Here is a 144179-nt window from a genome sequence, read left to right on the forward strand (position 1 = left end):
GTCACAAATGGCAAGATTCCATTCTTTTTTATGGCTGAGTAATATTCCATTATACATACATATATATATATATATATATATATATATATATATATATATTCTTTATACATTCATCTATTGATGGACACTTGGACTGCTTCCATATCTTGGTTATTGTAAATAATGTTTCTATAAATATAGGGGTGCATATGTCTTTTCATATTAGTGTTTATATTTTCTTTGGATAAATACCCAGGTGTGGAATTACTGGATCATATGGTATTTCTTTAATACCATATTAATTTTTTAAGGAATTAAAAATTTTTTTTAGGAATCACATAATTTTTAGGTGATTTTTTAATTTTTTTTTAAATTTTTTTAAATTTTTTTGAGGAATCACCCTACTGTTTTCCACAGTGGCTGCACCAGTTTACATTCCCACAAGCAGTGCATGAGAGTTCCTTTTTCTCCACATCCTCATCAACCTTTGTTATTTTTTGTCTTTTTGATACTAGCCATTCTGACTGGTGTGAGGTGATACCTCATTGTGGTTTTTATTTGAATTTCCCTGAGGATTAATGATGTTGAACATCTCTTCATGTGTCTGTTGGCCACCTGTATGTCTTCTTTGGAAAGCTCTCTCTTTTTAATACCAAGTTTCTAATCTTGCACATTCATATGCAACTGTTTAGAAATGACAGCAGGACTTACAAGTTTCAGATATGAGTAGAGTTTGACTAGTAATGAATCCTAATAATGTGACATAATGTCAGATAGCAGGTTGTTTCTTTCCTTTTTTTCCCCCTATGCTAAGGCTAGATATACAGCAAGATTTTTTAAAGTGAATTATAGTCAACTAACTTTGGAAAAGAAAATATAATAAAAAGACCACCCAGTTGATAGCCCTTAAATAACCTGTTAAAAAATATTTATATACCAAAGTGAGATCCAGACACAGTTCTGGTTATTTTTTAAAGATTATTTGTTTACTTGTTGGTTCAAAAAAATCAACAGATAACAGTGATTTCCCAAAGTGCTCACATAGCTACACGATATTTAGTAACCTAAAGATATTGTACATAGGGCACAAATTAAGTTTTCTAGGCTGTAATTCCAAGATAACAGGACAATAGTGTAGAAAACATGGACTGCTTAAGCACTGAATAGGATACAAAGCAATGAATGATTAATTCCATCTTCCATCTTACTCTTTCTTAAATGAAATACACTATCAGCCTCCCCCTTCCCCCACCCACACACACACTCCTTCCGGACACCCACAGATTCAACTTCCCAACACATGAAGGTGTAGAGAGAGAAATTGAGAAGACTGGCATGGCCTGAAAAACCTGAAGTGTCCAGCTCCAAAATCCTCTCCTGCTTACCTGGACCTCTGTAGGGTTCTTCTCACATAAGAATGAATAAGTCAGGGGCACCTGGGCGGCTCAGTCAGTTGAGCATCCACCTCTGATTTCAGCTCAGGTCATGATCTCAGGGTCTTGGGACTGAGCCCCACATTGGGCTCCATGCTTAGCATGGAGCCTACTTAAGATTCTCTCTGTCCTTCTCCCTACTTGCACTCTGTCTCTAAAATTAAAAAAATAAATACCAAATGAGTCACTTTGAACATATTGCTGGCTTCTAAGCTAAGCTATGCTTTTTTTTTTTTTTTTTTTTTTTTTGGAATCTCTTTGATGCCTCCATCTTAGTCCTCAGCAGATTTAAGAATCTTCTGGTTCCTGAGTGTTTCCATATTTTATGAGCAGGCTTAAAACTGATCTAAAGTTATTATTGCTTTATCATATTCCTTTAGCCAAGACTGGAGGAAGCAGAGGATAGCAGGACAAATTTTGAATCTATATGACTCCCAAGGGCAAGGCCATTGACACCAGCATGTTGACTCTGCTCACTAAGCAGCCTCACAGATGAGTTCTGATTGTGGAAGTGTCATCGCCTACTTTACAAGTGGGAAATGCTTTGAGGTCCCCAGACTTCTGCAGGGTGTGTTTCATATTTAATTCTATCAAGAACCATAGGTGGTGTATTAATACCTCCATTTTACATAAATAGAAACTGAGACTCCAAGAAAATGAGAAACGTGCCCATAGGAAGCTGTGATTAAATGTTAGTCTGACTCTCTAGAAAGCTCACACCCTTTTTTTACTCTTTCCTTCAAGCTACTTGAAGAATCCATTGTAAAATTTCCCTTTTATCATCCAGTACTATTTGAATGCCTAGTTAAACATCCATCAGGGCATCCATATGCTTTGCTCAGATGTCTTTCTGGCAAGAACTAGAAAACTGTGGGGTGATAGACTTCCAGATGAAGGGTTAAGTGAACTAGCTATAACAACTTAGACTGTCATTTATCAAATCTCTATCTAAGCCTTAATAACCTGGGAAAGGATGACTCACAGAGCCCAGAGGCTCTTGTTGGCTTAAAGGAGAGCTGCAGTGTGTCAGAGGCAGGTCTGCTTAGTGCAGCCTGTTCAAAGAAGCGCCTGAATTCTGACTCACACGAGCTACATGACTAAAATGGCCCCTTCAAAAAAATCTGGAAGCAATGCTGCCCTCTTGGACTGCACTCTTCTGTGGCACCAACGCAGGGTTATTGTCCTAATGTGTTTATAACAACCAGAGAGACATCAGAATGTGAAGTCTTCAGGACACAGATTTCATAGTGGTTTTGGCACAGTGTATTCCACCGAGCCTTGTATGTTTATGGGAAATATTAAATAATCATTTGATTGGTGATTGGGGATAACAGACTGAGAGCTGGGGGACATAAAAGCGTGGGGTCAGAGAGATTTTCTTGACTACAAAAGATAAGGAGCTATAGGCTGTGGGAAGTTTGTATGAGAGAAAGCAGTCTCTATGTAGAGATTCTAGGCTGGCTGTGTGGGCATGAAGCAATTAGGTCTGCAGGTGAAGTGAATCAAAAAATATTTCTAAGAAATTTTAAAGGTGTGAAGAATTTGAGAAGACAGATAGAAGAGGAGAGAGGGCAAACTGATCTGACAGACCTGCTGGCAGACTAACTGAAATTTCTTGACCAGTGCTAATGAATAGAGTCATGCATATTTACTCAAGAAAGAGAACACTGTAGAAATATCACAAAATTCCAGAAACACTAAAATCACCACTTCTTTTTATGTGGAAAGGCAAGAAGCTACAGAGAAAAAAGGCCAGGTGACTTCATAACAATTCTGGCCCTGATTGAGGCAAGGATAGAGATATTCCAGTTATTTCACAGGTCTACAGGCAATATTGGGCCCAAAGCTATTGTGTTGCACCATTGAGTGACCTAATCAAATGAGCACTCTCAGATTTACAATGGAACTTTAGATCCAAGTGTGGAAGAATGGTGTGATTTTGCATAAAGATGAGTTCCGAAGGCACTCCTGGGTGGCTCGGTTGGTCGAACGTCCATCTCTTGATTTCAGCTCAGGTCATGATCATTTGGTTGTTGAGATGGAGCCCCGTGTTGGGCTCTGAGCTGACAATGCAGAACCTGCTTGGGATTCTCTCTCTCCCTCTCTCTCTCTGTCCCTCCCTCGCTGGTGTGTGCTCTCTCTTTCTCTCAATATAAATAAATAAACATTTTAAAAAAAGATGAATTCAGAAGACACATGGGGGGAAAATGGAAAAGGACTCTTCATTTCATTGTCAACACTGCTGAAGTATCTCATTAAACCTTATCTCACATCCATGTTAGTCATGTCCAGTCCAAGTCATCATCAGCACAGGAGAATCAAGAAAGATTATATAATGATTCCTTTAATTATTCTAGTCTAATTCTTACCTTTTTTGCCTGGATCATTGGCAGAGCCTCCTAATTGGTTTTTCTTAACTGTGGTGACACACTGTAAGGTAGCTTCCATGCTCCCCAGCTTCCTGGGATTCACACCTTTGTGTAATCTCCTCTCTCAAGTGTAGGCAGGGCCTGGGATGTGCTCCTGACCAATGCATTTTGGCAAGGTAATGGGATGTCACTCCCATGATCATGTAATGCTGTATAAGACTCTGTACTACTAACAGACTTGCTCTAGAGTTTGGCTGTCTGTCTCTATCTTTCTCACTCCTCTTTTTCTTTCTCCATGGCTGGCTTTGAAGAAGACAGCTAAATGAATCCTACAGCTGCAAGAAAATGAATTCTGTCAACAACCAGAGGGAGCTTGAAAGCAGAACCTTCCACAATCAAACCTCCAGATGAGAACCCAGCCCTGGCTGACATCTTGACTGCAGCCTGAAATCTGCTTTTTAGGCTATATTTCCAAATTAAAGTAAAATTTTCTGTTTAAGCATGACAGAAGCATCATCAAAAATTCTCAAGTCTATTATCTAGATTATTTGCCATATGACCAAAGGCATGGACCATTTCAGAAAAACAAATTTGTGCTGTGGAAGAATACCAAGATCACCCTGACTCACTGAAACCCACCACATATTCAAGTTTTCCTTTGGTTTTACAGATCTGGCACCCAACTCTACTATCATAAGATCAGACTTCCCAATAGGGAACTTACATAAAACTAAAGCACCAAAATCAAGATACTTTCCACGTGACAAAGTTGGTCACAAACCAGAGTTCTATCAACTAACTTTTTCTGTATGGTTATAAAATGAGTAAACTTATCTCTTTAAGCAATCATAAGACTAATTTTGTCAACACCTACTTGTCACTAACTGGCACAACCGGATCTCTAAGACCTTAAATCTGTAATCTTATCCAATACCTGGGAGCAGCAAGGGTCCAGGCTTGGTCCTGTGGCTCAGCCCCTAAGCTGGACAGGCCTTGTGGGGCTAGGAAGGGTCAGGATACTTCTATAACTGCTGTCTTAGCAGCAGAAGTGCAACGATTTTACACATTGGAGAATAATTGTTTGAAAAGAGAGAGCCTTGGGGTAGTGGAAAGAGAGTGGATCTTAGAGTCACAAAGACTTGCTTAGTTTAAATACCAACTGTGGTCCTGACATCCTGCCCTTAGGGAAATTATAACTTTTCAACTTTATTTTTTAATTTTTTAAGATGTGAATATAGTTCCTGCATTTTGGAGTTGCTATAATAAATAAAGGTGATAGTAAGTATAAATTGCTCAGAATGGTGCTGACCCAAAGTAGGGGCTTCGTCAATGGCAGCTATTATTAATAATAAAGGCATATTAAAGGACAACTTCAAACATTGCATTATTGGTGTGGAATAAAAGCAAACACTAAAGAACAGCTCTGAGCAGTGTGTTATTGGCAATAAAAAGAGCATGGCTAGATTTGAATAAAGAGATGTAGATTCCCAGGTGAAAGCACAAAGCTGTCTTCATATACATACAATATACACATTTGCTCATGTATGTAGTATTTGCCCTTTTTATGACCCATATGGATGATGACTGAATAGCAGAATTTTCTACACTATGTATTATACTGTTTGGTTGATGATTCATGTTTCTATGTAACTAGAGAACCAACGTTCTGCCTGGGTTTTAGTTCATTTATTTGTGGTTTAGTATAGATGTTCTTCTCTGTACTGGCAGGATGGAGTAGGTGGCTTCCAAATTCCCCTCAAGCCCCAACTCTAGGAAAAGCTTCATTTAGAATACTTTTACTTTATTAGAGTACACTTCTGGAACATGCACAGACTAATTGAGACAACTTAACCTTTCATACTACATCACACCTGGCAAGAATACATTGCCCCTATATTAGGTGAGGGATGTAGCAGCATGAGAGACCCTACTTCCCAGAGTCTGTACTCTACGGCTACCATCACACAGAGCAAAGGAGTCCCACAGGGACCTTACAAGCTGATCCAAACAATAACCAGACTCTCCAGCTGGGGTGAGGGCTCTCAGCTGGGTGTGGTTTCTACAAACAGCTTCCTGGACCCTGGCCATATTTTCTCAGCATGTGCTGCTTCAGTAAAGTTTGCTTTCTTATGGTAATGGTGGTGTTCTTTGCAATGGGGGGTGGTGATAGCACCAAGGTAACAACACCCCACCATGGTGTCATGAAAGCTACAAAGCCTCCCTCTTTGGTTCTTTTGGTGCTGTGGTCAGTGACTTTGTGGAAGGCTCTGTAGTGCTATCAGAATCTCACCTACCGTTACAATCCTTCACTGTGCTGACCCCTCAGGAAAGGCAGTGGTCCAGACAAGGCATCTCAAGCCCACCCACACTATCTCCTGCTATCAGGGCTATGTGCAATACAGGAGCAGATACAGTGAATGGAGAAGAGAGTCTATTAGTTCCTGTACTTTGGGATTTCAAGACAAGCTTTCCCAAATAAATGCATTAACAAAAAGCAACTGCAATCTAATAACAGAAAACAGTACCATTTAGCCTTTATAGTCACACTATCTAGGTTGTATCCAAATTAGACACTTAACAGTTGTGGGACCTGGGAGAAGATGCTTAACTAGGCTATGCCTCAGCTTAGTCTCTTCAGAATGGGGATGATAGCTGTACTCCCCTCATAGTCCTCTCCCAAAAATTACAGATGAATTCTCTGCTACATGCAGCCAAAGCACTTAATACAGGGCCTGGCACCTATTGTTATGCTTATTATTATAATTTCATAAAAAAAAGATTATTTGGGGGGGGTGTCTGGGTGGCTCAGTCAGTTAAGTGTCTGACTTCAGTTCAGGTCATGATCTGACAGGTCAGTCCATGAGTTTGAGCCCCACAGTCAGGTTCTCTGCTGTCATCACAGAGCCTGCTATGGATCCTCTGTCCCCCTCTCTCTCTCTGCCCCTCCCCTGCTCTCTCTCTCTCTCAAAAATTAACAAAAAATTTTTAAAAAGGAAGATTATTTTAACACCAAAAAAGTAGAAACTATCTCAGATTAAAGGACAATCCTTCCCAAAAAAACACAGCTGGCAAAGTAAATACGTGTGTGTGTATATGTGTGTACGATCACTTAAAGTTTCATTTTATAAATGATAAAATACAACTATTTTCTTAAAACCTCTTGGCTAGTTTGCAGATATAGTCAACAGTGTTATTTGAAGTGAAAGTCAAATTCAGCTCTGTCCTATAATCTTATTTAAATGCAGTGTTGAAAATATAGTTTCTCTTAGGCTTATTTTGAAAAATGGAAGTAATACAATGGCAATACACTCAATTCAAATGTTTGGAGCTGATTAAGAAAAGTCAAATATAAATAGCCCCAAGGAGCCACGATAATATGCCAGTTTCAGCCTCAGGAAGGTATCAGGGAGAGGCCTACTGGACAATCCTAGTTCAGAGTCTCTATACCAGGGCCCAATCCATAGACTGGTTGTCCACCATTTACCAGTGACTACTTCTCTAAATACCTGGTCGGGAACTTCTAGCTCTAGAAAGCCTTGAATTACAATACTTTTGCTCCTCTCTCTTTGTCCATTACCCTTTCCTGTCCACCACTTGGAAGAAGAGTGACACAAGATTGGATTCATTACTCTATGTGCTGAGTGATTTTCATACTGTTGACTTTTGGGCTTATGTTACTGTATTTTAATTCTCCCTACATGAAGAGGATGAAGGGCATAGCAGTGTAGATTCCTGTCTGTCCTTGAAACATATTTTATACCTTGAAGCAAGAGAATAAATTGGCCAACCTCTCAAGGTTTCTGCTAGCCTCAGTAACCAAGTACCAAAGGTCACAGTATTAGCTGACAGAATTATATTGGAAAGACACAGAAGCAGGACAATGGATAGTATACTGAAAAATAGAAATTCAAAGACCAAGATGTGAAAAAAAGTTTAGAAGTAGTTGATAATTATAACAATGACACAGTAATCACCATTGTTAACATTATCCTCTTTGTCCCTAACCAAAAGGAGTGTTTTAGTCAGGGTGTCAGCTGAGATTCACCATAAGGTTCAACTAAAGACATTTTAGTGAAGGGGCACCTGAGTGGCTCAGTTGGTTAAACGTCTGACTTTAGCTCGGGTCATGATCTTGTGGTTCGTGGGTTCAAGCCCTGCATCAGGCTCTGTGCTGATAGCTCAGAGCTTGGAGCCTGCTTCGGATTCTGTGTCTCCCTCTCTCTCTGCCCTTCCCCCACTCATGCTCTGTCTCTCTCTGAAATAAATAAACATTAAAATTTTTTTTTAATAAAAAAATAAAGACACTTTAGTGATGATACTTTTTGTCTAGATGTCGGAAATAATCAAAGGATGTGGAGGCATCCAGAGACCAGCAACAATGGGAAATCCTAAAGGTCAACGGAAGGAAATAGTGTTGCTGGAGCTCACTGAGAAAAAGCTGGGGCCATGGGAGCCATGGATAGAGAGAGACCCAGCTGCTGATGAGAAGGCAGTTCTAAAATAAGGAGGGAGAGGAAAAGAAATACCCCAAGCCCTCTCTTTCCTCCCTCCCTGGAAGTCTCTGGCCAGTACCTCCTGTGGGGCTACTGGGCAAACTCAACTGGGGGCCAGCGAGCAAGAGGCGTTGGGAGATGCCATCTGCAGGCACAGGACAGAGCAGTACTAAGAAAGGACATGGGGGGCAAACAGAGAATAACCAGAACAAGCACTTATTATCTGCTAGGCCCTGGGCTGAGTGCTTTAGGTAGATTATCTTATCTAATTATCAGAATGCTTCTGTGAGGTAGGTACTACTGTTATTCTTGTTTTCATAGGCAAGAAAATTGAAGCTTACAGAGTTTTTTTGGTACTATTTCTATTATAAGCGAGGCTTCAAGAGACATCCTTATAGATCAATGCTTGAGTACATCTGTGGTGATATGCTTGGATTAAATACATTCATAGAAGCAGAAATGCTAGAAGAATAGGAATAAACGTTTTTATTTAGATATAAGTCATCAGCTTATCCATAAATCAGCAAGATAAGCATGAATACCCATGTCCCTGAATCGCCACTCAAATTGGCCATTCATGATAATAATAATAATCCTATTAAGCTAAAGAATAGCTGCTAGCTGTTACTAGAAATTAAAATTTTTATTACTTTAAAATTTGAATCTTTTTCATATTGTTTCAGTCATTTGAATTTAGTTTTGAGTGACCCATTTATTTTCTTTGGAAAGTAAACATTCTTTAATAACTCTCCATGTTACTGATATTGTTTAAGATTTAAGCTAAAGCAGATCCCTGTTTCTGAGCCTTGTAATTGAGTTTTATGAATTTCTTCCAACAAAGAGACAGAATCGTACACTGTAAATGCATGGGATTGTCAAGTTCCATTTCCCCGCAGAGACTTGTTTCAGCACACCGTCTAGGTTGGCTATTTGAGCTCCCAGTGAATCAGTCTCCTAGTTGGGTCAGCATACTTCAGCAGCATCTATGCAAATGTTTTCGGTGTCTCTCTCTCTTCCCATTGTCAATCTTGATAACACCAGAGAGGTCAGATGGTAACTTGCATGAAATCCCAGAAAGCCTTTATCTGTCCTTTTTTCAATTGCCTCAAGAGCAATTGGTAAAATGAAGTTTGTTTTAATAGTTGAGCCCTTGAAGCAACTCCTTCAGAAATATATTGTTTCTGAGCATTTGCTTCTCCCCAGTTGATGTCATTAGAATCTGAGTTGAACTGGGATCCAGCTTTCTTGTGTGTACCTCAATGATTTTCTCTCCAAATCCCTTTCTTTTCAATATTTATGCATTCTCATTGGTCAAAGCTACCTGTCAATGTACATTTAATGTTCATTCCTCTGCTAATGGCATGCAGATTTACAATAAAATTGTGGCAAGACTCTTGTCTGTATTCCTACCTGACTTTTATTAATGAAATTTTTGTATAAATTGCATGTTTGTTGGGTGCCTGGGTGGCTCAGCCCATTAAGCATCTGACTCTTGATTTCAGCTCAGGTCATGATCTCATGGTTCATGAGTTGGAGCCCCACTTCAGGCTCTGCGCTGATAGCGTGGAGCCTGCTTCAGATTCTCTGTCTCTCTTTCTCTCTCTCTCAAAAATAAACAAACATTAAAAATATTTTTAATTGTATATTTGTGTGCAGGTATGTATCAAATGTATTTTGTTTTTTACTACGGGGTTGCGTCCCCAAAATTTTGAAAACCAATGAATTAGCAGGCCAAGGAAGATTTATTACAAGAACTAAAACAACAAGAATGGAGAAATACAGCCGGGTTTGGATGGCCAGGCCATTTCTACATGTGTTCCAGCTAGTAAAACCACGTGAGCTGGCGCCTGAGCTCCCACTGGCTGCACAGGAGCAGTACTAGCTGCATCTGAACATAAGGAGCATGGAGAATTCCTGAAAACAGCAGCAGGTAGCTGTGTTGGGAACTCTTTCTCCCTGGCTGTACAGGTTCGACAGGGAAAGCCCTGCTTTCAACTGAGAGCAAATGACAGAACTTAGGAGCAGAGTGTGTTAAAGCTTTAAAAGACTTTGAAAGCCACGGAACCCTCATTTTATATTCTGGCCAAGAAGGGTGTGTGAAAACCTCCTGGTGTCCAGGATGGCTTGCGAGCTTCTTTCCTTTTCCCGTACCGCTACTCCTCTGCTAGATAATCCTGCCTGACATGAGGGATTTGATAGGATAGAAGTATGTTGGCATCCTCAAAATTGGGACCTCCCCATCTTAAAGCTCATCAACATGAAGTCTTTCCTAAGCTGAAACTTGCCCATGATTATCAAATGATATATGGTTGTTCGCGATACAGATAATGTTCCAATAGGGACCTCACTAAATATCCTCTAAAAACTCCTATTATACAAGACCTCTGGCTGAACTTCACCCCTCTGCTAAGGAGTGAAAAAGAATGGTGCTGTATCTTCTAACTTCTCTCCCCAGCTCTACTCTAAATGCTGGAATCATTAGGCAAATTATCCTATTTACCTTGTAAAAAGTTGGACAAAGTGAGGCATCAGCCTCTAGAAGAATGTAATTAATTAAAGATAACTCAGTTGGTTGAATTTAATATCCAACTCTGGAGTGCCTACAAAAGGACAAGGTGACCATCTATTATTAAGTTCTTAGTAGCTTTTGGCTTTCTTTATAACAGATGTTTTCCTGTGTTGGTCAATAGTATCCTATGGGTTATAAAATAAAGAAAGAAGTCTGAACAATTGATTGGCAAATTTCCCAAACTTAGGTCAGCTTTAAGTATATGAGAAATGGTGCTACACCGAGGGCAAATACCAAAAAAAAAAAATCAATTTGATGTTATAAAATCTATTTTAGTTTGGCTGCATGCTGCCTGAACTCCCACTGCAGAGAATGGCAAGCAGTCAGTGTATAGTTCCAGACATCAATATAAAAAAAGTGTTTATCTGATAGTGCACAATCTCCTTAGATTTGCTATGTAAATTGCTGCTAATACAAGAGAGTTGTTCTGTGTTTATCAGTGGTATTTTCCCTTAGAGTTCATACTCTAACTGCAAAATTATTTTTGTAATGAGAAGATTGAAAATCTATCCTGACCAACATTTTCCAAATATTAAGTGTGATTACAAAAGTATTGAGACTTTCTAAAAAACAGCCATGGAAGGCTGCAAATATCATCTAACTCTACTTTGCTTGTTCAGAATGTAACTGGAGCTCCTTTTTTTTTTTTCCTACTTAACAGTTGTATTATCTTGGGCAAGTATTTTAGACTCTCAGAGCTTCCATTTCCTCATCAGTGAAATGGAGATTTGTCCCACAGATATCTGCTAGGGAAACACAAATGCAGCATCTTTTCAAAAATATTTTTTAAGATTAACGAAATAACATGCAAAGTTTCCAATATAGCAACTAGCTCATAGTAAGTCTTCAATACATGGAAGATGTCATTATGCCTGATTTATATATGGCTCCTTCTACAAGACATAAATCTTATTCTATCATCTACAATAAAATCTTCAGAAGTGAAACAAAAAATGAAAATACAAAGGACATCATTCTGCCCACCCATCAGCACTGTGCCCTTCTGTCTATTCCTTGCAGTACAAAAAGTTTTGGTGTGTGGGGCGGGGAGGATATCCACCTAATATCTCTGCTTAAGGACCTTTTCAACATGCTATGCATTTAGAATTCTTTTTTTTTTTTGTTTTAATTTCAATTCCAGAATAGTCTCAGAAGCATAATATAAAGATTCAATAATTCCATACATCACCTAGTGCTCATCATGCAATTAAAATTCTTCATAATCTGGCCTCTACCTGCTCAGCCTAACTTCCATACTGAGAATCTAATCACTGCTGCACCATCTCATTCATGCCTTTTTGGGTTTGAACACAATGCCTCTCTGCTTGCAATGTCTGTCCCTGATTCTCCATCCGGCAACCCCCATGTAATAGCATTTCTTTTTCCCACCTCTACCTTGCACATTTATTCTCTCTTCTGTCCTGTGCTCCAGTATCACATTGTGTATTCTTGATGTATTAAAATTACTTGCTTGCACACTTATCCCCATCAATAGAGTACACAATAGTATCCCAGAGTAGAAACCATGGGAGACATGATTGTTTGGAGATTAAGAGCAGACACTCTAGGGTAGAATAAACTTGGGCTCTTGCCCTTTACCATCTTGGGTGGGCTACTTAACCACTCTAAACCTATTTGCTCATCTGGAAAAAAAGGATCCTACCAGTACCTCCTTTATAGGGTTATCATGAGGATGAAGCAAAATGATGGACAGTCAACACTTCACATCATATCATAACATCTATAACTGTTAAATGCTTTGCTTATTTGTTTTTTGGTTGTTGTTTATTTATTCCTTGAGTCTTTCTAGTAGCTAAGGCCTAGAACATAGCAGGTGTTCAGTTAAAGTGGAATAAATAAATGAATGGGGACTCAAAAAACGCCTCAGAGTTACATCTCCTTATGTATAAGAAGTTTTTTTTTTTTTTAAAGTACTTCCATGATTCACCTGAATAACATACCGAAGTAGCTTACAATTCCTAAATTGAGAGATGTGACAGAAGAGATTTGATAGAATCATTTTTGGAAGAAAGATGGTTCATTTACAAAATGTATACTTGTTGGAATTTTCATGTTGTTATGATTTAGGTATGACTCAGCAAAAGTGCTACTTTTCTTAAAAGTTGCTCCTATGACTCCAATAGACTTCACAGAGAAAGGTCTTTCCATGGAAAAATCTGATTGCAAAAGTATACTAAATGGGGCAATAATCCCATCTTTGGGTCATCCTCAGACTAATTTGTCTTTTTGTTACCATAATGTCCCCTGGTGTTTTAAAGCTTGTGGGTACTGTTGGATACCTAAATGGGAAGCCAGGTACCTGCCTAATGAGTCCCTAACCTGGGATGGGATCTAAGGACCCTGGTCCAAGATTTGTACCAATGCTTCCCACAATGCCACATGAGTGATAGGAAGACAGACAGGGAAAGAAACCCCTGATTCTTCTATCGCCTTGCATTATTCCAGGAGTTCTGTTAGAAATATGAGGATAGGGATCCCTTTTATTTTATGCTTTGCTGTTTTACAATGGGACTTGGTTTAATGGGGCTTATCTGCATAATAATAATAATAATAATAATAATAATAATTATTATTATTATATTCATACTTTTTAAACAAAACCTCACCCTGTAAATTTTAATGCATTACATCTTGGATTTTTCTTTAAAATTTTTAAAGACTTTTTTAAAGAGCAATTTTAGGTTAAGAGAAGACACAGAGATTTCCCATCTACTCCCTACCCCTACACATGGGCAGCTTCCCCCATTATCAATCTCCCCACCAGAGTGGTACATTTGTTAGAAGGGGTGAAGCCTATATTGACACATCATAATCACCAAAGGTCCACATTAGGATTCAGTCTTGGTATTGTACATTCTATGAGTGTGACAAATGTATAATGGCATGTATTCCATCATTGTAATATCATACAGCGTATTTTCACTGCCTTAAAAATCCTATGTTCTATCTATTCATCCCTCCCTCCACCCCCTGCCAAACCCTCACTTTAAACATTTTATTTTATTCCTGTGGCTCCTCCTATTCTATCTCCTAAATCCACACCCTTGTTTCTTCACTGACAGATAGTATATGGTGTAAACTTTGTTTTGTATATGCAGCAGGCAACATTTTCATTATGTTAAAGATTTGTGCTCTGTACTTTTCCTTAGCAATATGTTCATTCTTTATGAGTCTGGCCCTAAACTCCATAGATTTTAATTATTCCTAGAGTCTGGTTATACATCAAAAGATCTCTCTCGCTCTCTTTTTCAGAATATGGTGCTTAAATGAAAAGCTGCTAGGTTGTTCACACACTGCTTTGAGGAACAGCTTTTCACAGATGGAAGGGCATAAAAATGATGGGCTGTTATCTTGTAGCCTGAAACTCCACTCTCTGAACACATGAAATATTGATATTAAATCAAGCTGTACCTGGTTTCCTCCATATGAATCCTTCCAAGTTCTTGACCTCTGTTCTATTGCTGTTTCATTTTAATCAGAATTCCAGTGTCAAGGTGGAGATGGGGGGATATGTGGGCTCTGTGAAAGAAAAATTGAAGTTGGACTAGCTTCTTGTGTATTTTTGTAAATTCAGGGATGACATAGAACAGTAAAAATCAGTGTAGCGATGATGTGGTCAAATAGATAAACATTTATTCACTGTGAACTATTGCATGCATTTGCAATGACATCATTGAAAGCTGACAAGCAGCACTTCTAATGTTAATATATAATAAATTATGAAAGAAAATAAATTCTATATTAGATACTAATTAGAATATTAAAGTATTGTTTTCTACTATTTAAAAAAAACAGCAAAGCTTATAATGGCTCCAACACTTATTTCTCACTCATTACCGTCAAAATGAGTGTTCCTGATTAACTGGGGCTCGCCTCTGGGCACTGATTCAGGGTCCTAGGCTCCTTCCATATTGTGGCTCCACCAGCTTCAACATACAATTTCTAATGTTGCCATATCCCTCTGCATCAATTCATGTGAAGGAAAAGAGCATAGAGAGCCTATCATAGGAGATTTTTTATGCACCAAGCTCAGAAACGCTACATATCACCACTTTTCCTTCCATTGATGAGAACTCAGTCATCTGGCTGCACCTTGGTATAAGACACTCTGGTATATAGTCATCTGGCTATATGCCCTGGAAAAGGAAGAAAAGCTTGTGTTAATCATCTAGAAGCCTTTGAATAAGAGCATACTTTCAGTAAGAGCATCTTCAAAACTTGTTTTCACTACTCCTGAAGCCACGACTACCCTGTATGCTAACTTGAATTTAAATTTCAAAAAAATTGTCTTCATAGATAATTTGACAAGATCATGAAACACGTGTTTTTTTTTTTTTTAAATATAAAAAGTCCCTTCCATTAAAAAAAAACTTATATTTTCAAGGCGCCTGGGTGGCTCAGTCGGTTAAGCGTCCGACTTTGGCTCAGGTCATGATCTCACAGTTCGTGAATTCGAGCCCCATGACAGGCTTTGTGCTGACAGCCTGGAGCCTGCTTCTGATTCTGTGTCTCCCTCTCTCTCTCTCTGCCCCTCCCTCACTCGTGCTCTCTCTCTCTCTTTCGCTCTCTCTCTCAAAAGTAAATATTAAAAAAAAATTTTTTTAACTCGTATTTTGAATACATTCTGAAAGGCTGTCTGCCCTTTCATTCCCTGTAATTGTCTTACCATTCTGTTTAGAAGCAATATAGTAAAAGGAAGTCATATACACCTGGATTTTCCAACTTCACATAGACAGGAAAGCAGAAACTATAACCAAACCCATATCTGTCAGTCTTCAAAGCCCAAACCATTAAACTCTAGAGGATTTTGCCTCTCATTGGCTACACTGTGTCTAGTCCAAACTCTGGTTCTTAATATCTGGTAGAACAGCCACAGCATCATGAGGACATGAAACAAAATCAAGAGGAAAGATTTCTGAAGTATTAATCATAAAAACTTTCAGTGTCAGTTATTTCCTATGACTCCTCTATTATTATTTCAAGTTCTTTTTAATGACACTTGTCCAATCACTTATGTCCATCCTGGGGATAAACTGTACACCTTTTGGAGGTTAACTATTTCAGAACCTGGCATACAATTTTGACAAAGTCACTAATTGGCCCCACGGGGGGCCTAACCACCAACAGGAAGATTACTTTATTTTCCACCGTCACCTTTGTAACCAAATTCTATTTATACAAGTTTTATTTCTAGCTTTAAAAACTTGTACTTCAAAATCAATTTTGTACCTGTTCTTCGAGGTATGTTAGCAAAACAGAAGGCTGACATTTTTATGCTGAAATTCATGGAAAGCTTACTATCTATCCCTTATATTGGTTCTTGCAAGAAGCCTCTCCCTCTTCCATGTTCTGCTGTGTTAATTTATCAGTTTTAAAAATCACTTAGAAAATCAGAAAAATTTTCAATGTCATTTACATATAATCAATAATTATTTCTTTCTAAACACAGGTTTCTGTGGTTCAAGAATTGAGATTAATTTTGCTGAAGAAAAAAACACATGATGAATTAAATACATATCTTCAGCTTTCCATCTGATTATGAGAAGTTTTTTGAGCATCTATTAAGTGAATACATCATAACACATTGAGCATAAGAGGAAGAAAAGACATACTTTGCTTCTTATAAGGCAAAGGTGGAGTAGTAATAGATTCACTCAATATAAACCAAGAATACATACTAAGTAAAAAATAATAAATAATATAGGCACCTGGGTGGCTGAGTCAGTTGAGTGATTCTTGATTTTGGCTCAGATCATGATCCCAGGGTTGTAGGATCAAGCCCTGAGTTGGGCTCCATGCTGAATGTGGAGCCTGCTTAAGATTCTTCTCCCTCTCTCTCTCTCTCTCCCCCCTGCCCTTCTCCCCTACTCATATGCTCTCTTTCTCTAAAAGAGAAAAAAAATAAATATATATAAAAAAAACGTTTTTTTAAAAAATAAAAATAAATCCTCTCATAAGAAGCAGTAAGTCAACAAATGATCAGTCCTCTTACAGGAAGGCAGCTTAGAGAAGTATTTGCTTTTAGGTTAGATTATGAATCTCTAGAGGAATTATTTAACTGATATTCATAAGCCCTTGATGTGTTATTAAACAAAACAGTTAAGCAAGCTAAGGAGAAATCTAGTAATCTGCTTTAATATTTAGAATCCATAAGACTGAGTAAATAAAGTAATAGAAGAATATAATAATTAATTCCATAAATAAGTAAGTTAAAAAAGAAGAAACGCCATTAATGAGAATTATTTTCTTTCTTAGAATTGCCCTATAAAAATATTTCTAAAAATCCCTTTGATTTAGCAAAAGTAGATGAAAAACTCCTGATAACTTCAGTTTCTGTATGCTTATTTTTCTTGAGTGAGGAAAAAAAAAAGTTGGTTCCTGATTGGATAATCCTTCAGAGAAAAGGTGTTTTGTTTGTTTGTTTGTTTATTTGTCTTTTAAATGTTTATTTTTGAGAGAGAGAGAGAGAGAGTGAGAACGAGAGACAGAGTGTGAGCAGGGTAGGGTCAGAGAGAGAGGGAGACAGAATCTGAAGCAGGCTCCAGGCTCCAAGGTGTCAGCACAGAGCCTGACACGGGGCTTGAACTCATGAACCAAGAGATCATGACCTGAGCCAAAGTTGGATGCTCAACTGACTGAACCACCTAGGTGCCCCAGAGAAAAGGTGCTTTTAAGAAATGATCCACAAAGGAAAACCACGGGAGAATGCACATCAATTCCCCCAAAGCAGAACCTTAATAAAATATTTTAGCAGGAAACTTTATTTAGTGATAGTATAGCATAGTGTTGATATCATCAGCCAGTGCTGATGAGTATTCCAACTATGGATATAAACTAAAATTAAAAATACAGATTACTCTTTAGGTAAAAGAATTATTTCAGCAAACGAATGAGAGAAGCCTAGGCCTGAGTTACATAGCAATCAGAATATGGCTAAAAAAGAAAGTGGTGATCAAATAGAGTTGGAAAGCAGCTTGGTCTAAAATCCCTTTCAAAATGTAATGTCACCAAATTGACAGATTATCAGTTTGTTTTGATTCGAGCTGTCTCAATTCTACAATTAATAATTTGCACTCCGAATGTAAAATGATCACAAGCAATGTGGTAAAGGTGACACACTTCTGGACCAAGTCCACATGCACCGTTGATTATTCCTCAGCCGTGTGACCTTGGGCAAATCCTTTTAACCCTCTGGGTCTTGCCCTGAAACAGTATGTATTGGAGGGCTCTGCATCCTGCCTGCTGCCTCCAACTGTCCATCACTCTGCTCTCAGGGTTCTGACAGGCTCGTGACCCGAAGATGCTGGCTGACTGTGGTAGGGTGAGTCTGGAAGATGGGTGGTCACACAAGAGAGCTCTGGAGGGAAACTATACTAAGATGAGGTCTTTGAAAGTTTTTAGAAAAGACAGCTCATGCATTTCCAGAGTCATAAATTGTCACACAAAGCCAATGATCTCATTTTAGTGATATTTGCTATTGAAAGAAATATGGATAACAACTTGTCTTAAAATCATTTCATGATGTTGTGGTAAATAATATCAAACTAGCCTGGAGCGCTGGCATTTTACACCGCCTTTAAATATTAACAAACAAACAAAAAAGAGACCTCTTGATCTTCCCTGAATAAAAACAGGTGGAAATGTAAAATCATCATATCTATTTGAAAATCAAGAGTATATCTCCATTTTTGTCATGAAGTACAGTGCCATGTTTGCAAAATTATTTTTATTTTGTATGTACCCTGTAGTGCTCAACATTTTAATTGCTACTTCCTCAATAAAATTATTGGAACTCTTCCATCTTGCCATTAGCACTTGCAAAATAACTGTTAACAATATGTTATCCAGACACAGAAACTTTATAATTAATGTTGGAATAGTCTTCAAAGTCTAGTGACTAAAATATATCCTATAAAAATTACTGGACTTCATTCAATGCTGTTCTGCCATTTTAAAGTTCAATAAATGTGTTGAGAGGGAGATATTTGGCAACCTAAGTTGGGCAGTCTGGCAGTGAGAACTGAGATGCTGGAAGTTTTGATTTCTGTTGTGTGGTAAATATACCAAAAGCCTCCAGGGTTTTAGTGCAACCCCTGAACGGCTAAAGGAGATCTGACCAAATGCAACTCCCAGTGGGAATCTGAACAGTCATTCGGGGCTATATTCCCACCTTGTCAGATGATGAGGCGCTGGGACAGGTTCCATTTAAGCAATAAAACACAACAGGCCATGTATATATCTGGGTGATTATAGCATAACTCAGATTGTGTTATAAGTCATGAGGCTGAAGGCCAAGTGTCTTAACTCCATGAGAAGTGCAATATTGGCCCTGAAACACACTGCCTGAAGTGTCTTATTGCTGTCAAGAAATGGAATTTCTACAGTACATTAAGAAAAGGAAAACACTTAGCACAGTGGATTTAAAATAACCATGGCTATGACATCACTGACAGCTAATCAAAACTCTAATTGCAACCAGAGTTCTGAGGCTATTGTATAAAAGGTCTTAACAGACACAGCCATGGATACAAGGAAGAACAATGCCTATGCCATGAGAAGAACCCCAGTAGCACAGGATCTTGAACAAAGAATGGGATAGTTGGCAGTTTTCATTCTCATTAGCAGTGAATTGGTAACATTGCAGTTAACTAGCCTTGAACAATTAAGCCAAAAAAAAAAAAAAAAAGCAAGCAACGCAAACACTTTTCGAATATTTTTCATCTTCATTCAATTCAGTTTCAATATTCATTTTCATACAGTTAAATATGTCTTTAAACAATTAAGGGATGAGACAGCATAAATGCGGGAAAAATCCAGTTCAGATGCCTTGGAAGAAATGAAAGATTATAATGAACTGAGAAGAGTTTGGGGGTCACATGTTGCTCATGATCCATGCAAGGAATTTCCAGTGATATTAAGTTGAAGTTATCCAAAAGAACTGAAGTCACTATGTGGTCATAAGGACCCAGTTCAGATTTTACATCTGAATCTGCCTAACACCACAAAGTGGAACGCACCATTTCAAGGTCCAGTTAACAGCCTCAATAAATTTAACTATGCCAAAGCACACACTGAGAGGTATGTTCAGAAGGTGCCACAGGGAGGCATATAACATCATAAATGAGAGTGAAAAAAGAACTTGTCTCAGGAGTCAAAGGATTTGGGCTTAATGATTTTCTGGGTCACCATGGATAAGTATTTAATTTTTGTGGGCTTTAGTTTCCCCCCCAGTGAGCTCTCCTTGGACTCTGGTTATAGGCATTCCTTCCTTAGGCTCAAAATGAAGCTACCTAGCCATTTCCTGCAAGTTCATTGACAAAGTCATAATGAGGTAAAATATATGTAAGAGATGCTGCCTTTGTTTTTTTTTTTTTAAGTTTATTTACTTATTTTGAGAGAGAAAGCAAGCATGAATGGGGGAGGGGCAGAGAGGGAGACAGAGAATCCCAAGCAGGCCATGCTATCAGCACAGAGCCTGATGCAGGGCTTGATCTCACTAACCACAAGATCATGCATGACCTGAGCTGAAATCAAGAGTCAGATGCTCAACCAGTTGAGCCACCCAGGTGCCCAAAGAGATGCTGCCTTTGATACATCGTGGGACATACATGTATATTTGTAAATAAAATTTACATAAGAACTTTGTCACCAGTTTCAGCAAAGATAACCTTACAGACAAGCAATTATCGATGCACTTTTACTAATGATATTAGAGCAGCAAATTTTTCATGTTCTTGTGGGTTAAAGCAAGTAGCAGTTTGTCCCATCAAATAGTACACTTAACTTCTCGAACAAAGGCCCCACAAAATCATGTTTCTCACTTTCTTCCCAATTTATGGAAAATTTTTCTCTATATCAGATCTGTCAGCCATGGCTATACTAATTTACAGGTAATAATTGTATGCTACCTGTAACAAAATATTTCTAATAGTTTTGTTTATATATATTTCTAATAATCTTTATATCAGTCTGGATTTTTTTGTTAAATGAGTAACCAAATGACTAAACTTGGATATAAATAAAATTTCAATTCCTTAAAAATATCATCCTCTTATTTTTATGAAATAGAGCAAACACTTATTTTGTTATGTAAAAGTTTTATATATATTGAGATTTTTAAACTTAGCATTTGTTCAGCCAACCCATTTAAGATAGTTAAGAATCCTGCTGGTTTTAATGACTTTAATGGTTTAATATATATTTTAGTATAACTTGAAATGATCTGCATTTCTAAGTTCCAATTTAACCAATGATCCTATAACAGATCTTTCAAAAATAAAACTCTTCACAATTATAATAACCTTTGTTTTGATAATACAAAGAACTAGATTCCAATATACATTCAATTAATGACAGGATGTAAAACATTGCCACAATTTCCAAGCTTGTCACTGAATATGTTCAATAAAAAATGTTTAATTAAAACCATTATTAAAATAGTGTTGTGTCCTGTAAAAACGAAGTATTATACAGACATAAGCATTAGGGTCTAATGACCAGCTAGTAACATATTAGTCAGAGCCACCAAAAATGATATTCTCTTTTGTTGTGCATCAATGCAATAAATATGTGTAAAGCTGCTTTCAAAGTACATGCTGCATATCTCCAGTAACAATGTAACAGTTTCACCTTTGAAATGGCCTGCCTGGGATCAAACACGGGCTGCCAAAATTCCCAGTTATTTGAACGAATAAATGGCCTAGATACGTTAAGTCCACAAAGCAGCTCTCTTATTCTAGACATTGTTTATAACATACTTGTTAGAGAAGTATTGCTGGGTTGTTCAGGATATTTGTCTAAAGGATCCAAAATATGCATATTCTTCACCCATAATCACCCTTCCTCAGAGGCTCCTGCTGAGACACAAGTGCTAGCACACACACACGTAAAAGGGAAGCAAAGTGCAAAGCACTAGGAGTTTTGTTTCTCTTTTATTGGCTTAGCCCTGCCCAATCACGTCCAGTGTGAAGTGAAGGTTAAAGTAGGTTGGATTGTGCATGCAGCATAGTCTAAACAGCTAAGTGGAACCTCTTCTTATCCCTAACCCCTAATCTATATTAGGCTGTTACCATCTTCTGACCAGTCATACGGTACAGAAATCAAAATGATGACTGACAAGTAGAGGGATGCTTTGATGGAGAAACCAGACCACATTTGGGCATCTCATTGCATAGTAGCCCAATGGAGGACCATGGAAAAGAGCCCATGAATGTGTGAGCATGAACACAATAACTCTGATCATCAGACCACCAATCAATCATCCCCAACTGAACAATTGGCTTGACAACCCTTCCTTACTTGGGGAAGGGTGGGGAAGAGGCTAAACAGAGAGGCACTGGAAATATAAGATTCTCTCTCTCTGCTTCCATGGCTCCTCTCCTTTCCAACAAACCGTCGACTCTACATGTTTAATACTGTTAATATACATATGCTGGGAAATGGGCAAGAATTGTGAGACTTTTTAAAAGTGATATATTAGGTGGGGCTAAAAGGAAGTCTGTTTGCCAAGGATATCCTCTGAGGAGTAGCTTTAAGGAAAAGAACACGAGGAAGGAGGAAGTTGTGGGGTGGGCAACAGAGAGCTGGGAATTACCTGGCTGGGTATCTCATCAAGGTCTCTGGACTATAACACACCATGTGGAGAAGCCTGCTAGCGGCTCATCATTCACTGAAATCTTCTTTCTCCAGCAACCCATATCTTCCATAGAACAAAGAGATAGTGAAAATGTAAGTCTATACCACATGGGGTGGAGGTGGGGGTGACAAACCACTTGTCCCACAGACAAAGCCTGTCTGCAGTGTAATCGCCAAAACAGTGTAACTTAAATCTTTCTCCCCAGATGAGCAAATCAAATAAGGAAAAGAAAAGAGGCTAAAAAGAGAAATAAAATATTAAAGAAGAAAAGAAAAAAAATAGCTTAAAAGAACCCCTAAGAGATGAACCAACCCTTGAGTAGTTAGGGTGACAGACATGATAATGGATTGAATAGTGTCCCCATAAAATTCATGTCCACTCAGAACTTTGTGAACATGACCTTATTTGGAAATAGGGTCTTTGTGGATATGATCAAGGTAAGATGAGGTCACGGCCTATATCCAGTATGACTGGTGTCCTTATAAAAAGAAGGAAATTTGGACACAGACACACAGGGAAGATGACCATGAGATGACAGAGGCAGAGATTGGATTTAGGTTGACACAAGCCAAGGAAAGACAAAGATTGCTGGCAACCCCCAGAAGCTAAGAAGAGGCAAAGAAGGATCCTCCCCTAGAGGCTTCAGGGAGAGCATAGCCTTGCTAACACCTTGATTTTGGACTTCTAGCCTCCAAAACTGTGAGATAATAAAATTGTGTTGTTTCAAGCTACCCAGCCTGTGATAATTTGTTATGGTAGCCCCAAGAAACTAATACAAACACTAAGTGTGTATTACTAGAACTTGTATGTTACATTGCTCTTTCTTCACATGACAATATATTCCACTCACATTTTTAAAAAATAGCCTTTTGCACAGGAAAATAATACTATTTACCTACTCAGAGAAAAACATGCACTTGGATTTTCTTATACTCATGAGAATTGATTGGTACAAGATATTCCCCCCACTTTCTGTTCATTGTTCTTGTGATCATCATCATTCATTTGCAAGTTGGAATATCAGGCTATGAGTACAGATTTCAATCATGCAGAAGAATATCTCTTTGTGCTATGAGGCCTATGTGGAGATAAAACCTGTAACTCAGCCTCATGAAGACTATTATCTCCTAAATGACCAAATAAATTAACTATTAAGCCATAATGGGGCCATGAGAATCATTATACAGATAATGTGGACAAATTGCAGCATTTCTTTTAAGCATTGCTTTCTTTCCACTATAATATATTATATATTTGGGAATTATGACGTATTGAGAATGAAATAAGCCATGCTTCTATAAGTTGTAGTAGTGCCTTTTTAAATCCTTAAAGAGTTTTTTTCCTCTACCTCATGCTACTGATTAAGAATTCCTTCTCTAAATTAGCTTAATTTGCAGCAAGGGATTAATAAATGGGAATAGCATTAACCTTTGGCCTTACAAATACACTCAGAAATAATGATCAGAACTATCCTGCTGGGAGTTTTATCAATCACAAGAATTGGCAAAGGTGAATTTATCATGTAATGGGTCTAATGGGACCCAACCTTTGGTTGCACGTATGTTTTGCCAAGTATCCTGAGTTGAGTGGAGGTTTTGGTGGGAAAGTCGAACCCTCAACATTCTTATCTTGGTCCCAGTGTGACTGGCTGCTGAATAAAAATGATAATCACAATGATAATAGTAATGACAATGACAGTTAACATTCATTGAACACTTAATGCCTATGTTTTAGGAACTATACTAAAAATTTTACTTACATTACCTCTCTTAACTTCTATGATATAGGTGCTATTCTTACCACTGTTTCATAAATGAGGAAGCAGATTTAGAGATTAAAAAAAAAGGATGGTACCAATAGAGATCCATCCCAGCAGGGAAAGATGGCACCCTCAAAAGGGGCGAATAGAGTTTAATGAAGAGACTATTTACAAAGTTGTGGACAAAGTTAGGGGAAACCAACAAGCAATGGTGAGGGCCTAACCCTATCAGGAAGTTTTTACTATCCCCAGGTGAAATACTGCACTGCCAGCTAGCAGAAGCCAAAACCTTTGATAGAAAGACACAGCCACTGTCAAACTGTGACCTGGCAGGCAGGTGGCTGGGAGAATAAATACCCTGACCTCTCTCCTCCCTCTCTCTGATCTCCTAAAGCATTTTCCTTTGGCTGACTCAAATAGAAACCAGAGGGCAAGAGGACTTAGTGATGTAGTCCCTACAGGCCAGCTTTCAGGATACAGAGCAGGGTGGAGTGGAGAACAGATTTGGAGGGGCAAATAGTGTTTATGCAGCACGGGAACTACTCAGAACATACAACTACTCCTCATTGGATGAAGGCAAAATGCAAATGTAGGCAGACTAGAGGGAACTAGGCCCTCAGGCCCACCTTTGATGGGTCATCAACCACCACTAATTGCTACAGCTCATGACCTGACTCCAACTCTGTTGGGATAAATCAGGACACCATTAGTCCTGTGACCCTGCCAAGCCTCTTCCCTTCTCTATCATTCCTCCCACTTACGCTACTTCAACCTGAACAGCTGATATCTCTTCAAACTCTTATGCTCTGATTCATCAACCACCCCCTTTATGACTGCTGGAAAGTTTGCTTTGTGTTACAGACTCCCAGAGGCAGTAACAAAAATGTGCTGTTCAAATCTACTACTGTTGGGAACAGAACTGGCTAATGCTCCTCCTCTCACTGCTGCCTCTTTGGGCTGCAAATTAAGCTAATTTACACCAAGAGCACACTTCCCACGGGCTCCTCCCAGACAATGACTGAGCACTGTAGGGGCACTCAGGCAGGCCCCATCCTGCAAGAGGTGGGAATTTTCCAGAGCTGATGTTGCTTGAGGCCTCCTCATTAGCCTCATTAGTTCAAGACTCCTCCTTTCCAATCCAATTTCCTTCTCTCTTCTTTCTTTCATTCCATAGATGTCAGACCTACATGTAGTCTAAAGGCTCTCTCCACCTTTTCCAGCTTCTCCCAATAAATCTCTTACATGTCTAATTCCATCCTGGCATCTGCTTTCAATAGGCATGAAGTAATGCAAGAGGTACTAAGGGGGGTCTGAAAAAACAGATGGTAAGATGAGAACATGAGGCTGGCTTACTCATCACCTGAGGGCAAAGACAATGCCATCTTGAATGGTAAGTGAGGCATAGACAGTCCTGGAACAAGTTAGCAGCTCAACTGCTAACGATTTCATTAGTGGTGATCTGGGAAAATGAGTGGAAGTAAACGCCTTGCAGATGAAACAATCCAGGCATTTGAAAGATCTGAGGTAGCAATGACCACAAGAATAGTGAAGGTGGCCACTGCGAGGTTGTTTTGATGCCCTAAGAGGGATGATGAGAAACTGATCCATCAACAGACAGTTAAAAGATAAGTATGAGAGCTAGAGCATCTCTCCGGTAGCTTACAGAGGCCCTTACTTCCTGGAGTGGAAGAGCAGAGACAGCTGGGCAGCATGCTGCAGCTCAGAGAGTTGCATATCAGAGTTCCAGAGATGGCTTGAATGCTCACCCAAGGCAGGTCCTTATGCTAAGGACCCTCTTGGGAAAAACTGAGACCCTCAAATATGGGATAGAGCCATCTGCATGGGCACCACTGAGGATGGATACTGGCTCTGCAGAGCTCCCTTGAGACTGTTGGAACTATGTGTCTTCTCATTTTGTGGAGGGGTCAGAATTTCTTCACTAGTGAGCAAGAAATAGGGAGTGGTACTATTGAGACATGGGAGGTCTTATGTGTAAGAGTGTATCTAGAGCTGAACAGCTTCTGTTGGTGACCACCCCATTGCAGTCTTCCTGTTAACACCGGTATGCTTCAGGACTTGCCCTGGAAGTGGCACCCCAACTTTTCCTCTGTGCCTGCCCACCAGCATCAGCTCGCCTAAACTCCTGCTGCCTGACAATGACAGACCACTCTGATCCAAAAAACCCAGTAAACATCCCAACCAGTATTGGCAACCACATCTACTCCAGTGATGTCTGAAGCCTAGCCATGCAGAAGGACTCTCCTTCCAAGCTGTTCTTTCCATGGGGATGCTTCCTCAGGCCAAGGGTTCTCTTTGGAGTCCTTTCTATGCCTGGGTGTGTCAGTCAGTTAAGCGTCTGACTCTTGGTTTTGGCTCAGGTCATGATCTCACAGTTTGTGGGATTAAGCCCCACTTCAAGCTCTGTGCTGACAGTGCAGAGCCTGCTTGGGATTCTCCCTGCCCTTCCCCCCTGCCTCTCTCCCTCTTTCTCAAAATGAATAAACTTAAAAAAAAAATGTAGAGTCCTTTCTATATCCTTATAGTTACTCCTCTATATAGTTTAATAATTCTTTATATTAAACTGTCCCTGTTCATATTACATTGTAGTTTCTGTTTCCTGATTAGACTCAGACTGATACAAGGTATCCAGAATGTATACCCAAGTATCAAGAATATAAAATTAAATGAGCAAAAATTTGTTGGCTTGGGGGTACTGTCTCCAAGCTAACATATTTATATTTAAGTCCTTGATAAGGACCCCATATGATGCAGCAAACTCACTACTAGAGTAGCTCCTAGATGCTTAGAAAAAGTTGTGGCCAATGCTGAGAGGAATGGAAATGTGTGGCTTGCCTAGGCTGATGGTACAGGAAGAAATAAAGAGGCAAAGGGAAGTGGGCATGCTGGAATAAGATTACATTCCATAGTAAAGCCTACAGAACATATAATTTACTAAGGCCACTAAAAATGCAGTGGTAGAAGAGGCATGAGCATCACTAGGAGGAATTCATGGTAGCTCTCCTCTGTAGGCTGGGGCTGACTGAAGAAAAGGCAATCATGGAACTAAGCTCATTAATATTTATAGGAGATGATGGGGCTGTAAAGTACTAGAGGCTAGGTATATAACCACCAGAAACCAAGATGTTACAATTACCATAATAAAGAACCCAATAGCCAAAGCAATCTTGAGAAAGAGCAAAGCTGGAGGTATCACAATCCCAGATTTCAAGATACACTACAAACGTGTAGTAATCAAAACAGTGTGATACGGACACAAAAATAGACACCTAGATCAAGAGAACAAAATAGAGAGCCCAGAAATAAACCAATCCATTATGACAAAAAAGGCAAGAATATACAATGGAGAAAAGACAGTCCCTTTAATAAATGATGCTGGGAAACTGGAAAGCTACACGCAGAAGAATGAAACTGTACCACTTTTTTACACCATATACAAAAATAATCTCAAAATGGAATCATTAAATCCATGAAATAAATGAGAGACCTGAAACCATAAAATATCTAGAAGAAAAGTAATCCTAGAAGACAGTAATCTCTTTGACATCAGCCTTAGCAAATTTTTCCAAATAGGTCTATTAAGGCCAGGGAAACAAAAGCAAAAATAAACTATTGGGACTACATCAAAATAAAAAGCGTTTGCATAGTGAAGGAAATCATCAAAACAAAAAGGCAACCTACTGAATTGGAGAAGATATTTCCAAATGATATATCTGATAAGAGATTAATATCCAAAATACACAATGAACTTCTACAATTCAACACCAAAAAACCCCAAGTTAATAGAATTAAAACTTTCTCCAAGGAAGACATATAGATAGCCAATAGACACTGATATTCAACGAAACTAATCCTCAGGAAAACACAAATCAAAACTACAATGAGATATCACCTTACATCTATCAGAATGGTTAGAATCAGAAAGACAAGAAATAAATAGTATTGGCAAGAACAAGGAGGAAAAGGAACCCTTATGCACCATTGGCGGGAATGTAAATTGGTACAGCTACTGTGGAAAACATTATGGAGATTCCTCAAAAAATTAAAAATAGAAAAAAAAATTACTATACTATAGTAATTCTACTCCTGGGTCTTTACCCAAAGAAAACAAAAACACTAATTTGAAAATAAATATGCACCCTAATGTTTACTGAAGCATTATTTACAATAGCCAAGATATGGAAGCAACCCAAGTGTTTACTGACAGATTAATGGATAAAGAAGATATGGTATATGAATATATATATATAATGGAATATTACTCAACCATTAAAAAGAATGTGATCTTACCATTGCAACAACATGGATGGACCTTGAGGGTACTTTGTTAAGTGAAATAGGACAGATAGACAAAGACCAATACTGTATGATTTCACTTATATGTGGAATCTAAAAAAAAAAAAAACAAACAAAACAAAAAAAAATGAACAAATAAAAAGAGACAGACCCATAAATAAAGAGAACAAACTGATGATTCCAGAGGGGAGGAGGTGTGTGTGGGGGGTGGGGGATAAGCAGATTGGGTGAAGGGTAGTGGGAGATATAGGCTTCCAGTTATGAAATGAATAAGTCATGAGATAAAAGGTACAGCATAGGGAATATAGTCAGTGGTATTGTAATATCATTGTGTGGTGACAGATTGGTAGCTACACTTGTGGTGAGCATAGAATAACATATAGAGTTGTGCAATCACTACGTCATACCGCTGAAACTAATGTAACATTACATGTCAACTACACTTCGCAAAAGAAAAAAAAAAGTGAAAAAAAAGTTACCATAATGATAATGACATGCAAGACCAAAGGAGTAGCCAAGGGGTCTTGATCTATAACGAGTTATGGAGATGGTTAATGGCACCTGTAGGGACAAAATGGACCAGTAGCCAACAAGAATGGTGCCTAACTTCTATAATCAGAGAAAAGTTACAAACCCTTAGCCACTTTTCAGATCCAGAGTTCCTTGACTTGAAAGGGTCTCTAGAAGGAAGAACACTGTAACATTGTAAAAAGTACAAATTGTAATGATTTCCCCCAGTCCTTCCCCAGTGGGATCTAGGGTCATATACTTGGGTGACTGGGTACACTGGGGGAAGGAAAATACCAGCTTATCAAGGCTACTGGATTCAGAGTCTCAAATGATGTTGAATCCCAGAGACCCAAAGCATCATGGTTCCCCTGTTAGACTTACAAATGCCAGGTAATAAATGCTAAAGTCTGACTTCCAAGTTCTATGGACCCACCTAGTGGCCATTTCCACAGTTCCCTACCATATAGTTGGAATTGACATGTTAGGGAGTTTGAGTAACCCCCACATTGGATCGTTGGCTTGTGGAGTAAGAGCTATCATAGTGGGGAAAACCAAATGGAAACCTTTATTTTTTTTTTATTTAAAAAAAAAAAATTTTTTTAACATTTATTTATTTTTGAGACAGAGAGAGACAGAGCATGAAGGGGGGAGGGGCAGAGAGAGAGGGAGACACAGAATCGGAAGCAGGCTCCAGGCTCTGAGCCATCAGCCCAGAGCCCGACGCGGGGCTCGAACTCACGGACCGTGAGATCGTGACCTGAGCTGAAGTCGGATGCTTAACCGACTGCGCCACCCAGGCGCCCCCAAATGGAAACCTTTAAAATCGCTCTTGTTTCATGGACCAAGATAGTAAATCAAAAACCATGGAGGGATGGTGGAGATTAGTATCATCACCAAAACCTAAAAGATGCAGGGATGGGGGTCTCAATTATATCTCTCTTTAATTCAGCAGTCTGGTCCCTGCAGAAACCAGATGAGGCCTACCTGGCATCTTTATCCAGAAACAGAACACAGTTATTTTGTGGCAACAATTATCGGACACTCAAATTTCATCATGTGAACTCTGATTTATTACTCAAGTTATGGATATCTGTAGATCATACCAAATTAGAACTTAAGAGGGAGCGTTATGGCTATGAATTTAAACCAAGAAGATAATATGCCTTCTGGACTTATTATAGTCATCCTAACTGGGCTCCATCAACAATGATCTCCATGACATTTTCGAAAAAGGCACATTGCTACTTGGTGCTTTACTGCTCCAAGCTTCTCTACAGGGACTATTAACCTTTCTATATTTTGCCAGGTGTACTACAGCATGAATTTTAAGACAACACGAGAACCACCTTTACCAAGAAGTCTCCCTGAAATCCCATCTGCACACCAGGCTGGTTTAGAGGTCCTTTCTTGGTGCTCCAATAATATCCTTTGCAGTTTTATACTTGCCAATAATATCCCACCTTGTTTTATAACTGCCTGGTAATATACATCTGTCCCCTCACTGGACTGTGAGCTGCTGGAGGGCAGGGACTGTATATCATTCATCTTTGAGCCTCAGTGGTTTAGAAGAGTGTCGGTTGGCACATGGTTGGCATCCCATAAATACTTGCTTAATGAAAGAATAAATGATTAAATACATTTAAATATGCCATGTTGATGTTTGGATTTTGTACCAGTTTTTCAGAATGCAGCACTTTATGGCTGATTTCTGCGAGAACACATGAGACTTGTTTCATGAATGTGTATGCAGGCGAGTTTCCAATTTATTCTTTTGAACTGGAACAATACTGTTCCAGACCACCCAGCAAGGACCAGTCGCTGTGGTCAGTGCTCTGCAACAAGATTGAAACATTAGCCTTCAGTCTACTCTGGGTAGAATTCTTGCACACATCATCTCCACAGAAGGTCAGAAAAGTTATCAGCAGCAGAATTCTTGATCTAGGGTGCTCCCAGATGGCTTGGGGTAATGAAGGAGCCCCACACCTGGCTCACTTGCACAGAAATGCCTAGTCTGCCAAAGTTCTCTTTAGGTGATGTGGCTCTTCATTCTCAGCTTAAAGCATCACTTTACCAGGTTCCACAGAACTAGGTCTGCCATGTGCCTGAGAAAAGGAAGCTCTCACATAGCAGTGTGGTCAGTTGTAGCTCAACCTAACTAAAAGCTATCACAGGTCAGATTTTGCATTACTTCTCAAGCCACACAAGCCTGATTTTACCATCTGGAAGAAGGACCTCTTCAATCAAAGCTACAACTGGGATTTGAGTACACCACTTACAAAAAGTCAAGTATTACAATATAATTAACATGAGTGAATGAACCTTCAAACATTTGTACACAGCAACTAATATGTTCGTTATTCTTTTGAACCTGTTTCCACTGTCTGATTTATCTTCCCAGATTTGAAGTGTAAAAATATGAGACATCAATAAACCTAGATGTATGTTGTGACCAGTGCAGAAAGGATCCAACTATACATTAGGACCAAACAACATCACCATCACATAACTTGATCCTTTGTCATTCGGGAATATGAAGGAAGGGAGAGTACTTCATAGTACTCTCATAGTAATTCTCTTTTGAATCACACTAACCTGGATTCTCATCCAGACTCCATCACTTAACAGCCATATGACTGGACAAGTTACTTCATCTGATTCTCAGTTTCACTGTCCATAAGATGGGACAATCTGTTTAACTGCAAAACTTCACCTCCTTCCATCATATCATGCTGCTTCTCATTATAAAACATGATCTTTGCCCTTGAATATATGGCTCTAAAAGGAAAAATAAGACAGAAAAACCAAATAATTAAAATACAATCTTAATACTTCCCAGTTGCTCACTGAAATCTCGGCCCAGGTTTCCACGAAAACATCACAGGTATAAGAATTAGAAACAGTATAAGCCAATGTCTATCCCAGGGTCTGATACAGAATAGATCCCATGGAATATCATGACCATTTAAGTTCAGTTGGATCAAAACTACGCACTTACCCTTCTTGCCCTGGGTGAGTGTTCACATGGGGCAGGCTCCTCCTTGTTAGTGATGTACTTTTTTATATGCAAATAAAGCCTCATCAAGCCAATTCCATATGCCCGTGTCACAGTACTCTGCCCTCTGGACTTTTGGGCAGAGTTGGTGTCAAACTGAATCTTTACTACTTACTAGCTACGTCAGCTTCTAGTCTATAAAATTGGGTTTATAATACATGTCTCATACAGGATCAGTGTAAGGATCAAATATAATAGCATATTCATTTAAAAACATTCCACAAATAATTACCAAGTTCTCGCTTGTGTCCTCAGCTGTATGGCTGCAATGATAAGAAACAGTAACCATTCTAAAGGAGACTTAAATGAACATTTAAGGGTACCTGACATAATATATTCCTCTAAAAATAGTTGTTGATAGAGTTAGAATTCTGATAGCCAGAATGATGTCCAAGTGTATGTAATCATAAGGGAGACACATTCCCTTGTCATCTCTTGAACCCCTTGTCTACAAAAAGATTCTGTGCCTGGGTCCCCATAGTCTTTATTACTCAATTTTGTGAAGACACTCATAAAGATTACTGCAAAGCATTTTAGCTCCAGAAGACTCCAAAGATAATTTATACAAACCCACATTAAAAAGATATGTCATTATTTTCTTTTAATGCTACCTATGTATATATCATTTGTTCAAACTTCATAAAAAAAAAAAAAGAGCATTTGTTCTAAAACATATTCCCCCAAGTGGGATGATACAACTCATTATCTATGCATAGTTTTAGGTACATCAACCTAAAGTGTATTTTATAGTATTTCTTCTGGCTGAGTTTCTGTTTTTCTCATTCCACCATAGAGTAAGTTATCAGATCTAATTTTGAAATATGAAAGCTATTATCCAAAATGCACCAATATTTCCAGGTGCACTTTATGGAAGTGTAGAACTATTTCTCAGAAGCATAAAACAGTTGTTGAAAAATGTTTTAAAGTGCCAACAAGTTAGAAGTCTTATGAGTTGAACAGGGTCAAGCTCAGGGGAGTGGAACCCTGAAGTCTATATGCCCTAGTCTTACACTCTTGATAGGCCTCATATTCACACCCATGACAGTCTATACTAAAAAGGGAATATAATACATTTTATTTTGAGAGTCAAAAGCTTTATTTTATTCCATATAAACGTTTAAAATACATCACATCACATTATTTTTACTCTATTTGGCATTTCTTTATTGTTTAATATACTGCAAGTCTCAAAAATCGCCCAGGCTCTCTCAAACTTAGAGAAGACCAAGAGGAGAAGAAAGATCCTCAGGCAGCCAAATACATTTGAGCAGCAGAGCTCCAAGGAGAACATCAGTCATCAAACAACTTCTTTCATGATCAGACTTTTGGAAAACTCATTCACATGACTGAAAGTCATGAGACTTATCTGTGGCAACGTCCCAATTTAATGATTTATAATTACTGTTAGAAGTACTGTATACGCCTTATGCACAGGTGATTAGTGCATTCATACGAAGAAAAGGAAAGATGTTGGGAAAGCCCATCATGAGCAGACAGCAATTTGTTGATTTTTCTCTTTTTTTGTAAGCAGTACTTATTGAATACCTGAAATATTCTGGGTTATATACCTGGTGCTGTTCAGAAGAAAAGAAAGAAAGAAAGAAAGAAAGAAAGAAAGAAAGAAAGAAAGAAAGAAAGAAAGAAAGAAAGAAAAGAAAGAGGAAAGAAAGGAAAGAAAGAAAGAGAAAGAAAGAAAGAAAGAAAGAAAGAAAGAAAGAAAGAAAGAAAAAGAAAAGAAAGAAAAAGAAAGAAAGAGAAAACAATTGCTTCAATTTATGGGGACTTTGTATATATTTATGTCAAATATTTTGCAAAAATTATCTCATCATCTCATTTAATTATTACAAAAACATGAAAGATGATAAGGCCCACTGTAACAAATGAGAACATTGAGGCTCGAGAAATAAAGTGACTTGCACGATACACACTAGTAAGTAGAACCAGGAATCAAATCCAGATCTGTCTTTCTGTAAAACTCTAGCTCTTTCTATCACATGATGCTGCTTTTAATTTAATTTAATACAGGGTTCAACAAACTAAGGCCTGGGTTCAAAATCTAGCCTAAAGCCTGTTTGTAAATAAAGTTTGATTAGAACATAGTCACGTCCATTCCTTTACTTATTATCTGTGACTGCTTTCTTGCGAGAGCCTCAAAGTTGAGCAGTTGCAACCCAGACCTTATAGCCTGCAAAATATTTATTCTCTGGCCCTTTCACAGAATAAGATGGCTGAACCCTGATTTAAGACACGATCTCTGTTCTAGCATCAATTCCTCATTTACTATAAGCTGCTTCCATGCCCAGCTCAGCAAATTAAGACCAGGTATAGACATACTTGCCATACAGACATGACTGGATCCTGAAATCATATGTGAGATCCCCATGATAATGAACTCTCTCTTATCCACTCACATACTGCACCTTCTCCTAGTTGGCCCTCTGAAATCCTCCATGTCTTCTCATGCTCCTGATGATACGTGTATATACCCTGGCTCTATAGTGCTTTTGCCATGTAACTGTTTCTTCCTGAAGCAGCCTTGTACTTCCTTACTCAGGCTGTGCTGAGACCTGATCCAGGTTTTTATCTGAAGGCAATGAAATATGGTAGGGGACAGACCTTAATGACAACCAGCATCATCTTCTGAGGGATTATCCTTAAGGTTAGGTCATTGAATACTGCCCAGGGAAGAGGAGACTCCTGGCCTCTGGCGAGAAATAAGGACTTGCTTCGGATGGCCAGGGAATTCAGAGAAATTAGGAGTTAATGGTCCTCAGGCTCATTCACACAAATGTTCTCCTCCCAGTTATCAGGATCCCAACTCTTTCCCTATCAGACCTCAAGAACTATTGAGGCTGCACATTTAATTTTCTTTGCAGACTTGCCATCTTTATTCTCAGATCAAAGGCCCACATTTTAGCCTAGTCACTCCTGCGGCTGCAGGAGATGAAAGTTTCTCCAAAGCTGCCACAAGGTCCTCTGGCTATCACAGCATGACACAGGTTAAAAATTGTCTTTAACCTATAATTTTTCTTTTTGCAAGGCTTCTGGTGATGTCAAAAGCAGCCACCCGACACCACAATCCTTATAATTATCATTGTTTTCATAATATTAAAGTACAGTAGACACAATGTTCTAATGCTATGTCATCCACCTGCACCTCAACCCAATTAACAAGAAGTGAGAGCTTTAATGATTGTAATGCCACAGCATACCAGAGGTTGTTACCACAACATTTCTCATACCAGGTGCTTTATCCTGCGCTTTCTATAGCTTTGTGACCCAAAATCTGGTCCATGGACCAGCAGCATTGGTATCACTTGGGAGCTTGTAAAAAATCCAAAATCTGAGGTCCCAACCCAAGAATATTGAATCAGAATATGCATTTTATTGAATTCCCCAGGTAATTATTATGAACACTAACATGTGAGGACCTTTGCTCTAAACAAAAGCAGATCCTGAAGCAAAGCTAATATGCTGCCACATTTTTGGAGAGTATAATCGCAATGAAAAAACAGAAAGGGGAGAAGGAAACAGGCAGAGAAAAAAGAAAGCAAATGCAAGAAGGTGCATTGCCAGTTCATCACAACTTCTCAAGAAAGCACAGGCTGCATAATTGGTCACATGGTATTTCTGCATGGAACCATAACAACTTGGAACAGTCTGCTGTTGAGAGGAAGGAGGGTGAAAAGTGAGCAATTTATTTGCTGGTTCATTTCTTCTTTTTTTTTTTCTTCCAAGTTTTTATTTAAATTCTAGTTGGTTAACATATATGATAAAATTGGATTCAGGTGTAGAATTTAGTGATTCATCACTTATACATATAACACCCAGGGCTCATCACAAGTGCCCTCCTTAATACCCATCACCCATCCCCCACCCACCTCTCTCCATCAACCCTCAGTTTGTTCTTTTTTTTTAAATTTTTTTTAATGTTTATTTATTTTTGAGACAGAGAGACAGAGCATGAACAGGGGAGGGGCAGAGAGAGAGGGAGACACAGAATTGGAAGCAGGCTCTAGGCTCCGAGCCATCAGCCCAGAGCCCGACGCGGGCTGGAACTCACGGACCGCGAGATCGTGACCTGAGCAGAAGTCAGACGCTTAAGCGACTGAGCCACCCAGGCGCCCCTCAGTTTGTTCTTTATAGTTAAGAGTCACTTATGGTTTGCTTCCCTCTCTCTTTTTTTTTCCTTCCCCTATGTTCATTTGTTTTGTTTCCTAAATTCCACATGAGTGAAATATGGTATTTGTCTTTGTCTGACTTATTTCACTTACAATAATACACTCTAGCTCCATCCACATTGTTGCAAATGGCAAGACTGTATTCTTTTTGATGAATGAGTGATACTCCATTGTATATTACATATATACAAATACCACATCTTCTTTATCCATTCATCAGCTGTTGGATATTTGGGTTCTTTCCATAGATTAGCTATTGTTGATAATGCCACTATAAACATTGGGGTGCATGTGCTCCTTGGAATATGAACTTTTAAAGGTTTATTTATTTTGAGACAGAGTGTATGTGCACGCAGGAGAGGGGCAAGAGAGAGAGAGGGAGGCAGAGGATCTGAAGCAGACTCTGTGTGCTGATGGCAGACAGTCCAATGTGGGGCTCAAACTCATGATAATGATCATAACCTGAGCTGAAATTTAACTGACTGAGTCACCCAGGTGCCCCTCAAATTTGTATTTTTGTATCCTTTGGGTAAATACCTAATAGTGAAATTGCTGGGTTGTAGGGTAGTTCTAATTTTAGCTTTCTGAGAAACCTCCATACATCCAGAGTGACTGAACCACTCTGTGATGCATTCCAACCAACAGTGTAAGAGGGTTCTCCTTTCTCCATGTTCTTGCCAACATCTATTGTTACCTGTGTTGTTAATTTTAGCCATCCTGACAGGTGTGAGGTGGTATCTCATTGTGATTTGGTTTGTATTTCCCTGATGATAAGTGATGTTGAGCATCTTTTCATGTGTCTGTTAGCCATCTGTATGTCTTCTTTGGAAAAGTGTGTATTCATGTCTTCTACCCATTTCTTCACTGGATTATTTACTTTCTGGGTGTTGAATTTGACAAGTTGCTTATAGATTTTGGATACTAACCCTTTATCAGATATGTCATTTGAAAAAGAAATCAAGGAATTGATCCAAAAACAATATTCACCAAAAACAATAAGATACCCAGGAATAAACCTAACCAAAGAGATGAAAAGTCTGCACTCTGAAAACTATAGAACAGTTATGAAACAAATTGAAGAGGACAAAAAGAAATGGAAAAATATTCCATGCTCATGGATTAGAAGATCAAACATTATTAAAATGTCTATACTACCCAAAGCAATCTACACATTTAATGCTATCCCTACCAAAACACCACCAGCATTTTTCATAGAGCTAGAACAAACAATCCTAAAACTTGTCTAGAGCCACAAAAGGTCCCAAATAGCCAAAGCAGCCTTGAAAAAGAAAATCAAAGATGAAGGCATCACAATTCTGGACTTCAAGTTATATTACAAAGCAGTAGTGATCAAAACAGCATGGTACTGGCACAAAAATGCAATTGTAAATGGGATCAATTCCTTGACTTCTTTTTCAAGTGACATTTCCAAAGAAGACATACAGATGGCTAACAGACACATGAAAACCCAGAAAGGGACCCACAAGTATATGGTCAACTAATCTTTGACAAAGCAGGAAAGAATGATGAATGAAAGAAAGATGATTGATGTTGGACATCTTGTCATGTGTCTGGGTTTTCTATTCTGTTCTATTGATCTAGCCAATGTCCAGCTGTGTTCTCACATGGCAAAGAAAGAAAGTAAACTCTCTGATGTCTCTTTTAAAAACATCAATCCTATTGGATTAGGGCCCCACCCTTATGACCTCAGATAACCTTAATTATACCTAAAAGCTCTATCTCCAAATATCTCCACATTGGGGGTTAAGGCTTCAACCTATCAGTTTTAGGGGACATAATTCAGTCCACATCAGATGTAAGCCCGGAGGAAAAAGCATCTTAGAGGAAACAGTACAGTGAGATGAAAACTTGGGAAAATAGTCACAGAGAAGATAGCTATTACTTTACAATAAGATAAGAAACAGAAGATGGTGCATTCATAAACCAAAACAAAAGGACTTTTAAAAGAAACATTTCATGAAAAAAATAACTTTTGGTAATTAAAATATGATAGGAGAAATAAAAAACCATATAGAAGAGATGGAGAATAAAATTGAGAAAGTTTCCAAAAAAGTAGAGCATAAGGACTAAGTAAAGTAAAATAGGTGAGAAAAAAATTTTAAAAAGTTAAAAGGTCAATTTAGGAGGTCCAGCAATCAAACAAAAAGAATTTTAGAAAATGACAAAAAAAAAAAAAGACACAAAGATATATCCAATTGTATTAGCTGTTACATGGCAGTCAAACCACACCCTGAGACCAGTTTGTGTTGCCCAAGAAAAGATGGGAGACATAGTACATCTATGCCTCAGAACCCAATTTCTAAGCCTTAATTTGATCTGCTGATTTACCTAGCTTTTTAACCTTGAAAAACCTAGGACATTGGTCTTAGCATTTTAAGTCCTGACTTTCTAGTTCTGAACTATAGCTGCTGAATGCTTGTTAATCCTTTCCTCCTCTGCCTGGATATCTGAACTGCTGCTCTGTCTGACCAAATGTAATTGGCTATCCTTGATCACTGACTGGTTCTTACTGTTCCATCCATACCAGGAATCCTTCAACCAATTGTTGTAGACCCCCTTGTTATAAAGGGTATGACTCTACCTTATTCAACCAATAGTTTTTAAAATATAAAAGAAGTAGTAATGAGGTCAGATAACAAAATTCTAACAAGCAAAGCAAAGGTTAGAATTTTCTATAATTAAAAAGAATCTAATTCTGTTATTGATTTTTAGTTTAATTCTGTATGGTCTGAATACATACTTTGTCTCATGCCAATTTTGTTAAATTTGCTTAAACTTGATTTGTGGTTCAGAATACAGTCAATTTTGGTAAATATTCTAAGTATACTTGACTTTTTGGCTGATGTTGATGGAGTGTTTTTCTAAAAATCAATTGAAACAAATTAGTCTTCACTGTTGTTCAGATCTTCTATATCCTTACTGATTTTCTATCTACTTGTTTCATTACTTACTGAAAGAAAAGTGTTAAGTCTTTAGTTATTATTGTAAATCTGTTTATTTCTTCTTTCAGTTTTATCAGTTTTTGCTCTATGGATTTTGAAGCTTTGTTATTAAGTATATAAAAATTTATCATTATTATGTCCTCTTAATGAACTGACCTGTAATTTATCACCAAGAAATGTTTCTTCTTTATCCCTGATAATATTACTTGATCTGAAATCTACTTTGCTATTAATATAGTTACTCCAGGGAGGGGCCAAGATGGCAGAACAGCATGGAAGTTCTCTGCTTCTCTCATCCCTGAATTGCAGCTAGATTAGCATCAAACCATTTTTCACACCTAGAAAATTGATCTGAGAATTAACACAACAATCTGCACAACTTGAGCCACAAAACATGGCAGGTATGCAGTGCAGAGAGGTGAAATGAGGAAGAGAGAAGCCTCAGAGAGTAGGGAACGATATTTTCAGAGAGGACAGAGAAAGTGGGGAGAGTACAGAAGAGCATTCCCCCTGAAAGTACCTGGAGAGAAACAGAAAGAGCAGAAGCACCCACACTTGCCTGAACCAGAGGGACACAGGCAAAGGACACTGGAGAATATGATTGCTGGTACTGGAACAAAAACGCCAGGGTGCAGTGAAACCTGACACGGTTGTGTGTTGTGATTTACCATAATCCCTGAAACTCTGCTGCTACTTATTCTGGGGCAAGCCAGCATCCAGTCACAACCTCTGAGTCTCTCCAGCAGTGTGATTGCAGGACTGTTCCCAGCACTGGCCATTGTTCAGCAAGATGCTCCCCAAGAGGGTCAAAGCAGGTCCAAGCCACAGGGCCCTCAGAAGTGAGGGCTTTGGAAACACAGCCCCATCCAAGATAAATGGAAAGGGGTGCTGCCTGGCAGGCTGACAGCTTGGATGCAGACAGTGTAGAAGCAAGGAGTGGAAGGAAGCCAGAGACAAAGGAGGGGTCCTTGATTGCCAGTTGGGTAGAGCACAGAGTTCTGAGGCTAGAGACTGGGAAGCTGGGTGATGCCATTTTCACCTCTCCGGCACATGCACACACATGTGCACACGTGCCACACCCATCTGCCCCATTAAGCTAAGGAGCGCCACCTAGTGGAGAATGGAGCCATTGCACCAAACCCCATCCAACTGCACCAACCAAGCCCTAGAAGACGACCACAAGTCTCTCTGCCTGATTAGTGTATGGACTATAAAGTGCTTCATACTTTGACTTCTAGGGAAAACTGGATGTAATTTCATAAGGATTCTGTTCACTGATTCATCTATTCGGGGTTTTTTTGTTGTTGTTGGCTTTTTTTTTTCTTTTCTTCCTTTTTTTCTTTCCTTATTCTTGGATACAGAAAGAGAAACAAATATTTTTTATTTTCCGTTTGTATATAAATTTTTTTAAATTTTTATTATATATTTTTGGGAAATTTATTTTTTTATTCTATTTTACCTTATCCAGTTCATTTTATTCTATTTTATTGCATACATTTTCTTAATTTTAAATGCTTTCTTACTTTCTTTTTCTTTTCTTTTCTTTTCTTTCCCTTTTTTTCTCTATTCATCAAGCTACTTTTAACAACCAGACCAAAACGTATCCAGGATCTAGCTTCCTTAATTTGATTTCTTTTTGTTGTTTTGAATCTTTTTAATTTTCTTTTTTAATTTTATTAATTCTTTTTCTTCCTCCAAAATGACAAAATGAAGGAATTTACCCCAAAAGAAAGAACAGGAAGAAATGACAGGCAGGGACTTAATCGACACAGATATAAGCAAGATGTCTGAATTAGAATTTACAATCATGATAATAAGAATACTAGCTGGGGTTGAAAATCCCCACAGAATCCTTTTCTGTGGAGATAAAAGAAGTAAAATCTAGTCAGGACGAAATTAAAAACGCTACGACTGAGATGCAATCTTGAAATGATGCCGCAGAGGCAAGGATGGATGAAGCAGAGCAGCAAATCAGCGATACAGAAGACAAAATTATGGAGAATAATGAAGCAGAAAAAAAAGAGGGAAACTAAGGCAAAAGAGCATGATGTAAGAATTAAAGAACTCAGTGACTCACTAAAAAGGAATAACATCTGAATCACAGGAGCCCCAGAAGATGAAGACAGAGAAAGAGGGGGAGATGTTTTATGTGAGCAAATCATAGCAGAAAACTTTCCTAACCTGGGGAAAGACACAGACATCAAAATCCAAGAAGCACAGAGAACTCCCATTAGATTCAACAAAAACTGGCCATCAACAAGACACATAATAGTCAAATTCACAAAATACACAGAGAAGGAAAGAATTATAAACACAGCAAGGGGGAAAAAGTCCTTAACCTATAAGGGAAGACAGATCAGCTTGGCAGCAAACCTATCTACAGAAACGTGGCAGGCCAGAAAGGAGTGTCAGGATATATTCAACATGCTGAATTCCAGCAAGGCTGTCATTCAAAATAGAAGGAGAAATAGTTTTCCAGACAAACAAAAATTAAAGGAGTTTGTGACCACTAAACCAGCCCCACAAGAAATTCTAAGGGGGACTCTCTGAGAGGAGAAAAGATGAAATAAAATAAAAAAGACCAAAAGCAAAAAAAGACTAGAAATGACCAGAGAACACCACCAGAAACTCCAACTCTACAGGCAACACAATGGCAATAAATTCATATCTTTCAGTACTCACTTTCAATGTCAATGGTCTAAACCCTCCAATCGAAATACACAGGGTAACAGAAGGGATAAGAAAACAAGATATGACTATATGTGGTTTACAAGAGACCCATTTTAGACCTAAAGACCCCTCCAGATTGAAAGAAGGGCATGGAAAACCATCTATCATGCGAATGATCACCAAAAGAAAGCCAGAGTAACCATGCTTATATCAGACAATCTAGATTTTAAAACTAAGACTATAACAAGAGATGAAGAAGGGCATTATATCATAATTAAGGAGTCTATCCACCAAGAATATCTAATAACTGTAAACATTTAAGCTCCCAACATGGAAGTACCCAAATATATAAGTCAATTAATCACAAACATACAGACACTCATTGATAACAATACCATAATAGTAGGAGACTTCAACACCCCACTTACAACAGTGGACAGATCATCTAAACAGAAGATCAACAAGGAAACAATGGCTTTGAATGACACACTAGACTGGATGGACTTAACAGATTATTCAGAACATTTCATCCTAAAGCAGCAGAATACACATTCTTCTCGAGTGCACATGGAACATTCTCCAGAATAGATCACATACTGGGTCACAAATCAGCCCTCAACAAGTTCAAAAAGATCGAGTTGATACCTTGCATATTTTCAGACCACAATACTATGAAACTTGAAATCAACCACAAAAAAAGTTTTTTGTAAAGACAACGAATACTTGGAGATTAAAGAACATCCTACTAAAGAATGAATGGGCTAACCAAGAAATTAAAGAGAAAATTAAAAAGTACGTGGTCGCCAGTGAAAATGATAACACGACAGCCCAAAACCTTTGGGACGCCACAAAGGCAGTCATAAGAGGGAAGTGTACAGCAATACAGGCCTTCCTTAAGAAGGAAGAAAGTTCTCAGATACACAACCTAACCTTACACCTTAAAAATCTGAAAAAAGAACAGCAAATAAAAGGCAAAACTAGCAGAAGAGGGGAAATAATAAAGATCAGAGTGGAAATTAATGCTATCAAAATTTAAAAAAAAAACAAAACCAAAAATCCCCCAGTAGAACAGATCAATGAAAAGACAAGATGATTCTTTGAAAGAGTTAAAAAAAATTGATAACCCCCTAGCCAGTTTGATCAAAAGGAAAGGACCCAAATAAATAAAATAAAAAACTAAAGAGGAGAGATCACAACCAACACAGCAGAAATAAAAACAATAATAAGAGAACATTATGAGCAATTATATGCCAATAAATTGGGCAATCTGGAAGAAATGGACAAATTCATAGAGACATACAAACCACCAAAACTGAAACAGGAAGAAATATAGAATTTAAACAGACAGATAACCAGTAAAGAACTTGAATTGGTAATCAAAAACCTTCCAAACACAAGAGAACAGGGCCAGATGGCCTTCCAGGGAAATTCTACCAAACATTTAGAGAAGAGTTAACTCCTATTCTTTTGAAGCTGTTCCAAAAAGTAGAAATGGAAAGAAACCAAAATTCATTCTACAAGGCCAGCATTACCTTGATCCCAAAACCAGACAAAGACCCCACTAAAAAGAACTATAGACCAATTTCCCTCATGAGCATGGATGCAAAAATTCTCAACAAGATACTAGCCAACTGGATCCAACAATGCAATAAAAGAATTATTCACCATGATTAAGTGAGATCTATACCTGGGATGCAAGGCTGGTTCAATATCTGCAAATCAATCAATGTGATACATCACATTAATAAAAGAAAGGTCAAGAACCACATGATCCCCTCAATAGATTCAGAGAAAACATTTGACAAAATATAGCATCCTTTCTTAATAAAAACCCTCAAGAAAGTAGGGATAGAAGGATCATACCTCAAGATCATAAAAGCCATATATGAAAGACCCACCACTATCATCTTCAATGAGGAAAAACTGAGAGCTTTCCCCCTACGGTCAGGAACATGACAGGGATGTCCACTGTCACCACTGTTATTCAACATAGCATTGGAAGTCCTCACCTCAGCAATCAGAAAACAAAAAGAAATAAAAAGCAACAAAATCAGCAAGGAGAAAGCCAAACTTTCACTCTTCACAGACGACACGATACTCTATATGGAAAACCCAAAAGATTCCACCAAAATACTGCTAGAACTGATTCGTGAATTCAGCAAAGTCGCAGGATATAAAATCAATGCACAGAAATCGGTTGCGTCTCTATGCACTAACAATGAAGCTGCAGAAAGGGAAATCAAGGAATTGATCCCATTTACAATTGCACCAACAACCGTAAAATACCTAGGAATAAACCTAAGCAAAGAGGTGAAAAACCTATACACTGAAAACTATAAAAAGCTTATGAAAGAAACTGAAGAAGACACATACCAAAAAAAAAAGGAAAAATATTCCATGCTCATGGATTGGAAGAACAAATATTGTTAAAATATCAATACTACCTAAAACAATCTACATATGCAATCCAATCCCTATCAAATTAATACCAGTATTCTTCACAGAGCTAGAACAAACAATCCTAAAATTTGTAATGAACCACAAAATAGTCAATCCTGAAAAAGAAAACCAAAGCTGGAGGCATCACAATTCCAGACTTCAAGATGTATTACAAAGCTGTAATCATCAAGACAGTATGTTACTGGCACAAAAACAGACACTCAGATCAATGGAACAGAATAGTGAACTCAGAAATGTACCAAAAACATATGGGCAGCTAATCTTTGACAAAGCAGGAAAGAATAGCCAATGGAATAGAGTCTCTTGAGCAAATGGTGCTGGGAAAACGGGACAGCGACCTGCAGAAAAATGAACCTGGACCACTTTCTTACACCATACACAAAAATAAACTCAAAATGGATGAAAGACCTAAATGTAAGACAGGACGCCATCAAAATCCTAAAGGAGAAAGCAGGCAGCAACCTCTTTGACCTCAGCCACATCAACTTCTGACTTGGCATGTCTCCAGAGGCAAGGGAAACAAAAGCAAAAATGAACTATTGAGACCTCATCAAGATAAAAAGCTTCTGCACAGCAAAGGAAACAGTCAGCAAAACTAAAAGGCAACCTACAGAATGGGAGAAGATATTTGCACATGACATATCAGATAAAGGGCTAGTATCCAAAATCTATAAAGAATTTATCAAAGTCAACACCCAAAAACCAAATAATTCAGTGAAGAAATGGGCAAAAGACATGAATAGACATTTCTCCAAAGAAAACATCCAGATGGCTAACATACACATGAAAAAATGCTCAACATCACTCATCATCAGAGAAATACAAATTAAAACCACAATGAGCTACCACCTCACACCAGTCAGAATGGCTAAAATTAACAGCTCAGGCATACACCAGATGCTGGTGAAGATGTGGAGAAAGAGGAACCATTTTGCATTGTTGGTGGGAATGCAAACTGGTATAGTCACTCTGGAAAACAGTATGAAGTTTCCTCAAAAAATTAAAAATAGAACTACCCTATGATCCAACAAGTGCACTAGTAGGCATTTATCCAAAGGATACAGGTGTGCTGTTTTGAAGGGGCACATGCATCCCAATGTTTATAGCAGCACTTTCGACAATACCCAAAGTATGGAAACAGCCCAAATGTCCATTGACAGATGAATGGATAAAGAAGATGTGGTATATATACACAATAGAGTATTACTTGGCAATCAAAAACAATGAAATCTTGCCATTTGCAACAACATGGATGGAACTAGCATGTATTATGCTAAGCGAAATTAGCCAGTCAGAGAAAGACCAATATCATATGACTTCACCAATATATGGAATTTAAGATACAAAACAAATGAACAGAAGGGAAAGGAAGCAGAAATAATATAAAAACAGGGAGAGGGAAAAAAATATAAGAGACTCTTAAATATAGAAAACAAACTGAGGGTTGCTGGAGGGGTTGTGGGTGGAGGGATGGGCTAAATGGGCAAGAGGCATTAAGGAGGAGCACTGGGTGTTATATGTAGGGGATGAATCACTGGATTCTGCTCCTGAAATCATTATTACACTATATGCTAACTATATTTAAATTTACAGGTTTGTGGTTTCAAGCCACATGTTGGGGGTAGTATATATATATATATATACATACATATACACACACACACATATAGCTACTCCAGATAAACTCTACCCCCAATGTAGGGCTCAAACTCATGACCCAGAAATCAAGAATTGCATACTTTACCAACTAAGCCAGCCAGGTGCCCTTACTTTCTTTTGATTAGAGTTTGTGCAATGTATCTTTTCTCATTCTTTCACTCTCAATCTGTTTTCTGTTTAAAGTAGGTTTCTTATAGGCTGCATAGAATTGAGTCTTGCTTTGATTTCAATCTGAAAATCCTGTATTTTTAAAAATATTATTTAGTTATTTTGAGAAAGAGCGAGAGAGCATGTGCGTGAGCAGGGGAGGTGCAGAGAGAGAGAGGGAGAGAGAGAATCCCAAGGAGTCTCCATGATCAGAGTGAAGCTCAACACAGGGTTCTATCCCACTACCTTGAGATGATGACCTGAGCTGAAATCAAGAGTCTGACGTTTAACCAACTGAGGCACCCCTGAGAATCCTGTCTTTTAATTGGTACGATTAGATGACTTATATTTAAAACAATCTTTGCTATGGTTGGATTAAAGTCTGCCATCTTACTAGCTGATTTTTATTTGTTCCATTTGTTTTTTATTTTCTTTTTTTCTCTGTTCCTTTACATTAACTGAGCATTTTTTGGTGATTCCCTTTTTATCTCCACTATTGACTTATTCTTTATACCTCTGTATAAAATGATTTAATGGTTTCCATAGGGTTTTAATTTTTAAGAAAAAAAATTTTTTAATGTTCATTTTTGAGAGACAGAGACAGAGTGCAAGTGGGGGAGGGGCAGAGAGAGAGACACACACACACACACACACACACACAGAGAATCTGAAGCAGGCTCCAGGCTCTGAGCGATCAGCACAGAGCCCTACACAGGGTTCAAACTCATAGACTGTGCAATCATGACCTGAGCCAAAGTTGGACACTTAATTGACTGAGCCACCCAGGTGCCCCGGCTTTAATTTTTTTTTTAATGTTTATTTATTTTTGAGAGAGATAGAGAGAGAGAGAAACAGAGCTTGAGTGGAGGAGGAGTGGAGAGAGAGGAAAACACAGAATCTGAAGCAGGCTCTGGGCTCTGAGTTGTTAGCACAGAGCCTGATGTGGGGCTGGAACTCACAAACCAAGAGATCACGATATGAGCTGAAGTCAGATGCTTAACTGACTGAGCCACCCAGCACCTCCCTTAGGGTTTAAAATTTAGATAGTTAGCTAATCAGAGTCCACTCTGTATTGTTTAGCTTTACATGTGCTTCCATATGTGGTGTTCTTCTGTCATACATTTTAATTTTATATAATACTTTTACATAATATATAACATAGTACATTGTCACCGTTCTTGCTTTAGACCATTTATCTTTTAAAGGAATTAAGAAAAGTGAATTATATTTTTCATCATTTATTTCATTTCCAGCACTCTTCTATATGTATATCCAAATTTCTGTCTGGCATCACATTCCTTCTGCCTGAACAGCATTCCTTAGGATTTATTTCAGCACGGACCTTCTGGCAACACATTTTCTCATTTTTGGTTTTCTGGAAAAGTCATTAATTTTTCACATTTGAAAGATATTTTTGTTTGTATAGACTTTTGACAGGTTTTTTTTTCCTTCAGCATTTTAAAGATATGACTCTTTTTATCTTACGATTAGCAGTTTGTGATAAAAAAAATCTGCTGTTATTCTTAGATTTGTTCTTCTGTAGGTAATTTGTCTTTCATTTCTCTGCTTTCCTACAAGATTTTCTCTTTGTCCATGGTTTCCCGTAATTTGAATACAATGTGTTTATATTTGGGTATTTTGTGTGTTTGTTTTTATCCTGTTTGATATCCTCTGAGCTTCTTGGATCTATTGGTTGGAATCTTTTATTCATTTTGGAAAATTTGGGGCCATTATTTCTTCTTAAGAACAAATATTTCATGTGTCCTATTACTTTCTTCTCTTCTGGAATCCCAATTATACATATGTTAGGCTTTTGTTATTGTCCCATAGATCTTGAGTTCCCTGTTCTGTTTCCCCCTCTCTTCTTTCTCCTCCTTGTTCAGTTTGGGTGATTTTCATCAGTCTGTTTTCAAGTACACTGATTCTTCCCATGGCTGTATTGATTTTACTGACTCAAGCAGGCACTGGGGGCAATCTTCATCTAAAGTGATTTTTTCCTAGCATTTCCATTTAATTATTTCTTATAGCTTCCATCTCTCTCCTGATATTACCGATCTAATAATACATATTATATACCTTTTCCACTGGATCATTTGTCATATTAATCATTTAAAATTCCCTGTCCACTAGTTCCAACATCTGTTATATATTGGTCTAGTCTGTCAATTGCTTTGTCTCTTGAAATTGTGTTGTATTTTTCTCTTCCTTCTTTGTATGCCTTGTAGTTTTTGTTGAAACCTAGATGTATTGTGCAGTACAATAGAGAGCAAAGGAAATACATTTTATACATGGAAATGGGCATAACTTTTCCTCTGCTAGGACTTTAGTATGAGGGTCTGAGTCAATTTAATCAGAAATTTAAATGGGTGTGGAGGATGTTGTTGCTAAGGTTACACTCAGTGCACCATGTGTTTCAAATTCCCATAGAAGTACTTTGTATTTAGCATGGTGGCTGGTTTGCCAGAGGCTTTTCCTCCTTGTCTGTCCCACCCTCATGTTTAGGTCTTTCCTTTGTTCCTGTGCCTCAGACAGGTCTTTCTGCACAATTGTGCCCCTCTACAGGCAGTGGACCGCTATTTGCTGTTGATTCTCAGTCTGTGTTTTAGGGCTGCTTAAGCCTCAGTTTTAGGCATGAACTATGTCTCTGGGGTGCAAGGGTGAGGTCTTCTTGGTGATGAAAAAGACCTAACTTCCAGCTGTAGAAGACCTCTAATGGTCAAGGACTGGAAATGTTCCTGCACCTCCCTCAGAGAGATTTTTCTGTTTCCTTCCACCAACTGTAATGAGTCTTCACCAGTACCATAAAGTGCAACAAATGTTGCTGCACTCCTCCCAGCAGCTTAAGACTTTTGTTCCTCAGGGGGTAAAAAAATAGAAAAGAAGGAACCAGGCAAGTCTTTATCACCTTCCTACTGTGGCTGCTTTTCCCCTCCTGCAGACCCTAGGATGGCTTTTTTAGGACTCTCACTTTGCTGTTGTGGTAGGCACTTTTTGAGGTCTATGGAGAAGAACCTGAAAGTGGTGCTATTTCCCCTGTTTTCTACTGTGTTCAGGCATTCTGTATTCTCATGCTATCCCACCCTTGGCCTTGAGCAATTTGTTGAAGATTTTAGCAAACTTTTTCTTACCAGCTTGAGCAGTGTCCAGTAAGACCTGCACTAGGTAAGCCCTGCTCCTGTGCTGTCTCTCCTTACAGGTACTTGTGCTTACTTAGAGTTTGGATTAATTGGTTACCCTATGATCTCAATTTCTGATGGCTTCATAAATACTGTGATTTTCCATGTTATCTGGGGTGTGTGTGCGTGTGCGTGTGTGTGTATGGTTGTTGTAGGTTGAGAGTGAAACCTTTTCCACTGTTCTGCAAACTAAGTAGCATGATGATTTTAAAAATCATTCCAGATGGGGGCGCCTGGATGGCTCAGCTGGTCAAGCATCGGACTCTTGAATTCGGGTCAGGTCAATGTCTCACAATTCGTGAGTTCAAGTCCTGTGTCAAGCTCTGCGCTGGCAATGCAGAGCCTGCTTGGGATTCTCTGTCTCTCTCCCTCTCTCTCTGTCCCTCCCCTGCTCTCTCCCTCTCTCTAAAAACACAAAAAAACACTTTAAAAAAAGCATTCCAGATGATTATAAAGCAAGATGTTTGCTTCTGCCTTTCTTGCACTTCAGCATCTTTGGTTTTACAGCCCTCTGGTCCCATCTTGAGGCTTGCTGGGCTCAGCATGAGTTAATCTACTTCTTCAGTTTTTATGTACCATCTCTGACCTCACACAAGAGCTCCTCATTCCACCACTGGGTTCCTACAGCAATTTATTTCCCAAACATGGAGTAAGGAGTTGAATATTAAGGTAAAACTTTCCTAAAATACCTTAAACATATTTTGCAAAATGTTTGTTTATTTTAACATTTTCATAAACCGTATTGGACATCTCTAATTTTTTGCCTCTTATATCCTCAACTCCTGTTTTACTTCACCTATTGCTATAGCAACCAGCTTTGCTAAGTGTAACTGACAGCACATCATCTCAGCTATACTGCATATTTCTCACTTTGCCTATAATATTAATGAAAATTGAGATAAAATTTAAAATATTTATGTACAGCTCTTCTCTTCTAACAAATCAAATGTTTTTTTTCCTATGCTTCCTCCTAACTCTTGTCCATATGCATATAATAGTTTTAGGTAGTTGATATAAGTTTGTATTCTGGTGGGTTTTGTTTTTTTTTTTGAGGCTTTGCTTATTTGTTTTGCTTAACATACTATCACAATCATCTGTTCATGTTGCTAGTCATTATACTTCTGATTTAATGACTGCATACTATTCCATGAAGTTCACAGACCTTAATTTAATAAATACTTGTTGAATATTTAGTTTTTTTCCAGAAATTTCAATAATAAACATTAACATATATATAACTGTATTTTTTCCTTTGGGTTATTAAAGTAAATTTACATAAGTAATATTATCAAATCAGAGCATGTAAATATGGATATGGTTTTTGTATTGACTGACAATTTTTTTTACCAAAAATACAATGATTTACAATGTCACCAAAGCAAAATTAGTGAGCTGGCTTTACTAAAATCTTATCAGCATTATCATCCATTTTAATGCATTTATTTAATAGATGTAAACATTTAAATCATTAGTGAATTTGTGTTTTATTGCTATTGAGCCAAATTCTTTTTATTGCAGTTATTTGTTAATGGCATTTTATATTATATAAATGGTCTTTTGCACATCTATTTATTGAGGTACAATGTTATATACTCTATATGATTAAATATTAATATTTTGTCATATTTGTTTAAAATTATTGTTCTGTTGGTTACTTCACTTTTTTATTTTAGGGAATTTATTTTATTTTTTCATTGCCAACTAAAAGTCTTTATTGATAAAATGCATATGTTTTCAAATTATAATTTTCAATATGTAATATTTCAAATTATAATAGTTTACTTGTAATATATAATATTTACCAAAATTGGCTTGAGAAATGTTTTTTAAGTGTTTATTTTAATTCCAGTTAGTTAACATACAGTGTTATATTAGTTTCAAGTCCATAATATAGTGATTCAACACTTCCATACATCACCCTGTGCTCATCACGACAAGTGTCCTCCTTACTCCCATCATCTATTTAACCATAACCATCAGTTTGCTCTCTTTAAATTTTTTTTAATGTTTATTCATTTTTGAGAGACAGAGAGAGACAGGGTGTGAGCAGGGGAGGGGCACAGAGAGAGGGAGACACAGACTGCAAAGCAGGATCCAGACTCTGAGCCGTCAGCACAGAGCCTGACACAGGGCTCAAACTCATGAACCGTGAAAATCATGACCTGAGCTGATGTCTGACCCTCAACCGACTGAGCCACCCAGGTGCCCCAGTTTGCTCTCTTTAACAAAGAGTCTGTTTCTTGATTTGTTTCTCTCTCTTTTTCATTTTTTTCCTTTGCTTGTTTTGTTTCTCAAGTTCCATATATGAGTGAAATCATATGGTATTTGTCTTTCTCTGGATTATTTTGCTTAGCATTATACTAGAGCTCATAACCTCACACCTGTCAGAATGGCTAAAATCAACAAGAAACAACAGGTGTTGGTGAGGATGTGGAGAAAAAGGAACCCTTGTGCACTGTTGGTGGGAATGAAGACTGGTACAACCACTGTGGAAAACAGTATGGAGATTCCTCCAAAAGGTAAAAATAGAACTACCTTATGATCCAGCAATTGCACTACTGGGTATTTACCCAAAGAATACAAGAACACTAATTCAAAGGAATACACGCACCCCTGTGTTTATAGCAGCATTATTTACAATAGCCCAGATAGGGAAGCAGCCAAAGTGTCCATCAATTTAAGAATGGATACAGAAGATGTGGTATAAAAATATAATGGACTATTATTCAGCCATAAAAAAGAACGAATTTTATTTAAGGAAGTGTTTCATTTTATAGGATCAAATTTATTGTATTAAATTTTATTTATTTATTCTATTGCTTTTAAATTCACTGAAATTCTATTGCTTTCAGTTTAGTAAGTTATTTTTTCTAAAAATGAGAGAAATATTCAATGCTATTTACTGCTTATTTTTCTGCTTATAGTGTTGCTTTCAACCTGAAGTTTATTTTGTTTGAGTGTGGCTCTGAATTCTTTTAAATCTTAATTAATGTAATACAAGGTTTATGAAATATCTCAAGACCCATTATTTTGTAAGGTTTCATCATGTATTAAGTTTTACATGTAAAAATATCAGTTTCTGGATTTCTATTGTATCTTATTATTATAAAAATTATTTTGGCAGTATTTAGTGTTTTAATAATGTTGTGATAAAATCTTTGGCACTCTCTGGTCCTGTCCACCTACACCAATCATTTTTTAAATATACACACACAGGGACACATGGGTAGCTCAGTCAGTTAAGTATCAGACTCTTGATTTTGGCTCATGTCATGATCTTGGGGTTTGTGAGTTCAAGTCCTGCACTGGGCTCCACGCTGTCAGTGCAATGCCTGCTTTAGACTCTCTCTCTCTGCCCTTCCCCTGGTATCTCTCTTTCTCTCTCTCTCTCTCTCTCTCTCAATAAATAAATAAATAAATAAATACACACATACGTACACCTGCACAAAAAGTGCTTCATATATTTTTAACAGCTTTACTGAGATATAGTTCACGTACTATACAATTCACCTACATAAAGTGTACAAATTCAATGATTTTTTAGCATATTCACAAATATGTGCAAACATCATTAGTCAATTTTAGAACATTTTAATCACCCCAAAAAGAAACCCCATACTCTTTAGCTGTCATCCCCCTACCCACTTACCACCACTCCTCAACCTCCCCAATCCTAGGTAACTACTGATCCGATTTCTGTCACTATATATATTCCCTTTATGGACTTCTCGTATGAACAGAAGCATGTAATATGTGGTCTTTTGTGACTGGGTTTCTTTTCTTTTTTTTCCAGCTTCATTGAGATATAATTGACATATAACATTGTATAAGTTCAAGGTGTACAACATGATGATTTATGTAAATACTGTGAAATGATTTCCACAATAAGGTTAGTTACATCCATCACCTCCTATGGTTACATTTGTGTGTGTGTGGCAGGGGTGTGAACATATTCTCCATGCAACTTTCAAGTATAAAAAATTGTTATGTATAGTCACAATTCTATACATTAAATCTCCAGTATGTATTCATCCTATACCTGGAAGTTTGTGCCCTTTGACCAACATTTCCCCACTTCTCCCACCCCATGAGCCTCTGGAAACCACCAATCAATTCTTTGTTCCTTGTTTAAGCTTTTTTAGATTCCATATACAAGTGAGATTACTCAGTACTTTTCTTTCTGGGTCTAACTTATGTCACTTAGCATAATGCCCTCCAGTTACATTCATGTTGTCGAAATTGTCAGGATTTTCTTCTTTTATGGCTGAATAATATTCGATTATATATATATGGAATGCCACTGGAATTTTTATAGGGATTGCATTGAACCTATCATGGCTTTGGGTAGTATAGACATTTTAACAATATTAATTCTTCTAATCCATGAAAATGGGATATATTTCCATTTATTGATGCCTTCTTCAATTTCTTTTATCAATGTCTTATAGATTTCAACATACAGAAAATTCTTTGGTTAAATTCACTTATTTTTTTCACCTCCTTGGTTAAATTCCTAAGTATTTTATTGTTCTTGATGTTATTGTAAATGGAATTATTTTCTTTATTTCTCTTTCAGATAGCTCATTGTGAGTGCACAGAAACAGATTTTTGTGTGATTTTCTTTCATTTAGCATAATGTTTTCAAGTTTAATCTATGTTACGGCATATATCAGTATTTCATTCCTTTTTATGGCCAAATAACATTCCATGGTGTAGATCTACCCTTTTTACTCATTCATCAGTTGATGTATATTTGGGTCATTTCCATCTTTTGGCTATTAAAAATAATGTTTCTATAAATATTCCTATACAAGTTTCTGGGTGAACTATGGTTTTCGTTTCTATTTGGTACATACCTAAGAATGGATTTGCTGGGACATACGTTAACCTGTGTGTAATCACTTAAGGACCTGCCAGATTGTTTTCCAAAGTGGCTATGTACTTTTTTACATTCTCACCAGCAGTGTATGAGAGTTCCAATTTTTTCTCACTATCCCTTGTTATTTTCTGACATTTTGATTCTAGCCATCCTAGTCTAGTATGTGTGAAATGGTATCTCATTGTGCTTTTGATTTACATTTCCCTGATGGCTGATGATATCAAGCATCTTTTCTTGTGCTTATTGGCCATTTATATATCTTATTTGGAAAAATGTCTATTCAGATTCTTTGCCCAGTTTTTTTTATTACTGGGTTGTTAGAGTTCTTTATCTACTCTTGATATAAGACCTTGATATATGACTTGCAAAGTGTGTGTAGCATTTTATTTGGCATGTTTTGATAACTATCTACATGATTATCATCTACTTCTAGACACATTTTCTGTATTCAAGTTAACTTCAAGCATGCTTTGTAATTAAATACTTCAAATTAAATGCATTGGATACATATTTAGTATTATGCTTTCTCTTATTAACATTTCTATTAGATCCATGCATACTATACACACCAAAACATGGGCGTCTTACATTATATTGGCAGTGGGTGGGAGGGGATAGCCCTGGAGCTAGATGGTCTGGGTTCTAATACTGGTTCCACTACTTACTAGTTGTGTTACTTAGGATGTTACTTCACCTCACTAAGTCTTAATTTCCCTTATCTGTAAAGTAGGGCTAAGCATAATATCCACTTACTATATGGTGAAGTGATAGTGATTAAATTAGGTTAATGTAGTAAGAATGACTTAACCATAATTTCAGACAAAATTAGTAATAGCTATTGTGTTTATTATTAATCATCATGTTTCTTTGTTCCAAGTAATGTAAACATTTATATACATTATTTAACCTTCAGGAGAATTATGTGAAGTTGATATTATTATAGATATTTTCCTTCTCGTAATATGCAGACACAATTTTATTTATTTATTTATTTATTTATTTATTTTTTAATATATGAAATTTACTGTCAAATTGGTTTCCATACAACACCCAGTGCTCATCCCAAAAGGTGCCCTCCTCAATACCCATCACCCACCCTGCCCTCCCTCCCACCCCCCATCAACCCTCAGTTTGTTCTCAGTTTTTAACAGTCTCTAATGCTTTGGCTCTCTCCCACTCTAAACTCTTTTTTTTTTTTTTTTTTTCCTTCCCCTCCCCCATGGGTTTCTGTTATGTTTCTCAGGATCCACCTAAGAGTGAAACCATATGGTATCTGTCTTTCTCTGTATGGCTTATTTCACTTAGCATCACACTCTCCAGTTCCATCCATGTTGCTACAAAAGGCCATATTTCATTTTTTCTCATTGCCACGTAGTATTCCATTGTGTATATAAACCACAATTTCTTTATCCATTCATCAGTTGATGGACATTTAGGCTCTTTCCATAATTTGGCTATTGTTGAGAGTGCCGCTATAAACATTGGGGTACAGGTGCCCCTATGCATCAGTACTCCTGTATCCCTTGGATAAATTCCTAGCAGTGCTATTGCTGGGTCATAGGGTAGGTCTATTTTTAATTTTCTGAGGAACCTCCACACTGCTTTCCAGAGCGGCTGCACCAATTTGCATTCCCACCAACAGTGCAAGAGGGTTCCTGTTTCTCCACATCCTCTCCAGCATCTATAGTCTCCTGATTTCTTCATTTTGGCCACTCTGACTGGCGTGAGGTGGTATCTGAGTGTGGTTTTGATTTGTATTTCCCTGATAAGGAGCGACGTTGAACATCTTTTCATGTGCCTGTTGGCCATCCGGATGTCTTCTTTAGAGAAGTGTCTATTCATGTTTTCTGCCCATTTCTTCACTGGGTTATTTGTTTTTCGGGTGTGGAGTTTGATGAGCTCTTTATAGATTTTGGATACTAGCCCTTTGTCCGATGTGTCATTTGCAAATATCTTTTCCCATTCCGTTGGTTGCCTTTTAGTTTTGTTGGTTGTTTCCTTTGCTGTGCAGAAGCTTTTTATCTTCATAAGGTCCCAGTAATTCACTTTTGCTTTTAATTCCCTTGCCTTTGGGGATGTGCCGAGTAAGAGATTGCTACGGCTGAGGTCAGAGAGGTCTTTTCCTGCTTTCTCCTCTAAGGTTTTGATCGTTTCCTGTCTCACATTCAGGTCCTTTATCCATTTTGAGTTTATTTTTGTGAATGGTGTGAGAAAGTGGTCTAGTTTCAACCTTCTGCATGTTGCTGTCCAGTTCTCCCAGCACCATTTGTTAAAGAGACTGTCTTTTTTCCATTGGATGTTCTTTCCTGCTTTGTCAAAGATGAGTTGGCCATACGTTTGTGGGTCTAGTTCTGGGGTTTCTAGTCTATTCCATTGGTCTATGTGTCTGTTTTTATGCCAATACCATGCTGTCTTGATGATGACAGCTTTGTAGTAGAGGCTAAAGTCTGGGATTGTGATGCCTCCTGCTTTGGTCTTCTTCTTCAAAATTACTTTGGCTATTCGGGGCCTTTTGTGGTTCCATATGAATTTTAGGATTGCTTGTTCTAGTTTCGAGAAGAATGATGGTGCAATTTTGATTGGGATTGCATTGAATGTGTAGATAGCTTTGGGTAGTATTGACATTTTGACAATATTTATTCTTCCAATCCATGAGCAGGGAATGTCTTTCCATTTCTTTATATCTTCTTCAATTACCTGCATAAGCTTTCTATAGTTTTCAGCATACAGATCTTTTACATCTTTGGTTAGATTTATTCCTAGGTATTTTATGCTTCTTGGTGCAATTGTGAATGGGATCAGTTTCTTCATTTGTCTTTCTGTTGCTTCATTGTTAGTGTATAAAAATGCAACTGATTTCTGCACATTGATTTTGTATCCTGCAACTTTGCTGAATTCATGTATCAGTTCTAGCAGACTTTTGGTGGAGTCTATCGGATTTTCCATGTATAATCTCATGTCATCTGCAAAAAGCGAAAGCTTGACTTCATCTTTGCCAATTTTGATGCCTTTGATTTCCTTTTGTTGTCTGATTGCTGATGCTAGAACTTCCAGCACTATATTAAACAGCAGCGGTGACAGTGGGCATCCCTGTCGTGTTCCTGATCTCAGGGAAAAAGCTCTCAGTTTTTCCCCGTTGAGGATGATGTTAGCTGTGGGCTTTTCATAAATGGCCTTTATGATCTTTAAGTATGTTCCTTCTATCCCGACTTTCTCAAGGGTTTTTATTAAGAAAGGGTGCTGGATTTTGTCAAAGGCCTTTTCTGCATCGATTGACAGGATCATATGGTTCTTCTCTTTTTTTTTGTTAATGTGATGTATCACGTTGATCGATTTGCGAATGTTGAACCAGCCCTGCATCCCAGGAATGAATCCCACTTGATCATGGTGAATAATTCTTTTTATATGCTGTTGGATTCGATTTGCTAGTATCTTATTAAGAATTTTTGCATCCATATTCATCAGGGATATTGGCCTGTAGTTCTTTTTTTACTGGGTCTCTGTCTGGTTTAGGAATCAAAGTAATACTGGCTTCATAGAATGAGTCTGGAAGTTTTCCTTCCCTTTCTATTTCTTGGAATAGCTTGAGAAGGATAGGTATTATCTCTGCTTTAAATGTCTGGTAGAACTCCCCTGGGAAGCCATCTGGTCCTGGACTCTTATTTGTTGGGAGATTTTTGATAACCGATTCAATTTCTTCGCTGGTTATGGGTCTGTTCAAGCTTTCTATTTCCTCCTGATTGAGTTTTGGAAGAGTGTGGGTGTTTAGAAATTTGTCCATTTCTTCCAGGTTGTCCAATTTGCTGGCATATAATTTTTCATAGTATTCCCTGATAATTGTTTGTATCTCTGAGGGATTGGTTGTAATCATTCCATTTTCATTCATGATTTTATCTATTTGGGTCATCTCCCTTTTCTTTTTGAGAAGCCTGGCTAGAGGTTTGTCAATTTTGTTTATTTTTTCAAAAAACCAACTCTTGGTTTCGTTGATCTGCTCTACAGTTTTTTTAGATTCTATATTGTTTATTTCTGCTCTGATCTTTATGATTTCTCTTCTTCTGCTGGGTTTAGGCTGCCTTTGCTGTTCTGCTTCTATTTCCTTTAGGTGTGCTGTTAGATTTTGTATTTGGGATTTTTCTTGTTTCTTGAGATAGGCCTGGATTGCAATGTATTTTCCTCTCAGGACTGCCTTCGCTGCATCCCAAAGCGTTTGGATTGTTGTATTTTCATTTTCGTTTGTTTCCATATATGTTTTAATTTCTTCTCTAATTGCCTGGTTGACCCACTCATTCGTTAGTAGGGTGTTCTTTAACCTCCATGCTTTTGGAGGTTTTCCAGACTTTTTCCTGTGGTTGATTTCAAGCTTCATAGCATTGTGGTCTGAAAGTATGCATGGTATAATTTCAATTCTTGTAAACTTATGAAGGGCTGTTTTGTGACCCAGTATATGATCTATCTTGGAGAATGTTCCATGTGCACTCGAGAAGAAAGTATATTCTGTTGCTTTGGGATGCAGAGTTCTAAATATATCTGTCAAGTCCATCTGATCCAATGTATCATTCAGGGCCCTTGTTTCTTTATTGACTGTGTGTCTAGATGATCTATCCATTTCTGTAAGTGGGGTGTTAAAGTCCCCTGCAATGACCACATTCTTATCAATAAGGTTGCTTATGTTTATGAGTAATTGTTTTATATATCTGGGGGCTCGGGTATTTGGCGCATAGACATTTATAATAGTTAGCTCTTCCTGGTGGATAGACCCTGTGATTATTATATAATGCCCTTCTTCATCTCTTGTTACAGCCTTTAATTTAAAGTCTAGTTTTTCTGATATAAGTATGGCTACTCCAGCTTTCTTTTGACTTCCAGTAGCATGATAAATAGTTCTCCATTCCCTCACTTTCAATCTGAAGGTGTCCTCAGGTCTAAAATGAGTCTTTTGTAGACAGCAAATAGATGGGTCTTGTTTTTTTATCCATTCTGATACCCTATGTCTTTTGGTTGGCGCATTTAATCCATTTACATTCAGTGTTATTATAGAAAGATATGGGTTTAGAGTCATTGTGATGTCTGTATGTTTTATGCTTGTAGTGATGTCTGCAGACACAATTTTAAAGTATCATTGTTATATAGTTATAACAGGCACAATCAATAACTACTGTCTACCTAAATATAATTACTGGATTAGAATATTTGTAAGATATTTAAATTTTATTTCTCCAAAACCTGGTTTGTTTACCTAGTCTTGTGGATTCATTACTTAATCACAGTATGACTTAAATGAATACTCCATTTTTTAAATAAATAATATTGACAGTGTTTGTTCTGGCTTCCTATTAAATTCTTCGGTAAACATTCACATTTTTTTTTTATTTGAGTGAATTTTCATAGTCTTTCCTCAAACTCATTTTAGTGATTTACATTCACTCGTCACATTAGTGAAATAAATGTTAAGTGATTAACTTAAATGTTTATTTTAAAAAGTGACCAGATGAAAATATTTCAGGAGACAGAAATTTTGGCAGACCACATATTCAAAGAGAAAGAAGGAAAAAGTTTTGAGGTATGTAGTATTAAATTCCACTGTCCCTGAAAACAGTCACCAAACCTTTTATGTTTGCTCAATTTATAATTTATAGATAGCAATGGAGTACCAATTATAAAAACATATTTTGGAGGGCTGCTGGAAATTTGCATAGGCAATTTTTATTATCACCAGAAACATTAATTTATGTATAGGCTATTTTGCTTTTGAATAAATAATGTCTATGCTCTGATTCAACAATTGCTTACTTGAGCACCAAACAGTGAGATGAATGCTATCATATCACTACCATATTATTTCATTTATTCCCAAGAACAATGCACAGAGGTTGGTTTTATTATTACTTTTATTTTATACAGAACAGAAAACAGAAGTTTGTCATGTCTTGACAAAAATTCTTCAGCTTCAAATATTTAAGAAGAATCTATTCTGTTGCTTCTCCACCAGGAGGTGACTAAGTCTTAATTGGTGAGTAGAGTGTACCTCCTTCCCCTCTTTTTTTCATCTTTCTGGAAACTTTGAGTTTAGGAAAGTATTTCTCTTTCATCTTCAAATAATCCAGTTGTTTTCTCTCTGTGACGTTCTATAGCTGTGGTTCTCCAAGTATGGTCCTGGACTGGCAGCAGTAGTATTACCTGTGAACTTGCTAAAAATGCAAATATCCCCAAACTACTGAATCAGAAATGAGGGCGGATGTATGTGGCCCAGAACTCTGTGTGTAACAAGCCCTCCAGATGATTCTGATGAACACCGAACTTTAAGAGTCATCACTCAAGAGAAGCTGATTTACAGAGACAGCTCTATTGAAGTTGATCTAAACGATCACTGTCACTTTTAATTCCAAATCTATTGACTTTAGTCCTCATGAAACTTACCTCCTTGGTAGCATTTAGTAGAACTCACCACCATCTCAGTCTTAAAATGGTCCTATTTGTTTTCAAGGACACATTTTTATCTGATCACCCCTTCTGAGATGTCCTCACTAGCTCTCCTCTTTGTTCCTTAATAAGATTTCCTAAGGTTCCTAAATTCTCTTTTCACCTCTGTTCATGCTTTTGATGGTTCATTTCATCAACTTCCACAGCTTCAAGCATCACACAGATGCTGCTGACTTCCACATCCCTATCTCCTCCTTAGATCTTCCTATTAGTTGAATTATTTCATCGTTAATTCAACATATATTTGTTACTGTGCAGCAGGCACCACTGAGCATCATTTGTTGAGGACAGCAGAGGAGAAAACATTAAAATGTGATGTTCTTTAGGCATTATCCTAACATACCCTGTTGTACTAAAACCAACCTTCTGCATAAAATTTATTTTCCTTTTGAGTCTGATATCAGTATCATAACCCACATTGAAACTGACTCCTCCCTTTCCTTCATCCCACATATACAACCAACCCCCCAAATCTTCTTGCTTCTTTACAAACATATCTCACAAGCATCTCTCTCCCTCATGGCCATTGTTTTGAGTCCTGTTCTCATCCATACTGTACTAGATCACAGTATATACTCTACTGCAGTAGATTCCTATCATTTTTTCCCCATTCAATATATCTTTCACTGTGTTGTCTGACTTATTTCCCTAAGCTCAGAGACTGTGTCATATCTATGTCCTGCTTAGAATCACACAGATAAAACAAACAACACACTTCAATGCTCCCAACTTCCCACAGAGACCAAAATCTTAAATAAAACATTTAAAGTCCCTCTAAATGTGGCTTCAACTTTCCTGTCCAGCCACATGTCCCAGCCTCCCTGTGCTACTGCACTGCTGCCATAACTCTCCTGAACTGTGTCCCTACAAGTGACTTGATCGGCACTTCTTTCTGTGGTAGTATCCCACATCAGGACCCAGTTCCAGTGATGTCACCTTTTCTGTGAAGCCTCTTCTAACAACCTTACTCCAGAACCAGACAAAATAATAGCTCCCTCTTTCACACTCCTAGAATATTTTGTTGATGTCACTAACACTGTCCCATTGGACTTTTAACAACCTGAGAGCAAGAATTATACTGATTCATCTACGTATGCCTGGCATCTGGCTCAGGGCTTGGCACATTAGTAAGTGTTTAATAAACAGAGGCAGGATTGATCTACCCAGTTTTAATATGTTTGATTTCCATATTGCAGCCATCTAGAGGCAGAAACCTTTTTTTAAAAAGACTGTTCTACTTTCTAGGTGCAGACCACTGAAAGTAGAAAGAGGTAGAGCTGACAAGGTAAGCAATCTTAAAACCCAGTCCACACAAGCAGGTGGTCATGGACTCCTAGACGTTGGCACATATAACCATAGCTCTTAGTGGTGATTCTTGTTAATCATAAAAAGATTAAATCATATTTTAAATTCTCTGTTTAAGGATTGGGAAAGTAAGGATGTTTTGTTAAAGACATCCTTTACTAAAAATATCAGGATTTTAAAATTGTACTTATATTGCTTAGGATTGCATCTAGCAAATAAGTGAAATACCAAAATAGCACGGTCTTTAAAAATACAGAATCTTATTTCTTTCCCTCATGCCATTCTGATATTGCAGCCTAGTGTGGCACATTGAGTCCATGGTAAAAGGGACGGAGGTTCTATCTGTCTTGTTGCTCTGCTTTTCAGGGCTTCCACTCTCACGGCAGCTAAACATATCAAAGGTAGAGCCCCAGCAGTTATGTCCACATTCCAGTTCTTTCCCTTTTAGCCTTACCAGAAGGTGTCATACCACTTCTGCTTACATTCTCTTGCCCAGAACTTAGCAAATGACCATTCCCAGTTGCAAGGAGGCTGGGAAATGCAGTTTCTATTCCATATCTAGAGATCGTGGTTCTAATACTAAAGGAGGAGGGAAAATGGAGGCTACAAGACAACCAATATCTTCTTAAACCAGCATTTTAAGCCTCTATTTTCTGAAGCACTCCTTAATGTGCAGTTTCAAAATCTCATCCTCTGACAGTGACCTATAGAGGAAGCACCACAGTATTTGAAAGATGAGTCAACCTCCCACATCTGCATTAGCAAACTGCCAAGTAGAAACCAACTTTGAGAACACCTATTCCAGATGGCCAATAGGCACATGAAAAGATGCTCAACATCACTCCTCATCAGGGAAATACAAATCAAAACCACACTGAGATATCACCTCATGCCAGTGAGAGTGGCTAAAATGAACAAATCAGGAGACTATAGATGCTGGAGAGGATGTGGAGAAATTGGTGGGAATGCAAACTGGTGCAGCCACTCTGGAAAACAGTGTGGAGGTTCCTCAAAAAATTAAAAATAGATCTACCCTATGACCCAGCAATAGCACTGCTAGAAATTTACCCAAGGGATATAGGAGTGTTGATGCATAGGGGCACTTGTACCCCAATGTTTATAGCAGCACTTTCAACAATAGCCAAATTATGGAAAGAGCCTAAATGTCCATCAACTGATAAATGGCTAAAGAAATTGTGGTTTATATATACAATGGAATACTACTTGGCAATGAGAAAGAATGAAATATGGCCCTTTGTAGCAGCATGGATGGAAGTGGAGAGTATTATGCTAAGTGAAATAAGTCATACAGAGAGAGACAGATACCATATGTTTTCACTCTTATGTGGATCCTGAGAAACTTAACAGAAACCATGGGAGAGGGGAAGGTAAAAAAAAAAAGAAAGTTAGAGAGGGAGTGAGCCAAAGCATAAGAGACTCTTAAAAACTGAGAATAAACTGAGGGTTGATGGGGGTGGGAGGGAGGAGAAAGTGGGTGATGGGCATTGAGGAGGGCACCTGTTGGGATGAGCACTGGGTGCTGTACGGAAACAAATTTGACAATAAATTTCATATTTAAAAAAATAATAATTAGAGGTAGCAAAATATGCATTTACAGCATTTTAGAGCTTAAAAATAAACCAATAAATGTAGTTTCCAATAGTAAGTTTAATATTACCATTAAAAGTTTCATTTTAGGGGTGTCTGTGTGGCTCAGTTGATTAAGCGTCTGACTTTGGCTTAGGTCATGATCTCGCGGTTCGGGAGTTCGAACTGTCAGTGCAGAGCCTGCTTGGAATCAATCCTCTGTCTCCCTCTCTCTCTGCCCTTCCCCCACTCACATGCACTCTCTCCCCAAAATAAACATTAACAAAAAAGAAAAAAGAAAACACCTTTTCCAGTGACAGTCCACAAACTGTTATTAGCTCAGAAAGAGAGAAGATCAAAAATTGAGAACACTTTAAAACACCCAATAATTTGACATTTCAGATACATGCACCATGATCAATATAGTCATCTCACTGAATTCAGTGTAGACTAGTTCAAGTATCATCTAATTTATTCGGTAAGTCACATGCGGCACAAATTGAGTGTATGTCACGGATACCGGGACCATGTGTTGGTCCTAAATGGATTAGAAATTTAAAAATAAAGTCCTTCATAGAGAATTTGAGAAGCACTGGTATACATCAGTTTAAGGGAAACAATGGGGCCAGAATATGGAGTTCCTGGCTTCTGATCCAGCATGAACCACCCTGGTCCTTCACTGCTCTCAGATGCTAGCACTGATGCCATCCAACCCACATTTCTGACCACCTGGGGAGCCCCAGAGCCATTTCTAACCAGAGCTGTAAACCTGGTATGGATGCTTCTGAAACCTGATTGACTTTTCTGTGTCTGGATTCCAGTATTCATGGGACAGGCCCTGTACACTTGGGTTCTGCTGGACATTTCACACTGAGCATTTGCCTCCATTCCCCTCCTATCCTCAACACCATTTTAGATTCTGCTCCAAAGTGCATAAACTACAGAAAACTATGATCCTAACTCTCACCCAGTTTTGAAAACCCCCATTACCTAAAAGCCACCACTACAGCACTCTTCCTCAACACACACACACACACACACACACACACACACACACACACACACGCACACACACACGCACACACACAGTGGCAAAAGCAATGTAGACCCAACCCATTTTCTTTTAAATCAATTGTCACTCTCTACTAGTCTGACCAAGTTGTTGAATTCACTGAGTTGCTGCTGAATTTTTGTCAAAGTTTAGTTTTGGTGATTGTTCACACCAGTAGTTTTCATAGATGATTTGACAGAGTAGCTCAGTTATCAGGTCACATTTCAGTTGCTGAAGCAATTCTCCAGGACTCAACATGGAGATGTGAATGGATGAGCTTTCCTTAAAATACACTTTACAGATTTTCTATTTCTGCAGGTGTATGCTCTGCCCGTCTCTACCTCTGCGGGTGAAAAAGGTTCTTTACAAACTCTCCTCCACCTGGTAAAAGATATATGCTTGCTGGGCTCCTGCCATTGGTAATTTGGCAAACTGATTTTCAGAGAACTGGTCTAGTGTCACCACCAAGTGCCACATCCTACTGGAGTTAAACTGTGTTTCCATTCACAGAGTAAATGATTTCAGCAGCTGGAAGCAAACTTTTAGGGAAGAAAAAGATCTTCACCAAAATCACTGTTTTTACATATACTTGTGGTGCCAAATAACATACCAAAAAACATTCACATTCACACCACCTCCACCCAGAAGTGTTTCTTGCACTGCAATAAAGAGTCCCAGCAGTTTGTGTGTGGATGAAGGGTGGGGGGCAGATGAAGGAGAGGAGAGAGTACAGAATTAAGGCCTCTCTTTGCCTTTACCTTGATGTAGCACTTCACCATTTTAAAGCACTTTCAAATATACTGTTTCATCTGATCCACACAATCAGTTAATGTGTTTGCCAGGATCCACACTGCTCTATTTTTCAGTGGAGGAAAGGGAGGCTTATAAAGGTTAAAGAACTCCCCCCACAGTCACACAGGCAATAAGGGAAGGGCTCTGCACCAGAAATAAAACTCTCAACTCTTACTCCTTCATTTGGTCCTGACTCCTACGTGAACAGTTTTTTATACTTCCACCTAAAAGGATATCAGCCAAATACTTTTACCTATATTTCCTTCAGGTATGATTGGTCTGCCTCTGACCATGCTTTTCCTGCTCTATTAATACAGTTAATTTATTTTTTTTATTTTTCACACAGTTCATGTGGCTATAAACTCTTGAAGGTGAAGGCCAGATCTTCTCCATGGTTAGCACTGTTCACAACATATGTCTCTGGCATTCAATGGATCTCCATTTAGTTTCTCTCTTTGGCCAGAGCTTCTTTGGGTACTTTAATGGCCAGTGGATACTAACCAATCAAGCAGTTTCTAAGGTTCTGGCAGGACTTCTAAGACCTACTCACATATAAGTTCAGGAATGAGAATAATATGTCAGGCTATTTTAAACAATAAATGCAACTGTTCTAAGGGCAGACAACACAAAGGGTTTTTTTTTTTCTAGTCTCTTTGAAGACTAGAAATACAGATCAATGTACAATGCCCATCATCTCTCCCAGAAACTGAAGATTTCAAGTTTTCTTCTATTAACGATCCATCTCATCTGGAAAATTTGAGCTGACTAGTGTTGAACCAAATATCCTAAAATGCTATTACAAAAACTGTTCAGTAAGAAGGTAAAATGCAAAAGCGTGTTGGGTAAAGAACTTAACAAGAAGGCTGCAACCACTTTAGAAGTGTAAAACTCCTTCCACAGGGGAGTTGGGACACTAAAACTTCCATCAAAGCACATGAAAATGACATCAGTGGTCTGTTAGCCCCTCATAAATGGACCAGACCTGGGCAAAGACATTTGAGCAATGTCAGCCCTTGTCAAATCCATAACAAAATTTGACATCTGTTAAATCATTAAAGACACAAATAAAATGTTAACCAAGACCGAGAAGGAAGGCAGAGTGCTGATAGTATGTATTAGGACTAAAAGTAAAAGGCCAGAAAAGATGTGATTAATTCCTGGACTTTGGAATATCACTAGAGCTTGTTGGCTAAACCTTCCCAAGTTTCAAGACACTGGAAATGACTCTGGTAATAAAAAGACTATGGAAATCTGGACTAGATGGATTTAGGGCTTTTCACACTGATATGGCTGTTTCTACAATAAGGGGATATCCTTTGGCTCCTCACATCTTCATCTTCCTCCAGATAACTGGTTTCAATTTCACAGAATGTAATTCCCCCTGACCTCAAAGAGAACTTTGTCCTTGAACTAGCTCCACAGAGCAAAACCCAACTACTGGCCTATAGTAATCATCTTAGCTTTTGTACCTGATTAAACAGTGTTTTCTATTTTCCTTGTCCTTTCAGTATGGGTCATACTAGCTTGGAGGTTCCCTTGTCCAGAAAAGAGAAGAGTTTCTCCTCAAAATTTGTGACAGAGAAAAAGCTACTCAGACATCAAATTGTTTTACTTCCATTTTCCTGGGAAAAAGGAAATACCACATTTCCCATATTCTTCTGTAGGCACATGGTGCTTTGGGAATGATTGCTGGCTAACAGAATGTGACCAGAAGTCACACGTGTCATTTCCAGGCTGAGGTAATTAAGAATGGGCATGCTTTCCCCACACATTCTCTCTTCCCTTTCCAAATCAAACTTGGAAGTCAAGTTCTGAATGGCATAACTATAAGAAGAGGTCAGCCTAGGTCCCTGAGTCAACAATTGGAGAAAAGATGCCACCTGACCCACATGGGGATCTTAAGTAAATGAGAAGCAAACTAGTATTGGGTTATTCCACTGTTATTCAGAGATTGTCTGAGACTGCACTTAGTATTAATTTCCATGACTAACAAATAACTTCTAGGGGTACCTGGGTGCCTCAGTTGGTTAAGTGGTTAAGTTTCTGACTCTCGGTTTCAACTCAGGTCCTGATCTCATGGTTCATGAGTTTGAGTCCCACATAGGGCTCTGTGCTGACAGCATGGAGCCTGCTTAGGATTCTCTATTTCCCTCTCTCTCTCTCTGCCCCTCCCCTTCTCTCTCTCACATGCTAAAGAAAGGAAAAAAAAATAACTTCTAGAATGTTGAAATTTTCTAAAATAGGTAAGTCTGAGACTTACATAATAAATGCATCATAAATGGATGGGGATGAATATGCAGCCAGTTGACCTCAAGGAAACCTAACTGGCCCAAAGGAGAACAGACTCCAGCCTTCATATGTGGGTACATGGCAACTTCTTGCACTACAAAGGTGCATAAGAGGAGAGGTACACAGGAAGTACTATTCCACACCCTTGGGACCTGCCAATCGGACCTTTTCAAGGAATAGCCGGAGTGCACTAACTCACTAACAGGGACCTTCACTGCTGTCTGGGGGTGGGGCTGGGAAAGGGAGAATGGAGAATCAGCAGGAGGAAAAGGCAAGTAATCTGGACCACCGCAGCCCAACTCGATACAGGTAAGAAGGCAACATGTCAGCAGGGCTTCCAACATGCAAGTCCCAACAGTGAGCCCAGACCTGGCAATGAGAAGCTGGGATGACTATGGAGATCATATCAGTATCTTGAGGGCAGTGAACAACAGCAGCAGAGGCTCCAGAAGCACCAGTCTTCAAAGTGGAAGTGTAAGACTGTCCAGCTGGGGCAGGTTGAGGCTCTGGGAGGGCCACAGCATGAAGGGCTGCTTGGAGGGGCTTCAGTTTAAGGTGAGCACCAAGGACTGAGGAAGGGGCAGGGTTGCAGGCGCAGTGACCCCAGTGGTGGAAGTAGCAAGGAAGTGCCTTTTTGTGAGAATTTACTAGATCCTTCTCCCACCAGGACTGGTCTAGAAAAGAGTTTACTGGTTCTGCCTACAGCCATATTCCAGAATCTATTGAAGACAGGAGAGGAATCCAGATGCACACCCGTTAACAGAGTATGGCTGTCTTCTCACTCTTCCTTTCCACCTCCCTTTCCCTGCAAGAGCTTCAGGGAGTTGGCAAACATGGCCAAGAAAATCATGCCACAGTAACAGGTAGGCCTCGCTGAACTCCCTTCATGAGATGGATGGACCCCATTGCTGGCTGCATACCACATTGTTCAATACCCACTATCTACACTCATGAGGAGAAAAAACTTGTTCCTCATGTGCCTCTCTCTTCTGCCATCATAAGGCCTATTTTCCTTCTATCACATTCTGTGCATTTGCTAAAGAAAGGAGCTGGATATTTGTTCTAGATCATTTGGCCTGTACCCCAAAACAACAAACACAAGCCTGATTGTGCACCCTGGCTGACATGGATATAAGACAGCAGGACTCGGCACAGAATGAGGCCTAGGTGTGCCAGCCCTCCCAAAGTTTAGCCTTCCCTCTTTTTACACCAAATTAGTGGATGTTATGAATAAAGAGTAAGATTTTATTCACTCAAAAATATTTATTGAGTACAGTGGTACAAAACACTGGAATAGCTCTTTTGGAAACAGTGATGCAGACTGTTTCTGCACTCCTGGGGCTTATGGCATGATAGAGATAAGAAATAGTTTGCAATAATTTTAATGTAAGAAAGGATGTGTTATGTGCCTAAATGATGGAGAAATAAAATGCCACGAGAGCTAATTCAGAGAAAGAGGAGATTACTCTCAGCTGGATTCACTATCATAAAGTATTGGTGCTATGTGGCATCACTGAGTTCACCCCATGTAAATACTTTAGGTAGAAGCTAAGGACGTTAGATGATTACACAAGATCATGGAGCCAGTGATAGAGACAACGAAGCCTTGAGCCCCTTTCTTCTGAATCCAACTTTTTGCCCACCCTGCTATGCCACGCTGCTTCTTAGCAGCTTAGTCATGGGGCTGCCTGGAACAAATTACCTGCTGATCTAGATTCAGCCAATCAATGCATAAACAGCATGAAGTTCATGACTTTGGGAAGCTTACAATCTAGCAAAACAGGTCAAACACATACATATAAGTTTCCATACTTTTTTAAGATACAACCAACCTCAGCAAATATAGGGACTAGATTGATATATTTAACCCATTATCAACCTGCAAGATTTAGCAGGAGGAGAAGGGTGAGAGGTTAGTGGGTACTGAGCAGGTGAAAGAGAGAAAAAGGAAGAGGGACAGAAAGAGAAAATCTCAGAGGCCATTTGCCCGGATAGTGCAAGAAAGGTGGTGGGTCCAGGACAGAGAATTGGTCTCCGTAAAACCTAGAACCACTGCTGGGTCCTCGGCAAGTACTCAGTTTAAAAGCTCTACACAGTAAGAGACAGAGTGAGTGGGGTAAAGGGGTCTATCACCTTGTATTTTGTTCCTGGCCCAAATCCCCATTATTTAATAGAATACTGACTTTCTGTAGTGACCTGTAAAACCTTAGTGCTTCCACCCCCATCCAACATAATACTCAGAGGTCTATCAGCCTCCTCTTGGAACTCATTCATGCAGTGACCAATATCAAGGTGATCCAAACAGCTGCCATCCACTGGTGACTAGGAGTGGAGCTACTGTATGGAACACACCAGAGGACCTGCAGCCTCTGGACCCAGTCCTACCCTTGCTGGTTCAGCACAAGGCCTATCTTACCAACACCCTCTTGTGTCTCCAGAGGTTTAACCACTATGGGCAAGAAAGGAGGGTAAGGGAACTCAGAAACCTTGTTCACTTAACTGTACTAAAAGATGTCCACGTCCAAACTTTGGTATTCTCATTTGCTCTGAAACCCAAAAGTACAAGTACTCTTGAATATTACATTGCTGTGGAAAAATAGAAAGGAACCTAACGTTTGTATTATGTTAATGACAATAAAAAACAGCAGTAATAACCTAACATTTATAAAAAAAAAAAAAAAAGTCTCTTAGTGCCTGACTCTGGAATACCCTCTCTATAAACCTATGGGATAGATTGTTTCCATTTTTCAAAGAAAACTGGGTCTCAGAGAGAGATTAAGACCCTTGCCAAGGGTTACAGCAGAACCCTAAGTGCAGAAGCCAGCATTGAATTTAGGTCTCTCTAATTCCAAAGTTCTTTCCAGACATCAAACTGCCTCTATGTAGAGAAACAACTTTATTTATTTATTTATTTACTTACTTACTTATTTACTTATTTATTTATCCACATCCAGTTTGGAGTCCAACTCAGAGGCTTGAACTTATGACCCTGGTATCAACACCTGTGCTGAGATCAAAAGTCAGACACTTAACTAACCCACTTAACTAACGGAGCCACCCAAGTGGCTTGAAAAACAGGTTTATATCAACCATAACAAAGTAAAAATATCCCAAAAAGAGTATCACAATGGAAGCGGTGGGGGAGGGGAGCAGTTGGTCTCACAAATAGAGCAGCATGTAAAACATGCTATGGTGCCTGGAATGTCATGGTTAGCATTACCACCACCACCACCACCACAAGGAATAACGCTGCTTACTGTAAGAAACTGATATGATTTCTCCTTCTGCTCATTGAGGATCATGTTTCACTTTTCACTCTTCCTGCTAGGAGGCTCAGAGACAAAGTTAAAGTTCTTCTTTAATAACTGTCTAGTATTCCACATACATATCAGGGTTCTTATTTTCTTCTTACCTTGGCCCCAGCATGTGATTTCTATTTTACCTTGTTCTACTCATTTACTCATCATTTTCATGTTTATTAGGTGGACTCTCGTGAGAGTCCTCAAAACTTCCGTGAAATAAGATAAGGTATGCATGATGTTAATTAAAAAATAACTTAACTTACCTGGGTAGAGCTTTCATCTGTAGCATCACACAGATTCTTTCGTCCTTTGAATTCTATTGCTAACAAATCTGAAAAAAGAAAAAAAAATCAAGACACCATCTGGCTGTCTTTGGAAAGGCAGAGGTAATTCAGGTCTTTGATCTGCTCTGCACATGGACTGAGAGAGGCAGAGAGGACCAAATCTCCCTGACACAGACAATCACTTGCTTTATTAAACAAGTGTCTTATATTATACACAGAGAGTAGTGCATTATGTGGATGCACAAGAAAAACTTATGATGAAAAGTAGATACTGAGCATACTGAGTACTCTGGGTTTTTAAACATTAACGTCACAGCTGTTTCTAATAATTTTTCTCTAACTGCAAGCTTATTTCCACAATATGTACTAATGTAACTGTAACTGCCCCAAAATGTTTTTCATTTTTTTAAAAAATGAAGTCTTCTTAGAAATAACTATGCATCTGAGAGCTCATGACCATGTTAGATCACTACTCCATACACAGGTTTTGTTGCACTCATTGTTTGGTCTGCTATGAAGTAAGGTGGGGCAGTTTGAAACAGCTGATCTTAAAGAACTTGTGAAATGTGTCTTTCTAAACAACAATAATAAAACAAAACAAACAAAAAAGAGAGCCTCACTAATGAGAGAAATCAAGGAAGTTATTAGGTGGTGCGCCCTGGGATTTTACATGGCAATGGCAATGGGGGAGAAGTTTATTCCTAACCCATATCTGGGGCAATGATAATGGTAACAGGTCGTGTGGGAAGCTGAGAAAAAACCGGCCGCCGGTTGGCCCAGGGCTTGGGGAGACTTAAGTCTTCTGTTTCAGGGTTGGTTGCATTACAGGGTTTGCCTGTATTCAAGAGCAAAGAAAACGTGTATTACTAATCCTTTCAGGTTCCTCCTTCTAATTACCTTTTATTTTCAACTGTGTCCCTCCGTCCAGGTAGATGCTTCATTTTCCAGATGGTTTTATATTTTTGTGAAAGGTTGGGAGACTTCTGGGAGAAAAAGTTGATTTCTTCCTGGAGAGACTCTCTGCCTGGGTTTGGCAAAGTCAGAAACCAATGCCTTCTCTGAGTCTGGATCTCCTGCGCGGCTCTGGGTGGTCTCCATCGCGTCTGCGCTTCAGGACAACGCACACGGCTTCCCTTTCAGCCCAGGTTGCGGAGGCCGACGCTCGGCTCCCGCCGCGGGTTGCGGAGTCCCATGGCTGCTGCCCACCGCCGCGACGAGGTGGAGGGGTCAGCCCGGAGCCGAGTACGGGGCGCGGGGCCAAGCCTGAGTCTGCGGGACGTGCCGGGCCCGGCAGCTCTGCTTCGGGCCGGGATGGGGCAATGCGGCCAACGTTGCCAAGGGCGCCCTGTGCCCCAACCCGGCGCTCCGGCCGCGCCCGCCCGCCTTCCGGAAGCGCTGCGGGCCCCAAGGAGCCTAAACGTCCACGAGCCCAATTCCTCCCGGAGGCCGCAGGCCAGGGCCTGAATACCTCAACCTCCACCTCCAAATATCTGGGGCGGGCTGTGAACAGGCACACAGCGGGATAGTTGACAGTCTCTCTGCCTCCCCGCCCCAATCTATTACCCCACCACCCGGCGGGCGAGTCCGGCAAAGATTATCCCAGTTGTAACTTTGAGGAGGTTAAGGCGGGGACGTGATCAAGGTCACGAAACAAACCCGTGCGGAATCGCGTCGCAAGCGCAGTCTGTTCTGCCACCTCCACCCCGCCCCGTCCCGGAGTGCTCTGGAAGGGCGGACCACTGGCCGGGGCGCAGGCCGAGGCCTGAGGTCAGGGTGGATTAGAGATTACGCCCCGGGGTGAGGAAGCGGTGGGAGGCGCGGCTGCCGAGGACGGCTAGGGCCCGGGACCGCGCGCGGGGCGGAGCGCGAGAGAGGGCGTGCGTCGCCGAGCCTCGGAGCCACAAGGAGGCCCCGGCTCCCCCGGCCGCGGCTGCGGGACCTCAGCTGCGAGCGCGGTGTGCACCCTACCCGCTGGCGCTGCCCGCAGAAAAGTGAGGCCCGTGCAGTTCCGGAACTAGAGCTCCCCGCGAGAGGGGGGGGAGGGGGTCTTAAGTTTTCACTCACTTTGTTCTGTAACCTAGTTTTTAAAGGAAATTCTAAATTCAAATGGATACAAGACACGAACCGTCTTCTCTTCCCCACTGGTTTCCCTCCTCGGCTCTACTGTGGTAACCGAGATAGGCAGACCAAGCCTCACACGCGCGCACTCTCACGCACGCACTCTTTAAGCCTGGGGTCTTCATGGATTCCAAGGCTTCCGCCGGCAGGGTGGTGTGGCCTTAAGGGTGTGGGGAGGTTTCTGAGAGGCTTGATGGTCCTTATTGTCAGTCCCCTAGCAAGAGCCAGACGCCGCGCCAGGCGGTGACAGAGGCTTCGTACCCTCTCACAGGCGAGAGGGGGCGTGGGGGAAGGGCGCGGGCGCCCACACTAATCAATAACCCCCTACGGGCTCTGAACAGCAGGGGCCTTTTCAAGACAGATGCCCCGGGAAATGATCTATTTATTGTTCGCACTTACTGTGCACTTAGCACCGAGAGGGTTGTTCTTTACACTTATCAACGGAAACCCGCGGCTGGGATTCCCTTTGGCCGCTGAAGCGCGAGTCCGCCTGTAGCCGCGCGTCGCCGCCGCCACAGGCAGCGCAAGGTCTTGGGCTTTACCATTCCAACAGGTGGCGAGGGCCGGCGGCAGCTGGTCGGGGCGCCCCTTGCCCTATCCGACCTACAGGTCCCGAGGCGCCGTGGCCAGCCGCCTCGCTCCCGGGAAGAACGCGAGGGCTTGGCGGGAGCCGGGGTTCCGGAATGGGGCGTGTGCACTGAGAAGCGAATGCGCAGGCGGGCGCCGGACGGCCAACAACTACGGCGCCGCCGCAGAGAACTTCCCCGGGAGCCACCCTTGATTTCCCGTAAGAAGAGTTAACTGTGAATAGCTAAGACGAATATCCCTTTCAAGTGACTTGAGCAGAGGACCTTCTCCGGGATCCAGACGCTGTGGAGGTTGTTACTCCATGCTCATTACCGCCCCCCCCCCACCCCACCCCGCGTCAAGTTTGCTTCCCTTAGTCCTCTTTGATTTTACACACACACACACACACCCCACTGGAGAATTCTCGATGGTGAATTGGAGGGGGGGGGGGTCGCTAAGGCGTAGCCATGCCGTTCTCCCCCAACGTGTTGTGTTCCTTTCTAGGATAACTCTGAACTCGGGACCGAGTCAGCGGGTCGCTCGGATCCCCGCGACTAAGCCCCATTCACTTGGGCCAGGCGACCCCAGCGGCTGCTGAAAGTCGCTGCTGCTTGCTGCGGGCGCGCGGCTCGGAGCGCGCTGCTTCCCGAAGCCGCCCGCGACGCTGATTTATGCTCCAGCGGCTCGCGAAAACCCCAACGCTTTGGCTGGGTTAATTTTTGTCAATTGTTCTTCATCACACTGAGATAGTTTGCAGCTTGAGGCGGGTCTTATTTATCACCCTGCACATTTGAAATACAGTCAGACATAAAAATAACTGACTCTGGGACTCTGGCGCAATATTGGAGCCGTCGGGGAATAATTTGGCTAACTGACTTGGACGTTTCACCTTCTAAACAGAAATGCAACTCTCAGTCAAACTGTAAATCAGATTGTCTTCGGCAATGGAGGGGGGGGGGGGGAAGGCACCAAATCCAGAAGGGAACACAAATAAAATGAAAGAAAACGCACATATTGACCAAAGGAAAAATGAACTTCAGAAATCCAGACTGGATTTTAATTTTAGACGTGGAACCTCATCGGGAATGTGAATTCCTAAATGTTTTACCAGCCAGATCCGTCCCAGAAATTCCTAGGGTGCTCCCCGGAAACTGAACTGATTGTTTCATTTCTTATTGTTACTGCTGTTTTTGTTATTGAATGAGAAATGCTTTGGGGGAGCTCTCCTTGAAGAGCTCTAATTATAAATGTTAAGGAGAGGGTGCAGAATGGTTTGGGAAGGAAAGGATGGGAGCTCGAAAGTGACCTAAAACTTGGAAAAGAAGGAAATCAGAAATTGCCCTGGCACTCGCCTTGTTCACAAAGTTCTGTGAACAGATAGAAAAGAATTTGGTATTGTTTTCTGCGCCTCAGCGATTCCTGTCTCCACCTAAGTGGAAGCCCCCAAAAATGAAAGCTCAATTTCTTACCGCCCCACATAGACCAAGTGGTTAAAAGTCTGGCCAGGACTAGCCTTCGGTAAGGCAGGAACTGGAAAAAAAAAGAGAGAGAAAGAGAGAAAATCCATGCAGGTGACCACTCAACAATTGATCACAAAGGGAAACTCAAAACACAACCAAATAAAACTTATGCCCAGAAAGGGCACATCTGCTATCATTCTGCATTATTTCTACCCCAGGTAAATTTCATTCTAGCACACCAAAGTGGGAGATCAGCCTCCGGCTTTCACAGAGCAAATCTGAGGACGGTTTTCTTGACTTGAACCCACAGCGACCTTACCTGTAGGCAGTCGCTCTGCTTTTAGGGTGTTTAAACAAGTATATATTTGTTTAAACTCCTTTTTGACCAAGTTCTTTCACATAACTTGCTTCTAACATTTCTCCAAATAAAGTTGAACAAGAGAGCTGTGACTCTTAAAATCCACAAATTAAATTTAAACTTAAAGATACCACAGGGGGCTTCAGGTAGAAAATTGGAGGGATTATTTTAAAATCACTTTGAAGGTTTAAGTAAAGATACCTTGGTAGTTGCTAGTACTTGGTATCCATCGATAATACTGAATATATAATATTATGATTGCAATCAAAATATGTAGTTTCAAAGGTGTTAAATGAAATAAAATTAAATCTAATCTTTTGATGGAAAAAAGATCAGCGATTTGGTGGGCATTTTTTTTTTTTCCCTCAACAGTAAAGTGAACTGGTGGTGCGTTTTTGACATTTGTGGCATCCAGTTCTTAATCTGGTGGTTTTTCTACCGGCCCCAAGCTGGCTTTCCCCAACTTGACATCTCTGCTTCTTCGAAGAGGGATATCTCTCAATAAATTCAGACCGCTATGCTGCCGGGCAATACCCCTGTTGTGAGTCATCCTTTGCCAATAGATGGTCTGATGTCCTTTTCAGTATAACCAGCTGGGAAATTAAAAGACGGATGTTTGCTTCTCCACATGTTTATTTATTGGGGTTTTTCCCCCTTTATTCCTAACACATCAAGATGAGTTCTTTCTCATAGAATCCCAAACCACAAATATCTCCAAAAATGTATATTTCAAAAATTAAATCTACAGATGTAATACATACTGTGAACCCTATAAAATGCGTTTACAATGCTGACTTAAAGAAAGAAATTTATAACTTTCATATGTACCTTCCTTGTGCAATAGGCAACTGCCATATGTTTCCGACTTCCATAATTCAGTTTTTTTCCTGGACATCTGTAGCAGGTAGTGAGTGCTTCTTAAAGTACATTTTATGTAATATGAGAAGGAACCCGCACCAAAGACTAGAGGTTAACATAAAAAAGCAGAAGTCTTTCTAGAAATGCTAGTTATTCTAAATTTACATCACCTATTACCAATGGCCTGAGATAGGTTTTTTTCCTCCCTCTTTCTTCATGAGGCTGGATTTGGAAATGCAGTATTGTATACTCTGAGGATTCTTTACAAGCAGCGTTTCCCAAACATCGAAATGTTTTGGTAGAGTTCCTCTTGTTATTACCATTCTTTAGGCTTTTGTTTGAAGATTCTCATTTGGCTCTTCCTGAAAACTCAGGTTGGAAATGTATTCCAGTAAGCTTATTTTATTTAATGCAAAGTTTAATATTTTTGTATTTCCCCCTATATTTTTAAAGGAAAAAGAACTCTAACCTCTTCATTTTTCATTTATCTCGATTGTTCATGGTACATTTCTTAAAGGATGAGAGAGTTCACACAATTAGAAGTGAAAAGAAAACAAAACCAAAAGTCATGCAGAAACGTCAGTTTGTTGTCAGACTTTTTGCCCACGTGTTCAAATTCAGGCTTCATTCCCAATGCTATTAATATTTTTCTATAGTTTACTTCTTTTTGTGCAATTCCTGTGCTAACTTTAAATTACTCTGGTAAAAATCTTTTCATTCAGCTGAAACTGAAATGTCTCATCTGTCAGTAGAAAAATATGAATAAATTCCAGTCACATTCTTCATTATTTATACTTTCAGCAGGTTATATAAATGCGCACAAAATTTCCACTGTTTAAGAACTTTGGTATCTGCAGTTGTGAAATATGAGAACAGGCCCCAATTTACAGCCAATTAGAGGATGTAATAATTTTTACAAAAAGCTAAAAACCATACCTAGTATTTCTTACATGGAGCCTAGACAGGAATACTTAGTTACATTTTCAATTCATTTTAGTAAGCAGAAGATTCAAGATAATCTTGGATTATAGGGAAATAATATTAAATATTTAATTGAAAGAATATGAAGGTATGTATTTTAAAAATCAATTTAAACATAGTATTATATAGCATAAGCTACTAAAATGGCCACTAACTACTTAGAGGATATTATTTAATTTCCCCACTCATTGTCTCAGTTTGATTTATATCCAAATCGACCTGTTGCAATATTGGTATCAGCAACATCCAACTACCCATCTTTAGGTATTCATTTACATCTGGATGTTACCATTACTTCCTTCAAGCCATCTTATATTTGAATCAGGTCTTAGTGATAGAGAAAGTGTGGCTTTTCTCGGACATTTCTGTTACTAACCCCTAACTGTAGGGTTGTGGGAGGAGTGTGAGTCAATGAATGACCAAGTGAAGGCAGCGATTTTTTTTCTAGCACAGGGTGAAAAATAATTGTAGTATCCTCTGTGGACAGAGAGCAGATACTGCTGGAAATTGGGCATGAATGGGGAAGCTCATTAGCCTAGCAGAGTGAGTCTTGTTATGGACACATCACAGGTCCAACCCCTCCACTTGGTAGGTCAGAGGCATCATTCTCTCCCTTCCTTCTCCTTCTGGATTCTGGAGTGCTTGGAGATGGAGAGGGATGGAGGAAGGAAGCTAAACCTCAGAACACACTCTCCTTCGGCTCTACCAAAACTCTGTACTCCTCTAAGCCCCACCGAGAATGATCCTTGACTTAAAAACCAACACTGCAAGACAATCTCTCTGGGCCCTGAGGCGCCCTGAAGGGCTCTTTGGATAGGCTGCTGGAGTTCTTTTGTAGACACATTCTGTCTCAGATGATTACAATTGGGAAGAGACTCGTTGTGGAAGAGAAGAATGGTTAACAGTCCTCAACACACGGAGAGGTGCCTGTCTGTGTGTGCCATGAGGGAGCAGTGAGGAACTGCGGTTCTGGATCACTCTCTCCGCGGGGCCTGGGTTTGCAGTAGTAGCCAGAGACTCCACAGAGAAGCCGGCAAAGGAGCAGCCAGACAGACCCTGGCCACCTGAATTTATTCTTGTAGACTTTGGAAGCTGGCAGATTGCAACTTATTATTTTTATTAACCCAAATAAGAGGGAGAGGCAAGAAGAAGAGTATGTACAAGGAGAAAGAAGAGAGTGGGGAAAGTAGGGGAAGGAATGGAGGAGAGAGGGAGCCCTTGCCCAAGTGTGTGGCACAGTCCCGTGATGCTGGGCGGCTTCTGGCATCCGTGGCCCCCAATTAGGATAGGGCTCCTTCCCAGATCAAGTTACAAAAAGTAAGGCAACCAAATAAGAATCCCTCTTGGTAATTGGATTGGGCCTTCCCTCACACCTACTCTCCCCTCTATTACTCTATTTCTTGCTAGGCTAGTATTTTAGCGAATAATAAATGTCTTTCAATGCATGGGAAGGAAGTCCAGATCCTGCCTGTTTGGAAATTCGGAGACAACGTGCTGCGCCTCGAGTTCAGGGCAAAAAACAGACTCTCCTGTATGCCAGGGTAAATCTCTCTGTGTCAGATCTTGAGTCTGGGAAATCAAACATGAGGTTAGAAACTCTTACATCAATTGTCAAGTGTAAAAGAAAGACAAAAACAAAAACAAAAAAAAGTCTATTTAGAGAATGAAATCCTGGCTCATAGGGTTTTAAAATTTGGAATTAAAAATAGTTGTTTATAAATAAAGTACAAAAATATAAAATACAGAACGAAATGCAAAAATATAAACAATAGTAGCTTAGGTGAGAAGCAGCAGCAAGCTATCTCCAAACATAGACAGGTCTAATAGAGATAGATATACAGTGCAATTCTTGGCTAAAAGCACAGCAGAAGCCTACAGAAAGAGTGAGCTAAAAAAAAAAAAATCTTTCTTAAGGATCCAATTTTAAACTGTGAAAGAAAAAAAAGGAAGGAAGGAAGGAAGAGAGGAAGGAAGGAAGGAAGGAAAGAAAAGGAAGAGAAAGAAAGAAACGGGACGAACCAGATATGCTTTTTAGCCTACTCCTGCCTTAGTTTTGCTCTCTGGCTGGATACAGATTCCACTAGGTACCATTCTTCCAAACCTGGACATTCAAGGCTCTTATGTACTTTCCCCTCTCGCGGAGTCTCAGAGACAGACCCACGCTGATAATGTTCTTCCCTGGATGACTTTTATTACAAATAGAGCCTGGCTAGTCTTGCCAGAGGCCTGACGGTTTAATTAAGTTTTAATCATTTCCTTAATATAGCACGACCTGGGAACAGGCATTTTCTCTCTTAAAGTGACAGGAGGCGCACGCTCCCTGTACATAGGCTCTCACCCACGTTTACACGCGCGCAGGTGCACACACGCGCATCCGCATACAGGCACGTATAGACAAGTGCACACGGGCGTACTCACGTGCACACAAGCACATACAGACATGTGCACACGCGCACACCTATTCCACCGAGCTTTTCTTCTGAGGATTCGCATCCTGTCCCCGTTTCTTTTGCTCCCTAGACTCGCGACGTGCAAGGCCCTGGCTCGGCCCTGGCACGCGCCAGCCACGCTTTTGAGAAAACGCCTTGTAAGGGCATTGGCTTCGCCATCCCTCGGAAGGCCGCGAACGCCCCCCCCCCCCCCTCCCCGCGCGGACTCTGGCCTGCTTTCCTCCTCCCGTCTGGGAGAGGTTCGGTGTCCCTTCTCCCGGAGCAAAGGTCCGGGTGCGGTGGGGTCTGCGACTTGCTGCTTTGCGGGGTCGAGTACAGCTGGTCCTGCTAGTTCCGGAAGCCTGATCCACTTTCAGCGCGACTCCCAGGCTGCGAGCGGCAGTGCGGACTCTACCGCTATGGTTCCCAAAGCCCAGTCTGGACCTAGACTAAAGGGACCAACGCTTCCTCCTGCCCTCGGCGCCCAGCGCACACCTGGATTATCTATATCTGACATCCTGGGTGTCTGTGAGGTCCATCTTTCCAGCTGGTCGTCTATGTGGACGCAAGTTCTCCCATGTCTGTGGGTTCCGGGGTCTGTGTCCCTTTCTGCCCCAGGTAAAGGTGAAAGAAGGGACAGAGAGATAGTGGAGGCCTTGGAGCTGCGTGTTCCGGAGAGCGCCCTTGCAAGCGCTCTAGTCCCTCCTACATGAGTTTGAGCTTCGGAGCATATAAATGGACAAGAACCCGTCTACAAAGCAAGCTTCGCGTCTGGAAATTGCGTTCCTCCTGCGGCCTCAGGTTTCTCAGGATGAGCCACTCTCTCGGGCCACTGGGCTGGAGTAGGCCTGAGAGCCCCGGCGACTCCACCCATGGGCCTCAAACACTCCTCCGAGGTCTCAAGGGCTGCTCAAAGGAGTCGTGGGTCGCTCCTTCGCGTCATGAAGATCCTGGGCCTGGAGCTGGGCGCTCGGACCTCGCACGCTGCCAATGCCGGCTTCAGACGCACAGTGCGCGGAGCTCCCGGAGCAGCCTCCAGCCGCATTTGCGCACCCCCCTTCCGCCCTCACTCCCAGCCCAAGCCCTCCAGGTGAACCTTGTGCTCTCCCAGGCCCGCTTCCCCTTCCGCCAGGCTTCAGAAATCGGGTTAGCGCTTACATTTTAGGCTGTATTACCCGCCTGGGGCGCCCTCCGGGGTCTGCACTGCTCCAGACTGTGCAAAGACTTCTTTTACAAATGCAAAACATCTCCTTCCACTTGAATCGGTTTCTTAAGCATTTAAAAAAGCCCTCTTCCGCGAGGGTGTTGCCGAGTCGTTTTTGACTCAGGTTGCTGTGGCCCCGCAGGGCGGCGAGTTCGTGGATAACCGAGGGCACCTCCTGCTCAGGTTCCTTCTCTTCTAGAAGGTTACCTCAGAGGAACCGCATATTCCCGGGAGCTACGGTACAAAGATTTCAGTGGCGAAAGCTACTCCCTGTATTACTCTACTGAAAGTTTAGAGAGAAGTCGGAGATAATGAGGAACCCAGCAGTTGTAGAAGTTGAATTGAGCGAGCGAGCAAACAACAGCCCTTTGTTGTGTCTTTTATACCAAAGATTTAAGAGTAATATGTATTAGGAATTTTATTCTACACGAAATTTGCTCTCTTTACACCAAACGCATTTGGGGTTTGACAAAAAAATCGAGTTGAAAGTACAAACAGTACAGATGCATGTTTGGTGTTATTCAATTAAAAAGCGTTTTTTGTTTTTTTTTTAATTTGTCTTGAAGAAACAAGTTGACTCTTTAAAAAACTGAGAAAAGAAGTGGCAAATTTTCTAAAGCAGGACAAATATGGAGTTAGGTTAAATTATAGAAACTTTTTTAAAAAGCTGCAATGGAAATTTTATCGTGCCTTAAAACTCATTTCATCGTGCGAAGTTTTGGGGTTTTGAAGCTAAGTCCTTATCATTGAAGCCACACAGAATTAAAATCCTAAGACTTACGTTTTGAAATTAATTATCATACTTTGAGAGGAAAGGGAGGCTTCAGAAAGGGCGTGCTTTTACAGACTAGTAAATATGAGAGACTAAGCGATAATGTAAAAAAAGTTCGCTCTCTTAAATATAAAGGACTTAAATATATCTTGAATTCCCACACGTTCCCCCCAAAAAAATCCGCTAAGTAAAACACAAGTAAAGAAACAAAAATAAGCAACCCTAGTGCCATTCGTGGCACAGAATGGGCGCTACTAAAGGCAGGAATGTTTAAATGAGGAATGTTAAATGAGAAAAGGCGGGCTTCGTGGCTGTGAATTGTCTCCACCCGAAAATGTTGCGAGTTGTAGCAAAATTAAGTGATAAGGGAGTCGGACTGGAGTTTAAGGTTTTTTGGAAGAGTCTTGATATTCTAACTTTGGTGACCAACTCGGTTTAAAGCCAGGAGCCTCACACTTTCCAGGTCTAGGTGAGGAAAACTAGAGACTCAGGGGCTGGAATGGGTTAAGGCAGCCAGAAAGACTGGGTTCAGCGCCCGCGGCTGGCACTTCCAAGCCAGACGGCGGCGCTTTTCACTCTTTTTTTTTTTTTTTTTTCCTCCTGCAACCTTGTAAGGAAGTGGGCGCGGGCTGCGCGGAGTCGGCACCTCCTGATTGGTTGGGCTGCCAGATGATTGACATGGCCTCAGACTCCACCCCTGCCGCTTTATTGACACTAATGAGCAAGTTCTTCCCACCGCTCTCCTGCTTGGAAGTGCTGACAGATCAAGGCAACAAATTTCAATTACAATCCCTAATTTGTGTCCGCAGAGTGTTTTTTACCCATGGTAGTCCTCTCTGGCGCATCAGTCGAAGCAGATCTTGGAGCAGCAGGAGGAGGTGGAGGGGGTGGGAGCGAAGGAGTGCATCAGTGAGAGAGCGCGCGCGAGAGATCGAGGGAAGGAAACTTGGCGGGCGCGTCGCTGGTTCCTCGGATCCCAACCCAAGCGAGAAAGAGGAAACGCCAAATTTGTTTTTGCCCGCGGCGGGGAAGGGGCCAGATCGGCCTGCGGGAGGCCCCGAGAGCCGTTCAAATTTTGGTGGGGGAGTAGAGCGAGTGTGTGCGTGTGCCCGCTTGAGTGTATATGCGCGAGGGGCGGGCGGGCGCCAGGCGGCGGGGATGGCCGAGAAGCGGAGGGGCTCGCCGTGCAGCATGCTAAGCTTGAAGGCGCACGCCTTCTCGGTGGAGGCGCTGATAGGCGCCGAGAAGCAGCAACAGCTTCAGAAGAAGCGACGAAAGCTGGGCGCGGAAGAGGCTGCGGGGGCCGTAGATGACCGAGGCTGTAGCCGCGGCAGTGGCGCCGGTGAAAAGGAATCCTCTGAGGGAGACGAAAACGCTGCACTCCCGCCACCGGCCGGGGCGGTATCCGGGCCCGCCCGGAGCTGCGCAGACCTGGAACGGAGCTGCGGCTCCCGGGGAGCCGTGGGTGAGTCGGCCCTTTCCCGCCTAACTTCTTCCCCGCGCGTCCCTCCCGGTCCCGCGGGGAATCTGAACTTCGGCGAGTAGTAGGAGTGCGCGCGCGCGGTACCCGTCCGTGCCTGAGGCAATTCTGCCACCAGCGCGTTGGCTTTGGGTGTCCCGGCGCGAAGCTCACAGCCGCCCTGGCCGCTCTCGCCATTCAACTCTGGTCGCCCTCCAGAAGGTTAAAATGCCGCTCCTAGCCTCGCATTTCAGGCTGCCACAGCCCACTTGGCGACCCGCGCCCTCAGCCGCTGCTCTTTTCGGCTCTTGGCGATGTAGGGCTTTGCCTTCCGCATCTGCCTCCCTTGGGGTTCCAGCCAATGGGTGCTCTTTTTTCTTTCCTAACTTTTAAAAACAAGGGGGTGGGGGGAGCGACGGCATAACCCCCCCCCGAGACCGGAACGAATGCCCTAAACAGTTTGGGCAAACCAGGAAGAGGGCGGTGTATTTGCAAACGTGGTTTCCCGAGGGGTAGCCGAACCCTTCCCTTCCCCTCTGGATTCCCGACACCAAGGCCGACGGACACCGTGGGCTGGCTTTTAGCTCCCTTCTCATCCCTTCGCTGCTTGGCTAAGGAGTTCAGGGCGGTCGGGGAGTTTGGCGGGAGTGGAGTCTGAAAAGCTTTCTAGAAGATGCCTCCGGCCGGGCCCAAAGCGAGCCGCCTCGGAAGCCTAACGGGAAGGGAGGCCCAGGCACTTCGGACCAGGGATCCAGACGCCAGGCGGTTTTGCAGCGTGCGTTTCGGGTTTGCCGGGGTTTGCACTGGGGGTCTGGACTCCGGAACCCATTTCAGACTCTTTTGGGCACTTATCTAGACCATGGCAGCGGCGCGAAACTTATTTTGGGGCCTTGACCAGGCGGAGGCCCGGAGGGAGGAGTGGACGCGGCCCTCGTGCCTTGGGACTCTGGGGTTCCGCTTGCACGTCGAGTCCCTTTGGTAGGCAGAGCGGTTGTCTACTCGTGGACCAGTTTGTTAGAAGAATCCGAAGGCACGAAAGCTCCCCCTTTTTTCCTGGTCCTTTTGGTCTCCCCAGCCGCCCTCCAGGAGTCAGTCTCCCCTTTCGACTTCCCCTCTCAAAGCCCTCACCAGTTACCCCTCTTTGCCCTTTGCTGCCCAGGCGGCTGTGAGGACGGCTTCCTGCAGGGCGCTTCCCCGCTGGCGTCCCCCGGAGGATCCCCGAAGGGGTCCCCCGCGCCCGCCCTGGCACGGCCGGGGACCCCGCTGCCCTCGCCGCAGGCCCCGCGGGTGGATCTGCAGGGAGCAGAGCTCTGGAAGCGCTTTCACGAGATCGGCACGGAGATGATCATCACCAAGGCTGGCAGGTAAAGGGCGATCTGTCGCGAACGCCCCGGCCCTGGCCTCACCCACGATGGGTTAGGAAATAGGAGGGCCTGCAGAGCTGTGGAGTCTCTGGTTAGCACTTTTGTACGGACAAGACAAGGCCCGGGTTGTGGTTCACTTTTGAGACTGGCTTTGCCTGCCCACACCGCAGTGCAGTCGGTGAGGGGCACAGCCCCGCCGCCCTCTTGGATGTTAGGGAGAAAATCACCGTCCCCGCCGAAGCGGTGGCTGTTGCGGTTGATACTCCGTGTGCTGGGTAGTTCCAAATTCGTGGTTCTGTTTACGTCTGTCCATGCATTTATTTAGGCTCTAGTTATCGATTCCGAAACTACGGAACAGACGACTCTCCTTAACCCGTCCTTTTTTAAAAAGCGCAGTTTACTCTTTAGAAAACTATAATTTGCTTCTTTTTTAAAAAAGATTCCGGACTTCCAAGTTGGTTCTTTATCAAAAGATTTCCTAGCAATGTAAGAACGTCTTGTGCTATTTTGATATTATATTAGAGTGAAAAGTTACTGGAATTATCAGTAATACATGTACAGTCGCTGCAAAAATAATTACCCGGTTTTTAAAAACCATTCTGTTGGTGGATCCAGTTACATGGTTCCATTTTTTTTCTAAATGAAATCTAACACATTCGCCTAAATTTGTTGAAGGATACCACACACGCAAAAATGTAAGAAGTTATATCTGTTTTTTGAAAATGTGAAATTTGCACACTCATTAGTAAAATAAATAGTTTTGTTGGGCAGATACCATTAATTTGAGGGAAGCACAGACGTCTTTGCATGTTAAAGTTTTCAGTTCATTTAGTGCAGTGAAATCTATGAATAATATCTTCTTAAAAAAGAACTTTAAAAAGTACAGCAACTCTTTCAGGGAATACACATGGCAAAAACCTGGATAGCATAAAAGTATCCAAACTTATTAGAAATTACAAAAACATATTTTATTGAATCCATATGCTACCTTCTACATTTTCACGGAGCTTTTATTAATGATCCAAATTCAGTCTTCAACAACACAAAGCAACAGTTGTCTTATAAAGGATGTAGTTAAAGACCTTTACTCTTTATCTTACAGGTGCACTGAAATAACACTAAAACAGCAGCATATTAAACTGTTCTCATGCCTAGTTAGGAATAATGGACTTTCTTTACTCTGGAAGTGGTCTTAAATGGCATTAGTGTTATAGAAAAAGTTTTTAGTAAATAACAGTACTAAAATTTGTGTTACAAGGTTAAATTAGCAAAAATTAGATTAACTGGCAGGGTCTTAGGCATAAATCTCTAGATGAAAGTTTAAAAAAAGAGAACTGCTCTATTTGTTTTTTAATATACAATAATTTACTGTTATACTCATGCTACTGTATCCTTTTTAAAGGATAGCTGAGTGTACTTTAGCATCTCTGATATGCATCTCTGATATGCATCTCTGGGAAGCCTAGAGAAATGCAGATTTTCATTTGTTTTAATTAGCAAAGTTTGAGTAAGTGCAGCTAAATAGGAAAGTATTTCCAGGGTATAGTGGGGGAAGGAATGATTTGGTAAATATACATTGTGTTTAGTTTCTGCTTTCAATAAAGAAGTTTTACTATACCTTTCAAATTTAGAGCAACTTTTGCACTTCACCTTTACCATGCTGCAGACAGGAAGTCCTGTCTCAATAAAGAACATATTGTTTGGTTATAGCATGGCACATTGGCTCCTTGTGGTTTTTTATAACCCTTTTAAAATTTCACATTATAATATATTTTATCACTTGTACAAATTCAGATTTTCTATTTCTACCATTTGGAACATTTTGTTATTCGTATTATTAAAGTAAATATGCTTATTGATTTTTGTTTAAGACATAAGCTGCTTTTTTTTTAGTGCTGTTACTCCTTCAGTGTACAGTTCTTTTCCTTTTAAGCTGGACTGACATTTCAGTAAACACAGTGCTTGACAGTGTACAACAAATTATATTTAAAAGCCTCAGTTTTGATGTGTCCTGTATTCTGATTCTTTGAATTACATTACCAAAGTGAATGCTATAAATTTTTCCGTATGAAAAACAGAGAGGTTTCCCTAGGTTTCTTGGCTTATTCATTGTCCATGCCTAATCACAAACAAAAACAAAACACATAACCTCTTTCCTCCCCTCCGTATGCATAGGCGCATGTTTCCAGCAATGAGAGTGAAGATCTCAGGACTAGATCCTCACCAGCAATATTACATTGCCATGGACATTGTGCCAGTGGACAACAAAAGATACAGGTACAGTGATCAGATGGATACAAGAGGATAAGAAAATGCTAGGAGTTTACAGGCTATGCCTGTTTCATCTGTGATAACTATGATGTTTGTTTCCAGAAGCCTGTAGAATTTCTAGATCTATAACCCAACTCCCGACAGTTCCAGTAGCCCAGATGGTGCCTTCTCTTACAGTAAATGTGGAAACTTAATTTTTGTTTTGCTTTTAACAGATATAGAAGAAATGTTTTTTAAGTATTGATAACTTTAAATAAGGGCTAGTTTAGTGTTGCTAAACTGTGTCTTTTATAATGATTCACTTTTCAATTAGGATTTTGAGAGGAAATGTTAAATTTGTAGGTATACATAATATTCAGCGAAATGTTTCATTTTCTTTGTGATTGTTTCAATCTTTAAAGAAATTCCCTTTACCTTGTTATGTTCAAAATCATAATTGCTGGTAGGCTTTTTTTCCTTTAATATTAGAGGATTTTTATAATTTAGGAAATAGAATCTCCTAATTCATTACGATATTAGGACATCTTTAAACTGGTAATGAATTTGTTAACTGTTGTTTTTTGGTTAGTAGTTAACACAGTAGATTTAAAAAGAATGTTGTAATATTTACATTTTGAAAGACTATATATTTATTTGGATATCAGGTAAAGTTGGAAAAGATACACATTCTTCAGTTTCAAACCTACCTCTGCTCTTTTTCTTCTGCAAATAAGCCAGTCAGCAGTTTTCAATGACAATGCTTTTTACTTTCCTGAGGAGTTAAAAATGCTAACATTTAAAAAAGGAAATTTCGAGTAGAAGATCAGAAGATGCTGCTTTAAATTTTGTCTTCTTTGTTTCTATGTATTTTTTAATTTTTATAAACAGCTAGAGCATTTAGTAAGTTTTTTAATGAAGTCAGATTTGGTTTTCATCACTTTTTAAAATTTAGGGAGTACTTTTTTGAAACAGGCTTATCATGTCAAAAGTATATAGATTCAATTAGTACAGGCACACATGGAATGCTAAAAGAATGGGTAATAAAAAAGACAGTTTTATTATTTGTGTTTTGTATTGTTACTGATTTTAATTAAACAACTCATTAAGGAGTTTGCTAAAATTATCTACTACGTGGTAGAAGCTAGAAGGCATTTAGTCTTTAAATATACTTGGTTTAAAAATCCATATTCTAATTTAGCTTTTGTGTTGAGAAAGATAATGTAATTCGTAATGAGCTTAGAAATTATTCCTTTCTCTTCCAAACTTCTCTCCTATTTCTCCAAATATCTTTCATGTATTTTGGGTGGTTTCTTTGACTTAATTGATTCTTATTATTCTCACATAAAGCAAGAAAATTTGCTAGGATAGTATTTGCAAGTATAGTATTAAGATGTCAAATTTTGAAAGATCAAATTGTAAATCATTAATTTGTTTTCACTTACAATGCCTACCAATAAGTTTGGTTTTAGCAGTTGTATTAAGAATGTTTCACAAAGAATATGTAACATGTAATGTGTATTCTCTTGGTGGGTGTGGATTTTTTTGGAATAACTGTAGTGCAGTTTTTTTCTTGAATTTCTAAGATTTGCATTTTCTAACTTTTTTAGGAATAGTAGAAAAAATTTTTTGGTTATTTTCTGCTATCAAAGAGTGATATTTGATTGTTAAAAATACTTGTGATTTATTGTAATGTAAAATTAATATTCACAAAAGCCTAATTCATTATACCAATTCAGGGAAATTTTTAAAAATTATTTTTAATTTTGTGATTATATATTTTTTCCCCAAGGAAAGGAATTAAAGAATAGAAGGCATATTGAGCTCAAAAGAGAATAAAATATATGACATTAGGTGAAACAGAGAGCCTTACCAGAGATGTTATGAAAATCTGTCATGCTATTTCTAAAAGAAATTTGCATATAACACCGGTAGAATTCTCTGAGACTATTCACAAATTATTGCTTTAAATTGTATGTCATATTTTAAAATACAAATGGAAGGAAAACACCTAAGTATGTAATTTCATTTTATACCCTTTTCTAAGTGAATCATCATATACTAGTTTCTAGTTTTTGAATTAGCGAATTTTAGATTAACATTAATAAATGATAATCTGAATATAGGATTGAATATTATGATCTTATTTATTACCTAAAACATTATTATTTAAATGTATTGTTCTTATGGAGTCAATATATTTGAAACACTTAAATGAACAGAAGAGGATGTTTGGTCTCTTAATTTGAAAAGTAATATTAATTAGATATGCCCTTATTTTCAAAGTTTGATGTATATTCTTATTAGTGGAATTTGAAAACTGAAGAATTTTCTTATAAGGGTTGAGAAAGAGAAATATAGGCTATAAAGACCTACATTTTTTCATTATACAAAATTTTTAAGTTAAACTTAATACATTATCTGCAATTTTTAGCTTAACTGAATTAGAAAAATGTTCTAAATGATAATAGCTAAACTTTTTTTCTAAGAAAATGAAAGTATGGAACTTTTGACAGTTTCCCCTTGCCTTTCCACCATTGACCTCATCAGCCTGTACATTCCTAAAATGGGAAGTGGTCTTAAAGGAAGTGGGCACTTTAAAGGTATAGCTCTCAAGGTGTTTTGAGATTCACTTAAAGGTGAGCTTGACAACTTAATAGTTTCTTCATGTCAAATGAATATCCAGGTGAAAAATGGAAAATATCAGTATGCAGATGGAATGTCTAGTGTGAATAAGTGTGAATCATAAGAATGAAGATACTTGAATTTATGGTGGTGATAGTGTGCATAAAGCCTTAACACATCACTTGCTCTGAAAGGTCTGTAAACCACGGCTGCCTCCGAGAGTTTTTTGAAAAGTGCTTGAAATGTTATTTAAAAAAATTTTTTTTTTCAACGTTTATTTATTTTTGGGACAGAGAGAGACAGAGCATGAACGGGGAAGGGACAGAGAGAGAGGGAGACACAGAATCGGAAACAGGCTCCAGGCTCTGAGCCATCAGCCCAGAGCCTGACGCGGGGCTCGAACTCACGGACCGTGAGATCGTGACCTGGCTGAAGTCGGACGCTTAACTGACTGCGCCACCCAGGCGCCCCTTGAAATGTTACTTTATGTGTATTGGATGTAAAGAGCAAATTGTTTTTTAGACTTAAAAAAAATAAGATATTCAGTTTGTCTGATTCTACTGACTTGTAAATTCCAAGAAAGCAATATTCTATATACTGAGCCTTGTCATTGCCTTCTAGGTATGTTTACCACAGCTCTAAATGGATGGTGGCAGGTAATGCTGACTCCCCTGTGCCACCACGGGTGTACATTCATCCGGACTCGCCTGCCTCTGGGGAGACTTGGATGAGACAAGTGATCAGCTTTGACAAGCTGAAGCTCACCAACAATGAACTGGATGACCAAGGCCATGTGAGTAGATGGCTTCCCTAAGGTGCCACCATTGGTGGTGTAGACATATATGTACTGTGTCTGACTGAATGGCATGAACTTCTCTCAGATCATAATATTCCTCTCTTGGTTGGTCAGCATGTGCTTAATCTGTGCAAAATCAAGGTTATATTTGCATCAGAGACTACGCCTGTGGCCTGAAGCATATCCTATGAAACATTTAATAGGTTAAAACTAGATACTGCATTTGTATTAAAATGAAAGAATCTCAGGCAGACTTTTTTAGCCAAAACATATGTTTGTAACCCTATAAGGTGCTAATTATTATGGTCTGACTATGAATACTTAGGAGTTAGGTCAACAGGGATAATGGTTTATTGTGTCCTGCCTGCATCTAGCTCTTTTCCCTCTTGAAGCTTATTGCTTCTCAGTAATGGTCTAGGCTTACACTATTTGTGTCCCATTTTTATAATCTCATCTAATGTGTCAAAATGTTACAGTAACAATTCTTTTTAGTCTTAAAATTGCTGAAACATATGTAAATCAAAGTCAGTCATTCCAATAATGTAGTGATTTTTAACGCCTTGTTGTTATGCAATATTATTCGTAGGCAATATTTCTACCTTATTATTTTAATAAATAAGTAACTCTGGATACATGCTGATTTTCATCAAAAGCTAGCATTTCTATTAGGTTTTTGTTATTTGAGAGGGTTTTGATTGAGGCAGGATTGAAATATCTTTTGAAGAACACATCATACATAAAAGGAATATCGAATATCAACTAGTTCATTTCTCAAAGTGTAACATAAAGATAGCATATTTATAAGCAAATCTTTTCAAACAAAAATGCAAACTGTCATAACCTAGTAATACACTTATGACGGGGTATGATTTGTAAACTGCTAGATAGTATCTTAAGCAATGACCTTAAAAACATTCAAGTATAAATTTCATTGTGGTACAAATTCAGTATCTAGATTTTTAAGACACATCTATTTTACACTGCTTTTGTTTGTTTGTTGCCTTTTATGATTGAAAACAAAATCAGAGGGCTTCATTGGTCTGACTCTTGATCTCAGCTAAGGTCTTGATCTCAGTGTTCTGAGTTCAGGCCCCACAGTGGTGGGTGTGAAGCCTACTTAAAAAAAAAAAAAATCAGAAAAGCAACATAGTAGATTTCATTTCTGAATCCAACTTCATGCTCTGTATTTTAGTGCAGTAGTTATTTCTGTTTTTATTCTTTATTTACACAGTCAAGTTGTAACAGTTTTCACTTGACTTCAGGGAAGGAACACTAGTTTCTTCTGTCTCATTGAGGGAGCGGACTGAAATATTGCCAGCCTGTTCATTGAGGGGTCTTTTGTTTTTGGAATAGAAAATTTAAAAATAGGGGCGCCTGGGTGGTTCAGTTGCTTGAGTGTCGGACTTCAGCTCAGGTAATGATCTCACTGTGAGTTCAAGCCCGCGTCAGGCTCTGTGCTGACAACTCAGAGCTTGGAGCCTGCTTCGGATTCTGGGTCTCCTCTCTCTGCCCCTCCCGTGCTCATGCTCTGTCTCTCTCTGTCTCTCAATAATAAATAAACGTTAAACAATTTTTTTTTAATTTAAAAATAATACTGTTAAGTGTGACTTGTTTTCAAAAGCTTAAGTATCTTCTACTTTTCAGAGTCCTACAGTTTAAGAATATATCTTTTAAAGAGATAATTGGGTCTAAAAACTATACACTGTCATATATAAAGTACATACTTCTTTCAGTAATTTAAATCACTTTCTAATTCTAAATTTTTCACATCAGGTAACTGGCTTTATATCTAATACTTAATGTATCTGCAATATTTGATGTAGATATGGTAATTTATCTATATAATTTAAAGTTTGTAATCTCATTAGACTTTCTGTCAAACAGTATTCTCCAGAGGAACAGAACCAGTAGAATGTGTATAAATATATACATAGAGAGAGATTTATTTAAGGAATTGGCTCACGTAATTGTGGGGGCTGGTAGGTCCCAGAACTACAGCAGCAGGCTGGAGACCCAGGGAAGAGTTGATCCTGCATCTCAAGCATGAAGGCAGTCTCAAAGCAGGATTCCTTTTTCCTCAGGGGACCTCAGTCTGTTTCTTTTAAGGCCTTCAACTGATTGAATAAAGCCCACCCACATTATGGAGGGTAATCTGCTTTACTCAAAGTCTACTGACTTAAATATTAACCTTGTCTAAAAAATAACTTCACTGGGACACCTGGGTGGCTCAGTCAGTTGAATGTTTGACTCTCGATTTTGGCTTAGGTCTTGTCATGGTTTGTGAGTTTGAGTTTGACTCCCGCATTGGGCTCTGCACTGACAGCATGGAGCCTGCTTGGGATTCTCTGTCTCCCTGTCTCTCTGCCTCTCCCCTACTTGCCCTAATGCTCTCTCTCTCAAAAATAAATAAATAAACTTAAAAAAATTTACAAATTCCTTCATAGCAACATCCAGACTGTGTTTGCCCAAATATCTAGGGAACATGGACTAGCCAAGTTGACACATAAAATTAATCATCACATAGCATTTGTTTAAACACAAAAGAATACATTGCAATTGAAATTCAATTGCTTATACCTAAATAATTATAATATTTCACTTTTACGAAAAACAAAAACATAGAAAACAGTAAAAATCTAGAGAAATGTGTCATCTATCAGTGAAATTTTTCTTTTAAGGTTATGGCAGGATGTAATATTTTAATACAGGGTAGGTAATTAATGAGTGTGGGAAACAGGGAGATAAAGATATGTACCTATTTTGGAAGCAAGAAAATTGCCTTTGTACATGGTAAAAATGTATGAATCAGTTGATACTAGAGGAGAATGTAGGAGGGAAGATGCTCTTTTCCATTGTTTTATCTTTAAAAAATTATATCTTTTTAAATTTATTTTTATTAATTTTTTTTCAAGTTTATTTTAGAGAGAGAGAGACACACACACACACACACACACACACACACACACACACACGGAATGGGTGGGGGAGGGGCAGAGGGAGAAACACAGAATCTGAAGCAGGCCCCAAGCTCTGAGCTGTCAGCACTGAGCCCGATGCAGGGCTGGAACCCACGAACCATGAGATCATGACCTGACCTGAAGTCAGATGCTTAACCTACTGAGCCACCCAGGTGCCCCTTAAAAAAATATTTTTTAAGACTTTGTAAAATGTATTATAATGTAGAAAGCCATAGTCTCTGCCTTCAGTGATTTAACCTAGATGGGGAGAGAAGACATGCACACAGATGATCATGCTGTCTGCCCAGAGAAATACAGATGCCACATTATTTCAGCCAGGAGAGATTGGGAAGGCTTCATGAATAAGGTGTCTATTGTATTTTTTTACTCAGTTTGATGAACCCAGGTGAGGTTAGATTGGAGATTAAGAAATTGTTCCTCCTTCTATTGTTTATTTGTTTATTTTTAAGTAGGCTTCACGCCTAGTGCAGAGCCCCATGCAGGGCTTGAACTCAGGATCCTGAGATCAAGAGTCAGATGCTTAACCAACTGAGCCACACAGGTGCCCCTCTTACTCTATTGTTGATGTGATTCAGCATCTAAGAATATAGTTGTACCATTATGGTGGAACTTTCTAATTCAGTAGCCCTTTTCTTGACTCAGAGACCTCTTAGGAACTCACCCCTCTGTCATCAGATGGTGAAAGTCCCCCTAACTGCAAATTCTGAAAGAAGTGATACTAATTTCTAATTAATCAAGCTGTAGACACAAATTAGAGGTGAATTTTGCTTTCTTACCTTTTTTGGCCTCTCACCTCCCAGTTTTACTCTTCTAAAAGTATATAAGCATTCAACATAGTGACCTGAGAACTGCATGTAGACTTGGGACTTTTATTAAACACAGTGTGTTTAACATAGGACTCAAATCTTCACAGGGCTGTGACTGAACCTAGAACTGCATGAGACATGAGGTTATGTGCTACTAGGTTTTCCTCAATGTGACTTCATCTTTCCAAATACCAGGGATTATCTAGAGAGGAATATTGAAGAGAATCTAGACTGGAATGTCCTACCCCTCCACAACTAATCCTTGAATGTTGTAAAGACTTTATAATCTCTACTTCATGGCGAATCTGTAGCCAGCTTTACATTGGATTGTATACAGCCAAGACCGGTCCTTGGGCTACCCATGTGTAGATGGTTAGCATGCTTGGGTAAGGTATTTCCTTCTCATCGTGTGCATGGTTCCCTGTTCATCTGGAGTTTGTTGTCTGGAGGGAAACATTTTACACGGACATCTCTGAAAAATTAGAAGATGTTTAACAGGTAATGGTGTCTTTAAACATTGGCAGGACTCCTACCCACAGTGCTGGGGTGCTTTGGAAGGAAGCATGGCCAGCCTGCCATAGTCAGGAGACCTGTGAAGGGTCTCTTTCTCAGCTGCCAAAGGGTTGGTGACATTGTCACCCTAGCTCTAAGTTTGTCCTCACCCTCTTTCATTTCTGCTTGAGATTCAGGTAGGGAAGCAAGGTATTACAAGGGAGATTGCCAAGATCTCCTTGAGAAAAACTTGCAACAGCTTGGAGATCCAACATGTTCATGTTCATGAGCATGTCACTTTGGCGCTCTGAGGCTTGTTTTTCTCATGTGTTTTATTAGAACCAGAGGATTTTGAGTGAATCAGATGAGCTGATGAACTTGAAAGTACACAGTTGTAAGGAGTGTTGTATATTCAGCATCACATCTGAGACAAAACCAAGGTCATCTTGCCATGGAGCTTGTGATCCGATGTTACTGTCTTGACCCCTACCTTTAAAATGAGTCAGTACCAGTGATCACCAATAATGCAGGGAGCTAAGTATCTGCTCTTCCTCGGCCCTTTGCTTGACTTGTTCCAACACTGGCATTTAGGTCATCTAGAAAATTTCCAGAGTCGGCAGGTAATGTTTCCTTATTGAGCTGTTTTATAAGGCACAGCTGGCCTGTCTGTCAAACTTCAGGCACTTTAGGCCCTTCATATTAGAGATAAGTAATATCATGCTTCTTATGACTCAGAACTAGTGTCTTTAAAGTGGAAAAAATGTGTATCAAAGAAAACTGTGTTTATGAACATTAGTCCATGTAACTATGTTACTAGGTAATGCCAAAAAGAAAACCAAAAAATCCTCCATTTAAACAGAACAGAGAGCATGGTACATGCAGATCCGATATAATTATTTAAGTTTCAGCATTATCATGGTGGGCTCCTTGTTTATAAGGCCAATAGTTCTCCTGGTTTTATTTGTTCTATTAAATAAGCAAAATGTTATTGACCACTCATCATTGTAAGTTTGATAGATCATTAAAAAGCAAATAATGCTATTTTATTCAGAAGAGCTAGGCTTGTTTAGCATTACCTGAAAACGTCCAGGAATATACTAAATCTGTATAGATAATATTGAAAACATGTTATTTTGCTTGAATGATCGATCTCCAGTTTACTATAGGCAGTTGCCATTTAATGTGCAAACATAGGCATACATCAGCTACTTCTATACCTTACTCCAGTATACCCCGCCTTAGGTCATCTTGGAAATGCTGTAAGGATATAAAGAAGGAAATAAAACTTAAGTATATATAGCAATATGGAGAAATCTGCTTGAGAGAACAAAGACTTCATAAAATCAGAACCTACGTTCATTGACTAGTAAACAGAAACCCAAATCAGTTTTAGTTTCCTTTATTCCAAGTTAGTTTATTCTAGTCTTCCAAAATTAGCTATGTATTTATTTTTGTTTGTTTGATGTGAGATAGCTTTCTCCATTTTTTCTTCTCTGGAATTTACTGATCATTAGAATCATTAGAATAAATCTTGCATTTGTGTTTTACCTGGCTCACACAACCACACGCACATGTTACATTATGACCTAGTGTAAGTAAACACACACAAAGTGAACAATGTTTTGCAAAACAGTACTTAATCCTTACTATAAGGAGCACACTCGATGTTTCTACTTTATAATTTTATTTATTTAAAAAATTTCTTGTTGAGACCTTTTAAATTGATTTTTTGTGAGCCACTAATGGGTTATTGAAGTTCTGTCCTTTTTTTAGATCTGGAAAGAGACTTTTCCAGAGGCTGCAGATTCATGTGTGTGTCCACACGTGACCATGAGAGCTATTGTATTCCCTTACCCTTTCCTTATACTCCTAATCGCCTCCCCATCAAATGGGTCTGGTAGGCACTATCATTAGATCCGCCACCCAGGCATTTCCTCTCCTGAGAGGAAATTTTAGGGTGAAAAACAAAACAAAATTGGCCACTGTGCTCGTTACTGCCTGGGAGTAGAGACATCCTCTTATGGTAGCAAACATGCTTTCCAGGTATAGAGCTGTTTGTTTTAGGGCCGACCGAATATTCTGAATTTGGCTTCATTAAACTGTCTGCGTCTTGAAAAACATGAGGCAGGTCAATCACTGTGTTTTTCCAAGACTTAGTTTAAGTATTTCTTTTCTTAACTCCCAAACCCCCAAGTCTGAATTCAAATTGTGTAACTCAGGAAAGATATAGCTTTGTTAACTGAACTAATTAATGAATACCTGACTGGACTCTCAGCAGCAAATAAAAAATTTCACTGGACAAGGATATTTCTTTACTCTACCTCCTATGCCTTGAAAGCATAAAACGTATACAGAAGGAGAAAAAAATTCACCCACAATCCCATCATCTAAACATGACCACTGTTCATAGCTTTCGGTGGGTTCTTTTTATTTTCTATTTTCATATAATTGTGATAAGTTTATAAACTTGGAACATTTAACGTTTAAACTGAAGCATTTTATTTTGTGGTTAAAAATGTCCTAAACAGGCTTTAGTAATGGCTGAATAGCACCTATCCCATTGTATAGACTTTCATTGACCTAACCAATCTGCTCATGTGGCATATTGTTTTTCCACCGTTATAAATGGCACACTGCCTATTCTACATGAAGTGCTTTTTTGGATTTGAAATATTTCCTTAGGATAAATTCTCAGAAGTGAAATCGTTGGGTAGAAGGTAGCTGAACCATATTATCAGATTTCCCTAGTAGAGTCTGAGTGTGTTAGCTTTTCCATCCCCAGGTGCCTGGGTTTTGAAAGTTTCATTGTCATGAAGGTGTAGACACTGGGTTCTCTGGGCAAACCAGGGATATTGCAAGCCACACACAAGGCAGACCCTTGGGTGTTCTTAAAATTCCTTTTGCCCTTGAATAGGCACGTTGTCATCACCAATAGAGGAAAAATGCTCTCTTAAGAAAAACCTTGGTGTGCAAATACTTATTTTTAGGGGATGACTGTGGTTGAATTTAAATAATCATTTAAATCTCATTTTTAGTTTTACTGATTTGGGTTTTGTGTTCCATTTGGCTCATTATAAATAAAATGTTGGGGCGCCTGGGTGGCTCAGTTGGTTAAGCGTCCAACTTCACTCAGGTCATGATCTCATAGTCCGTGAGTTTGAGCCCCGCGTTGGGCTCTGTGCTGACAGCTTGGAGCCTGGAGCCTGCTTCAGATTCTCTCTTTCTCTGCCCCTCACCTACTCACACTCTGTCTCTGTCTCTCAAACATAAATAAACATTTAAAAAAATTAAAAAAAAATGTTGATGAATTTATTCTTGTGTTTTCAGAAACAGAAAATTAGATGTTAAGTTCATGATTATTCACAAGGTTCCACCAAAATTATGACTCTCTTTTTCCTTTTGTAGTTTTATGCATATTTTACAAATAACTTCTTAGCCCTTCCTCTACAATTTTGATATATTTTATTTACTTTTTTGATATACTTTATTAAACTGGCACTTCTGCCAATTTTTCTTACACATTAAATATTTAGTCATGGTGATAAGACTGGGCAGAAGTTCTTGATATTTTTGGCCTTCTTTCCTTGATACAGATTATTCTTCATTCTATGCACAAATACCAACCACGAGTCCATGTCATCCGTAAAGACTGCGGGGATGATCTTTCTCCCATCAAGCCTGTTCCATCTGGGGACGGAGTAAAGGCATTCTCCTTCCCAGAAACTGTCTTCACGACTGTCACTGCCTATCAGAATCAGCAGGTATTGTTCTCAGAGTTTGTATCTTTCTAGAGTTTTCGTTTCAGGGGTAAATTGAAAGCTAGCTATCCTTTTCACTGTATCTCAGTGTTACCAACTGTCATAAAGCATTTGCCATATAAGACATCCAGAGTGTGTGTGTGTGTGTGTGTGTGTGTGTGTGTGTGTATAAAAATCTTTTTCTGTGATTCTCCAAGTAAGGCTACTATCGCGAGAATTTCTTTAGACAAGAATGTGTCTCATGACTGGCAATGTAGGTTTACTTTCCATTTTGAGATATGGAATCATAAAGTCATAATTAAAATTAAAAAGCATGTGGAAATAGACAAGAAGAATATGAAAGATTGCCTAGGAAATAAACAAGTAGAATTTGAAAGATAACACATTATTTTAAAACTATAATCCATGTATTATAGGAAATATTTCAGAGGCATTTATCTTATATAGTCATTTTGGTACATATACAAAAAGGGCTGTTTCTTTCAAGATAGGCTTTAATTGTGACAGAAGGTGATACATAGGCTTATAAGTTGAGAGATCAATTGTGGAGTAATCTTTTCATAAAATTAGTAATAATTTCAGAGGTGAAGTATTTCTTTTTGATATTGGTAAGTGTATGTATTTCTTTAAGGCTGTGTCAAGTAAGTGGAAAATTGATTTGAGGCAATTTTTTTAGTCCATGCAGTTACGGCGAGTTTTCATAAAAAATCGTGATGTAGTTGAGGCTGATATGGTATGTGGTAGATTTTTTCTTCTTTAGTTTTAGTGATCAACAGAATTATTTTAGCTCTCCACTTATTACGTTTATTTACATCTCAGTTAGATGTTAAACTCTGTTGTGGTTTCTGTTGTTTTAAAGCTTATGAGGAGGTTTGGATCCTGTCCTCTGCATCTTACTTTAGGGCTGGGAGGCTCATCCCCTCTCATCCATGGGGAGACGCCAGCCCCACAGCTAAAGATGTCCCGTTCTCTCATTCACGTTGTCATGCTTTTATATAGACTTTTAGAAACAAGCATGAAATTAACCTTTAGAAGGACTGGAGATTATTAGGAAGATATTCTTAAAATATGTTAGGTGCAGAGAATGAATTTTTTTTTGTTTTAGGAAAAATGCATAAGGAGAAAAAGAGCTGAGATATTCACTACCTTTTAAGGAACCCCAGTTATCTTCTTTCTCTCTCTCTGCCTCTTTCTCTGTCTCAAGCACAAACAAATTAGCCATGTCAAATGTGTGTATTCTCCCAGCCTCTGTGATACAATAAACAAGATACAATAAGCTTTTGGTACATGTTGGTGACTAACACCAGTTGATAAACATTGACAAATCAATCAATTAATAGGGTAAGAAACTTCAAAAGGAAATTGATAATGACAAAATGCAGTGATGTTCATTTTTTATCTTCTTGGCTACTATTTTTAAGAACTCATGGAAAATTGGTAGGCAGCTTAGCCTGGTGGTTAGCATGGGTTCTGAAGCCTAGAGTCCCAGCCTAATTCTATTGCCAAGTAACCTTATGAAACCATAGGAAACTTAAGCCTCAGTTTAAAAAAAAACCATAAAATTGGGATAATAACTACGTATAAGTTGCCATGAGAATTAAATGAAATATGTGTATAAAATTCTCACTACAGCATACATAGTATGCACTCAGGAATAAAAATAATGATAATAGTAGTATATCTCTATTCAGACAAGGCACCATTATATAAATCTGTACTCTTTTTTGAAATACTACTTTAAATGAAAATTTAAGTTATTTAATGTTATTTAAATATTATTTAAATGAACAAAGAATTAAGCCATAATGAATTATAAAGAACTCCATCAATGACAGAATGGCAGTCATGCTGAATTAATTAGCAAACCTTTACATTATATCCTTTATAAGGTAGTTTTATCCACATACTAAGACAGTATCATGTGGAGCACATGTATCTCAGGTACTGCACAGAGCACACAGAGGACAATATAGGGGACTGCAGAAGACTTTTCAAAGATGCCCCCCCCCTTTTTTTTTTTTTTGGTCTTAGTGTTATCCAATAGTTTTCATTTGTCCTTAGCCAAAATGGTACCATCGGAAGTATGTTCATTAACTTGGTAGATTCCACTAAACCAAAGAGCATAAAAAACAAAGCATGATGTGCTTCTTTGAAAACAGGCTGTAAATTCCTTTGGGCAAGGTGCAGATCTGTTAAGAAATAGATGAGATGTTGTTTATTAGTGTCAATTACAAGATGGTATAACTAAAAAATATGTTTAATGGAAATGATTAGGCCATTTGTAAAAATTCTACCCCCAAATTTTAGTTAAAATTAAAGCATCATTTATTTCTACTACATGAATAGGATTTAATCTCATTAGAGTCTTCCAGTAGTGGTTACCTCTGGTTAGACATTCACTATATTGCTCTGACCAGGTCAGGATTCAACAGAAAAAAAACAGGAAAGAATAAAACTTTAAGATGAGAGCCATAAAGATGATTCAAAGAGAGACAAAAATACAAAGGCAGAAAAGTTAAAGAAGTGTATATTACCTTCAGAAGAAGAGAGGAATATGTTGAAGCTTAATAGCATTCAAGCATATAAATAACTTGAATAAATAGAAGTTGGATATTAGCTGTTATCCATTACCACAGAGTTGAAGGGAAGTGCTTTAGTTCAGAGGGATTGAAAACAAAGGACAAGTTATCAAGAGAAGATTCAGAATTTCCTTCTCTAGTGATATTAAAAGCAAAACAAATTTTATTTACAGAGTTTGAGTATGGATGGGGATTGTCTTTTTCTTAGCAGATGAATGTCTAGGTGATTTCTGAAATTTTCTTTTGATTTGCAGCTAAAATAATAAAATACCTGAGAAATAGGGGAGAGGAACACAGTCAATTTTGGAATTGCTTGTAGTTCTTCTACCATTTCTGTCTTTAATAACCTTCCTTGACATTTCTAATATTTGTTATGACTTTTTTCCTGCTCTGCAGATTACTCGCCTGAAGATAGATAGGAATCCATTTGCCAAAGGCTTTCGAGACTCTGGGCGTAACCGGTAAGTCTTAGTGAAGAGCATTTTGGCTCTGATAAATATATTTGACTTTTTATTGTGAATTTTCCATTACAAGGTAAAGAGTTAAATTTACTGACATGATTTTGAAATCATTTTCTGATGAGGATTAAAATTTGTCGCTAACACTGGGCCTTGGAGGTAACTTATTTTTGGGTCTAGTGCTGGAGTCTGCCCATTCCTAAGGTGAACTCTGATGTGTGATGCTGGCTGAAAAATGGAAGTTCTCAGGGTGCACAGTGCAGGCCACCTCTGAAGGGGGCTTGAGGAGACCTGCCCTTTAGGCACAGGGGCTTCAGTATCTCAAATCAATAGCCTGCCTTTCAGGCCCTGGGGCTTCAGTATTCTAAGTCAGTAGCCTCTGTGCATCTGCTCACGGTTTAGAATTTGCTTAGTGATATCACAACAATCTATTGATTCTGTTTTTCGAACATGGTGGGGTTTCTCTTTCCCTCAGATTTCCAACTAGAATATGAAACTACTCCCCTTTGCCAAGAGAGCTGATGTTCTTTAGTTTCCAAATTTGTCTTGGCTCCGCTGACAGCCACACACTTGTTTATTTTTTCTGTGGCGTGTTTTATGGTGTTTGTACTAAGTGGGAGAGCTACAATAATGAATTCCACTCTATTACTTTTATCAAAAAGCAGATCACCCTAGTCTGTGTGCCAAGGGTTTTTGAATTTATTGATATGACTCTATTCCAATACAGTTTGGTGCAACATTTTCTAAGATAAGTATTGATAGTGATAGTAATAATAGACTAACGTTCTCCAGAGGCCTTTTCAGGGTAAGGCTTTGCCTTAAATGTTTTTAAAAGCATTTTGCTTTTAGAAAGAAATATTTGATAAAGTTTTATAATTTTACTCCAGAAATTATTCTAACACTTCTTGAAAACTTGGTATTCATAGGCTGTGTCTATAGGAAGTCAAAATCCCAATTATCTTGTTTTAGGGACTGTTTGATTTAAAAGTGTTGAGAGGAAACAATCAGGTAGTAGTCCAGATATTTCATTCTTCCAGTTGATTAATCAGGCAAAGTTGGTGCAGACAGAGATTTTTTTCTCAGAATACACTCAAGTGCTTGAAGAGGTTTGGTTTCATCTTCATATGTAATGGCATTGTTAAAACACCGTGCAATGGGAGGACTAAAATGCAGCTGAAATGCACTGAGAGTGGAGTAGCCTTTAACTTAGTGCAGGTAGATCAACAAGACTGACGAATAACAGGACTGGCCAATAATTCCCTCTGAAATTCTTCATTCTGTAGGAAGATTTGCAGGTATTCCTATAATACCTGTTGTCTGATATATTGAAGTTATTCTGTCTTTTTTTAGATGTTTGTTTCAGTGTGGAGAAAACTTTGCTTGGCTTTTGCTGTTACATTAGTTCTTAGTTAACTTTGCTGTTCAGAGGAGTTTTTAAAAGCTGAATAATTTAGTAACCGAGGTGGTCACTGGTGAGGGACTGAAGGGAGCCTTTGGGGTGACTTCTTTTCTACCTTGACAAGCACTTAATGGAATCTTCTTGTGGTTTTGGTTATAGCAGTATAGTATTTATCCATTTAAGAGTCTTACATTACTTCCAATTCATTTTTTTTTTTAATTTTTTTTTTCAACGTTTTTTATTTATTTTTTTGGGACAGAGAGAGACAGAGCATGAACAGGGGAGGGTCAGAGAGAGAGGGAGACACAGAATCGGAAACAGGCTCCAGGCTCCGAGCCATCAGCCCAGAGCCCGACGCGGGGCTCGAACTCACGGACCGTGAGATCGTGACCTGGCTGAAGTCGGACGCTTAACCGACTGCGCCACCCAGGCGCCCCCCAATTCATTTTTTTAAAGCAGAGAATACATTTATTAAAACTCGCTGAAACTCCAGGAAGGCAGCATTGAGGCGTAAAGAATATATAGCCAGGAACTGTGTCCAGCTTCTCCTATAGGACTAACCTACCAAACACATCACTGCTGTCAACACTGGGAGAATCACACTGCTTGTATACTGTCGGTTCATTTTTGAAGCAATACATTTAAAAATATTTTTAAAGGTGTATTTTGGATAGATAACAATAGTGAATGAGCCTACAAATAGAAGTGAGATGATAAGATGCATATGACAAGTTTTCACAAAGAATTCTAGAAACATCAGCATAATGAAAAACATTGGGTTTTTAAAATTTGGTCAGTGAAAAAAAAATCTGTGGGTTTGGTGAAAATAAACTAAGTCTTTGTTTGGTATCATGAAGTCAAAATACTAGGTTTGATATGAATTTTTTCCTTCCCTTTGTTTTACAAGTATAGAGTTGTCGCATCCTTAGTGCTTGTTCCTATTTCTTTACTGACTCTTAATTTTTTAGTTTTTAAAAAAGTTTTTTTAAATTTATGTTATTTGTTTTTGAGAGAGAGAGAAACAGAGTGTGGGGTGGGGGGTGCAGAAAGAGAGGGAGACAAAGAATCTGAAGCAGGCTCCAGGCTCTGAACTGTCAGCACAGAGCCTGAGGCAGGGATCGAACTCACCGACGCGACGCGAGATCATAACCTGAGCCGAAGTAGGATGCCCAGCCAACTGAGCCACCCAGGTGCCCCTAAAATTTTTAGTTTTTAAAGGACATACAGAACATAATGAATTATGTTTTAACACTTACTAAATTTTAAGTTTTAACACTTTGTTAAATTTTTTTTGTTTGCGTCAATTATTTAAGCAGTGTCGCAGTACAAGAAAAACATGTTGAGCCTATCTATAGCTTTTTGTTAGTGAAGTAAATAATTTTAATTTTTAGCTTATTAAAGTTAGTTTTCCTGCTTATGATAGATAGCTCTTCAGTCCTTATTTTGGAATGCTAAATATTTATAAATCAATATCCTCTTTTTAAAAATTTAATTTTAACATTTTCTATTGATAAATGCAAAAACACATGTATAGAGGAGCGGATTTGGTCAGCTTTGAAGATTTCTAACTTACCTATTATTTTCGTTTAAAAAAGAGTAAGTTATATGTAAGACTTGGAGGGTGCCTTGGTGTTGAGGGCTTGGGGAAGGAGTGATATTTTTTTCACAGAAATAGAGAAGAAAGCCCAAGAGAAAAAGTTAATTATATTTCTTTAATACCCCTGGTTGTGTTGTTTTGTTGATACTACTTTTTAACATAAATTCTGTTTTTATTTTTCCCCACACATGAAATAAACAAATTAAGCAGGACAAGAAATAAACATGGACTTGTGATTTTTTAAACTTTATAAAACAATTTGCTTTAATTAAAAATTATCCCTTCCTGGTTATTTATGGCTCCACAGCCTATTTTATAGGAATCAGTAGCTTCAACCCTTAAAAGCTCTCCTGCAAGACATTTGCTACGTGAAAGAGAATTTATGTGCTGAGAATAGTTTCATTCTTCAGTTAGGCCTTGGGTTTGACCCTATAAAATTTTTTACTCAGGAAGGTACAGAAATTTCTCTGCTTTAAATACTTCAGGAAAAACATAACCATTTTACTAAATAAACTTGGCCATTTGATAGCATAAATTAGGGTGGTGATAAAATGTGGAAATTGTTCAAAGGCATCTTGTATAAATTATCGCCTTGGCTACACTCCTGCAGGAGGTGCTTTTATCTTTTCTTTAACTAGATGGGAAAAGTCTCCATTACTAGAGAAAATGAAGGCCTTTTTTAAAAAGTCCAGATTCAGCTAATAAATATTTTATAACTGTTTCCTGCACAATATCTGAAATCCTTTCTGGAACTTGCAGTGTGAAACAGCAGCCTCGAGAAAAATATCGATAGCTCCAAGTCAGCTGACTTGTCGATATGTCACCTTCAGAGCATCCCTTTAAAGCTTGGGATTATATGTTTGTGATGATCAATAACATCTCCCCAAGAATTTGGTCTATGGATTTGTATTTGAAGCATAGTAAAGTTTACACGGCTAAAACAGATAATGCAATAATGCACATCTCTGCAGTTAATACATGTCTAAGTCCAGTGGATGCTTATTAATTACCTCTTAGCAAACTCCCCTTGAGACCACTCCGTGACCACTTTGGTATCCTTAGTACTTAGAACTGTGATTACTAGAACTCATCCATGTGGTAATGAAAAAGCAGTTTTGTACAAAACTGCATCCTAACATTCTTTAGGATTAAAAAAAAGCTTGTTTCTAGAAAGTCATAAAAACTGAGTACAAGCTAAATATAGATGAATCAGATAAGTAGTCCCCAGCATTCATTAGTTGAGTATTAAATGCAGCCTGCAGGCTACATGGGTTTTGGGACTGACCAAGCTGCCAAACTGCCCCCAAATCAATACTTTCATGTATGTAAAATATTACTGAGTAGAGTGATCTTGCATTTGGCTTGTAGTCAGCCACAGATATGATGTCTGGTTTTGGAAAAATCACTTAGTAGCAAACAATTTTAGTGCTAGGAAATGAGGCAGAGCTTTTGTAAAGAATCCTCACTTTGTGGGAAACTGAAGTCCAGGGAGGTTAAAACATTTACTTAGGGTCACACAATGAATTTTAATGAATTGCAGCCACAGCCCAATTCTCCTGACCCCCAATCCAGTGTTCTTACCATGAAATAATCCTCTCTCTGTGCAACACTGATTATATCCAAAGCCAGATTCTGCCCTTCACTGTCAGTGCAGCCCAGGTGTAAGGCATGTGCAGGGTCCACTCTGTTTCCCTTTGGCAGCCCAGTACTAGCACCTGTGTGGGGCTGGTGATGGCTCTTTGAAGTGCTTTAAGAGCAGCACCCCCTGAACTTATGACTTGAGAGATGAGTCAGGTCCATGCTTGGGCTCACGTGAGGATGGCTCATACACACAACCGGTGATGGGTACTCACACCACCCATCCACACACATATCGCTGTCCCTTCTGTCACTAAGATGTGGTAGTGATGCTCCGTGGAGTCATGATAGATGTGAACAAATTAATAGATTCTATACTCTGAACACTCTAAGGAAGTAAATTCAGTGTGTAAAACCTTAGAGCAGTAGGGCAAGTTGTATAAGATGGTTTTATCTGCATATAGCACTCACTATGAGTGTTTAGAGTTTTCCCCATGTCGTGTAGGTGATATGACTCCAGGATGAGGGGGGTCCTGTAGTCTTTGTTCATAGTTCTTATTTGGGGATGCAAGGTGTCCAGAGGAAGTAGCAAGTTGAGCACAAGCTATTAGAGAAAGACCTGATCTTTAACATTTGCATTAAATATAGATTATCTGTGTTAAATAAAAGTGTGTTTGACAATCACAAGAGATGTCTGAGTATTGCTGGACACTCAGAAAGCAGGCATTTCCTACAAATCGCTTAGGGCTGTGGTAGTTGAGGGAAGACTGAGGTCTTGAGAATGGGTGAGTGAAGCGCCTCATTTCCAGAACATAGAGGACTTAGTTATCTGATATAAGGAGAAGAAGATTCTGAATCACTTATGGTAGGAGATACATACATACCTTTATGTATGTATTTAGAGTAGTTACCTTTGTTTTCAAATATACATATTTCATGTAAATGGTTTACAACCAACCTGTCCTGTGTCTTTAAGTATCCATTCATTAAGTGTATGTAAAGGCCTGAAAAGAATGATGCTGATACTAGCCCCAGATACTACACCAGCCTGTGAGATCACCTTCCTGTGTTCCTTCTGCATGTTGGGCTGAGAGGTCAGTGCTGCTTCCTACCTTCCTGGACTCCCTATTGCTGGAGGGGAGCCCATCCTGGCTCTACTGGGTGTGGTGGAGATTGCGCCCCCCAGAGAGTAGTCAGTTTTCTTTGGATGAGTGCTCTTCTAAAGTTGGCTACCGAGGCACTGAATGATGGGCAGAAGTGCCTCTTCAGCAAAATTGGCTTTACAGGGTCATGCTTTTGTCTCAAAGCCTTGCTCATCAGAGGGAGAAGTAATGTTGCAGGGAAAGAGGGTGGATTCCAGATCCCAGCAGGGCCTTGGACTCACATCAGCTAGGATGGACCTCTTCGCCTCAGTTCCTTAGCACAGAGGGACAGCTTTTTATTCTCCGAGGTCGGCTTAGTTTTCTGAGAATGTTAACAGGACATCTTGGGTGGTTTCCATCATCTTGTGCACCTGGTGACAGAATGTAGCCCATCTCTGAAGCATTTCTTCATGCCTGTGCCAAACTCCTACCCTACCAATGTGGGGGGGGGCACCATCAACACCGGTGATGTTTTCTGAGCTGCTTATTACTGCCGAAAGCTCCAACTGCTCCTAACTAGGCTTCTTTTGTCCGCCTCCATCCCGATCCTTCCATTTAGAATGGGTTTGGAAGCCCTTGTGGAGTCATACGCATTCTGGAGACCTTCACTGCGGACTCTCACCTTTGAAGATATCCCTGGAATTCCCAAGCAAGGTAAAACAAAGTCTCCTGGGTCATAGATACAGCCAGTTCTTGACTGGAAGCTCAGGCACTGAAAAATGAATGAGTCAATTGCATCTACAATGGTGACCTCATTACCAACATCCTCTTGTGACAGGATCCATCTCTTCTGTGTGGAATGAGGATGGGGACCAGAAAAATGGTTATAGGTGAAGTCTTGGATGTTTTAGGCTGTTTATATATTGCACGACCTTTATGTCACCCTTAAACGTCTTGTTAAAATTAGCATTGGACTGTGAGCTCCTGTGCCAGGCGCACTGCACAGGGAGTCGCCAGTGGTGGTCCCAGTTCACCCTTTCTTGCCAGCTTCTTTCTTCACTTCCTTCAGCAGCATTGCCTGTAGACACAGTTCTCCTGTTGGATTTATGCTGAGAAGATCAGGCACACTCAGGCAGACTTCCTCTGGCTCACCTCTGAGTATTTCCCCCAAGCTCAGGCTAGTGTTTCCTCATGGAGAGCTGCATGCCAAGGAATGATGCTTCCTTCTCTGCTCGGTAGGTAGGACTCTCAGCCCACTCCTGCACTCAGGCTTTTTATGCCTGATCCTGCCCAGCAACCCGGTGACAATTAACATGCTGGGTTTTAGATAATTATCATTGACCGGCTTGGGCTTTTAGATTATTTTGAGAAGCTATATAAAAGACTGTTGCTGGAGCAATGAAGGCTTTACAACCTGTCCAGCCTGTTTGAATTCTCTCCCCCTAACTTCTGTCAAGTTTGCAAACATCAATCTGCCAGCGAATCCAGAGAGGGGAAGAGGGCCACCACCACCATTATTGATTGGACCCAGGGTTAACCACCCTCTCTGTTTCAAAGGACTGTTTCTATGGTGGGCCTTTGCTCTCGTGTTAGCATGTGAGTCACCAACCTGTTTTCTGGTTGGAAATAAGATTTTTGAAGTTCTAGACTATTGTCTTCTTGCAATAGCCCTCTGGGGTACAGCCATTGATGCACACAAGCTTTTGGTGGGAAGCTGCAGATGTGTTTGAGGCAGGATGTGTCTTTGACCAGTTTGGCTCTTTCCTTTAAGTTACTTCTATTTTCTTGCAAGAAAACATATCGACCCAGAGCAAGGTCTGCTGAAAAAGTAAAATAAGGAAAGAAGACAGATGATAACTATACTCTCTGAAGACGATACAGAGTGAGATGAAATTTATAAAGTTGCCAGAAAAGTCAGTATTCGTAATATTTATTAGAGAAAAATCTGAAGCCTTTGGGAAAGCTGATGGAGGGAGAAAATGTGAAAATTCTATGTGGCAGTGTCCTAATATCCTCTGCAGTAAAAAAAAATTATTGCCTGGGGAGATCATTTGCCTTGGGAATGTTGAGAGGATCTGTGTCTAACATGTTGCTGTCGGAATTCAGTAAAGTTATAATTCCTTGAGAGACAAAAGCATCTCCTTTTCGTTGTTCAGTGTAGGCTTCCTTGTGACAAGCTGTGTCTCGCTCATGCTCACAAAATCGAAAGGCAGACATGGCTGTAGAGTCGTTGCTCTTTACATTTCAACTTCTTTTGTAGGAAGTACGAGTTCCTCCACATTGCTCCAAGGCTCTGGGAGTGGTGTCCCTGCCACCCACCCTCATCTTTTGTCTGGCTCCCCTTGCTCCTCTCCTGCCTTCCATCTGGGGCCCAACACCAGCCAGCTGTGTAGCCTGGCCCCAGCTGACTACTCTGCCTGTGCCCGCTCTGGCCTCACCCTCAACCGATACAGCACATCCTTGGCCGAGACTTACAACAGGCTCACCAACCAGACCGGCGAGACCTTCGCCACGCCCAGGACTCCTTCCTATGTGGGCGTGAGCAGCAGCACCTCTGTGAACATGTCCATGGGCGGCGCTGATGGGGACACTTTCAGCTGCCCACAGACCAGCTTGTCCATGCAGATTTCGGGGATGTCCCCCCAGCTCCAATACATCATGCCTTCACCTTCCAGCAACGCCTTTGCTGCTAACCAGACCCATCAGGGTTCCTATAACACTTTCAGGTTACACAGCCCCTGTGCCTTGTATGGATATAATTTCTCTACATCCCCCAAGCTGGCTGCCAGTCCTGAGAAAATTGTTTCTTCCCAAGGAAGTTTCTTGGGGTCCTCACCGAGTGGGACCATGACCGATCGGCAGATGTTGCCCCCTGTGGAAGGAGTGCACCTGCTTAGCAGTGGGGGTCAGCAGAGTTTCTTTGACTCTAGGACCCTAGGAAGCTTAACTCTGTCATCATCTCAAGTGTCTGCACATATGGTCTGATGAATCCTTGAAGTTTAAACCATATTCCGATTGGTCTAATGTATTTTCTTTTCTTGTTTTCTTTTTCTTTTTCTTTTTTTTTTGAAAGCGATATGAAAAGAAACTATCAGTAGCTTGTAAGATTTACATATAATAGGAAGTGAAGGCTCACTGAGTGTTTTGACTTTCTCATGGTGAGATTGTAATTATCTATGGTATATACATATACCGTATATAGCATGTGGAGTTTTGCAGCCTACAAAACCACATCCTCCCCCCTCCCCACCCATTTCGTCTAGTTGCACAGAGTATTGGCATAAGTAATAATGTTTAACCAAAATTCTCAGACTCTTTTAAAAACCAAACAGCAAACTTAAAACTTGGCAGTGATACTAACCAGACCAAGACTTATAACTTAATTTATCAGAAAAATGCTCTACACAGTTTCATACTTGAGTGTTGATAACTAACAGTAACCAGCACATGGAGTCTTGTGATTTCTGTTATTCTTGGGCACAATGTGAGAACCTAAAATGCAAAAGCCAGTTGAGGTCTTGGTATTAGTTCTGAGGTATTTGTAATCATGAAGGATTAGCTTTTGTGTTCTTGCTTGCTCTTGTTTGTCACAGATAGTAGATGACCTTGGTTCTGTAAAAATCCATGACCTATGATAATTTTTCACTTAAGTAAAGTGGAAGAGAGGCTTGTACTTTCTTTTCACTTTCCATTGGGTATATAAGAGGTACTTACTCATCTGCAGAGAATAAATTTCTAGTATTTTGGGTTTTTTGCTCATTTTATTTCGTTTAAGTAGACCGTTAAAGAATGTTCTAGTAAACATTTTTAGATTCCAGTTTTTGCCAGGGAAGGAACACATGATATGAGTGGAATGGTAAAAAGAAAATAAATCCACCTCAAATTCTTTGATTCAAATGAGAAGTGTCTGTCTTTTTAAATCAAGAGGAATAATGTTGTCAGCTGTCCCTTAGATTTTTATAGTGTGGTTTTTCATTCAGGATATTTTTTCCATTTTGCTTTGAGATTCCTGATCCATGGTCTATAAGGAAAAAGGCATTTATGCTACTTATTTACGTCTCGTAACTCCTACAAATTGAAACCTCCCTTCCTCCTTAACTTTGTTTCTCTGAGTCTTTCCTGAAACAGATTCTAGGCTTTTATGGTATTAAATAACACTGTGAGGAATTTCAGGGGGTTATCTCCAGCAATCTGTCTTTTGGGGGTTGTAGTGCAAAGGCCAAAGCCCATTACTATAAAGACCCTCTTACAGGATGAAGGAGGAAGATACTAATTATGATAAAGGATCTATAAAACTTTTAACCTCAGCAGCATTTTCGACCTCAAAACTGGAAAAATGAAAACAGAATTAGTTTTTGAAAAATCCCTAAAATAATGTATACATGGTTGAAGATTTCAAAACAAGTAACTTCGATAGCACATTATGAGATGAATCAGAAAGGCTAAGAATGCATGGTGAGGAGCATTACCATCTGTCTGTTGAGAAACTAAAGTAATACGTCTGTTCCTTGACTCATTAACGACCTTTCATATATTTGTCAAGCTAAAGCAGTGTGATTTCCTTTCATTTGTAAACAGAATTGCTTTAACTCTTCCCTAGTTTAGATGGGGAAAGGGTGTAGTTCCTGATTTGCTTCTTTACTTTAACACAACATGGCTGTTAAATATTTAGGCTGATAACTATTTGAAAAGTAGTTGCACAGGATATGACTCTGTTTATGGATGTTGATAAATTTCCCCATGGATTCTGTAACAATTCATCAAATTAGTATTGATTTTTAAATTGAAGATTAGCACGAAGGGACACAAACTATTTCCAGTAGGTAGATCTGTATAAGATGTTTGTGTGTGGTGTTGATTGCTTGACAGAGATTTAGGAAAAGTCCTCATGAGTACATCCCAGCCTTAATGCTTAGTACAGTTCAAGAACAAGAGTTTTCTATCTTAAGAAGACATGGAAATTAATTAATGATCCATCCCCATATATACTAATAGGGAGAGCATTTTCCTTTTTGCTGTTGGTGATATGAAATGATACCACAATACGAGTAGAATTTTTTATTAATTTTTTTTGATTTAGCAATATTGTACAAATTGCTGTTTCCTTTAGGCTTTACTGTAAATATTAATCACCATGTCACTTCAAAGACTAGCCTTTTATCATTATATTAAATGACATACATGCATTGATAATTATAATTATATATCTGTATTTTATTAAAAAAGTGCTTAAGAAATTATATATTAAAGTGTGTTACTAAACCCTTTTACGACTTTGGAGGGTAATCATTTAAAGTGTCTATAAATGTTGTTCCAAGAACAAGCACACATATGAACACCCCAAACACAAATTTTGTAGCTTTCGATTACAAGGCATGGCAAAATGGGTCTGGCATTCATTTTTCATATGTTAAATATAATTTCTTGGTGCCCTGACCATGTCATTGAAGGTGAAGCCCTGACAAATGTTGAACACATGAAAATTCAAATGTAAGAAGAGAAGGACATGGTGGTATGTTTTGTTTCTGGTCTAGGGGAGAAGGGCAAGCATACAAGAATGAGGCGCTTTTACCACTGACCAGTGATGACAGATCACTTCTAGACCCCTTGACTGGAAAACATTCCAAGGGACATTGTGATGAGGTGATGCTGCTGCTATCACAGCCAGTCACATTTTGAAAATTAACACTTGCTTCTATACAAGCTCCTTCCCAGAGGTCAACAGCTTTTCACAAGCAGGGCACCCACTTGCTGACCCCTGATTTCTGGAATGTAGGGGGTCAGGAGACTTCCACAGTCCCCAGAAGAGATTGGAGCACAAGGTTGCTGATCTAGCAAAGGATCACCCTCACTCTTCACATTAATTAATGGAATTTTGAGCAAAAGAAACCTCACTTTAAAATGTGAATTCCTCTCGGGGTGCCTGGGTGGCTCAGTTGGTTGAGCACCCGACTTTGGTTCAGGTCATGATCTTGCAGTTTGAGCTCCAGCCCTGCATTGGTCTCTGTGCTGACAGCTCAAAGCCTGAAGCCTGCTTCAGATTCTATGTCTCCTTCTCTCTCTGTCCCTCCCCCACTCTCTTTCTCTCTCTCTCAAAAATAAATAAACATTTTAAAAAAATGTGAATTCTTCTTGAGACATCACTCCCCAGATTTAAACCTAAATCAGCAACTTGCACCTCACTATGAATTAGATAAACATAAGCTTTGGAGGTAGCCAGAAGTTTGATTAGAAGAAAAGAGCAATTTTTGGAGTAGGGCAATTCTGGAAAGATTTGGAAGGGAAGAGGAAGGTGCAAGGAGAAGGCTCTCTAACCAAACTTGGTGTAAAGCCATTAAAAATAATCATTTCATGAGCTTCTTTCAGGAGTCATGGCAGAGCTGGTGGATGCTATGCTGATGCTGTCTCTAATTAGACAGGTTTGTAAAGAATCCTTTCAAAGTGCAACCATGCCGGGTTTCCTCATGGGGAGTTTATTGACTCATTTACATGGAGGTTTTCTAAAGCTTTCCATTGGAAATTAAATAATTTTATTAAGTTATTACCACATTATGTTTTAATATCCTTGATTGTCAGTCATTCTGTAAAATACGTGCTGAGGGATGCCTGGGTGGCTCAGTTGGTTAAGTGTCCGACTTCAGCTCAGGTCATGATCTCATGGTTTGTGAGTTAGAGCCCCGCATTGGGCTCTGTGCTGACAGCACGGAGCCTACCTGGGATTCTCTCCCTCTCTCTCTGCCCCTCCCCTGTGTGCTCTCTCTCTCTCTCTCTCTCAAAATAAACTTAAAAAATACATGCTGAGTTGAGAGTAAGGTTGACTATGTGAACAGTTAGGTAGACATACATGAATGCAACCTTCTAAGAGCTCAAAGCTTAAAAACATTAGTGATGGAAATGAGCAAATAATAGATATTCAAGCATAAAAACATCCAAGACATATATAAACATAGTGTCCTTCTACATGCTGATAGACTTTCAAATAATAAATTTTCTTTTTTTTGGAATTTTGATATGGTGAGAACATCATTCCTTGGGAATTAGGGAGCTTGGTTTCAAACCATGGACTTCCCAATCATGATTTTGGACAAAAACTTCATCACCTCAGATCTCAGTTTTTTTATGTGTGAAAGGGGTAGCCGAAATGAGGAACTTTACTGTTCCTTTCAGTTTTAAATTCATATGACAGTTTATAGAAAACAATCAGCTGTATAATAGGAAAATAGTTTTATAAAAATATATCTTTATATAGGTCTTTTGGAAAAAAATACATATTTGTGTATATCTATTTTTACAAAGAACATACCATAACCAGGATTATTTTATTTTATTTTATTTTATTTATTTTATTTTATTTTTTAAGGTTTATTTATTTTTGAGACAGAGAGACAGAGCATGAACGGGCGAGGGTCAGAGAGAGAGGGAGACACAGAATTCAAAACAGGCTCCAGGCTCTGAGCTGTCAGCACAGAGCCCGACGTGGGGCTTGAACTCAACAGACCGCGAGATCATGACCTGAGCCGAAGTCGGACGCTCAGCCATCCAGGCACCCCTGGCAGGATTACTTTAAATTTATTGGATTACTTAGAATTTACCTTTTAAATGGAACTATCCTTTGTTAGTTATAATATGTAGGGCATACTTTAATGTTTTAGTATTTGAAAGAATCTGAACTTAAGGTATTTGCTACTTTACAGTGAACAGAAAAAGATGTTAATAAAATTTCTTTTTCATGATGCTCTTATTGAATGGCATAAAATTATTTCAATTTGGAATAAGTAGTAAAATATCTAGAGATCATTTCAAGTACATTCAAAATAAATTTAAATCATCATCCAGAAAACACTTGAATGTGTCTTTTTGAAGGGTTTGATTCATGCTGAGACTCACATACAATAATATAAAACAGTTGATTATTCTCTAATTCATAGAATTTATACAAGGCTGGATCTTCATACACATCCTGTGTCCACATTTTACATTATAGTGATCAGGTCCTAGAATAACTTAATAAGGGCGAAATATTTTTCTGAATAACAGCTTTGTTGAGCCACAATTCACAAGCCGTACAATTCACTTATTTAAAGTGAGAAATTCAATGGTTTTTAGTATATTCAGAGTTGTGCAACCATTGCCACAATCAATTTTAGAACATTTTCATCACCCTGCGAAAATCTCTGTGCCAATTAACAATCATCCCACCTTTCCCTCTACCCCTTCTTTACCCCAAAGTCCTAGGCAACCACTAAGCTATTTTTCTATCTATAGATTTGCTTGTTCTGGACATCTAATGTGAATGGATGGACCACATACAATATATGGTCCTTTGTGACAGACTTGTTTCACTTACAATGTTTGCAAAGTTCATTCGTGTTGTAGCATGGATTAATATTTAAATATCTTAAATTGCTAAACGGTATTTCATTGTAGGTATTTTTCACATTATATTTATCATTCATCTGATGGACATTGGCTTGTTTCCATTTTTTGGCTGTTGGGAATAATGCTGCTAAAACATTTGTGTGCAAGTGTTTATGTGGGCATATGTTTTCCTTTCTTTTGGGTATATGCCTAAGAATGAAATTGCTGGGTCCTGCTGTAATGTTTCATAGAACTTCCAGACTGTTTTCCAAAGTGGTTGCACCATTTTACATTCTTACGAGCAATGTGTGTGGGTTCCAATTTCTCCATATCCTTACTAACAGTTGTTATTATCAGTCTTTTTGATTATAACCATCTGGGTGTGAAGTAGTATCTCATTGTGGTTTTGACTTGCATTTCCCTGATGACTGATGATGCTGAATATCTTTTCCTGTGCTTTATTGGCCATTTGTGTATCTTCTTTAGAGAAATGCCTATTTAGATCCTTTACTCATTTTTAATTGGGTTGTCTTTTAACTGTTGAGGTATAGGAGTTCTTCATATATTCTAGATTTTAGAGTCATCAGATCTATGATTTACAAATATTTTTCTCCCATTCCATGGGCTGTCTTTTTGTCTTTTAGCTTTACATATGATGTCCTTTGCATTGCAAAAGGTTTTAATTTTGAAGAGATCCAATTTACCTATTTATTTCTTTTGTTGCTTGTGCTTTTAGTGTGAGGGCCAAAACATTTTAATGAACTTTTAAAATTTTCCTTTTCACATTGTTAGTAGAAATAGTAGTAGTAGCATTTTAAAGTGATTTTTGGGTTTAGAAATTTAATAGTATTTGCTAAATTACACCTCCTCCCAACACACCTGGAGTGTTCTTAGGTAGATAATGATATATCCTTCAGTGTCTTTTTTAAAAACTTACTTATTCAGAGAGAGGGAGAGAGAGAGATTATCCAAAGCAGGCTCCACACTGTCAGCACAGAGCTTGATGTGGGGCTTAAACTCACAAACCATGAAATCATGACCTCAGCCGAAACCAAAAGTCTTAATGCTTAGCCGACTGAGCCACCCAGGAACCCCTACATCCTTCAGGGTCTTAAGGGTAAGGTTAAAGGATCCCAAAGCATCATGAAATTTTTATTATCATAGAAAAAGTTTTGCACTCTCAATTTTTATTTAATCAATAAATATTTACTGAGCATCTTCTATTTGCTTGGCATTAAATATTTGGGGTATAGCAGTGAAAAAACTTTTGGTGTCTTCAAATGTCTTGTAAAAGTTGAAATGTTGGTTTCCTGGAAAAACCTTCATACTAGAATATATCACAGTTGGCAGGAAAAAAAGTGTTGCCTCTTGGCTTCTCTATGAGTTGGTGCCCTTGCCCTTATTATGATGTTACATATCCCAGATGGTCACTGCAAAATGCTTGCTCCTGTGCCAAGGTACAACAGGGATGCATTATCGCCTTAACTTGGAGTTTGTTTTGTGGTTTTCTTTGGAAACCCTAACATCATTTAAATGCAATTTTTTCAATTTGGCTCTGTTTATAGAACTGTAATAAGATATTTCTCTATTAATAGCAGGAAGGGAAAACCTTGCTTGTTTAGGGTTTTGGAAAACTCCTGCACATTTTTCTTGAAGGCATTTGATGAAATGGATTGCAGGACATTTGCAGATTCCTTTTTATTAATTTGTCTAAATGAATTTCAAGAGAAAATTAGTTAAACTACATTTTTCAAACAAAATAGAATCTCTCACTCAGCAACAATAAAGAGAATCTTAAAGGAACATCTATCAAGGAATGTTACATGCTTCCAGTAGTGCCTTGCCTTAGGGAAGATTGGCTCAGAACGAACAAACATCATGGTGGGTCCCTTATAGCTTCTGCTCATTTTGTTTTTCCAAATGTGATAACCTTGGTGTGTGGGGAAGAAAGGAACTGGAAATGGTATATGTTTAAATGTCTGCTATCTGCTCAGTTTTACCTTAAGGAAATATAACAATTTAGAGCCAGAAGATCCTAAGAGACCAAGTAGGATAGTTTTGGAGAAGCAAGTGACCTTCAGAGGTAACCCATGTTGACTCATCCACAAGCTTTGGACAAGATATTCAGCAAATTTGGTGGTAGTCTCCAATGACATCAGACATTTTCAAACTTCCTTGTCGTTCCTCATGTTTTTCCTTCAGTCCTGAATGTCCTTCAAACCTACATTCTCATTATTCAAAACTTACTCTAGTCTTTCTTCAATGAAACTTCAATAATTTACATTCCTTCCATTTTCCTTTCCCCAGTAGAAATAAACTTTCCCTCTAAAATACTGTCACAGTACTTTGCATTCTTCTTTTAAAGGAATATACCTCAACATATGCTTTTCATGTAGGTCAACTAGCTCAGCTACAATGGGAGATCTGTGAGGGAGGGAGCTGTATCTCATTTATTTTTGCCACAGCATATGGTAAAGATAAAAAATGATTAATGAAGGAGTGGATACATGAATAAATGTGTCAATAAATGAATAAAATAATGAATGCATTTTGTAAGCCTAGAATGGGACCTCAAATTTGGTAAGTCTGGAGGTTTTGCCTGGTGAGCTGCCATTTGCCATTATTAATGAAGACACAGAGGACTGTAGCTTCCTCATAAAAAGATAGGGTAAAGAATACTTCTCTCCCTCTTTCCTCTCTCTATTTCCTTCTTTTTTCTTCCTTTCTCCCTCCCTTCCTTCTTTGCTTCTTCCCTCCCTTCCTCTCTTCTTTCTTTCCTTTCTTCCTCCCTTCCATTCTTCCTCTCTTTCTATTATTCCTTTCCATTCCCTTCCCCTCCCCTCTCCTCCCCACCCCTTCTCTCTTCCTCCATCCCTTCCTTCTTTCCTTCCTCCCTCCTTCCTTCCTTCCTCCCTCCCTCCCTCCCTCCCTCCCTCCCTCCCTCCTTCCCCTCCTCCCTTTCACCCTCCCTTCATTCCTTCCTCTCCTTGAACTGAATTGTATGAAGAGAGAGTCATGGCCAACACCTAAATAAGATGCTCTTCCCCAAACTGTAGGTATTTTATTATGAATATCTCTGAAAGCTATTATGATGTTATGTGAATTCAAAGGGGAGACACTACTACAGGAATAATGTGTTACATGCAACTTGGAGATCATTTAGTGTATGGAGCTTCAGTGGGCTGAAGTTATGGTTTCAGGAATTGACTGTTTCTGTTGCAGGCACCTCCTAGAGTCTAGTCTAGAAATAACAGGGGGGAAAGTGAGGCTTTCTACATCCTGTCATCCAGCTAGTCACAGACGTGTTGTTGATTGTAGCGAGATAGTCAGGGTGATAGAGCAGCCCAGGCTTCACAAGAGATGGGCATATTGTATCCTGGGAGTTATGGGCCCAGTGGCTTTAAAGGGATTGCTGTATTAGGTTTTACTAACATGTTGACTTCTAAGTTATTAGTTGTATGTCTGTGCAAGTGAGTTGATATTGTAATAATCATTATTTCATCTAGAAAAAGCACTTATTTCTAGATATAAATAGCACAGAGCCCGAAGTGGGGCCCGAACTCACGGATGGCGAGATCATGACCTGAGCTGAAGTCGGATGCTTAACCGACCGAGCCACCCAGGCGCCCCAGCACTTATTTTATAATATAAAAATATAAAATTGTAGAAGAGGACCTAGAGATCTCTCCATCTACCATGGATTAGGGGTGATCTGTCAAGAAAAAAAATGTTTTCTTTCTTGGTGGAGACCCAGGACACTTTGGGGAGAATCTTTGTATGAGAGAAACCATAATGATGGCTGTTGACCCAGCAGCTGGTGCCATCTTAGGGGCAAGCATCTTAGATGAGTGGGTCACTGTATATTGGGACACACATACTTCTTATTGCTATTTGTCGAATCCTTTATCTCTGGAATTTAGGATAGTACTTTGGCTTGTTGGTTTGCTTGATTTCATAGTCTAGTGGTAAGATCCACCAAGAGCTTGGGGGTGAAATAGTAATATATAGGGGGAAAGAATATATATAAAGAAGGAGGCCCTACTGAGTTCACGAAGTATCTTTTACCATAGCTCTGCTTTGGGGCTACCAGATATGTGCCCAGATTGATAAAACTGTACTCTGTATTAATTGCCTGTTTTTTTTTTTCTACTTTCCATGTGTGTGTGATGCATCTTTCAGAACCCCAGGGAGAAGGTTGTGCATGACATCCTGAGTTCTTTTTTTTTTTTTAATTTTTTTTTTAATTTTTTTTAATTTATTTTTGAGACAGAGAGAGACAGAGCATGAACAGGGGAGGGTGAGAGAGAGAGAGGGAGACACAGAATCTGAAACAGGCTCCAGGCTCTGAGCTGTCAGCACAGAGCCCGATGCGGGGCTCGAACTCACGGACTGAGAGATCATGACCTGAGCCGAAGTCGGACGCTTAACCGACTGAGCCACCCAGGCACCCCCCTTTTTTTTTTTTTGACATCCTGAGTTCTTAACCCATGTGTTTGATTATTTACATGAAGTTCAAGCATTCATTCATCTCTGGACTTAGAATTTGTTAAGCATTTGCCACATGACTGATTCTGCTGCTAGAAATGTGATGATGAGCAAGAAAAATTTATTCTTTTGGGGGTGCCTCATCACCGGGTCACATGTGCAAATACACAGTCAAGACACAATACAGTAAATGTTAAAATAGAGGTAGTATCAAGAGTACCAAGAGGTAATACCAAGTTCCAAGGGAACATTGGAAGATGTGATTAAGATTATATGGTGGCAGTGGGAGGAGAGGGATCAAGGAAAGCTGTGAGGTGAGGCTCTGTTTGACAAAGGCCTGGAGGACTGGGAAAAATGGGGGATGAGTATTCTAGAACAGAATACTCAAATAGTCCAATGAACTTTCTGTAATAATGTAAATGTTACCTATCTGCATTGTCCCATACAGTAGTTACATGTGGCTACTGAGCACCTCAAGTGAGGCAAATATGATGAAGGACTGATTTTTAAATTTTCTTCCATATTAATTATTTCAAGTTTAAATAGCCATATGTGGCTAGTGGCTACCATGTTGGACAGCAAAGCTCCAGGAAATTCTGCAAAGCAGAAAGTAGTGCATGTCCTCAAAGAAGTATGGATCGTGGGCAATGGACATAATAGCTTCTTCAGTATGTAGTTCACCTCTTGTGTGGATGATGCTTCTGGAGGGTTATTATGAGTAGGTCATGACTCTGTGGTCACTATGGTCACTAAAAGCTGACTAATTCTGTGTGACTCTGTCAGGCAACTCATTTATGAACACCTTTGCAGTTCTCCTTCTGTCCTCCAAGCAATTGGTCTTATTGTATAATCACTCAGCGATGACCCAGGCCTCAGGGTGTTTCCCTTCTATTAGGCAGACACAAACAGGGTATTTTCTGGGGAGTATACACGTTGTAATTCATTTTGACAAGGTTTGCTTAGGGAAGAGCAGTTATTAAGTCTGAAACAGGGAAGGTGGTTTGCAGGATCAGTGGCAACTTTCCTGCCTGGGGTCACTCCGCCACCCTCACTCCTTTCTTCTTGCTCTACTTCCCCACCCTTGGTGCAGTACCCGGATAATCATTTACTGGTGAATGAGATTGTTTCTCTTGCTTTACTTCCATTAGATGGGTTAAGAAGACACTCTCCGGGGAAGATGGGGAAACTTAATGCAGAATTTTCTTCACGTGAGATATAAAAAGACAACTAGAGTTTGTGCAGCATACGTACTGCCTATTCACATACATGATTTCATTTAGTTTTTGCAACAATCTTGTGAGATGCTTTGGTCCTCACGTTATATGTAAGTGAGGAAACTAGGGCTCATAAAAGTTTAGGAGCTGCCCACAGTCACCCCCATCAGGCGACAGGCTGGGGCTCAGCCTTAGTCTTCTGATGCTTAAATTGTGTCTGAGAACATGGAAGAAAGGCGATTAGGGCAGTAATAATGATTGAGGATAAATTCCCGACTGGGAGGGGAGGAAGAAAGAAGAGAAGGGAAAGGAAGAAAAAAAAGAGGAAAGAAGGAGGTGCTCCGTGCTGATTTTAACTAAAACACAAAGCTCTTGTTAGAGAAAGCAGTCGGTTGACAGGAACAATCACCAAAACATATCCTTCAGTATAACTTCCTCTTGCCACCTGCTTCCCATGAACAGCCATCATGAATTGGTAGCTGAGAGATTCAGAGCTAGGGCAAAGCTAGTGGGAAAGTCTTGGTTATATTAAGAGCATTTGAAAGATAAAATGAGGCATATTAAATATTTTGAGTTTATCTGAGCAAAAATCGATTCTAACCAGGCAGTACCAAATCAGAAACGGTTGGGAGCATTCTGTGGATGGGAACTTAGGGACAGACTTTTATAGAGAAGAGGCAGAGGCAAAGAAAGGAAATTATTGATTGAATATAGTTTAAAGCCTTGTTGGCTGTTTGTGATTGGTTGTCCTTAGCATTTTGATTTCCTAATCTTAGAGCATTTACAGGCTCAGACTTTGGTTTAATGTATAGCTACAACAGCTTTCGAGCCACATTAGTCCAGTGGCCTCTTTAGTTAGCAGAGTTTAGCAAAGAAGAGAAATGCATCTTCCAGCTGTCCCTCCAATGATCCCCCTGGAAACATGTATTCATGTTCTTCAAAATTCTGTGGGAAATAATATTAATGGTCAAGTCTTCATTTGAGAAAATTATTTTTTCTACGCCTCTTACAAGAGGGATCATATATATTGAGATAGTGAAAATCAGAGAAGAATGGTATCAACTTGTTTCTTTTTCTTTCTTTTTTTTAATGTTTATTCATTTTTGAGATAGAGTCCACTCATGCACTTGAGCTGGGAAGAGGCAGAGAATCTGAAGCGGGCTCTATATTGACAGCAGAGGACCCAGTGGGGGCTCACACTTATGAACCATAAAATTATGACCTGAGCTGAAGCCAGATGCTTAACCAACTGAGCCATCCAGGCACCCCAGTATCAACATGATTCTTGAAGGAAAATACCTAGTGCCAAAGTTGTCCAATCTTGTAGCTGTATTAGCTGAAGGAAAATTCCACCAGCTTGAAATTTAAATCTTGAGATTGTTGATGTCATTGCCTGATCTTCTTTTAACATGAATTGTGGCCTCAGAACTCCATTAGCTATTTTAATTTACAAATTAACAAATATTTATTGGACATCATTAGTGAATCAGGCATCATTCTAGGAACTAGGAATACTGTGGTGAATAGGGCACAGAATTGCCCTGAACACATAGCGTATGACCTTGCAGAGGAAAGAGACATTAATCAACTCAAATAAATATAAAAATCACCACAGTGTAAGTGTTCTCCATGAAAAGAGTGGTGCTCTGAGAGCATAACCAGGAAGAATGTAATTGAAGGAGGGAAGACAAGTGGTCTTGATTTTAAGTTTTAAGTTTAAAACTTAAACACACTCACTTGCATCCTGGGCACACTATACTGCTGCCCCTCACATAACGGGGATTGCACTGGTTTCCCAAGTGTCTCATTGCAAGCCAAGTACATTTGTGAAATTGCTTTACTAGGAAAGCATGGGGAATGTTTCTTGTGCGACTGCCAGAGTGTGGCATTAGAAACATAGCCTGATGAGGTGCCTGGGTGGCCCAGTCGGTTAAGTGTCCGACTTCGGCTCAGGTCATGATCTCGTGGTCTGTGAGTTTGAGCCCCGCATCGGGCTCTGTGCTGACAGCTCAGAGCCTGGAACTTGCTTCGGATTCTGTGTCTCTCTCTGCCTCTCTGCCCCTCCGCCACTCAAGCTCTGTCTCTCAAAAATTAATAAATGTTAGGGGCGCCTGGGTGGCTCAGTTGGTTAAGCGTCCGACTTCGGCTCAGGTCATGATCTCACGGTCCGTGAGTTCGAGCCTTGCATCGGGCTCTGTGCTGACAGCTCAGAGCCTGGAGACTGCTTTAGAGTCTGTGTCTCCCTCTCTCTCTGACCCTCCCCCGTTCATGCTCTGTCTCTCTCTGTCTCAAAAATAAATAAACATTAAAAAAAAAATTAATAAATGTTAAAGAAATTTAAAACAAACAAACAAACAAATATAGCTGGCTGAACAAATGAGCCTGACACACACATGCAACTGGTGTGTGTTTGATTCTTATCTGTCATCTACTAGCGAGCATCTGACTCTCCTGGCAATCATGACAGCTTATCAAGATTATTTAGTAAGTTTCTATGGTCTATTAGATCTTAAGTAAGGAAGAAAGGAAGACTATTTTATTTACTGGCAAGAGAGCACGGGATGTTTCATCATTTCTGTAACTGAGTGTTGCTCACCTATAAAAAACCCAAGTGATTCAGGGGTGCCTGGGTGGCTCAGTCAGTTAAGTGTCCAACTCTTGGTTTCAGCTCAGGTCATGATCTCACAGATAGTGGGTCGGAGCCCTGTGTTGGCCCTGAGCTGACAGTGCAAAGCCTGCTCGGGATTCTTTTTTTCCCCCCCCCTCTCTGCCCCTTCCTCACTTGCATGCATGCTCTGTCTCTAAAAAATAAATAAACTTAAAACCACATGATTAATATTTTAAAATAATTACTTAAATAAGGAAATACATAAATTTCATACAAGCATCCTCTGTGTCAGAAGGAAGAGCAGGAGACAACTTATTATTTGCCAAAGACAAGAAGTCCTTTATGAGCATATCACTCGGGCCCAAACTGAGGGCACAAGCTCTTTACTATTGCCCCCATCTACCTCTACCTCTATATCTATATCTATATCTATATCTATATCTATATCTATATCTATATCTATACCTATATCTAATCTATATCTAAATTTTCATAATCTAACATGTCAGTGTTTGAATGACTACGAACAAAAATATGATGCTAATGAAACTTGAGACAAGGCCTTATCAACAGTCTTGTACAACACATGAATCGATCACACCAGTCTCTTGTTGCTTGGCAGTTTCTTCTGCTGTCCATTGCTTTGTTTGGTATGCAATAGGCTATTTTTTTTTTAACATGTCTTCGACATACTATAAGGTGGCTTCTTCTACTTGTTCAGTCCCATAAAACACTTGGTTGTTGCTTTGTAAGGACAGGTGGAATTGATGTCATTCTTCCAGTGATGACTTTACTAATGTCAAATTTATGCCCCACCTTTCTGTCTGTGTGACTTTTTGTGTGCACAATAGCCTTTTGTTTCAATGTTGTATCCCTATGTAATCTTAAAGACATTTTATTTGCAGTTAAACTTGACCTTTGTTGTTCGAACAGTGCACAGAACTCAAAGAAAGTGATTAAAGTAGGAGCAGCATGGCTAAATGGGCACACAACATGCAGGCAGCAATGACATTATTATTATAGCCACTCCCTGTAAGATGCCATCAACTCTAAGAAACATTTCTGTTTGAAAGATGTTAAAAATGTAACAAAAAAGTCACATATCCTCAAATCTTTGAAATACAGTATATTATAAATTATTAAAATATTTTTACAGAATCTTTATGAAAAGTCTTATATCTGATTGAAAGTTCAATGGAAATGAAATTAATGGTGATATCTGCTCTCAATTTACTTCCCCCCGACCCATGCTCTCTCAGTCTCTCCAAGACGTCCCTTAGCTTCTAAGAAAACAGAGGCTTTACAGATACTTCGGAGGTGTTGTCATGAACTTAAACCTGGTGCCCAGATTTTTGACTAAGCTCGGAGAAAGAGGCACCTCCAGTAAATGCTGAGCAGCTTTCCTTCCTGCTCTGTGAACACTTGGCAGAAGTGTTGATGACAGTTGCAAGAATGTGATGCACAGCAGTATTCTTTACAGCAGTTTAATCTGTGTCATCAAATCCCCAGAAACCATGATTAATAGCAGCACTTGAGTTTGTTCTCAAGTTGTATATTTGGCAGTGGTGAACTTTGATCTACAGTTTCACTTTAAGGAATCATTATGACACAAACTTTTCTGTAATCCTTCCATCTAATTAAGCTCCACACAGATACCATGGAGGGGAACGTTTAATGACATTGCTGTAAGCTGCATTTATTATACCGTTTTTAAGCACTTTCGTACGGGGAAGGGGTGTGTGTCATGTCCAGCCACCGAGTAGCCAGGGTCTCACAGAGCAATCTCATCACTCGGAAGTAGCCCATGCAGGGTTTTAATTAGGAACACAGAGTGGAAAACTAAACCTATAGGAAATTGTAGGCCAGGGATTTAATCTCAGGTAAAATTATTTTCTTTTCATATGGTTAGATGGGCTAAATTAGTAGTTTCTCATCTTTCCCTCCTCTATCCTTCTCTCCCTGCATTTCAGTGTAGAAACTACTCTCCATTCTCTTTATAATTATTTTCTAGAACATCACGGCCCAATAGAAATATAAAATGAACCACACATGTAAATTTAAATGTGGGGTGGTGGCCAATTAAAAAAAAGAAACAGGTGAACTCAATTTTAATAAAATATTCTATTTAACTCAATATATCCTAAGTTGTATTATTTAAATTTTTGTAATGTTTTATTATTTATTTTTGAGAGAGAGAGTGCGAGCGGGGGAGGGGCAGGAGAGAGGGAGACACAGAATCTGAAGCAGGCTCCAGGCTGTGAGCTGTCAGCACATTCCCCGTGGGGCTCGAACTCATGAACCATGAGATCATGACCTGAGCCAAAGTCAGACATCAACCGACTGAGCCACCCAGGCACCCCATAAGTATTATTATTTAAACATGTAATTAACATAAAAATTAATTTTTTAATTAATTAATTTATTTTTGGGAGAGAGAGCACAGAGTGAGGGGCAGAAAGAGAGAGAGAGAATCCCATGAGGTACAGAGAGAGGAAGAGAGAGTGTGGAGCCTGGAGTGGGGCTTAAGCTCACACAGAGCAGGGCTCGAGCTTCACCTGATGTGGGGCTCAAACTCAGACTGTGAGATTATGACCTGAGCCGAAGTCCAATGTTTAACCAACCACCCAGGAGCCCCATAATTAATATAGAAATTATTAATGGGAGATTTTACATTTTTTGACTAATTCTTTGAACTCCAGTGTTGATTTTACACTTAACAGCACATCTCAATTTGGATGCCAAATTTTCAGCGTAGTCCTTCCAAAACAATAAAATTTTATTTAATGGAAAAATATTTTACATTGTTTCTGTTTTTAAATTTAAACTTTGGTTAAGTTTGAGCTTCTGCAATAACATCAGCCACATCTCAAGTGCTCGGCTGCAAGGGTCTAGTGGCTATCAACATTAGCGTGGCTCTCAATCCGTGAGAACCAGAGTCCCGTGATTTGGGGATTTAATTGAATTCTATTAAACACTTGAACATATGCAGTCTTACTCTAGAATTATCGGGAAGAGGAGAAGTATGAGCATGGAGATCCTTACAAGGACCTGTGTGGGACTTGGAGGTAAAAGGACATCCTCCGTTTAGGAAAGTTAAGGACTGAAAAGAGCAACTCATAGAACCAGAACACGGGATCACTATAATCTCTTAAAAAGTACTATTTATCTATAAATTAAAGACAAATTGGGATATTAGCAGAAATTCTGCTGCCCTTCTGGGAGTATTTGCTGAGTAAGAGGGAACAGAATCTGTTGAACACATCAGCAGAATGGAGGGCAATGAACAGGAATAAAACAGCAAAAGTCCACCTACTGCAACATACTTACTAATTGCTAGTACATCTTTAGCTTCTTGTTAAAAATTACTTCAGAGATCATTAAATATCATTTATCAGTTAAAAAAAGTAGCAGCCATTGTTATGAACTTGTTAGCCTTATATTGACGATATGAGTTAAAGTTTTTGAAGTCACATAATGGGACTAACACATAACAGGTACTTAGTGTTAACATCTTTTACTTCTTTCCTCATATCCACTGTAGTAGCCATATAACACTTAATCAGTTAAAGGATAAAAACAAGTCTATTTATCCTTAAGGGCAGCTAATGGTGTGACTCAAGATGAATTCCCGTAAAGACAATCATTGGATAATTGTTGGAGAAAAGAGGAATTTCTTTTATATATTATGAAAATGATTATTGGTTTATGATGAGCCTTAGGTAGACCTGGTGTGCTGGAGTTGCATGTATTTTGAAAACAAGACACAGTTGAAATTGGATTTTAGATTTATTTGTCACTGCAATAGAAGTGGAGGGGGTCAGGATGGGGCAAGCGGTGTGGAGGCAAGTAAAATTGATCAGAGAAGTGGGGAGACCTGTGGGCTGGCCAGTGGAGCAGTTCTGAGTGTGGCTGGTCCCCTATTGCTTGGACAGTATAGCTTGCTTCCCAGCCTGAGTCTTCCCAGGATGGACATCTTTGGCTTCTCTCTCTGCCACATGGTTTTAGATGCAATCTAGGCTTTCCAAGAGGGCACCTTGTCAAGGTTTCTAGGCTGGAAGGACAAGATAGCAACTTCTGATGGAAATGTGCCTGGCCTGTGTGATGCAGCGAGTTAATTAACGACGTTTAAAGTACTAAACTACCATCAGCTGTAATGGTTACAGAAACTGAGTCTCCATGAAGAACATTGAAGTAACGGAAATCCAATAAAAAGCAAAGTTGAGTTGGCATTAGATAAGGGGAAAGGGAGCTATCAAAGAGGAAGCTGGACTTAGTGTCTGTTTAGCTGACCCACCATAACTTCAAGAAAAATCTGCTGGGCCCTGACACCATCTTTCCTACCAAAGTGAAAATAGGTTGGATAAGGAGGATTATTACTGTGGCTTCCAGAGAATATGATCTCTTTCTGCTGTTACTGAATTTATAAGAAGAAAAGAAAATGTGCTGAAGAAAAAAAAAATGTGCTGTTTTGAAAGTGACTCATTTATGGGCTTCTACATTGAGAGGATTCTGAAAGTTCCTAAAATATGTGAATGGAACTGTTCCACCAGGATGAATGTCACTTTTAGAGATCGGAACAAATGCACTAGCCCATGAAGATTATGGTCCTATTAAAGTTATTCTTTAATTCCTCCAGCTCTGTTGGTGTATTTGCCTTGTTTTTTTCAGGTACAGAGAACTGTGCTCATTGACCTTTAAAAAACGGCATCTTCTTCCTAAGTTCTTTGATATTTGGTCTTTGTATTGATTCTATTATAGGTATGTCTCTTTTCCTGAGTAAACAGCCTCGGGTTTCTTGTTGGCATCCCCTTTTCTATAAAGCAGTGAGGAGTAAGCTTTGTTAGGCACTGTTAAGCATCTGTGACTTGGAAGGAAGAAAGGCAGAGAGCTGGGAGGTTTCTTCTCTTCCTTCTTCCGGTGCAGGCGATTCCTTCCCCACACTCCTCCCAAACTAGTGGGTGGCCAGTGGTAATAATCACAACTGCTCTTTGTTGTGCACTTACGATGTTGCAGATACTCTACTAAGTCCTTTACCTACTTTATATCATATTGTCTATGTAAATGTGCTAGGAAGGAAATAATATTGTGACCCCCATTTTACATGAAACTATGTTTCAACCAGATTAAGTGATTTACCAAAGTTACACAGCTAGTGAGTACTCATGGCAGGACTCATACCGGGTCTGATTTGCTCCAAAGCCCACTTTATCAAGGGTTCTTGAATGTTCATTGGCACTAGTAAGTCAGAGTCTTAACTTCAGAATCCTTAGCCCCAGGCCTTCCTCTACCTAGTGACTTCTCTCCAGGCTCCCCTGCTAACTTTTCCTTTTCTATTTTATATGTACAACACGCCCTTTGGGCTCTGCTGCTGCTTGTGTTTTGGGAGTAGAAAGCTTCCAAACTTTATAATACATAAAAGGTTGGCAAAGGAAGCTTACGTTGATTAAAAGACATACACAGAAAGTTGGAAAAACAAGGGAATCAGGAAGTCCAGGACAGAGTTTGGCCAAGTGAGGGCTGAAAAGAGAAGGATGCAGAAATGAGAGTGGGAGGTTTTGGTTTTCACATTTGATGGCTTCAGTTCTGAAATAACACCTTTCATGTTTGTGTGTGTGTGAGCACATGCGTGTCTTAAAGGAGCAATTACTTATCATTTGTATGTGCCAAGTAAAATTCTAAATGCATCATGTTTATTTTAACACATTTGCTCCTAACAACAAACCTATTATTACTATTATTATCACCCCTATCTTATAGATGTGGACACTGAGTATCCAAGAGGGATTAAATAATGTACCCAAGGTAGCACAACTTGTGAGTGGCAAAGTCAGGATTTGTACCCAAGGGTTCTGGCTCCAGAAACCATGCTCCTCGTCACCCTGCTACCCCGCCTCCTGCACTGTGCTAGAGAACTTCAGAGTTTCCAGAGCACCTCATAAATGCTTTCCAAACATGTGAGCAGTAAGCAAGGCTCACTTCCTACAGTTCATTCTCAGACCTTTTCTCTGTCCTGTGCTCTGTCTATTCTATGTCACACATGGTAGTTTCACAATAATATTTGTTGAATAAATGAATATTCTAGAAGGGGAAAGGGAAAAAGTTTTTTTGAACCTTGTGATATTGGAAATGGATATTCTTAATATTTAGCTATAGGATATAATCTCACTCCCTCACTACACATGCACGTGTGTATACACACACACACACACACACACACACACTACGCTATTTAGTTTCCAACTGACATACTATCCAAAACCAACTGATAAGTGTCAAGTTCTTGCACAAATGCGTCCCTTGAGAGTTTCTTGCTGTGAAAGAATAAGTGTCATATTCATGGATTGGCAAGAGGTATTTCTTATTTTATCCTCTTTTTGGGGATCACCTGCCCAACCCCAGCACAAACCCTTAGAGCTAGTGAAGTAGATAGAGAATGACTGTCCAACAATGTCCCTGAGATCCCCCAGCTGAGTGGGGCCCTCCACAGTGACCGAGGACAAAATGTGTGAGCCAAAACACATGAGCTTTTGAATGCAGCCTGTTTCTTTCCCCACAGCTCTGTAAAATCAAAGTTTGAGGCACCGCAGGAGCTCTTTTTAAATGTCCTGGCCAGCTTGCTGCAGCCCAGATGTTGTTCCAGTCACTGCACTGCAAGCTCCAATAATCGCATGACTTGTGCCCCCCGGCTGCAGACCCACTCGCCTTCACTGGCACTGCTCCATAGATGTTACAGATGCCACAACTCATTTCTTTGAAGTCAGTGTGTTTTTTAAAAAAACACCTCTTTCGACAGATTTGGCCCAACTTCTCATTATATAAGCTGATCTGTTGGAACATCTGTCACCATTGCGGCTCTGGCCCCCATCCTCCCCTGAAGTATAATAACTTGACATTAATAAATAATGAGGCAGTGCTGAGTTTAACGCACATATTATGAGGCATTGAGGCTAAAATGGCAGCCTTTCATCTTTCAGGAAGACCGAAAGCCCAGATTAAGCAAACAAGGGAAACTCAGCTAGGGCCCAGATGAAAACGTCCAACTATTGCTTGCTTAAAAAAAATTATAATGTACCTCGCCTAATTGACTGTCTCTTAATAATACAGATTGACACAAGGTTAATGGGAAGGGCTGGAGCTTCATAGCTGGATGCATATTATACACAGTAACTTTCATTCTGCACCCTCTCAGTTACCACTTCTCTCAATGCTTTCTTCTCCCGGAGAAAGTGTTTTCTTAGCAGAAATAACCATTATAATTCAGTCTTGTGTTGACCTCTACCATCAAGAATAATGCCCTAGTGCTATGAGAATGCATGTAACACCAATGCATGAGAATCTCATTGGTGCTATGAATGTTTGCTCCTTGTTCTTCTGTGGGGATTATCTTGTGTACCTGTTACGTGAATACCTTCTGGGCATGTGGTAGCGACTGCCCTTTGTGTGCAAATAGAAAAGGAGACATAATCTGGTTATGCTGTAGTGTGAAACCCAAAGGTTTTGAAATTCAAATGTATTTCCAAATATTAATGGTTAAAGATAACCTAAAATCAAGGCAAACGCTTGAGGTTATAAAGATGACAAACAAGATGTGGTTCCAGCTTTTGTTCTTCAGTGCACGCGCGCGCGCACACGCACACACACACACACACACACACACACACACACACTCACTCACGTGAATATTCACACTCCTGCCCTGGACTTAGGTGCTGAGATTCTGCCTATCTTTTGCATCATGAGAGCTCTCTAAAGCCAGAGAGAGCGTCTGTCTGGTTTAGCCTATACAACTTTGTGTCATGCATGTGGATGCTTAATAAATAATGACAAAGGAAACGGTGCTGTAAGTGAGGATGGCTACTATTATTCCCACTTCAGAGATGAATGAATGGAACGAGAGAGATGAATTGCCTTGAAGCCCACATGGCAAGTCAGTCTCAACTTGGAAGACTGAGCCCCTGAACTGTCCCTGAACTCTACTATTTCTTCAGGTTTGGGCATGGGACGCTTATCTTTGGGATTGGCTCAGAAGCATGCTAAAATTAAAACAAAAACCTCAGAACTCTGGGAGCTTATGTTTTAAAGAGAAGATAGTGCAGAAGTCAAAAGTAAAATGACCAAAAAGTGATGCCTGCCCAAATCAGTACTCAACTAGAGTGAAAGAAAGAAGGGAGACTTCTTTGATGGTGCCAAGCCCAGGAGAGATTTCTCCTTAGTTCCTTAAAGGAACTCTGCCACACAGTTCAGTGTAGTTATGAAAAAACTCCATTTCCTTCACCTGGCAACAGTTCAGCGTCATTTACCAGAGTTCTTAGAGAATGTGACTCACTCGACTTGCCAGTTGGATTGCAGACACAATTGTTCCTGCCCATCCTCATCCCTAGAGTTGATCTGTCTGAAAGCGATTAAGGATAATTTTTTAAAAATACTACCCTGCCTCAGTCAGTTAAGCATCCGATCCTTGATTTCAGCTCAGGTCATGATCTCATGGTTCGTGGGATCAAGTCCCACGGTGGGCTCTGAACTGACAGCATGGAGCCTGTTTGGAATTCTCTATCTCCTTCTCTCTTTGCCCCTTCCCTGCTCTCTCTCTCCTTCAAAATAAGTAAATAAACTTTAAATAAAATAGAAATACCACCCATGTGTTTATTTTCCATTTTAATGTAAATTCCCAAGTAGAAACTGATTTATACCAGTTCTGATTCTTTCCCTTTGGACCAATGCTATGTAAATGTTTGTGTCATTTTTGGTTGACTCAACACAAAAATATCAGTCACCTTAATGTGCCAGGGCTCAAGCTGCTTGCTAAAATGCTAGATAATTTTGATATTCAGTTTTACCCTTGGACTAAGTTTCCTTTTTTTTTTTTTTTTTAATGTTTATTTATTTTTGAGACAGAGAGAGACAGAGCATGAACGGGGGAGGGTCAGAGAGAGGGAGACACAGAATCTGAAACACTCTTCAGGCTCTGAGCTGTCAACACAGAGCCAGACGCGGGGCTCGAACTCACAGATTGCGAGATCATGACCTGAGCCAAAGTCGGCCGCTTAACCGACTGAGCCACCCAGGCGCCCTTAAGTTTCTTTTAATTAGAAAGAATAGTTGAGGAGTCAGTGTTCTGGTGACTTAACCCTTTTGATACATCACTTTCTATTTCTTAACAATTCATAATTTGGTCTCAGAACTCAGAACAAAAAGATTATAAAAAATTTACATATAGATGTAGTAAATATAAAAATATTTATATCTGGATGTAATATCTAGGTGTAATATTTATACCTAGATATAACAATTTTATATCCCATCTGTCTAGAGTTGACTTGTTATAACAAAAACCTATGTAACTTCATACGCTACTATGGAGAGCTCGGCCCTGCACCACTTAGGTATTTGTCTAATTTTTGTTACCAAAATACATTGTAACCTGTTCACACTATTGGCTTTGGGCTCTGCAGGTTGCCTACCCAATAACCATCCTTCCTTTCTCCCTTGCTATCAGAACTTCAGTTGTCTTTTGAGAATTATTTGCCTTCCTGAACTCCTTTGCAGCTGTTGGTGACATTGTGAACACTTCAGGCCAATAAGGTATAAATTGATGTACTCTAGGGATTTCTTAAAAAGTTTTTATTTTCCTGGTACAGGAAAACTTTTTTCACTTCTTGTTCCCTTCTACTTTTCTTCTTCTTACTTAAAATACAGATAAAATCCGAGAGGTGGAAGAGCCATTTTGTGAGCACAAACATTGAGGCATAGTAAAGATAAGTTTGAAATTGAAGATTTGAGCCAGATGCGGAGGACCTTGTATGTCAGGCCATGAACTCTGAACTTTTTCCAGTGGTCCAGGCAGAGCCAGCCACTGGCAGGTTTTAATTGTAAGAGTGGCAAGAGTAGAGTTGAGTATGGGGTCAGTTGTAGAGAAGGAAGATTCTCTACAGAATTGCAAATTAAAGACAGGATCGTGAGGAGGCTGGGCTTTAATCAAAAGACTGTAAAATGGTATCCTGAACCATATTACAGTGAACTACTGAGTCAGTAACTAAAACTGGGCTGGGGTCTGCTTGACATGAAATTGAATATTAATAGAAGCTGGTATCTGATTTTAGGTAGAGATGCAGGATTTAGCTAAATAGCCATTATGTATGAATGTCCTGTTTTTAATTCCTGCTTTCCTTCTTCCCCTTCTTCTACCCCCCTCCCTCTTCCCCTGTGTCTTTTCCTCTTTGTCTCCCTCCCTCCCTCCCTCCCTCATTCCTTTCACCTTCCCTATTTATAGCTTTATTCCAATCCAGGAATGGTTATCTTTGAGAAACATAGAGGTTTCATTTTGTGTGTGTTCACACATGCACTCATTTAGCCATTGAGCTACGGTAAAATCAATTGAGAGAGCAATTTAAGAGCTACTATCAGAGGGAAATAGTGGCTTATGTGAAGGAGTACATTAACTTTAGCCTACAGTCCCCAAATCCCTCTCCTTTGGCCACATGGTATTGCAAACCTCATTGTTAGAGGGCACCATAACCTCATGACCCCAACAGTGGCAAAAGCTTGGCAGGCTAAGTGGTAGAACTTGTGTTCTGCTTTCTAATACTGCTGTCTGGTCTGGAGTGAGTTTTTAATGGGAAATAGCCTAGATGTGCATAAATTAAACTGATCACTACCTCCTGCCCTTACTCTTCACCTACCAGAGTAAGGGAAATCACTGTTTTTTGTTTGTTTGTTTGTTTGTTTGTTTTTTGCCTACTGCATATTTGGAAGGTATTTACCTCCGTGTGGTACACATTCAGTTGATTGTTATTTGGGGGGTGGGCTTGGAAAGTAAGAACATTGCTGTTGCTCTTTCTGGAGACAGCCAGAAACAAACAAACCAAGAAAATCTATCGGCTCCTAACAGATGGGTTTTAAAAAGTAGGTCATGTTTTGAGCCCACCAACTTTGATGACATCCCTGTAACAGAAACTGGATTCCTAAGTGTCAGGACAATACAAATGAGGTTCTAAAATGGTCTCTGGATCTGTTACAGCTTCCAACTACAGCTGGGAAAAAAGTTGGGAGGGAGGTCTCTAAGGATTCAGGAAAGTAAAAACCATGCTGGGAAACCCTGAATTCATTGCTTTATCTCACTCCCTTGCCCCTTGGCCCCCTGGAAGAGATTGGGATTGACTTAGTCCTGAAGGAATTAAGATGATATGGAGATTTTAGAAAAAGTGTGTGTGTGTGAGTGTGTGTGTGTGTGTGTGTGTGTGTTTGTACGCGCGCACGCGCATGTGTGTGAATGTGTGTTAGATGGGGTGAGGACCATTTTTCTTCTTTTCAGTGAGAAACTTAAACAAGGCATATGAAGGCTAAATAACTAGACAAAGAGATTGTTGCTGCTTTAAGATGGTCTGTTTCTGGCAACCGAAGAGCTAGATGGGTAAGGTGTATGGTCTATGAGGAGGGAAGAAATCCACTCATCTTCTTCCTGGCCTGGGATGTATATACCAGGGAACCTCTTTTGATAATAGAATTATGTACAGATCAAGTTGATGAACTTGGAGCTCAGAGGAAGAGGATTATAGGTCTATGAGACCTTGTAAGACTAAGATAAAGTGCCCTTGTGTATTTTCCACTCTTCAGCCCTGGAGAGGGGGAAATAAAATACCTTCTTAGATCCAAATATCTGTGGTTTCTCAGGCTTCATGCCTCATTGCTGAGTGAGAACAACAGTTGGAAACCAGGAGGCGCATTTATACGTCAACACGGTTTTGCCTCCAACAGAATGAAGGACAAAATGGCCTCTCCTGATTACCTCTTCTTGATTGTTTGGCTGACTCAACTGCTAGTCCATCAGAAATCTGTTTCCTGAGCTCAATTCCCTCAAAACATTTTTGAGCTAGAGATGCTTTTCCATTACTTTCTGTCTTGTCTAAAGAGTATCTGCCCTTCCTCCCTCCCTCATGATCCATCTAAGGCTGAGATCCATAAACATTTCTTCTTTTATTGCTTTGTCATCTTGAATATAAATTTTGTCCTATGCAGAAATTCAGCATTATAGGCTGTTTACCAGGAATTGCTCACACTTGTTGCTTATGTGTTGATTTTTGTACTAGTATCTTCTAACATTGATTCTTCAGTAGAGTAGGTCCACCCTTATGAAAATGAGTGATTTGAACCTTCCTTTTCCAGACAACCTGACAGATGTTAAGCATTTCATGTTCATACTGGGTGAGAAAAGAAAAGGCAAGACAATATATAACATTAGCAATAATAATGACTGCATATAGTTTAAAATATATGTGCATACTGTATCTTGATGGTATTTGAATGCACTGGAATTGTTCCTGACCATACTCACTCTGCCTTTTTCATCTTACATAAAACTGCTGTGGGACAGAGCTTTATCTGGTATGTGGAAGCTATTGTCCACTTGACTGGAGATATCTGAAAATTTTAAAGTATAATTGTAATTGTGTCAATGGCTCATGAACTCTGAAAAACACAAATACTATTAATGCAATAAACATGCCAACAGAAGGAGGTCAGCACGAAAATCACTGTCTAGCATCTGGGCAGGCTCAAACTGCCAACCTGGAGCATGTCTTGGACATTTTATGAAGAGAAAGAACCCAGACTGAGGGTGCGAGGATTGGATGCCCAATGATTATCCACTGGGAGAAACCATATGCTATTCACCATGCAGTCACTCAGGACCCATTCTGTGATAGTTCTGTGGGAATAATAACAATGATTTAAGACACTTGATTCCATCCCAGGTTTTAACAGGAATGTGTATTTTGTTTTTAACTTCGTATGGATTCTTCCAGCTTTCCTATTCTTATAAATAGAGAATAGAAGCCCCCGAAGAGAAAGAAAATCAAGGCAAGTTGATAATCCACATAATTTAAATTCTCCTGGACCTTGACTTCCTTACCTGTCTTTAAAATGACCTGAATTATCATGTTTTTCATCTGACATTTTCAGATAGTTCTTTTGGTTCAATAGGTACAGAAGAAAACATTTGGTTTCTGTATCGTATTCTTATGAAAGGAGCTTTGTGCTAAATTTTCAACTGCACATCCAAGTCCTAACACTTTCTGGCCTTGAGACTTTGCATACTCTCCTTAACTCCTTTGAGCCTCAGTTTCTTTTTTCTTTTTTTTTAATATGAAATTTATTGTCAAATTGGTTTCCATACAACACCCAGTGCTCATCCCAACAGGTGCCCTCCTCAATACCCATCACCCACCCTCCCCTCCCTCCCACCCCCCATCAACCCTCAGTTTGTTCTCACTTTTTAAGAGTCTCTTATGCTTTGAGCCTCAGTTTCTTAATCTGTAGGAGGAGGACAATAATAGTACCTACTCCATAGAGACGTTGTGAGGTTAAATCATCTCATCAATGGAAGCAGTTAGAACGGTGCCTGGTACGTAATCAGCACTATGTAAACACAGCATCACTAACTTAAGTATATATACTGACCAGTGGGATTTCTGTAAAGGAGAAGTTTGGGTGCCATTAGACATGAAAAATGACTATCAAGTTTTCTAGGCTATCTGACTAACTAGAATTAGTCAGTGGAGAAAGCTGCCATTATACCAACTATACAGTATATAGTATGGATTCTATTATATCTGAGACCATTGTATTTTCTTTATAAAGGGTGTTCATTTGTGTATCAGTTTTCATTTGGGCCATTGAAATATGGAGTGCACTTGAACATTACCTAAGATGGCTTAGATTCTAAACATAGGTAATTCTTAAGCATGGGAGGTGGAGAAACATACAATAGTAGCCATCTTTCTTACATGTCCCATGGTCATATTTTCTTGGGGTCTAGCAGGTATATTATGAAAAAACCTCCACAGATCAATCTGATAGGCTTCTTTCTCATCATCTCTCACACCTTCCCCCTGAGTCTAGCTGTGAGTCCCTGGGAAAGGTGGCATGCCCATTAGATCTTACCAGATCTGTGTTACTTCTATATTTATCAGTTCACTCACCACTATATAACATAAAATGGAATTTGGTTTTAAAAATAGAAAATCGCAGGGGCACCTGAGTGGCTCGGTCGGTTAAGTGTCCGACTTTGGCTCAGGTCATGATCTCACAGTTTTTGAGTTCGAGCCCCGTTTTGGGCTCTGGGCTGACAGCTCGGAGCCTGGAGCCTGCTTCGGATTCTGTGTCTTCCTCTTTCTCTGCTCCTCCCCTGCTCATGCTCGTGCTCTGTCTCTGTCTCTGTCTCTCTGTCAAAAATAAATAAATGTATTAAAAAAAATAGAAAATCACAGAATCCAAAAAATGTTTGGCTGCTGCTTCCCAAATTGATTTGTATATGATTCTGTCATATTTGCTAACATTGGTACACAACCTAAGATTACTTCAGTTTCTACTTATTCAACCACCTTACTTATTTTTAGGAATGAGATAAATAATAATGATATTAAGTTACCTCCACTTAGTGAGTTGGACATTTCAGCATGGAAATGGTCACATATGTTTAAGAGAAATATACCCAGACATAGTCATTAGCCATACTTAACAAGATGTTGACATCAAGTATAGAATCTGTGCAGAATTAGAAATCCAAATCCATCACTACTGAATGTGATAGACAATATTTGGAGGATCCTAACTATTAGGTTCAGCTTTTAATGGCTTTTAATAGAATGTATACATTAAATTGTTCCAAGCAGTACATCAACAGAATAAATATGAATGAAGATTGATATTCAATTCTGTAAATATTTATTGAGGTAAATTCCGGGCAAAACAACAAACTCCTCCATTTCCTCGACTCCAAACAAGCATTCATTTAAGAAAACTGGCAAGAAATGAATTAAGGAGGATTTGGCAAAGCAGGTGAAATGTGATAATTTCTGGGCCTTAAAATTCATTTTGATACTTTTTGAAGTTCAAAATTCTTAGGTTCATCTCACCAAGTTCTAATAGTTGCTCATTATATTTTTGTAATAAATAATTAGGTAGATTGTGATCCTTGAGGGGACAAATCTGGGTGAAGTGGAAACCGACTTTCTCTCCCTTGGTGCTCTTTTGTAAAAACTCTGAACTATGCAAGTGACCATGGTTTTAAATTTCATGATCATCATTTTCACAACAGTCCAAAGACCTTTTATACACAAGCAATTATCTAACATTAACACATACATCCAGCTTTATAAATCATAAACAGTAGTGTACAAAGCCGTTTGCCTACTGAGACGCAGTTAGCATACTTTGTTTAGACATAAAGGGATCATTCTGCATGTTATTCATTCATTAGTTTAATCATATTAAACGAATAATGAATACTAGGTTTTCTACTATGGGCTGGGAATACAAGTAAATGGTTACTGCCTCCAAGAAATTAATAATTTAGTACTCTAGGGCACAACTACAGAAATAAAAGGTTGGAAATGCTATGGAAAAAATACATTAGCGATTTAGTAGGGTTCAAAGGAGTAAGTGATAATTTGGTCAAAAACAGTTTGGTTGAAAACAAATTAAGTATATATTTAGTAAAATAATGAGTTGGTCAGAAATTAATATTCCCAATTACTTCTCTTTAATGTATTGGTAATTTTGTTGCACATGGGAGCAGTTTTTCAAATTTGTTATTAGTTAAGCATAGTTGTCCATAATTTTTTGAGCATTTCCTCTCCTAAAACAAATTAAAAGTTAAAAAAAAGAAAAAAGGAAGAAAAAAGAAAGAAAAAGGAAAAGAAACCACCTCAGAGCAAGGAGATAGTCAGTCCTAAATCCCTCTGGGGTAGGGACACAAATAGGGTATGGTTATCAAAGCCTTCCTAGAAGTGATGTTTAAGCTGGGTTTTGAAAGATGGTAGGTGATTTCCAGGTAGATAAGAATTAGGGATGGCATGATGGGGGAGGGCAGGAAACCATTTTGGGCAGAGGGAGTTGCTCTTTGTCCAATTTAATGCATTTTTCCTTATATTCTATTTTGTTTGCCTCCCCTGAGACATATAACATGAGCACCCCTAATCTTGGTTCAGGGCAGCCAGAAGACTCGGTGAGGCTGCATCAAGCATGGGTGACTGAGATCAAGACTGCAGAGATGGGGACTGAGGCCAGAGCAATAGGGGAATTGGAGCAGCAGGATGTCTAGGGAGTAGGGAAAGGGCCGGATTCTGCAGAGAGCCAGGAGAGATGCATTCCTATACCTTTAAGCCTGTGTTACTATAACAACACTGTTGTGAGGATACTAAGCATTGGAATAGTAGTGAGGATAAATTGAATCTAGGTCTCAAGCCCTGAGTTAAACTCTTAGAAAGGCTGAGGTAGTTCTAGGTCATATGTACCCATTGATGACCAGTTGAGGCAGAACCAAACTTTTTCTGGAGGAACATTTCTCCAAGTTAGGACTATAGGAGTTTCAAAGAATAATATCAAGCTATGAGTTCACATGTAAACGCACTAGAAGGAGGTCCACTGTGGAGGAGAGTTGCTAGGAAGAACAAACAATAGATTTGGACCTCCATGGACTGCTAAGTTTTATGTATTTAAAGACAAGAAGAATGCAATTATGAAGACAAGCATGCAACAAAAGACAAACAAAGAAGAATAAATTTTAAACAATACATTAATTTCCAATATCCCAACAGATCAGTAAAATAGCAGATTAGACAAAATCGAAGAAAGAATTAGTGAACTGGAATTATGTGAAAAATCTACCTAGAATATAGCAGACATATAGTGATATAAAATATGTTAGCAAAATTGAGAAATGCAGAAGATAGAAACAGGAGGAGGTCTTACAGCAGAAGTTTAAAATAATATACTAGAGAGAATGGAGGAGATGGAATTTTTAAAAAGTAATAACTGTAAATTTTCCAGAATTAATAAAAAAATATGACTACATGCCTCAAAGGAACACAGTATAGCCCAAAGAGAATACAGAAAAAGAAACCCACCTTAAACACATCATAGTAAAACTTCAGAACACCAAGACAAAGAGAAAGTGTAGAAAGTAGCCAGAGAGAAAAGGTGGGTCACTTGTGTAGGAACAACAATTAGAATGGTGTCAGTCTTCTCAACAGCAACACTGGAAGCTAGAAGATGGTGGAATGTTGGTTTTTACAATGATGGTAGATAACAACTATCAACCTATAATTCTGCCCCCATCGCCTCAAGAAACTGGTTTTCAAAAATGAGGGTAAAATGAAATTTTTTACAGATAAACAAAAATTCAAGAGATTTTACTACCAAGTATTTTGCTCTAAAGGAACTCATAAAGGATATATTTCAAGAAAAAGGAGACTGATATCAGAAGGATGGGCTGAGATATAAGAAAGAATGATGGGAATTAAAATGATAAACAGGTAGGTAAATTAGACATTGTATAAAATAAAATAACTATAATTTATGGTGCTGCAAACAAAAGACAGGACTTAAATTTTGGAAAACAGTAGTTTATAAAGGCAGTGGGGGCAGACTAGTTATTCTAAAGTTTTATGTTGTTCAGAAAGAATTCAAGATACTTAATTTTATATTTTGTTAAATTACTTATGCTTACCAAAATTTTGAGCATAACCACTAAAAGAAAGTAATAATCGTGGGCTCGTAAATGTGTAACAATTTTCTCTCTGAAAATAAGGTCTTGATTTGTGGCATTTGCTAATATCTGTGCTGTAAATACTCCCACCATGGCCAATTTTAAGCTACCAACATGAACTTCACTGAACTTGCAGCTGGGAAGAGATGTGCACAGTTGACTCATGAGTTACTACAAACCAGCTCCAGCTTATCACTGAATAAAGTATATAAATCCCAAAGCCATAGAGAGAGAAAAGTGAAACGTGGAGGGGAAAACTAAAAAATTTCAAGTTAAAACAGCCAAGCGAAGAATAAAGACGTAGGAAAAAGTGGTACAAATTGAAACCAAAAAGTAAGATGATTAAAAACACATTTGAATATATCAATGATGACAATAAATGTAAATGGGCTGAAAAACTGAGCTATTGACTATCTATAAAAGACATACCCAGAGCAAGAATAATCACAAAGGATACCTAGAAGGACAGGCAAGTGAGATAACAGGAAAATCAAGAGAGTGTTGTGTCCTAGAAGTCAAATTAATGAAGTGTTTTAAGAAGGAAAGAGTGATCATTTTAACAGAGACCAAGAGTGCTCATTGAATACCCATGTTTATTTCAAGCTTCTCTGTTAGGTAGGCTCTACGTGACTGGATTCTGGCCAGTGGGATGGATATCTTAATTATTCCTGTTCTCCATTCATTACAAGAGACAAAGGGCCAAGCTACTGAGATAGAAGATTCCCACAGGCTAACAAAGTCACATAAAACCCCAACAAATATCTCCTGAGTATCTAGGATATCCTGGGCACAGTGAAGGCTACAAGGGAAGAAACATTGAATAAGTTACGCATGTTTAGTGCTTTTGTAGGCTTATACTCTTGTTTCAAATGTGTTTAAGTTACAAAACCATGTAACTTGCTTCTACAAACAACTACTTCCATGGTATAGTGGTGTTTTCCCCCAGAAGCATTCCTACTAGTTACTAGCCTATAGCAATATATGTGTGGCCTCCACAGTTTTCTCCTGTACGTCAGGCACATACAGCCTCAAGCATCCAGGATGCTCCTCTGGAAACTGATTCCTTCAGTGTTGAAGGCCATTGGTTTATATTACTTTCTTTTACCATAGTTAGTAACATTGTACTTTAGTGCTGGCTATGTGGAGAGGTCTTGTATTAGGTGAAATAAAAGCACAAGTACATGTGTACAAACACACATTTATTCATTTATGTTCAATGCACATAAAATAGGTTCATACTGAATAGTACTAAATGTACTAAGATCTGGATGGACCCATAATGTAGGCTGATCCAAATGGTGCCTGTATGTTTCACCAAACTCTAGAAGACTAGAGTTAGGGAAAACCTAGAAGATCACTTAACCCAGTACTTACCAAAACTTTTCAAAAACACAGTATGCATGGAGGACTTTATTTAACAACACACACACACACACATAGTCAAATAACTGAAATAAAATTTCATGGAATAGTATGTGATGGAGTGTATTTTTTTTATCTTGTCCTATCCTATCTTATCTTTATAAAAATTACCTGTTGAGGGCACTTGAGTGGTTCATTGGGTTGAGTGTCTGACTTCGGCTTAGGTCATGATCGTGCAGTTCATGAGTTCAAGCCCCTCATTGGGTTCGCTGCTGTCAGCCTGTCAGCACAGAGCCCACTTCTGATCCTCTGTCCCCCTCTCTCTGCCCCTCCCCTGCTTGTGCTGTCTCAAAAATAAATTTAAAAAAACATTAAAAAATTACCTGTTGTAGCTCACTAAATTGATTTTATGTATCACAGTTGACTATAACTCACAGTTTGAAGGCTACTGTTTTAGACCAACTCTCTTATTGACTAGAAGATAAAACTGAAGCTCAGAGACACAAAAGCAATGATCAAAGTCATGGGGATCAAAGTCATTGCAGAGCTGGGACCAGAGTTCAGGTCATCTGGTCCAGAGGGTTATGTTCTCTTTGGACCACTTGCACCTCTCTTTGACACCCTGGGATCAGGGACAAGTGTAAGCAGGACACATACACTTAGGGCTCTGCCTTGCCTTCTCCATTCTGCCTGTCCCTGGCAAAGATTGCCAGAGAACGAGGCCCGTTAGAGCCAATTGGGCTCTTTTGCCCAATGCTGAGTGGTTCATCCGCTCCTGTGTTCCAGGAATGCAGGGACTTGAAGACAGGCTGCATTTTTTCTAAGCTAGACAACTTGGTCTTGAGGCAAACCAAAGCGTAGCACTGAATGTGAGGTGAGTTTGCCCTGGCCCCTTCATTTATCTTCCTTTAATCAAACAGACGAAACGTTTTCATTGGAAAGAGGAGATTGTTATCCTTGGCTTTCTTGTGTCTCCAGCAGTATTTTTCTTAGGAATGTGTTAATAGCTGCAAAAATTTTAACACGTCTTCAAGTGCCTCTCACATTAGGAGATTCTTCTCAGTTGTGGAAAAAGTGGTTGTCAGTTTGCCTGGCATTTAAGCAAAATCAAAATGTTTCTGACAGGTAGATTATGCTCTTCAAATGTTCTGTCTTTACTGAATGTGCAGCTGGAAGCTTCAGAGGGAGAGACATTTTTCTTGCCAACTCTGATTCCTTCACTCCCCATTCACTCCCAGGCAGTTGAGTCCCCAAAATGGTTAACTTCAGGGCTGGTGTAG

General features: G+C 39.4%; 1 protein-coding gene and 1 long non-coding RNA gene across 4 annotated transcripts; one reads left to right on the top strand and one right to left on the bottom strand.

Moving 5' to 3' along the window:
* Positions 1 to 14275: 14275 nt before the first annotated feature.
* LOC128777678 (uncharacterized) lies at positions 14276 to 72722 on the bottom strand. 3 transcript variants are annotated; one of them, XR_008422967.1, is made up of 4 exons: positions 72260 to 72722; positions 71342 to 71409; positions 14702 to 15000; positions 14276 to 14383 (listed from the first exon to the last, which is right to left on the bottom strand). It is a non-coding gene; the product is annotated as an uncharacterized LOC128777678 (long non-coding RNA). The 3 variants fall into 3 exon arrangements; XR_008422968.1 differs by lacking the exon at positions 14276 to 14383 and adding an exon at positions 31675 to 31857 and having other exon boundaries at positions 14476 to 15000; XR_008422966.1 differs by lacking the exon at positions 14276 to 14383 and having other exon boundaries at positions 14476 to 15000.
* A 10102-nt stretch (positions 72723 to 82824) lies between these two features.
* Positions 82825 to 112594, top strand: TBX18 (T-box transcription factor 18). The gene is made up of 8 exons (XM_019442780.2): positions 82825 to 83574; positions 84728 to 84932; positions 87108 to 87209; positions 90426 to 90597; positions 98470 to 98637; positions 101610 to 101674; positions 107947 to 108041; positions 109588 to 112594. The coding sequence occupies exons 1-8, from the start codon at positions 82827 to 82829 to the stop codon at positions 110310 to 110312; spliced, it is 2280 nt and encodes a 759-aa protein (XP_019298325.2). The 5' UTR covers positions 82825 to 82826; the 3' UTR covers positions 110313 to 112594.
* Positions 112595 to 144179: the final 31585 nt, after the last annotated feature.

This window comes from Panthera pardus, unplaced genomic scaffold (genome assembly GCF_024362965.1).
Source record: "Panthera pardus isolate Hobbes unplaced genomic scaffold, ASM2436296v1 HiC_scaffold_17, whole genome shotgun sequence".
Lineage (NCBI taxonomy): Eukaryota > Metazoa > Chordata > Mammalia > Carnivora > Felidae > Panthera > Panthera pardus.

Excerpts from the sequence above, each read along its gene's own strand:
- TBX18 (XM_019442780.2), top strand. The coding sequence starts at position 82,827 with ATGAGCAAGTTCTTCCCACCGCTCTCCTGCTTGGAAGTGCTGACAGAT. Across the intron at positions 84,933-87,107 it reads ATCATCACCAAGGCTGGCAG|GCGCATGTTTCCAGCAATGA; the intron begins GTAAAGGGCGAT and ends CCGTATGCATAG. Across the intron at positions 108,042-109,587 it reads CCCTGGAATTCCCAAGCAAG|GAAGTACGAGTTCCTCCACA; the intron begins GTAAAACAAAGT and ends CTTCTTTTGTAG.